Here is a 104,375-nt window from a genome sequence, read left to right as displayed (position 1 = left end):
GTGTGGTAGATGGCTTAGTTCTCACCTGCTTTGAATTAATCCTGGGCGGACAGAGATGTGGAGTGGGGTGGCCAAGACAGTCGGGGAGCACTGACATCTGGGACTTGTTGACTTTGAGATGCAGTGACACGAGCGTGATGTTACCAAACAGGATGGCTTTCATTCCTGCCCTGCCACGGGCTTAGCTACTTGGCAAGTGACCTAACTTCTGAATCGGTTGTATCATCTATAAAATGGGGCCACTGCTTCCTTGGGATTGAATGAGAGTAAATGTCAAGTGCATTTGCCCTCTTATGCCCTTGATAAACCTAATTCTCTTGGCCCCCTGGTTTGGAGGATTAGTTCTTGGTCCTGACTTGGCTGGTAATTCATTGTACAATCTCTCCTGTGGCCGTCTCGGGACCTATGTGTGTTCAGTCAGCGGGAGTTGTCTTCTGAGTTCCTTTTCAGCTCTGACATTGATTTTAGAAAGTTTGGGTGGTGGTTAAATGATAAGGTCGGTGGAGACCTTATCAGATGAGGTTTAATGAGCCTTTGGTGAAATTATAAGTGACTGAAGGCTAAGCAGAGTTTGGGTGGTGGTTAAATGATAAGGTCGGTGGACAGCTTGTTCACAGCAGAAAAGACCAGTATTCGGAGAATGGCAATAAGCCCTGTGGGAAGTCAGCCTTGGAGATACCCCCGGCCCTGGAAGCAACTTGGCAAAGTCGGTGACTGGCATGAAGGTATGCTGGTGAGCTTATAGGAACATATTTGGCAGCTTAAATAGAAACTATCAGGAAGGCTGGTAAAAGGTGAAACTGGGTTTCCTTGCTTATCAATGCCAACTGAGTAAATTCTACGAAAGTATATACTTGGAATTGCCATTCTTATTTAATTACAGTTTTTAAAAATTAAAATCCGGAAATGATATTATCCCAAATTTTTAGTTTCCTTTAAATTTTCACTGCATACTATTTTATGGCATCTACGTGATATTAATATTGGGACTTGAGAAGTGGGATTTAGATAAAAGGAACCATTGTGTAATATCTTGTATCTGAAATGTGTGTCTAACTTACATGAACTTTAGTTTCTAACATTTATTCCCACTTTATGCATGAGAGGGATAGGAAGATGAAGTTGTTGAGTGGGCCTGTCAGAGACAGGAATATATTTTGTAAAATTAGATCTTCAGGATATGGCTAATTACTATAGCCCTAAAGTAGAGAAAATTGGACATTGGTTGACATACTTGGGAATTGTACTTTTTTCTCAGTCTTTAAATTTCATCTTGTTTCACCTGTTGTCAAGTGTGCTTATAATTAAAACTGACAGTTTGAGCATCTCTTGAAAAATCTAGTTTTGTCACCATTGCCTACAGATTCCCACCAGCAAATTCTCTCCCAAGATTAGAATTGGGTTTTAGTAGTTGTTTAATCATTAGTCTTCGCCGGCCTCCCTGCTGGTCATTCCTCCTCCCTTGTACCTCAGCTTTGGGGACTGTGGCTGCTCGTGGGTGACATGCATGCTAGAGAGGCTGTCTTCCCAGGGCCTTGTCCTGCTTAAAGAAAAAGCCAAAAGGCTTTGAAGTAAACTGCTCCCCAGTTCCCTCCTCAAAATGGGAGAAACCTTGATCTTAGCTGATGCTCCACCGTATCTAAAGTCACCGTGGCTCCTTGCTTCCCCCACTGCCATCACTAACTACCCTCTTGCCCTTTTTTCTAAATACCTGAACTTTGTAGTGTGAATTTGTTTTGTTGGTCTCTCCCCCCACCTGTGTGTAAACTCCCTGCTGAGTTTATATATTTTACTAATCTGTGCATCCTTATAAAAACCTTTTTTTTTTTAAGTAGGCCAGTATCCCTCGGGATTGAAAATTGAATGGAGTAGCACGAGGACAATGCTTAGCACCACACCAGATTCATAATAGATGCTTGACAAATGGTAATTTTATCCTTCACTCCCATTTCCACCGTCCCCCTCCCCACCACACAATAAGTTAATGGAAGTATTGTTGCATAAAGAGCATCTCAAGATCATAAGAACTTTGCCCTTAGGTTTACAACTGTAATTACAAGCCACAAGCCCCCAGACTGAATTAGCATGCTAAGAAAATGTTTGTTTAATGAGTTTTTGGTGAAATTATAAGTGACTGAAGGCTAAGCAATGATCCTGACCAATTTAGTGTAGACCGAGATGCTAAAATATCTCTGCTTTCCACCACTTGTATATAATACGAAATGCAGACTATTCTCCAAGTAGAACAGACGTATAGAGGGTGTCACAAGAGGAATCTGTTCCTGGAGTCAGTCCTAATACAGACAAGTACTTTCTAGATTTTATAACCTTACTATGACTCTGTGCTAAATTTAACCATTTCAGAGAAGCAACCTGTTAAAACTGCAATGTCCTGGTATTCTAATCAGAGGTCTGTCTGGCTATCTGGTTTTGATCAGTTACTTCACCTCTTTGAATCTTCATAAGTGACTTAAATTATTGTAAAACATGTTAGATATGTACCAAGTTATAAAGAAGTTGTAACACACTCTTGAACCTACTGCCCAAGTTAAATCTACCAATACAGATGAAGCCCCTTTGTCCTTTCCTGATCATGTCCTCTTCTGTTCCTCCCTGCCACAGAGGTCCTCACATTTCATCTTAAAATTGGGGTGTAAACACCTGTTCTGTAGGATGGTTGTTCAGATTAGATGATAAATATTTGGAAAATACCCATCAAAGTGTCTGACATATAGTAGAGTTAGACTAAATGTTCATTTCCACTCTGAATTGTGCAGTGCAAATTATGTGCAGAAAAAGGTCACAGCTACCAGGATGCTATCGATTTGTACATTTAGTCTTACAATTTTACAGTAGATGGCAGTCAAGTGTCTCGTTCTAGAAGGAAAAAAAAATCCATGCATTAAATATGACAGGTTTTGGGACGGCTGGTTAGCTCAGCTGGTTAGAGTGTGGTGTACTTAGCAACGAGGTTGCCGGTTCGATCCCCACATGGGCCACTGAGCTGCATCCTCCACAACTAGATGGAAACAATTACTTGACTTGGAGCTGATGGGTCCTGGAAAAACACATATACATACATACGTACATACATACATACATACATACATAGTTTTTAAAAAATGATAGGTTTTCAACAGATGCAACTTTCTAATTTATATTGCCCTGTTCCCACTCCCACTTTCCCTCTAAGATCTTATCACTGTCTCCTCTAAATTTTTAATTTCTCTACTAAAAGCCAACAACTTTTGCACTGTAGCAAATTACAATCTGGGTTTGCCTTCCTGTAGCCATAATTACCAGGGATTCTTAGTGGCCTCCATGTAAGAAGCTCTCCCCCAGGTTCCTCCAGATGGGAGTTTATAGGATGGCTAATCTGTTTCCTGGGGAAATTCCTGAGGGCATTGGGTATTTCTGAGTCAGCTTCATTCTTGCATCACCTGTTTGGCAGCATTTTCTTGGCTCCTCTAATGAGAAAGGAAAAACAGTAGCATTTGGTAAGTGGTTTCCAGATCCCACCCTATGAGTCAGAGTCAAACGTTTGTAGACTTCATCTAGAAAGGCAGGACCTTATTCTGTGTTGAGCAGTTCTAGTAACTCCACAGTGAACATCCTATGAAGAAGTCCAGATACCCACTGCTCTCCACACTCTGGTGTATACCTCTCATTCTGTTCACTCAGCTTCATCTTCTCAGACCAGGGTTCCTTATGCATTCACCTTCTTGAATGGTCTTTTCAAAGTTAATTTGTTTATATAAGATGCCCTTCAACAAACATTCATTGGTGTCTACGAGCCTGGTCCTATGTTAAAAACACTGGAGATAGAGATGAGACACATGACACATGAGGGGAAATGTGTTCTTTTCAAATAGAAAAGCAGGAAACAACTGTGTATATGAGATCATTTCAACTGTGTAAAAAAATTAAGTTCCTCAGGAAAAAATCAGATTGCCAGTCAACATGGTAGGCTGATCTAACTAATGTCGGTATGTACCTCCTGCTCCAAACGTGAGGATGCTGACTAACAATTTACTTTTAAATAGCCAGTTTCCAAGAAAATAATGTCAGTTCCCAGGTGGCAGAAAGGAAGACAATTCATCCTGAAGGTAAGTGGATACTGAAGTCACAGTGGATATGGATGGGCCTTAGGGGCTAGGGTTTGAATGACCCCGGGGAGATAGGAGACAACCTCAGGACCATACCTGTAGTTGTCTGGGAGTTGAGATTAAGCTAGATGTCACAGAAAAACTCAATAGGAAGAAAGGCCTGAACTTGGGGCGGGGAAAATGGTCAGGGAAGCCTTCCCCGTGGAGGGGCTGATAGTGCTGGTTGGGAAGAAGCCTGATCTTAGCAACTTTGAGCTGTCAGGGCCAGCACCTGAGATCAGAACCCATGTCTTCTGGCTCAGTTCTGCTTCCTGGACTGTCTTTGTATAGCTGTGCTTCCAGGAATCTATTCAGCTTTCTAGCCAGTCATTATAGTTCAACTTTTTCTTTCACTTTTGTTCTCTGGTCCTTTCAACAAAAAGATTTATCTTCACACAGATCTTTAGGTCAACTAATAGTTTAACCGATCTAAACTGGGTTCAGCCAAGCACCTCTTCTCCAGGTTGAGGATTGGCTGGGCTAGACTTCTAGGGCTGGGAAACTGTTGATTGGACTCAGGTTTGCTCCATATGGCTCCTCTGGGTCCCATGCTGAAGTCACAACAGGCACCCAGGGCATGTCTCATGGTGGATTGCTGGAGAACAAGAGGCCACACAAATGAAGTCATACAAACAAATATTTGAAGAAATAAAGGTTAGGAATTTTCCAAAATGGAAAACACACCATGCCACAGATCCAAGAAGCTCAAAGAACACAAAGCAGAATAAATTATCCACACAACTAGGCATATCATATTCAAAAGGCTAAAAGAAAAAAATCTTACAGGTAGGCCAGAGAATAAAGTGACACATTACAGAGGAAGCTAAGAATTACCAGAAATCATGCAAGCTAGAAGACAATGGAGTGACTTCAGTGCTGGGGGAAAAAAACTGTCAACCCAGAATCCTGTACCTAGTGAAAATATCTTTCAAAGTGAAGGAGAAATAAAATCTCAGACAGAAAAACTGAAGTACATTGCCAGAAGACTTACAAGAAATGTTAAAAGAAGTTCTTCAGGCAGAAGGATTATGGTACCAAACAGAAATTCAGATCACAACAAAAGAATACTGGAGGGGCGGCAGGATGGCTCAGTTGGTTAGAGCGCGAGCTCTTAACAAGGTTGCATGTTCAACTCCTGCATGGGATGGGGGGCTGCGCCCCCTGCAACTAAAGATTGAGAACGGCAATTGGACTTGGAGCTGAACTGCGCCCTCTGGAACTAGATTGAAGGACAATGACTTGGAGCTGATGAGCCCTGGAGAAACACTGTTCCCCAATATTCCCCAATAAAAAAAAATTTAAAAATGAATACTGGAAATGGAATAAATGAAGAAAAAAATTTTAATTACCTTAAAAAATAACAATTCAGTTTTGTGGGTTATGATCTCTATTGCAACCACTCAACTCTACTGTTGTAGAATGAAAGCAGTCTTAGACGATAGGTAAATGAGAGTATGGCTTTGTGTCAATAAAACTTTATGGAGTGAAATTAGAATTACAATTTCTATGTGCCACTAATCTACTTTTGATTTTTTCCCCAATCATTTAAAATTGTAAAAACCATTCTTAGCTGATGGGCCATACAAAATCAGACATCAGGCTGGTTTTGGCTTGTGAATGGGCCATCCTTTGCTAATGCCTGGTCTAGAGCAAAAATATTAGCAGTGAGTTGTGTATTTATAGCATATGGGTAAATGAACTGTATAATCATATAATGAAATGTGAGCAATAAACAGAATTGTTACATGTAACAACATGGATTAATCTTAAAATTGTACCGACTGAAAGCTATTCTAAAAAGACTACATACTGTATGATTCTATCCATATAAAGTTCTAGAAAGTACAAGCTAGCGACAAAATGCAGTCACATCGTTGTCTGCAAGTGTTGGGTGAGGCAAGCAGTGAGAGAAGGGGGAAGAGAAGGAATTTAAGAATAAAGTGTATGACAGCATGAATAACAGAAGGAAGGAAATGGGAATCTTTTGTAAGGTCTTGAGACTTAACTATGTATGAAGCAGTGTATTGTTTGAAGGCAAACTGGTTAATTAAAGATGGTGTGTTGTAAATTTGAGAGCAATCAATCTCTTCCACCTCTTTCCCACTCAGTCCCAGGGTTTTGGACAGAATTCCACCCCTGGCTCAATGGTGGAGCATAAGACTCAGGCCTAACCAGTCAGCACATGGTGGCCTCTGACTGGTTCACGCTTAGGCAGGTGACAGAGTCAGCCAGTGAGACATGTAAAGACTTTTCTTGGAAATGCTGGGGGCAAAGACTATTCAGCTGTATTTCACAGGGTCAGATATAAAAAGTCTGGGGAGACCTGGAGCTGTCAGTGTCATGTTATGACTCTAAGGCCTGTGGGAGAATTCAGTCAACATGAAGAGGTGGGCAGCTGAGAGGGGATGAAGACGGGCAAGAGCTTTTCAGTTATGTGAGCCAATAAATCTTTCAGCTTCTTTGGGGTGAGATTTCCAGTCACTTGCTGTGTAACAAAATACCACAAATTTGATTGTCTCAGTTTCTGCGGTTCAGGTATCCCAAGTGTGGGTTAGCCAGGTCCTTTGCTCAAGGTCTCACCAGGCTAAAATCAAGTTGTCAGCCACGGCTGTGATCTCAACTGAAGTTCCGTGTCCTCTTCTAAGCTTACTGTTGGCCCAATTCAGTTCCTTTTGGTGTAGGGCTGAGGCCCTCCACTCCTACAGGCTGCCCACCTCTCCCTGCCATGTGGCCTCCACAACATGGAAGTTCACTTCTTGGAGGCCACCAGGAGAAGATCTCTGCTGCTTTGAATTTCTTCTTCAGGGAAGGCCTGCACCTTCTTTTGAAGGACTCACCTGGTTAGGTCTACCCAGGCCAGTCTCCCTTTTGACTGCTTCAAAGTCAGCAGATTAGGGACCTTCATTACATCTACAGAATCCCTTCATCTCTTGCCTCATAACATCACCTAATCACAAGAGTGAAATCCCATCATATTCACAAGTGCTGCCCACATTCAAGGAGAAGGGATTATGCAGCATGTACACCATGGGTGGAAAGATTGAGGACCATCTTAGAAGTCCACCTACCACAGACCTCACATGCCCCTGTTTCTGGGATTTTCCATGTTTTCCCAGACTTACAGGTTGTGCCGACTCACCTCTATTCACTTGGCCTTACTTGTCTCCTCCATTAGAATCTTAATTCAACATTTGTCACTACGTCCCAGCTCACAGCCTGGCACGGGTTTTGTGCTTCATAAACCTTCGCTGTATTGGACTTGAATTCCAGTTCAGACTCGAGTATGGTTTACGGGGTCTTGCCTGACCTGCCCCAGCACACTTCTCTGCCCTCACTAGTGTCAAAGTCCACTTTCTTTTTTGGACTGCTGTAAGAACACTAAAGCACTTCCAGTTTTTAGACTGATTTGCTTTTGTTTAGCTTCACAACAGTGCCTGTGTTATTTCCTCTGCCGAGAATGCTCTTCCCGACATCAACTGACTGACTGCTACCCTCCTAGGTAAGCTTAGAAGTCACTACCCCAGGAAATGTTCCTTCATCATCCTCTCCTGCCCCTCCATGTGGTTGGAGCTCCTCTTTGGACTTCTACAACCCTCTAAGCTTCTTCCCCCTTTCCTAGTATTCATCACCTTTTGTAAGTGGAAGAGGCCATCTCCGCTACCAACCTGAGCTGTCCTGGAGAGTAGAGAATAGATAAAGCATTGTGTCGTGTCTCAGCACAGGCCTGGTCTGTGTAAGGACCAGGAATATTTGTTGAACAAACAAATGGATTCAGTAATCTCCATGTTTGTGATTGGGGGTTTTACAAGATATTTATGCTTCCTGGTGTTCTGGGCCCCGTGGCAGACCAGCCCAGCAGGCTCTGACTCACCTACAGGCTCCAAGCCCAGGCCACAGGGCAATGAACATGACCATCACAATGCTCAAATCATAGGCTTATTTCTATTGACCAGGGAAGACTTCCTTAAAATTTTCATCTGCCACCTAGAGCTCTTTTCAAATACAGTGGGCATGAAGAATTATGAGGCAAAATGACTGGCATTCCTGATCACGCTGACATTTAGAGCTCCATAGTGATGAACTGCAATTAGGCAATGTGCTGCCCAGAAGATGGGGAATCAGCCCGGGACGACAACTAGTTATCTCTATTGGACACATTGTTCATCTTCCTGAGCACTTGGCAGTAGCTTGAGTCTCTTTCCCTTGAGAGCCAGCCACTTCCTTGTTTCATGGAGGATAAGAGCTGGCCCAAGCCTCACAATGACCACTCACTGTTTAGTCCTAGAGTTGTGATGGTGGGGAGGCGAGCAGATCACTGTCCCGTCACTACCACAGGCAAGAATCTAGCTGGCACACCAGCCAGCACAGTAACAGAAGGGAATAAATACCCCAGAGTGCTGGAGCATATTACTCCCATATTGGGATGACAGTTCTTTCTTCAGGGCAATCAGCATCCTTTAACCTCAACTACAATTTAGAATAAAGACGAGAAATGTTTCAAGCTCCCAGTGCTAATACTTTTGTATTAAGCGATCTATGAGGTGTGATCATAAAAATATGGTGAATGTTTAAATTAAAAAATTATTATAGTAAAAGAGACATTGCCATTAATCCCCCTCAAAATGCTTCCCCTCACTTCAAACACATTTATCCCATCATTCTTGCCACTTTGAAGCAGTTCTGGAAGTCCTCTTTCATAAGTGTCTTTAGTTGTGCTGTCATGTCTGCCTTGATATTATGAATTGATTCAAAATGTTTACCTTTCATGGTCATTTTGACTTTGAGGAAGAACCAGAAGTGACATGATGCCAGATCCAGTGAATAAGGTGGATGAGGACACACCATAATGTTTTTGTTTGACAGAAATTGCCATACAAGAAGCCATGTGTGACACGGAGCCTTTCCGTTGTGATCACAAAATACAGTGAATACTGCTGCTGAGTGCCAACCAACGGAAAGGCAGGATCTTCAATATGGGAAGCAGCATGTCGAACCCTAGTAATGGTGTGAGACAACTTTCAACTTGTTCAGTGCAGTCAGTCGGGTATGAGCTCCAGTTGAGAGAAGGTGTGTTTTAAAGTGTGCTGTAAATCATCCTCCATCATGACAATGCTCCGTGTCACACATCGCTTCTGGTATATGGCAATTTCTATCAAAAACATTAAGGTGTGTCCTCATCCACCTGACTCACTGGATCTGGCAGTGAGCAACTTCTGGCTCTTTCCCAAAGTCAAAATGATTTGGGACATCGAGGCAGCCACGATAGCGCAACTAAAGACACGAAAGAGGACTTCCAAAACTGCTTCAGAAAGTGGCAAGAACGATGGGATAAGTGAGTTCAAAGAGAGGTGGAATACATTGAGGGAGATTAATGGCAATGTGTCTTTTACTGTAATAATTTTTTTAATTTAAACATTCACCATATTTGATCACACCTTGTATATAAATGTGATCCTTTAAATTCTTATATATTTAAGATAATTTTGAGAATTCTAACAGATTCTTGCAGTACTAATTACAAATGTATATTTGAATAATAGATTTAGACTTGTGATTTTAAGTTGAAGTCTTATTAAATTTGTATTGATGTTTGAAAATTCATGACTCAACATATTTATAACTTTATTTCATTTACAGGAATTACATAAGGACTCAAGGCTTTGTTAGAAAATTGTGGTACTTAAAAAAGGAAAGTGAATTATTAAATTTATAAATGCAGTTTCGAATCTTCAATTCCTTCGACTCTTCAAAGGAATTTAATTAACCAATTTTATTAATGGGACCAAAGAAGTGACTGTTAAAATGTACTAGATTTATGAATGGAATTGTAAAATTTGTCAGTTGGAATTAAGAAATAACTCAACTTTGGGATTTCTAATTGTAATAAATTGAATATTAGTTTTAAAAATCAAATTATCTTCAGAGTGATCTTTTCTGCTCATGAAAGACACCCAGAGGACCCTGGAACCTGGATTGAACAGGATGGGCATGAAACCAAGAGGAGCCAGTAGTAATGGGTTGTGTGGATTGCAGATTTCAAAGAATAAAGAACTGTTATGGTAGGAGTCATCCAACAACCAGAATCATGGGAACTTTGAGTGGGGGGAAGTGATGCATTGGAGATTTGTAAAGTGGGGTAGTTGCTGGCAATCACAATAGGGGTGTGTGTGACCGAGGGAATGTGTGGCCAATTGGAGAGAAAGGGCTGTCATTGGAGACGAGAAGGTGGTCAAAGACCTAAGCCAGATTCTCATTTTGGACGAAGTGGCCAGTTTTGTACAACTCAAAGGGGATCACTGCTCACGTAATCATCTATATGAACGGCCCCTCCTGGCGTGGGGCAGTGCACAGCCTGCGGAGCCGTATACGGTGGTTCTGATAAAACCCTGAAGTAGCCAAGCATGACAGGAGTACGTGTGGGAAGGAGAAACAGGAAGTACAATCTCTGGTAAGCAAAAACAGTAGCTCATAATTATGGCGTAGTTACTATATGCTTGGTAGTATTCTACGCACTTTCCCAATAACTGAGTTCAGTACTTTTATTATCATCAGTATCATTTTACAAACAAAAGCAAAAGCCATGACAAAATCAGGTCCTGAACACACTTGTTCAAGAGCGCCACGCTCCACAGCTCAGCTGGAAGTCTCCCTGGCGCGCTCCCTGCCCTCTTCCTCGGCTCACGGCGCCCGCACGCGTGCTCCGGAGACAGCTGCCCGCTCCAGCGTAGCGAACGGTCACGTGTCGGCACCGGGCTGGGGCCCGCGCGGGGATGCCTACGCGCCTGCGCACCGCGGGCGACCGAGCGGAGCCTGCCCCGCGGAGCGGGCGGTGGGTCCCGCGGCCACAGCCGCGTCTTCTGGAGGCTCCGCCACCAGCCGGAGCTCGGGCCCGAGTCCGGGCCCCCGGGACATGGCCTCCCGGAGTGCGCAGGGCGACGGCCTCACTTCCAGCCGCTGGGACGGCAACACGGAGAAGGCAGGTACGGAAGCCGGCCGGGGCGCGGAGGAGTGGCTTGCGAGGACGGCCTGAGGGGCAAAGGCGGCCCGAGGGGCAGGGGACAGCTGTCGGAGGAGAGGGCCCCTGCGCCAGCGGCGCCTGAGGGACCGCCGGCTCAGGGGCCCGGCGGCGACTGCGCAGGGTGCGCCCAGGGCCGCGGGCGGGGTCGGGACGGCGGGAGAGGAAAGGGCTGGAGGAGAGGACAGCCTGCAATCGGGGGGTCAGCGGATGAAGAGACCAGAAGAAACCTGGCGGCAGAACCGCGTCCCCAGTGAAACGGACCGGGTGGGGGGACTCTGCCCTCGGCCTCGTCTCGCCTGACTCGGAGCATCGGGTCTCTCTGAGAACTCAGGCCGAGCCTCAGCCCGGGCCTGAAACTGTCCGGCCACGTCCGCACACTCCTGTTGGCGCCTCCCTAGTTGTAAGGCTGGTTTCCCAAACTTCATTCATCTGTCGCCGGCTTTATTTACGCGGCGTGCATGACCACCTATTTCTTTTAATTACCATAACATACTCCCCTTTCAAGTGTACGGTTCAGTGGTGCTTAGTACTTGCACACGGTTGTCCAGCCTTCCCCGCTGTCTAGGTCCACAGTGATAATTCGGGGCGGGGGAAAAAAGGCTCTTACTTCCCATTCCCCAGTCTCCACCGCTCCTGGCAGCCACTCATGTACTTTCTGTATCAATCCTGTCCCACCTATTTTAATGTTATTTGATTGTGTAAAAAGCAATGTTCTATTTTTTTAATACTGTTTCATCTAAGCAATAATTTGTGTGAAATCATGGTCTTGTTGTGCACTATATTTTCAAATATATTTTACATAGAATTAAGACATGACAGTTAAAGTTATTGTTTACTCTGTACCGAGTAAAACAATCTTTTTTTCCCTCTGGAGAAGACTAATGGAGCTTTCCCACTTTTCCCTCCTCTAATGGGTGGTGCCCATAATAGAGCCAACAACATATTCCCCATGGAGCCCCTAAATTTCGATGCAGCACCCATTCACATCTTGTTTCTCTGGTCTCGTTTTCTTTTATCCCCTTTTTCTCCTATTCTAGTCCTGGATGGAAGTGGAGCTCACTCACATTACTTCTCTGGGCCCTTTGGCCTTGTAACCCTTTGCTGGTGTTTGTGTGACATCTGTCCTGGTGGCATAATAGTGTCCCAGGTGGTATGGGTCCTTTGACCTGTTGTAGTGCAACTGTGCCTAAGTTAAGAGACTTTACCCCTCACCTAGTTTCCTTGACTTTGCTTCTCTGAATGGATTTAGAAAAAGGTTTTTGTTGTTGTTTTGTTTTTCCTGTTTGTTTTTGTTGTGTTTTTAATCATATTGGCAAAGTTATTAATACTAGAAGCTCTCCTTTGTAGAGTTTATGATCAGATTGATTTACTCTCTAGAATATTTTTCTCCGTTTTGGGGGTAAAGCTGTGTTAACACATACTTGTCTTTATGTTTCCCGGAGTTAATGAATCTGCTAGTTGCAGTACTGTTTGTTGAAACTAAATAGAACCTTCAAAAACAGAGGCTACTTTGTTTTATTTTGTTTTTAATAGGAGCCTTAGAAAAAGGTAAGGTTTTCCTCTCCCATTGTCTTTCCAGTACAGATATGAAGTTCAAGCATAAAATTTTAAGTTAATTTCCAATGTCAACTTCAGGAGTTTATAGGGGTGGGGTAGGCTGCTGTCTACCTGTCTAAGGAGATCTCTCTCGCGTGTTCTCTCCCTCTCTGACTAGTTCTTCCATTGTTTTGATCAAGACTAGCGTTGCTTAGTTTGAGTTTAATGTCTATTTAAAGACTGCAAAGCTTTCTTGATAGGCAAGATTAAACCAAATAATTGGTATGGAATTTTGTATTCTCACATGAGATTCCATTATTAAGTATATGGAGCTTTTTAGCTGATGTACGTCACTAATATGTATTTTGGAAAACTACATATGGAAAAACTTTTAGAGGAAGCATAGCTAGTGTTGATCTTTAGTCATTGTTCTTTCCCTGTCTGTTTAGTTCCCCAAGCAGGTGCTTTCAGAGATACCTGTTTGTTCTGAGGAGGCAGAAATCTTTACCTTGGTTCCATAGCCAGAATTGGGGAAGGTTTGAGACAATAATGGGCTGAACCATCATTATCTGAACCGTTCAAGAACTGCTTCAGTGCCTCTTATTAAAATGACCATTTTAATGGCGAGCTAGCCAAGTAATGCCTGTATCATTTCTTTTTCCTTTGTTGACTGAATTGCTTTTTCAGGCATCAGGGATTTACTTACAGCAGTGTCTTATATTCTGCAGCCAATTGTAGGATAGTCATTTCATTCTGTCACGGTTATGATAGCCCAGACCTTTTCCTGTAAAGGAATTTGGAAGATACCAACTTTGGAATAGGTAAAACCTCTCATGTAAGTGGGGCAAAAAGAAATTGGAGAAGCAAGGATTCAGGGACTTGTATTATCACATATGCGCTACCTCCAGATGAAATGTGGGCTTTTATCCCAAGCCCAAATTAGCATTCTCAAGTCCAGAAATGTGTGTCCCACCCCAAAATCCTTGTATAAAATATTTCTTAAAGTAGCTATTAGGCATTATTTTTAATATTTTCCTGAGCATCCCAAGAACAGCTCTATGATTTTTCTCTTTCTGAGATGGAGGGGATATGTGTAAATTGGTTGTTGAGTTGAGACTCTGCCAACCTTCTCTCCCTCAGTGTGGAGTTTAGAAGTTGCCCTTATCACTCTGTAATTTATACATCTCTAGCTCACTCGAGGTTTCTGTTTTCTCCTCCCTTTTTACGTCACAATGAGAGCCCATGTATTAGGTGTCATAAATATTTGTGGGGGAGGGGATGGCACACTTAGGAGTACCTTCCTCATCTGCCATTAATACATAATCACTAGAATTGAAGAACGTGATATTGGAGCCTGAACAGACTGCAGCTAAAATGCACATTTGAGCAGCATCCTACTCGGGGAAGTACCGGAAGCTTTAGAAAAAGGGCAGAGCCTACAAATCTACAGTCGTGTGCCACACATAATGATGTTTCAATCAATGATGGGCCACATATACAAAGGTAACACACCATATAGCCTAGGTTGTAGCAGGATATGCCATGTAGGTTTGCGTAAGTGTGTGATACTCTGTCATGCTGGCACAGTGACGAAATGCCTGATGACACATGTCTCAGAACGTATCCTAGTTAAGCGGTGTGTGACTATTTAGAGGTGTGCAGTGGGCATACCCTTAACAATAGTATGGAGAAATAGTCATTTACTCCGGGCCAGTTTTTCCAGAGGAACAGTAGCTAACCTAAATTATTTTTTCTGTTCTGCCCATATTTATTGAGTTCCTACAGAGCACCGAAATCCAGAAGATCAGAATAAATTTTGAAATGCAGGATTAAAAATAGAATCAGAACAGAGTGCTAAGAGGACTAGGTACTGGAGCTGTGGTTTGGGTTCAGAATTAGTGAAAATTCTGGCAGATTATTTGCCAAAACCTAACAGAAATCCAACTGATCGCAAACAGCGTTATTTTCCTCAAGACAGAAGCAACAGTTTTCCGTTCCCCCAGATTGCTGAATAGTTACTTGGAAAGAGGGGCAGGTGGATATATGTCTAAACAAACTGAGAAAATTTGTCTACACTCATAGCAAGTAGGTTAACAAGATTTCTACATGTCAATTTACCTCAAGCCATAGTCATGTTACCATGTAAGTGTTCTTAATTTGTGATACGTAGAAGGTACAAGGAAGCTCTTATAAGTAAAAAAATAATCATAATGTAGGCTATCTGGTACTTTTTTTCTTTGTTGGAAATTAATTCAATTCCTTCTTATATTTTGTCTCAGTCTGTGTTATATAAAAAGTCTTCTCTGTTTCCTGTGTCTCTGATCCCTCTTTGGAAGCATACAGTCTTCTCTTACAAAGGATGGCCCTTCGACCCAAAGTGAAATCCCTCCCTGTCTTCCCGTGAGTGCAGGACAAAGCCCCGACTCTTCCAGAAGCCACATTTACTGCAGTTTTTCCAGCCTCTGTTTTCTCCCTGTACCTAACACTTCAGCCTCACAGAATTTTTGCTGTGTTTTCTGGACGTGATATTTCTTTCATGTGACAAAGTCTTTACACACGCTCTTTCCTCTGCCTGGAATACTCTCCCTTCTAACTACTCTTCCGTGTGCAAAGTTTTCTTTAAGAACGTACCAGAACATATTCTTGGCGAAGCCTTTCCTGATTGCCTAAGAAGTAGTCATTCCTTCCCCTGGATTTTCATAATTCTTCATGATTCTGTTATATCATGTATAATAATTGTTTGTCCCTCAGCGCTGGGAGGGAGTCACATTCATCTTTTTAAGCCCAGTACAGTGCTTACTACAAGTCGATGTTCATTAAATGATGGACTGATAAATGAAGTGATAGACTAATGAACAAGTGGAAGGATGGATGACAGATAAATGGAGGGATGGATGGACACACTCAAGCCAAGAGCTTAAAGCACCTTGTAAACAGACATTTGACTAGTTAGGTGCTGTGCTGACAAAGGGAATTGAGATTTGATTTTTCATGATTTCTAGATAGAGTAACCATTTAATTTAGCATACAAACTGGGACGTTTTTGAGAGTGCAAATAGCAGGAAGGGTTTACTATGAGTAGTTATACCAGGATTATAGGTAGCAATCAGGAATCTCAGACGAACTGAAAGAGATAGATGGTCACCCTACTCGGCTACCAGGGAAAATAACAGTCTAGCCAGGAGAACAGGTTTACCGAGGTGAAAAGTCACCCGTGTTCTTTCCCTGACTGCACCTCCAATTGCATGTGACTCCAGACCGGTCGGTGTATATGTCGCAACTCCCATAGGTGGGTAACCAGGACCATTAGTCCCAGCTTTCATTTGTGTTAATAATGTGCAGCTTTGTCCTGGAAACAGTTTGTAGACTATTGTCTCAGAATAGAACACTACTGAGGAAAGCTGCTTGTGTCCTTTCTAAAACCTAATCTACCTTCCGATGTGAGTCCCTTCTAAAGCCTAACCTACCATCTAATCTTCCACTTCACGTAACTCTAGTGCCTTACGCCTGGTATGTGCTACATAAATGTTTTTTAATGAGTCTGTTCACATTTCAATGAAAGGGTCTTGTGTTTCCTGTCTCGAGCCTTCCTTCTGCTCTCCACCTCTACTCCCAGCCTCTTGAAACCCTCCTTTTCCTATTTAAGCTACATTCTTCAGTAATGCCCTCTCAGACGAGCCTGACCCACAGTAGTCTCTGAGCTCTTGGTGTCTGCACGTACCTTTTTTTGGGCAATTATAATGCACTGCTTTGTGACATCTCTTTTGTGGTGTCTTGTTTAACTTTCCTTGTGTTTGCCGTTCCTAAAATTAGACATTCTATATGAAAACTCTGAGAACCCATCACTCCATTATTTTAAATAGGAAAATTATAATGTGATAAACATCAACCACAAACTCTCAACCAATTTCCTAAAAAGTAATTTAAACACAGTAAAATGCCAATGTATAAATAACAAACTATCACATAAGGATGTAAGATGCTTAAAACATTACTTCCTGATCATAGTAATTAATATGGTTGTTAAGAAGCAGTTGCCTTGTGTGCAGTATTATGCCTCTCTTACCACCAGTCACACTGGAGACCTGAGTATACCCTTTGATATTCTGATTTTGAATATATTTCTATGTGATTCTGATCAATATTTCTATGTGAGTCATAACTGGAGACGGTTGTGGTTTTGTTTAAAAGTGTAGTATTGAATTTTGGTGGCCTACATATACATTTTTCTTCTGTAAACAACAGGAAACAATGATTATATTAAGAGATATATATGCTCTGAAGCTTAGTATTAAGAAAGAACAGGCATTCTATTAGGAAAACATGAACAGTAACTGTTAGATATGCCTGAATTTACTGAGCATTTATTACTTGTCACTTACATGGTATATCTCTCTAATGTTTTACACATTATGTGCTAATTAAACATCTGTATGTTGGCTTTAAATATACCAACCTGTACCTCAGACCATACAAGGAGATTGAGCCCTGAACAGAAAATGTACACATGCTGAGTATGTGCCTAATGCCTCCCCGCCACCTTTTTTTTTTTTTCAGACTTTAATGCCAAAAGGAAAAAGAAAGTGGCAGAGATACAGCAGGCTCTGAACAGTGATCCCACTGATGTGGCTGCCCTTAGACGCATGGCGATCAGCGAAGGAGGGCTCCTGACCGATGAGATCCGGCGGGAAGTGTGGCCCAAGCTCCTGGATGTCGATGCCAGTGACCCACCTCCAACGGCAGGTAAGGAGGGGGCTGGTCCTGTGAGGGGAGCTTGTCCAGGAGGCAAGAAAACAAGAATTCCAGGGTCCTTGATTTTTATGCTCATGTCAAACCAAGAGTAGATGAGTAAATCTAAAGCACTTTAGGATATGCTCGGGCCCCATCTGAAAATCAGGCCAAACTGTAAGTAGAATTTTATTCAAAAATGGAATGAGCTTTTATTATTAGGTAGGTATGTAGATCGCTTTTATTGGCTAGGTAGGGGAGTTTATTAAAAATGCATATTGCAGTCTTGAATATCTTAGAGGTGGGTTGTACGCATCTGTATTTCAGTAAGCACCCCAACCTAATTCTGATGCAGATGGACTACATTTTGAGAAACATTGGCTATGGGGAGAGATGATACCTCTATGGTCCTTAAAAAAAAAAACTAAAAAAAAAACTTTTTATTGGGACATACTGAGATCCTTTTGAATTCTAAAATTCTATAATTGTGTGAAAAGCTGTTAACTAATTTGCAAGGTCCTTGTAGTGAAAGGAGTTCCTTGGAATACAGTGCAGAACAGGGAGCCTACTTCGTCATTCATTCACTCAACGAACATTTATTGCCCTCCTGGTACGTACGGCCAAAATCCAGGTGCTGGGGATTCTTTCACTCATTTGGCAGATATTCACTGTGCTCCTGTTGTGTGCCAGGTATTGGAGATGATTAAACCAGCCTCTGCCAATAAAAGTTCACAGTGTCAGAGTGCAGCCGAGTACGTGTTAAGTTGCCGCTTGTTATCGTCTTTGAAACTGGCTGCCTCAGAGCAGTCGGCTTTTTCTTGGAAGGAAAAGGCATTGCCACACTCTGAATCCTGAGATGATGTTCTTCTGTCACATTCCAAATTTCCCAAATCTTTATAAGAAAGAGTCTGGGGTGGGGAATGGGGGAAGTATTGCACAGGCTCCTCTGGGAGCTTTTGATTTCAGTTTGTGAAGGAAATGCAGACTTGTTATACAACACTCGGTTTGGGTTGAGGGAAATGTACACTTGTGAGCCGTAACAGCTAGCTGCTGCCGCCTTACTTTCACACTGTTGTGGGCTTGTCACCTGAATACAAGTACTATCTCCTATTTGCAGTGTCTTAGTTTTAGGATTTCTGGGTCAAGAGAGGTTATCTTCTGAGTTTCTTAGTGGTGCTTTCTGAACAGCTCAGTTCTCCTAGACTTGATAGATGCTAGAGTTTTTCCAGTGGTCTGTGGTTTCCACATTCATGATCTTGTTTGGTCCTTACACTAACCTGAGACGTCCATTATGAAAGGGATTATTGCCATTTTACAGACGTGGACTTTGCAGTTCAGAGCAGTTCCCCCCTGGCGGCCACACGAGGCCTCTGGCCTCCTGACCGCTCCTCTGCTGCTCTTTCTACCTCGCTCAGTTGCCCCCTGGACAGTGCGTTCCCTCCTCCTCCATCATCAGGACTCGCATCAAACAGCATGTTTGGAACTAAACTAAAGATTCCTCTCCCAGTGCTGTCTCTTGAGTTATGTCCTTTTCAGGAAAAAAACTGAAGTATGTCCTCCAGGCTGTTGCTGTCATACCAGAATGTTTTACTCCTGCTCTGGCTTCCCAGACTGTCCTATGATAACACGTTCCTTTTCCTCCCGCAGGGAAGGACCTGCGACAGAGCAAGGACTACCAGCAAGTACTGCTGGATGTCAGGCGGTCCCTGCGGCGGTTCCCTCCTGGTGAGACGCTCTCTCGGTCTTGCTACACTGGCTTTCTGTCCCAGTGCACTTACTGTCTTGTGTTGGTGCCTGCCAGCCCTGGGCAGTTTCCATCCCAGCACACAGTGTGAACTAACATGCAGGACCCTGCTTTCTCAGGGACCCTGTGTGCTCCCAATCTGCTGAGTCATTCTTTCATTTACCGGGTCACACTCACACTCCCGACTGTGAAGGCATGAGCCAAAAATAATTTCTCTTGGCCTAGAAGTGGTAAATGAGAGAAGAGGTTTTTTTCCCCCCTTTCAGAGCCACAGAAGAGACTTCACAGGGATTGCTAGAGCCATCAATCTGGCTTTAGAACGTAGATTGGTTTAGAAGTGGGTACTAACAAGAACTATTAATATCTTCATTTGATTAGATTTATAAATAGTGATATCTTGCATATACCTATATTGAGTGCTTTGGACTGGAAAGGCAGCCATTCCCTGCATGTTTAGAGAGTCAGTTTCTAAAATTGCCTCCCCATTCCAGGAAGAATGAGAATGACCATTGTCTCCAGTTTTACAGTGAAGGAAACTGGACGACAAATCTCATATTTGTGATCTATTTCTCTTCATTTGGCAACTCCATCCCTAGGTCCATGAAGAGAGGGAAATTGCTAAAGGAAACAGAACCTCCAAACCCATTGCTTCACTCTTGCTTGGATTTTGTCTTTTTAAGGTCCTTCTTTTCTGCTTGCATCCTTGCTCCCTGGAGAGGTTCTTGGGATTCTCATATAGCCAATGGCCTGCCATCTTGCTTTTCAAAATTTTATTTATTTTTATTGAGTTATAATTGACATCCAACATTATATTAGTTTCAAGTGAACAACATGATTTTATATTTGTTTGGATCCAACTTGGTTTTGATGAAAACATATGCCCATGGTCCTGTCCCCTTTTCCTATCACGCTTTGGGTGGGACTACACAGGACGGACACCTCCCCTTTTTCTCCCGATGTAACCCATTTTCGCTCTGAGCCATTTAGTCCTCTTCCGTTTATGAAACATCAGTCAATGGTATTCTTTCTGGAGGCTGAACTTTCCATGTGGTTTCTTTTTTTTTTTTTTTAAGTTTGTTGGGGTGACAATTGTTAGTAAAATTACATAGATTTCAGGTGTACAATTCTGTATTACATCATCTATAAATCCCATTGTGTGTTCACCACCCAGAGTCAGTTCTCCTTCCATCACCATATATTTGATTCCCCTTAACCTCATCTCTTACCCCCCACCCCCCTTACCCTCTGGTAACCACTAAACTATTGTCTGTGTCTATGAGTTTTGTTTCTCATTTGTTTGTCTTGTTCTTTTGTTGCTTTTGGTTTATATACCACATATCAGTGAAATCATGTGGTTCTCTGCTTTTTCTGTCTGACTTTTTCGCTTAGCATCATACTCTCAAGATCCAACCATGTTGTCACAAATGGTCCTATTTCATCTTTCCTTATTGCTGAATAGTATTTCATTGTGTATATATACCACAACTTCTTTATCCATTCATCTATCGAAGGACATTTTGGTTCCATGTGGTTTCATACTCTTTGCATTCATGTTCTCAGCTTAGCTGACCACTCTTATACTGAAAATTCAAACAGGGTTGAATTTTTTCTCTCACTACTTTCATGACTTTACCTATCCATAGTACTTAGTTTACTGCATTTTCTTTTTTATTTTATCTTGTAGAGTGTGCCCTTTCGAGAAGCAGTAGGGTAAATACGGGCAAGAGATGAGCTTCGCTCTTGTCTTAAACCCTTTGTTCAGTTTAGTCTGAGCCCTTACATTAGCTATTTTAACTGGGAAAACTGATGGAGTAGGAAATCTGTGCTATGTGCCATTCTTTTAAAGCAGTTCACAAGGCCAGGGTTTGGCGTCTTTATACGAAAAGCCAGATGAGCTGAGAAGCAACACTGCCAGACTCAGCTGCATCCTCAGAAGGAGCTCCCGAGACAGGCTCCCCTGCTGCCAGCTGCATCTTTGGATCAAGGAGATCAGTATTTCCTGTGATAATCTGGTTTGGTTTAGAAGGGAACAAGCAATTACATTTTTTTATTTTTATATAATTTCATACCTACAGAAAAGTAGCAAAAATAGGACAAAGAATTCCCCAGATAGCTTTTACCAGATTTTCTTACATGTTAACCTCTTACTATATTTGCTTTCTCTCCTTCTCCATACACACACACACACACACACACACACACACACACTTTTTTCTGAACTATTTAAAAATAAATTACAGACATGGTGCCCCTTTGTCTCTAAATATTTCAGGGTGTATTTCCTAAAAGCAAGGCTCTTACCTAATCACAGTACACTTGTCAAAATCAGTAAAATGTTGAAAAATACTGCCATCTGATTACAGATTTTATTCAGATTTCACCATTTATCTCAATAATGTCCTTTATAGGAAAAGAAAATACAAATTCATGCATTTCTCATTCAGGCATCGCTTCTCTTTAGCCTCCTTTAATCTGGAATAGTTCTTTTGTGTTTTATGACAGGCCAGTTATTTCATAAAATTTCCCTGAATTTGGATTTGTCTGGTATTTCCTCATTATTCGATCTAGGTTTATACACTCTTGATAGGAATTGCACAGAAGTGATGCTGAGTTCTTCTCAGTGCATTGCATCAGGAGACACATGGTGCCAAATAGCCACACTATTGGCAATGTGAACTGTGGTGTCTTGGTCAAAATGGGATCTGCGTGTGCCCCCACTGTAAGGTTGCTGGTCTGTGGCTCTTTCCTGTCTGCCATGTGTTTCCTGTATGTATGTGGATCTTGATATGTGTTACAAAATACAAACTTTCTTTTATTAAATACTTTCTAAAAATCCATTACCGACCGTCCTCCGAACCTCCGCGTTGCTAGGCGGCTCGCCATGTTCAAGCGCGCCTCTGTCCTCTCGCCTGCCCAGGCATGCCGGATGAGCAGCGAGCGGGGCTCCAGGAGGAGCTGATTGACATCATTCTCCTCATCCTGGAGCGCAACCCTCAGCTGCACTACTACCAGGGCTACCATGACATCGTGGTCACGTTTCTGCTGGTGCTAGGCAAGAGGCTGGCGACTTCCCTGGTAGAAAAGCTGTCTACCCACCACCTCAGGTACCAGTGCAGAGGAACATAAGAGCCCCCCTCCCCCGGGATAACTCCTCAGCCCATTTTCTAGTCAGTGTTTTCAGCGGTTTGAGCCCCATTCCATCCCCACCCCTGACCTAAGTATTTGGTCTTTCCAAGCTCATTGAATTGTCTCCCTCTAGGGATTTCATGGATCCAACAATGGACAATACCAAGCATATATTAAACTATCTGATGCCCATCATTGACCAGGTGAATCCAGAACTCCATGACTTCATGCAGAGGTATTTATGTGACTACATTTGTGTGTACACGCACACACACGCCTTCAACTGTCTCTAGCCTTTGTTTCTTCCTCACAAGTCTAGCTCATCATCATCTTACGTTGATTAGTCTTAAGTTCTTCCAAGGTGTCCTTTTCAGTTACCAGCGGTCTGGATAATTCAGTTCTGTACAGTCTTGGAGCACTTTTGGGGTGCTATGCTCTTTGGGGATACAAGAGATGTCCCAGCCCAGGGCTTTGAGGAGTTTACATGTAGCGGGGAGAGGTGGACACGGTAAGTATGCCGGGGTGGACTTTGAGGTTATTGCCACCAGAGAAGTACAGTCCTGTAGGACCCGGAGGCAAGAAATATAAGCCCACCTGTGGGGGGTTTTATTCACCACGTACCAAGAAGAAATATTTCTTCGTAGATCTCTTTTTTTTTTTCCTTCTCTTGAGTTGGAAATGTGTCCTTGGCCAATGCGTCACTTCTTTCTTTTTTTAATCATGGCTGTGTCTTAAGATGTTTCAGTCATCTCAGGTTAACTGAAAAATTAATAGTTGTGTTTTCAAGCCTGAGTATGTGCCTGTGCCCCCCAAAAGGGTATGACTTTCTCAGATGGAAAATCCTGGTATAGTGTTCTGAAAACAGATGCTTCTTGTTCCTGTAGTAGACATTCGTTGGCCATTAGGAGAGCACCCAGTACGATAAGGCAACCAGGACCCTATTGTAGTTAATACTGTCATGATGGCAGCTACATTTTAAGGACTTTGTATTTTGTGAGGAGAAAATGCTGAATTCCTAGGTGGCTGAATTTTCCAGAAAGCGTATTTCCCAGATGCTTCCTTCTCACAGCGCTGAGGCCAAAGAAGGGCCCAGAGAAAGGAAAGGGCTGACTCCGCAGGGAGCCTAACATGTGGATTTCCTTGCTCCTAGAGCCGAGGTGGGGACCATCTTTGCCCTCAGCTGGCTCATCACCTGGTTTGGCCACGTCCTGTCTGACTTCAGGCACGTTGTGCGGTTGTACGACTTCTTCCTGGCCTGCCACCCCCTGATGCCCATCTACTTTGCGGCTGTGGTAGGTACAGGCCTAAGCCTACAGCTAGCTTCACCATCATACGGTCTAGCTTGATCATTTCTCCTAACGGGAAACCTGGGGATTTTAGAAAGAGGCAAAAGACAGCATTTGCCAAACTGGTGTGCCTGGATGCCATTCTGTGCTACAGTAATGGCAGTGTCATGGAAAAATATGTTCTGTGTAAAAATAAGTCTGGGAAATGCTGGTTAAACGAAGTTGAACAGATTTGTTTATGGCGTGATTTTTCTGACCTTTAAAATGCTCACCTGCATTGTGAATTATGTTCTCCTGCTGACATCTCCTAACCTGGTACAAACTGCCAACTCTGGGTTTAAGAAAAGAAGAGATGTGGTATTATGATAGAAGATTGAGATGGTTTGCGGGGGGGCAGGGGTGCAGTTATTAAGGGCCTGAGTCATTGGGGGGTGGGGTGAGGGTGGGGACTCGTGGGGACTCTTCATTGCTCTCTAAAGAGAGCAAGACCAATCTTTCGACTGTTTTGAACAATTTTTTCCTGTGCCGGACCTCCAGGAATCTTCCAGTAATCCCTCTCCTCTTCTCCCTCCTTAAAAGAATCTCCTTTATTTAATTGGTCAGTCTCTCGTATCATGGAGTAGAGGTTTGCCTCTAATAGGAAGGGCCAGCCCAGCAGGACAAGCACTCAGATAGGTACATTATTACTCCCTTGATGGATACAACAGTTTGCCAGACATTTGGGGTGAGCCCTGTCTGGTACCAGTTTAAATTCATCCCTAAGGAGAATGCAGTGCACCTAGCCAAGGCCTTGTCTGTTCTGGTCTCTGATGCAAAGCCTTGTTCTTCACAGATCGTGTTGTATCGAGAGCAGGAAGTCCAGGATTGTGACTGCGACATGGCCTCGGTCCACCACCTGTTGTCTCAGATCCCTCAGGACCTTCCCTATGAGACGCTGATCAGTAGAGCTGGCGACCTGTTTGTTCAGTTTCCCTCCTCCAAACTTGCTGAGAAGGCAGCTGCCCAACAGCAATCCATGAAGTGAGTGATACTGAGGCACTGCTTGGGAGTGGGGAGTTGTTAGTGAGCAGAAATGGTGGGAGATTGTGTCAGTGGGGACAGGGCTGGGGGGAGGTTTCCAGAGCTCGAAGCTTAGGCCAGCGGAATCCCCACTTGGTCAGCAAGGGTCTTTATAAAGAAGAGTTTCCTGAGCAATGAATGGCTGAGCCCTCAGCCTATTTCTTTCATACTATTTCCTTCTTTCTGTCTCCTTCTCTACAGAACGGCAGCCTCTACCTTCAAAGACTTTGAGCTGGCGTCAGCTCAGCAGAGGCCTGACATGGTACTGCGGCAGCGGTTTCGGGGACTTCTACAGCCCGAGGAGCGAACAAAAGACGTCCTGACCAAACCAAGGACCAACCGCTTTGTGAAACTGGCAGTGATGGGGTTGACAGTGGCACTTGGGGCGGCTGCTCTGGCTGTGGTGAAAAGTGCTCTGGAGTGGGCTCCTAAGTTTCAGCTGCAGCTGTTCCCCTGAACGCCAGAGAAGACATTGCCTCTGACGTTACGTTAAGGTCTCGCCCTTCCATGGAAGGATGGGGAGGGGTGGGATGTCCTTTATTAAAAGGGTTTCTGTCAAGGGTTTTCTATTCCTGCCACCCTGCCCGGCCTGTCCACAGTTCGCCTTTGCTTCAGAGGCCAATAGCAGAGCCTGCCTGACATTGGGCACTGGGGGGCCTGGGCAGAGAACTCCTGTTCCCTTGTGGGGGCTTCTGAATGGGCTCTCCGTACCTCCTCTTGTGTTGGAGGAAATGAAGATTTTTAGCTCCCCGATGCCTTTGGAACCCACTGGGCCTGGTTACTGGGGACCCTCCTGGCTGCCCAGTACTAAGTAAGCTGGACCACTGAATGCCCGCCTCACAGCTTCTCCTGTTCTGTCTGCTTCATCCGGACAAAGAAGGAAGGAGCTTCTGCTAAAGAAGGCTGGCCCCTGTAAGTGCAGCCCCACTAGCTGGTCAGAAATCAAGGAGACAGACGTGAATTAGGTTACTGGGTAAATCCTACCAATTTTCAGCCTAGAAAGCACTGGGGCATTTCCCGTCAGATGGGAAGGAGTGTTAGGTTTTAGGGCCCAGACACAGGCTGGTTTTGCCCGCGCTTTTTTTTCCCCCCCCTACCTACTCGATTCTACAAGCCACACAAAGTTGCTTATAAAAGACACTTTTATTACTATTTTTAGAATTACATAATACCCAACATGTGAAGTAACTTCACTTTAAAAATAATAGTTCCTTCATGGAAAAAAATAGCTCTCATCAGAAGGATGAGCTTCCAAGGCCCTGAAGTTGCCTTTTTATTCAATTATTTAACATTTTATTTTAGCCAGAGTTGGTATTTGTAAATGGCCCCACACTTCCCAGGTGCCCACTTCCTGTCTAGCTTTCCTTCCTGTTTTCCTCAGATCACCCATCTACTTCCAAATAGGTACCCGCTCACCTCCTTGACTTTGTTTTCTTGGTTTGATTTATCTCCTCAACTGCTGGTCTCTCCTTCTCAGTTGGAAATGAAATGTCACTGGAAACTTGTTAACACCCAGAAAGGGACAGCCTGCAGCCCGAATAGTGTGGTAGGAGCCGGGAACACCCAGCTCCCTGCCCCAAGCTGCCTGAGGACTCTCCAGGCCTCAGGGAATGAGATGGATCATTTCAGTTCTTCCCAGACAACTTTTCCTGTAAGCAAAGCCAGGTGTGTTTTAGATTAACTCTAGCTTGAAATAAAAGTGCCTTTTGCTGCTTCAAAGAATTGGGGTATATAGTATAAAGCAGCCATGTACTTTAATATTCCTGGTCTGTCTCCAGCACTGTTCCCTCTTGACAGGTGTTTTCTTAAAGTGAACATGCCAGAGGCACTCTACCCTACCATCCACATCCTTCCCACATACCCACTGTACAGAGTGGAGGGCATTTAGCATGCTGGGCTGCCGGCGAGCCCAGAGAGGTCACGACAGGCGTCAACACTAAGTTGCACTTTAAAACCAAAAAAAGCTCATAGTGACGGATCATTCTTCATAGCCGAGTCCCACCTGGGGTGAGTTCAATGTGCATGAATTAACCTAGAAAGTGGTGGATACATCGAGAAAAAGGAAATTCTTCCAGGATCCATAGGTAATGATGTGACAGATATTCCCAGTCTTTCCCCACAGCAAATTCATCCTCTTGTCATCTTTACAAAAGAACAGCAGCGTCGGCTGCTCCTGCCACAAGCACTGAAGCCTGTCGGCAAATACGGAAGGAATTGGTGGGGAAAAGGAAAGGAGGTGAACACAATCAGGGTCCCAGCACCACAGCATTTTGAATTCCAGGAAACAGGTGGCATTTGCTTTCATGTGGCCTAAGGAGAAGAAAGTTCATTGGTTTTATAGCTTTGCTGACATCAGGATTCTCCCCGCCAATGAGAAGAAGGCATTATCTTTTTACCTTCAGGTGGTTTACTATTCTGTAAAGAATATGTGTAAATATTTTGTACAGAGCCCTGTATGAAATAAACAGCCATATGTGGTTACTAATCTGTCATTCTGTCCTGTCCACCACTTGTGGGCCGTGGACCCTGGTCTCCTGGCCTTAACACTGCCTCCCCGCCTCCCACCCCTGGCCCGCGACTGCGTCTGGTCTGTGGACTCCCGGTTGGCGTTGACGTGTCTGGATGCCTGCAGTCTGGGTTCTATTTCCCCTGCAGGAAGTGTGACCTACACGTTCCAGCTGCTGCCTGCGCCGCTGGTCACAGTTAAGCAGCACGAGTGGTGTGGGATATTACTCTTGGGTGATCTTGACTGTTTGTCACACACTGTTCTGGGGATGCCTTTTTCTCTGAAGGCTGACATTCACTTTGGGAACCTAACCAGAGCCTGATGTGAATGCAACCGTGTCTCTACATATAGTTTCCATCCACAAAGGAGCTGCGAGAACTGTTGCCAACCTCTTCCAACATCTTAACACTCCCAGCTATGGGGTAGTGGGAGCCCAGAGAAGCCAAGTGCCTGTCACCTCCACCCTGAAGGTGGGCCGGTCACGGAGACAAGAATCCATGTCATCTGGGATGTTTCTTAATGCTTCTCTGGCACAGAGGGGAGAGGTGAGGGTGCCCAAGGCTGAGCTGGCATCACAGCTCCCTGACCACATCCCACCACCATAGGCCGGCCACCTGCTGCCCTCTGATCTGACTCCGAGAATACAGGGCCGGCCAGGACGCTGCCCTGCCTCTGGGAGCTCACACCAGAGTTGCACTGAAGGAGTCATTTCAGTGGCAGAGTCAGTGGCAGTTTCATAGTTGATGGTTGAATGTAAAGAGTAGAATTTTGAAAATTGGAACATTGAAGAAAAGGTGTGTGTGGTAAAATAAATACTTTTTGTCCCCAGTTCCCCTAAAATTCTTAGAATTTCCTGAGTGATAGGAGTGTCTTTTTGTTGTTCATCATTGCCTGTTGCTCAGTCCCACCCGAGCTTATGCTCAGGAGATGACTTAACGTGGGATCCCTATAGCCTCCGAATGGGGCCGGTCAGCAGAAAGGACCAGTGATTAGACGGTGGGAACTTTCAGCCCCACCCACTGACCTCTTGGAAGAGATGGGGCGGCTGGAGATTGAACTCTACAAAAACTTGATTTAGAGATTCCGAGAGCTTTTGGGTTGAACAAACCAAGACGCTGGAGGGTGATGCACCCAGAGGGCTAGGGGTCTCTGCACCCTCCCCCCACGTCTTGCTCTATTCATCTCTTCCATTGGGCTGTTTCTGAATTACATCCTTTATAATAAATCAGTAAACGTAAGTGTTTTCCTGAGTTCTGAGCGCCCTTCTAGCAAATACTGACCCTGAGGGGGAGTTGTGGAAACCCCTGAATTTGAAGTTGGCCAGGCAGAGGTGTGAGTAGCCTGGGCACTCCATTTGCGGCTTGCATCTGGTGTGGGGCTGCGCCCTTTAACTTGGGGGATCTGATGTTAACTCCAGGTAGTGTCAGGACTGAACTGAATTGTTGGGAACCGAGTGGTGTTGGAGAAGTGGTGTCAGAAAATATCACACAACCTGCAAAGCTGAGGGGACAGTAGTCTAAAAATAGCAGCTGCATAAAAAGTGTGGGTGTTTTGTAGACAGCAAAGCCCGGGAGGACCGGAGTTTGGGGTCTGTGGAGAGATGGAGTGGGCAATGTCCGTGGAAGGGTACTTAGGGTTCAGGCCAGACACAGCTTTGAGCACTGTGGAAGGGAGTTGGGACTCTGTAGGTGATTTGGGGGAGCGGGAGGGAGTGAGGATGGGCCATGCCCCAAACTGGGTTTACAAAGAGAGTTATTGGTGTCCTGATAGCAAGGGTGTTACTGCCTGGCAGTGTGAGCTTCTGCAAGTCACAAGTGACACTCAGTGTCAATGACAGTAAAATAGGGATCGTCCCATTGAGCATGGGTGGTTTAATGAAATGTTTGAGAAAATGCTTTACAAACTATGAGGTCATGCAAGTGTTTTGATTCCATTTCAGTGAATACTTATTAATCAGTAAATGTCTTTAGCCAGCGGTGCAACTGGGCCCCGTGCTGCTCATCCAGGGGATTCAGTGGTAACTGAAAAGAATAGGCCAGAGGCTTTTGCCAAATCCAATCAAGAGGTGATGGAGCCTGAGGTTTAGCCTGGCTTTCTTTTCTTTCCTTGCCCTGTTGTCTCCTTCACGTTTTCTGCTGGTGGCTCCTGCTGACATTTTTCCTGTCCTCACAAAGGCCTTCTACTTGCTAGTGATCTTTGCCCCAGATTTACATGCGGTTGGAATGTGCTCAGAAGCCTCTGTGACCTGGCAAAGCTGTGGGTTTAAGTGAGTGGCTTTCATGCCAGTCCCAGACACTGGAGGAAGACGTGTGCTGGCTCTGGGCCCGTCCTCCACTTCCTGCCCACTCCAGCAGCTGCTTTCATCTGAGCGGTGGGCTTCCACACGCCTTCTCCTACTCTGAGAGACAAAGATTGTGTCTGTCACACAAGTACCGCTGGGGCCTCCTGCTCTTTCCTCAGGTAGCTGGTTTGAGTCAAAGCCCTTGGGGTTTGGCTTCAAGTCTGCGCTGGACAGTTGGCAGTAGGCTCTTAAGTTCTGGGTCCCCGGCCTGGGGTGACCCCTTGGGAGACGGACGCATCTCCACTTGACCCTGCACTAGGGAGCACTTGTAAATCTGCCCATCTTCGGTCCTTTACTCCAGTGCGAGTACAGCACTGGAGGCTAGAACCCCAGAACAGCTCTGCCCGCTCCATTTTGGCTGCAGCAGGCTCACACTCCCTGCGCATGTTGGCATGGATGGAGTGGGCCAAGTGAGAGATGCAGCCAGCGAAGCCCCTCTGTCTGCCTTGTTCTCACTGCTGACAACAGCGTAGGTAAAGAAATACTTCGTTACTACTTTATGAGAAAAAGAATGGTGCCAGGGCACTGAGGCCTCGGCGTGCGGCGTCCTGGGGTGCTGAGGACCATGTGAACTGGAGGGTGTGTATCCCTCTGACAAGAGCCACTATCCTGACTCTGGGCCGTTCCTACCTTCTGGAAATGAGGACCCACGGTTAGCAAGCTTCAACTTTTCCAAGAAAGGCTGGGCACCTAGATTTTAATATAGTAGCTTTCAATTTAAATACAATGGCGACCAATTCGCGTTTCTAAAACAATACTGGTGGACTGGGTGCAGCCTGTGGCTTAGCAGTGTGCATCCTCTGCACCAAAAGAATGGTCCCTGCTTTCCTCCTGTGCCCAGGCCCCTGAGGGATGCCAAGATGGGCCCTGGCAGGAGAGGAGGGAGGAACTGGTAAGAGAAAGCATCAGCCCCCACCCGGGCCCCATCTCTCTCTCCTGCGGCTCAGCTCTCAGCTGCTTCCGTGTCTTCCAAGTCAGCGGCTCAGCCTGACCAGTTCCCACTCCCAGGGTGGGAGGCTGTCCAAACGTGCCCTTCAGCCATGACAGCTGCCATGAGCCAACACCAGCAGAGCAGGCAGAGCAGAAAGGCATGGCCTCTGATCTCTCTGCTCAGTGCCTGGGGTCAACTCTTTCAAGTCTTGGCACCCAAGGACAGGGCGACCATGCCATTTCCAAAGGCTTTGTGGTGACCCTCAAAATACCACATCTTACCAGGGGAAGGGGCGGTTGGGTCATAAAATACAGTAAAAACTTACAGAATGGACAGCCAAAACCGTGTTTTATTAATCTCTCACCAGCACAGAATGGGGACTAAGAAACAGTGCCGGACCAATACTGTGCCAGCTTGCCTGAGACGTTAACATTAGAACAGACAACCTCACCCTCAATTGCAGCAGCTCCACCTGATCCTGACATGTCTGTTTCCCGATCCCGGACGCCGGGAGGCCAGAGGGAGCAGCAAGCCTGTCCTGTCAGCCTGGAGCTGCTGCCTCAGCCCCTGCCTGCCCCTCCGACCCACATGGCTCTGCAGACGCTGCTGTGTGGACTCCACGCACTGCAGCTACCTGGGTGAATACTGACCCAAGGACACCCTGACCCTCACACAGGCATGGGGTATCAAGTGGCTCGTCCAGCCACTTCCTGCCGTAGTTCCTCAAGAGCCTGGGATCCTGCCTGTGTGTAGGGCCAGCCCATGCCCCTCGAACAGAGAGCACACTCATCCCCTCCTGGAAAACCACTTTAATCAGCTTACACCAGCAGCAAAGAGGAAGATGCAGAAGCTGGACCTGATGGGCTGGGCTTTACAAACTGCCAGGTCTCCCTCTTGGCTCTGAACAGAATTAGCAGCAGTTCTAAGAGGCCCCAGGCCTCCAACAGCAAAGCCAGAGCAAAGTCTCCCCCAGAAAGAGGCCAGGGGGTGGCGGGCTGTGAGTGTTCAGCAGACAAGGATGGTGGAGGGGGTGCGTGGACTCACAGGGGCTCTCAGAGGCTCTATCCGCAAGGCCTCTGGCCAGGGCAGCGATTAAGGCTGGGTCAGGCAGAGGTGGGAGCCGCAAAGGAGAGACAAGAGGTCTGGCCAGCAAGCCCCAGGGGAAGGGCAAAGGCACTGGGGCAGAGGTGGCTGTGGACAGCAGCTAGCTGGGGGCAGAGGGGGACCCTTGCAACACCCTAGCAAACAAGGCCATCCCCATCCATGCAGCTCAGGGGCCTTGGCATCTTCCAGGCTGGAAATCAGAACCAAAACACCTGCCCTGTCCTCCAGCAGCTTGTGAATGGAGGGCCAGCGTGGGGACCAGGCCATCTTCAGCTCAGTGGCAATTCTGACAGCTGGGGTGGCACGGAATCCCACTCACCCGGCAGCGGCAGCCCCCACTGGTGTCTCCTGGGCCCTAGAGGATGGGTAGGGGTGGGTGGGTAGAGAGAAGGTCAGCAGGGAAGACAGTGCCCCTCCCACGCTATTCCATCACACCCCAACACAGTGCACACTCCACTCTGGGCCTTTGCTCGGGCAGGTCGCCTGTTCCTCAGCTGGCCGTTTTAGCTTCAGCTACCTGGTGGAGGCCATCATGAGGCCTTTCTGGGCTCCCGCAGCACCCCCATTACATGACCTCAGTCTGCCCACGCCTAGACCCAGACCAGGGAAAGGAGCTGATGCATTTTGCATATTCTGGAAGGTTCAGCACATCGGCAGCATGGGAAAAGGTGGCTTCCTCTGCCTCCATCTATCTCGATGCCCATCTGTATATAATGAGCACCCAGTTCTAGGAACACACCCCTAACACTGACAGCTACCCTATGCAGAGTGCTGGCCATGAGGCAGGTACCCTGCTAAGCGCTTCTCTTGCTTCTTTTTTTTTTTTTTTTTTACAGTGAAAAACTTTTATATTTAGAATTAGCCAGCTGGACTCAGTTTAGATGATTCCAATTTCTGGCAACATCCAAAGCATCGTCGTCAGGAGCCAGTGGAACCTGTGCCTTCTTCTCTCCATCAGGCCAATCAGGGTGCTGACCTTGACCCCGTCAAGGTCATGGAGCTTCTTCCCAGCCTGTGTGATCTGGTGCTTGTTGGCCTTGACACCCACAATGAACACACGTGTACTGTTGGCTTCTATCTTCCTCATGCTGACTCGGCAGTTAGGGGAACATGGTGGTGGCACAGTGGTCAAGCTTGTTTAAGCTGGGTGTGCTCTTCTGAGGATACTCAGGCTGCCTTCGGAGCAGCAGTGCCTTGGGCCTTTATAGGGTGGGTGACCTGCAGATCCTTTTTTTTGTGGCTGTGGACACTTTTCAGCTCTGCTTTCTTTCTTTGCCTTCAAAGTTTTTGCTTTGGCTTCGGCTTTGGGTGGGGCAAGGGATTCCTTCTTCGCCTTCAGTGCCATCTTTGTGAAAAGCCTCTTGCTTTTCATTTGATTCTGACAGGCCTGAGACAGGCCCTGCTATCACCCCATTTTGCAGATGAAGAAACTGCGGCTGAGAAGGCAGTAAGAGCCTAACCCCACAGCAAGTGTGCACCAGAGCCAGGGCCCCATGCCAGCTCTGACTCCAGACTGAACCCTTAATCGTGGTCCTCTAGGACAGGGGTCTGTAAAGAGCCAGGTATTTTTGGCTTTGCAGGCCACCCGGTCTCTGCCGTGGCACGTCACGCAAAAGCAACCATAGACAATTGATAAATGAAAGAGCTGTGCTTCCTGAAAACTTCACTTTTGGCTAAAATTTGGATTTCATATAATTTTCACAAATCGCAAAATATTCTTCTTTTGCTATTTGTCAACCATTTAAAAAATGTAAAAATGTTCTTACTTCACAAGCTGCACAAATACAGGTAGTGGGTTGGACTGGGCCGGTGCGCTGCAGTTTTCCAATCCCCCCTCTGGGGCAAGGTCCCCTCCCCACACCTCTCCTGAGTCCTCTGCTCCCCAAGGACTTACCCCTGGGCCCCAGCGCGGGCCCTTGGTGACCCAGCAGATCTCGGTGTGGCAGACGGTGCAGCGGATCCAGTCGCACCCGTCCTTCTTCTGCACCACAATCCTGCACTGCGGACAGTGCATGGCCTCGCCGTGCTGCAGCATGGACTGGGACAGGGCGGGGGGACCATGGAACCAGGCACGGGCAGCTGCCCGGTCCCGGCCCTCCCTACTGCACAGGGAAACTGGCAACCCTGCAGGAGCTGTGGAATTGCTCACCTATGCTCCTTGTTTCTGGGGTGTCCTCCCTCCACCCACACATCCTGCTGCTCCCAGCTGACCACTTGACCCACGTCCCAGCTCCAGATGGGAGCGACGCCGACAGGGAGGTTAAAGCTTCCAGGGCCATGTGAACCTCAACCATTTCTGAGAAGCTCCAACCCCCAACTAGCTCACACATCCCCAGGCCCTCAGCCCTGTCCCAGCCTCACCTTCAGCATTTCCGTCGTCTGCCGGGCGGCCACATCGTTCTGAGCCCGCAAGGCCAGGTCGTCCTGATACTCCTTACAGTTCATCTGCTCGTGGATGGCCTGCAGCGGGGTGAGGGGCTCGACGTTAGAAGCTTCCCCAGGGGGTTAGGAAGCTGGGAGAGGTGGGGGAGGCCAAGGAGGCATCCACACGAACAGTGATGCCTCTGGATGTTGTCACTGACATGCCCTCGCTTTGGAAGCCACACACCTATTTTGCAAAAGAGGACACTGAGGCCAGAGAGGTGAAACCAGGGGGATCACATAGGATAATAACGTATACCTATTTAAACCACCTCTCCCTGGCTGCAGCCCCTAGTGCCTGGTTAGGTTCTGGCCCGCCTCGGGCCCGAAGCTCTGCGGCAGCCTGCGCAGGCTGCAACCAGGCTCAGACCCATCTACTCTTCACCAGTCTCTCTAATGGTCAGCTATCGAGATGACGGAGGCAGGGACCAGCCTGGCGTGAGGGTTCAGTCCGGGCCAGGGCTCAGTCTAGGTTGAACTTCCATCTGGAGCCAGGTCTAGGGCTTGTGATTAGGGCTCAGTCCAGGGCCAGGGCTTGGTCCAAGACTTAGGCTCAGTTTGGGGCCCAGGCCAGGCCCTGTCACTGACATGCAGCTCTAAGTCATGACAACCCGGCCAGTATCATAGCTCCCTTCCCAGGAGAATAAGCACTGAAACTGCAGTGCCCTCTGGGCAGGACCAGGGTGACTAAGCAATGTGGGTTCCCATCCTCACCTTGCAGAGCAGGCAGTTGGTGTGGAAACACACGGGGCAGGTGAACTCATTGACGTCATCCTCAAAGAAGCACCACCCCTTGCAGTCCGGTGTCTTGCAGTGATAGCTGAAGGCACTTCGATTCTCAGCGATGGAGACGCCAAGGTCCAGAAACCGCTGGTAATCCTCAGGGCTCAGCAGCTGCCAACACACCACAGCCTTGGTCTCTGGGGTTCAGAACACCCGGTATGTGGCCCTCCTTGCCACCAAGTATCTTCCTGGAAGCCCCCAATTCATCATGTCCAACCCAGCCCCAGGCTCTTTTCTTCACATTTCTCTCAGTGTTAAAAAGTCCATTCAAAAAGTGGATTAAAAGTTTTGAAGATGGATAGTGGTGAAAGTGGCACAACGTAATGCCACAGAAGTGTACACTTAAAAATGGTTAAAATGGCAAATTTTGTTGTATTTTACTACAGTTAGAAAAAGGACAAAAATAATAACACAATGCTGGAGAAAATATGGTTAAACTAGTGTCCTGGTACATTTCACTTTGAGAAAGCAATGTGGCAATAATGTTTCAATGGTCCCAAACTTTTCTTCTACAAGTTTATCCTAAGAAAATATATAAGGAAGAGACACCATAAAAAATGTTCCTTGAAGCATTGCTTACAAATTGAGACACTCGAATTATTAAGAGGTATAAACAGGATAGTACCATAGAGATTTAAATAATCTTTAGAAGATTTTGTAGCAAAATAGCCAAAGCTACTGTATCTATGCCAGTTACAATGAAGTAAAAATCATGCCTATCCTGATCTTGATTGGTGGTGGTTAGTTACAAGAGATACATTTGTTGCAACTCATCCAACTGCACACTTAATGTGTGCATTTTATTGTGTGCAGAGTATATCTTAATAAAGTTGATTTAAAAAGGAAAACGTGATGTCAGCCCAGGAACACCAGAATTAACAGGAGAAAAAATGTAGTCAGGATTTCCTGGGATAGTAGGGTTGTGGGTGGTTTTTTCTCTTTCATTTCTGTTCTGTGGTTTAGGTTTTTCTTTCTTCTTTTTTTTTTTTTGTAAAAACACTCTCCCCTGCATTACTTTGCTGTTCCCTACCCCTTTCTCTCTCTGCCACACTTGACCATTTTGAGGTCATTCTGAGGCTTGCGTAAACTCTCAGGGGCTCCAGAGAAGCATGGGCCCTGCGGCGCTTTGGCATGAACACTGGCACCATCACAATGCCCCCTGGCCGGGGTGACTGCACAAGGAAGACCGCTGGGCAACGACTATGGGTGCCAGGCCACATGGATTGACTGTACAGGCCAGAGCAAGGAGGCCTCAGCAACCTCCCGGAACTGCCCTTCTCTGATGACGGATAAAATGGGGCTGCTCTTGGGGTAAGGGGTGGGAGTTCCCAAGTTCTACCTCTGTGCCCTGACCTTTTTCCCTTGAGGTCGGACTCCCTGGGCCCCAGGAAACACTTGGTGAAGTTAGGGGGGTTCTCAGAAACAGGATCATAGGAGTGACAGGGAGAAACAGGGGCTTGTGTATGTGCCTGCGGGGCTCTCCCATTTGGATCTCAGTGACCTTTGCTTTGGCCCTCCCTCCATGTTTTGGCCAGAGAACCCCAAGATGCCCAGTTCTGGGAAGGCCATTCCCCAGCTGTTGAAATCAAGCCCAAGAGTCCACGTTACTGATGGGGAAATGGAGGCCCATTAAGGGAGGGGACCTACTCAAGATCACCATTAGTCAGAGAGAGAACTTGATAATATCATCAATTATAGTAACAACAGTGCACACACACACACACACACACACACACACACACACACAGGCAGGCATATACAGCCCTGTGACAGACGGTTGGAGGAATGGCCCCAATTTGTACATGTCTCCCTGACTGCACACCCGTGGGTGGTCCCCTCCTGCACAGATTCCAGGTTTGAGCATGTGACTTGCTCTGGCCAATGGAATAGCAGCAAGTGACAAAAAAACGCAGACATGGGAAGCACTTGCGCACTGGGGCTCCCTGCCAGCTGCTCTTGGAACCCTGAGACCACCACCATGGGAACAGCCTGCTGCGAGATGGGAGACCAAAGTGGAAAGAGGCCTGGTCATCCCAGCCATGGAACATAACACCATCATAAACCAGTCCAGGGCAGCTGACCCACCAGCTAAGCCCAGATGAGACCAGCCAGGCCCAGACTGGACCAGAATCATCCAGCTAAGCCCAACCCAAATTATTAACTTGCAGATGGATGAGCGAAATAAATGGTTGCTTTAAGCCACAAAGTCTGGAGTGACCTGTTGCACAGCAAAAGCTAACTGACACGGGGCTTAGCATGTCAAACACTCTAAATTCTTTACCCATACCATCTACTATAATCTTTACAATCTTTGAAATAGAAACATAACTCTAACTTTGACCCTAAAAAAGATGAAAAGACTGAGGCACAGAGAGGCTGAGTATTTGACTGGAGGTCACCCAGGCCCACTCTAACTGCTGGGCTCTTTCCTTCATCTGGGTGGTTTCTTTACTAGCTACCTCCCCCAACTCCTGTCCTGCTCGCTGCTGGGGCCCCCAGCATCCCATACAGAGGCTGTGATAAATGTCTGCTGCCTGAGACTGGCACTCGAGCCGGTCCCCCCGCCAGCTCAGGGCCCAGCGCCCTGGCACAGGGCGCGCTCCTCCCTCCCCAGGCCTTACCGCCCGGATCTCCCTCTCCAGCAGTTTGCCAGAGCACGAGTAGGTGTTGTCAATGAAGGGGCAGGCAACCTCGGCCTCCTGGCTGTTTCGGATGGTGCCCTGCAGACACTCCCTGGGAAAGGGGTAAGGTGGAGGTGAGGGTCATCTGAACCCCATCCACCGGCCTCTACCCCTGGTGAGCTTGATCTCAGCTGGGCTTCTCCTCAATACCTCCTTTCCTTCCTGTGCCTCCCACCCACCCATCACCATGGCCGCCACTTGTGCCCATCCCACTGCCACCCCTGCTGCTCCAGTCCAGGGCCCATCACCCCTCGCCTGGAGGACTGCAGTAGCCTCCTCCTGGGCTCCCTGTGTCACCACATCCCTCCCCAGGGGCCTCCCATCCCACCCAGAACAGACCCAAGCCCCTCACTGCACTCCCAGGAGCCCCTATGACTCGCCCTCCCTAACACCTCTGTATCCATCCCTCTGCTCTGGCCACATGGACCACTTGACTCCCACAAACAGGTCAGGCACACACCATGCCAGATGCGCTTGTCTGTGCTCAAGTGCTGCTTCCTAGGGGCTTCCCACAACCCCTGCTGGAGCAGGGCCTTTGTTTTTTTCAATCATAATCCTCTGGTATTTGGCATTTGACACAATTTCCATCAGTGATTATTTGATGAACATCAGCCTCCCCACTGGAATGTCAACTCCAGGAGGCAGGACGTGAGCTTCTTTGATCCGTCCTGGATCCCCAGGCCTAGCACAGTCCCTGGACCCAGGGGCCATGCGCCAAACATCTGCTGTGGCGAAGAAGGATGTGTTCTCCACAGCCCTGGATAGACTGGCCAGGAGAGCAGCCTCAGAGGGGGCACAGTGCCCACCAGCCAGGTGGCCAGGGCGAGCGCCTCGATGCCCCTGCATGGGCCTGGGTCAGGAGTGGGCAGGGGCACAGGCTCTGGAGCTAGAATGCCTGACCCGCGTGCCCTTGAGTAAGTTGATGGCCTCTCTGTACCTCACATTCCTTCCCTATAAAATGGGGAGACAGCAACTACCTCCCAGGTTTTTGTGGGCATCCAACGAGAGTGAGAAAACAGGCCCCCACCCCCTTTCTGCCCTGCGTGACTGGTGGCTGAAATCAACGTGACTTTAATGGGGTGATGGGGGGACACACCTGCAGAAGGCGTGAAGACACTCCCGCAGCACCACCGCCTCGCCAGGCGCCAGCACCGTGTAGCACACAGGGCATTCGGTGGGCTCGGCGTTCAGCACCAGGCTCCTCTGATCCAGCTTGATGTGCTGCAGGTAGTTCCCCTGCTGCTGCTGCTGCTTCCGCTGGGCACAGGGGGTGGGGCCAAGGGGCGGCTCAGGGTCTCAGGAGGGGGTCAGACCAGGAAGCGGGCGGGACCAGGGGATATGGTCAAAGCTGGGAGGGACTCAGGATTCCCGGGGAGGGGTGCGAGAGGCCAGGCGGTGGGGGTGAGCGAGAGACACTGGGAAGGGTGGGGCTCAGATCAGGGACGGGCAGGGAAGCCAGGGGCAGCAGGGCCGGGCAGAGGCAGGCTGGGGCTATGATCAGAGGTCACGTCTGGCAAAGGAGCGATGAGGGTAGGGGAAGAAAGGGGGCGAGGGTCTGAGGAGGCAGCCATGGGTAACGGATCACAACTCTGCCAAGCAGGGCGGGGCTAGGGCCAGGGGATGGAGGTGGAGCGGGTCAAGGCCACAAAGTAGGTCAGGGTATGGGAAGGGGAGTGATGAAGCTAGGCAGCAGAGCAAGGCAGGAGAGAGGACAGGCGGGGCCATGGTTGTAGGTGGGACCAGGAGCGAGGTCATGGCTGAGGTGGGGAAGGGCGGCACTGGGTCCAAGGGGAATGCAGGTGGAGGATGGGGGCATTCGATCAGAATGAGGGAACACTCAAGGTCAGACACCTGTTGTCATAGTGCTTGGGTCACAACTGGGGGGGGACATTATGAGGGGGGCAGGCCAGAGGGAGGGGGTCAACCTCCCTGGGAGCAGTGAAGGGCCAGGGCCAGAGTCAAAGGAAGTGAGGGATGGGCCACAGCCAGAGAGGCAGGAGAGTCCATGTAAGGTCCGAGGTGAGGTCATGGCTGAGTGAGGCAGGGCTCAGTCACAGGTGGAGGAGGGCGTGGCAGAGAGGGCTTGGTCAGGGTCCCAGCCAGGGGTTGGGGTCTCAGCCAAGCACACTTGTGTGCACCAGAGGTGTGTATGTCAAGCTAGGGGCGGAGCCACAGCCCACATGTGGGCAGGGCATGTGAGCCTGGATGGGCATCACGGCAGAGAGCCGGTTCTGTCACAGGATGACCTCCAGGAGAGGGAGGGTCACAGTCAAGTGCGGGTTCACTGCCTGTGGCATGGTCATGAGGGGGCAAGGCAGCAAAGGGGAAGGAGTGGCTACGTGGAAGGGTCTCCCTTCCTGGACTCCACCTCCCTGCAAGTGTCTGTCGGGGGACATCTCCACCCACCTGCTGGTACTGGCGCAGCGCCTCCGCCTCCCTGTCCATGCGTGCCAGCTCCTCTGCATCAGGCTGGTAGGAGGCTGGAATTTGGTAGGCCTCGGGCCGAGCCCAGCAGCACATTTCACAGCCCGGCCGTGTGGGCTTGTTGATGAAGGTGCAGCTTGGGCACTGCCAACCCACCTGAGGGTGGAGGGGCAGTGAGCTCAGCACACCAAGGGGCTAGGGTGGGGTGGTCAGGGGCACTGGGGAGGCTTACCGGCGGGGGCTCGGGCGTAGTGTCAGGCTGCCCCCTCCCTGGCTCCTGGGGGGCCCCAGGCTTCGGGGGTGCTGGCTCCAGTGGGCCCCGGGGCTGCAGCGTGAGGTCCTTGAAGCCCAGATCTGGGGAGGAGGGTTAGGGGGCTGGTGGATCCATGCAGCCCACTTTGTCCACACCCCCAGCCAGCCAGGAACCCCACACCCTGTGCTGAGTCCCCTCCTATCCTCTCCCTCCTCCCTGGAGGAGTCTCCAGCTTGGTCCTGCTAGGCAGGCCTAGACCTGGCTGAGTATCCTGGCTCCCACAGGGCCAGAGTCCATCCTCTAACAGTGCGACAACCGGTGAGATTTGAGTGAGATCTGTAGATTAGATAATAGTACTTCAATGTAAATTTCCTAAATTTGATAGCTGTATGTGGTAACACAAGAAAATGACCTTTTTTAAGGAAATACACACTGAAGTATTTATGGGAGAGGGACAAGATGTCTGCAACTTACTCTCAAAGCAGTTCAGATAAAATTTATATGCATATAAATAATTTTTATAAATAATGTATATGTTAATAGAAAGAATTATAAAGCAGGGATATATGGTAAAATGTTAATATTTTACCACACAAATCCACACAAAAGGTCCATGGGAATTGGTTATACAATTCTTTGTACAATTTTGTAACTTTTCTGTACATCTGAAATATTTCAAAATAAGAAATAAACAATTTAGAATAAACACTAGCTATTATTTTCATCCTACCCAATTTAGGCTGGGCCTTGCCCAAGACCACACAGCTGATAAACGCCAGAGCCAGGATTAAACTCAGCCCCTTTCCCCTAGGCCGCTATTCTCAAATGGTTCCAGAAATGGCTCCCTCCTTTGTCCTCTCTTCCCCACTGTGGATAAGACCCCCCAGGGTGAGTCCCTGACAGAAAGCCCATGGGCTCTGCTCCCTCTTGCCCCAGGACGTCAGGTGCACCTCCTGTGGCTCAGGAGCAGACACAGCCTCACCTTCCAGCATCCGTAACTGGCGCTCCCGCTGCAGCTCCTGAGGGTTGAGTGAGGTGTTGCAGGCTGACAGCAGATAGAGGTAAGCACTGTCCCCATTGCGCCGTACCCCATGGGAGTGCAGGGTCTCCTGGTCCCGGGCCAACCGCTGACCAATTACCCACTGCTGCAGGGCTGGCGGGAAGCCATAGTCCAGGAACACCTGGTGGGGAGGATGGGGAGAGGGGGAGTGGGAAGGGAGGACCAATGTAGAGCGGTACAGAAAAAAATGGGAAGGCTCTACACACTCACCATGTCCTTGAGGGAAGCCACTGTCATGTCAGGGCGCACCATGAGCCAGATGGTGACAGTGTGCATCTGGGCATCCTCCACACTGACGCACAGCCTGCAGAGAACAGGGGTAAGCGCAAGGGCTCTGTCCGCAGGTCCGATCTCAGCCACCAGCTATAAGCATGGACATGTTTTGCACACCTGTGCATGCACATGCACGTGAATACACACCCACAAACCCACACACATGACCCCCCAGTGTGGGTTAGGGTCCTCTCCTGGCATCCTGCACGCGTGTTTCCTCCTTTATCAGAACCCACGGCTTAAGCCTCTCCAATGGCTCCGCACTGCTCCTAGAATAAAATCCACACTCACTGTGCGTGCAAGAGCCTCTGTGATCTGGCCCCTCCCCATCTCTCCAGGCCCTTCTATCACTCTCCTTTCCTCCTTGGTCAAGCCACCCACGGTTATTATTTACCATATGCCAAGACTTTGCAAAGCACTCAACACATATTAACTCATTTAATCCTCTCAACGAATCCATGAGGCAGGTACTGTTGTTATCCCTATTTTACAGCTAAAAACATGAGACACAGACAGGTTATAGTGACTCTGCCAAGTAAGCAATAAGTGTTAGAGGCAGGATTTCAAGCCAAACAGTATTATTCCAGAGAAAGTGGCCTTAAACATCCATCTTCCCAAGGATCCTCAAACATTTTGGAAGACCAAAAGCATAAAAAGGGAAGGCTAAGATGAAAACCCAGAACTGGTCCCAGAGGAAACGGATAAATTAGGTACAAAACAGTAAGAGTAAAGTCCACTTAGTACCTTCAGAGAGATATGGGAGAACACTGCATCCATAAAGCAAGAACAGCAAGAAGCAATCAGAAAATGAGAAAGGACTCCTGGGAATTTACAAAGTGATTCTGGACGAACCTAACCTTTAGATCCAACTACAAGTTCACCAGGAAAATGGGAGATATTAAATGACACCCTGAGGAGACAATTAACAACTCCAGAATGTAGGAAAATTCTAGAGGTCAAAGATCAGGTTTCTTAAAAAAATTAATGGCATAAAAATGGAGAATAAAAAAGGCTTAGCTAGGGGGTGGGGGGTGGGAGATGAGGGTAAGGGGGATCAAATATATGGTGATGGAAGGAGAACTGACTCTGGGTGATGAACACACAATGGGATTTATAGATGATGCAATACAGAATCATACACCTGAAATCTATGTAATTTTACTAACAATTGTCACCCCAATAAATTTTTTAAAAAAAGGCTTAGACAATATTAAGAAATGCTATGTGTAGATCTTGTTTGGCTCCTAACTGGAACAAACTAACTATAAAAAAAAGCAGTAATGAGATAATCAGGGAAATTTGAATATAAACAGAGTACTAGGGGATAGAAGGGAATTATTGTTAATTTTTTAGGTGTGATAATGGTATTGAGGTTATTTTTAAGTCCTTATTTTTTAAAGACATATCAAATTATTTATGAATGAAATAATATCTGAGATTTGCTTTAAAATACTCCAGAAAATACTCTCAAAGTTCCTCAGGATAATGATTTTCAACACCCAGCCAACTATCAATGAAGCGAGGGAGCAAAATATAGAAAATTTTAAACAAGTAAAGACTCCAAAGTTTACCATCCACTTTCCCATATGAAAAGTTTTGAAATACAAGAAACAAGAATAGCTGAGTCTGATGAAGGAGAATGCATCAAAACCCCAACTGCTTGAAGAATGTTTTGAAAGTTAAGATCTAGTCCTTTTAATTTCCTTTTAGTTTTCCTCTAAATGCTATTTTAGTGTGTTTACATTTTTAGAATCAACCTAAAGGTAAAGCATAGAAGCCTTAATTATAGTTAGAAAACAAAATCTAAAAGCTATAATCTTGGGGCAGACAGGGTGGCTCAGTTGGTTAGAGCGCGAGCTCTGGGCAATGGGTCTGCTGGTTCGATTCCCACATAGGCCAGCGAGCTGTGCCCTCCACAACTAGAATGAAGTCAATGAGCTGCTGCGCAGCTCCTGGGTGGCCAGATGGCTCAGTTGGTTGGAGTGCGGCTCTCAACCACAAGGTTGCTGGATGGACTCCTCGACTCCCACAAGGAATGGTGGGTTCCGCCCCCTGCAACTAAGATTGAACACGGCACCTTGAGCTGAGCTGCTGCTGAGCTCCCGGATGGCTCAGTTTGTTGGAGCACGTCTTCCCAACCACAAGGTTGCTGGTTCGAGTCCCGCAAGGGATGGTGGCTACGCCCCCTGCAACTAGCAAGGGCAACTGGAGCTGGAGCTGAGCTGCACCCTCCACAACTAAGACTGAAAGGACAATAACTTGACTTGGAAAAGTCCTGGAAGTACACACTGTTCCCCAATAAAGTCCTGTTCTCCTTCCCCAAAAAAATTTTTTAAAAAATAAATAAATAAAAGCTATATAATCTTAGCACCAATAAACAAAAAAATACAGTTGGAGCCCTATATCCACGTCATCAGTGTCAGGGGTGATCAAAAAAATCAGAACATTTAATGCAGAGAATCACAGAAATAGCTGCAGACAAACTTTAAACACTTAATTTTACCTTACTAGTTATAAATACACATTCATTGCCCCCTCTCTAGGTGAAGGGCAAATAGCTTTTCTCTGAGTGTGACTCTGCTACTGGAGTTTCCTATGACTTTTCTTCTTGTGTGAACCACATCCATAATACATGGTCTATCATTTGCAGTATCAGTTTCTTTAAGGTGGAGCAAAAACTTAAAGACATTCTCAAAGCACCTGAGTACAGATCCTTCTGGATTTTTACCATATTTTTTTTAACAACTGTCTCACCCTAAAGTGGTTATGTTTTTTTGATGCCTCGTCTCTAACTTGTCTTTCTAAAGCAATCAACTTAGTTTTCTGAGACTCAATTTACAATGTGTGGGGGGAGGGGCTTCCCACACACCAAGCAATTCTCAGACACCAGCAGGGAATCCTACAATTCAACTCAGTTCTGACACTATCTACCTGGAGATGGCATCAGCTTCCACAGGTTAAGGGATCAGTTCTACAAGACTGCTCCCCCCTCCTCCGCCCCCCATTCAGATGCCAATCCCAAGCCCAGGTTATTACCTGGGTTTCTGACCAATGGGATTTAGATTAGGAACCACACCCTCTCCTTGGACTTCAGTTACCAGTTGCAAGTCCAGGTTGTTACGTGTACTTCTGACAGACTGGCTATAAATCAGAGATCTATGTGTCCGTATCAAAGCTTGGACACAAATGTTCATAGCAACTTTAGTCATTTAACCAAAAAGTAGAAACCACCCAATGTCCATCAACTGATTAATAGATTAAGAAAACATGGTCTAGCCACACAATGGATTACTTGGCAATAAAAAGGAATGAAGTTCTGGTACATGTTACAACATGGATGAATCTAGAAAACATGATGCTACATGAAAGAAGCCAAACACAAAAGGCCACATATTGTATGATTCCATTTATATGATATTCCCAGAATAGGCAAATCCCTAGAGATACAAAATAGGTTAATGGTTGCCTTAAGGTTGTGGGGTTGGGGAAAGGCAGGGAGACAAAGAGTGGCTGCTAATGAGCACAGGGTTCCTTTATGGGATGATGAAAATGTTCTATAATTGATTGTGGTGATGTCCGCACAACTCTCGATATACGAAGAGCCTTGAACTACGCACTAAACTGCTGAATTGTATGGTATGTCAATTATACCTCATAAAACCATTTAAAAAATCAAATGGGATCTACCAGGATCACTGTAAACTAGAAACTGTAAAAGCCATTGTCTTACGACGCAGCAGTTAAAAAAATATTAAATAAATAAACAAATATCAACGTTTATTGAGTGATTACCATGTGCCAGGTACTGTGCTAAGTGTTTCAGCATCAAGTTTAATTAAGCTTCCTGGGGCAAAGACTAACAGTACCCATTCTCCTTTGCTTCTCTTGCTAAGAGAACCCCTGAATTCTTCAAGCTGAGTATGGCTGAGAGTAAGTTCTGGTCCAGAGGAATTAAGAAAAAGTATATGTACTTTCTGAGCTGTGCTCCTAAGAGGAGTGTGGGCGGGGGTACCTTTCTCCCCTTCCTCCTCCCTGCTGACAAGAATGCTGGTGGCTGGAGCTGGAACAGCCATTTTGGACCACGAAGAAAACCTCAGACTAGAGACCATGAATGATAGAATAACAAGACAGAAGCAGCATGAGTCTCTGAGGACTCCAGGGAGCAAAGCCTCCACATCTGGACTGCCTGCCATCAAACTTGTTTATGCCACTGTTATTATACTGCCAAACAACCCTACGAGATAGCTACTATTAATTGCCCCATTTTTAAGATGAAAAAAACAAACAAACAAAAGGAAACTCTGAGAGGTGAAGTGACCTGCCCTAGACCTCATAGTTGACTAGTGGCGGAGCTACGGTTTGAAGCTAGGTCTCCTGACACCAGAACCTTGTATTAAGAATAACTGTTCTATTGACAAGAATACATTGTGACCCACTGGGGTTCAGGAAGCCGTGTCCCTGACTAGCCCGCCACACACTCCTCACCTGATGTCCTGTGTTGGGGACACCTCAGGCTTCAGTTGCACATTCAGGGGCACCCGTTGCTCTGCCAACCAGATTGCACATTGCACAGCCACCTTTTCATCCCCGCCTGCCACTGCTCGAGTGAGTCTCAGGGCCATCTCCTCGGCTAAAATCCAACACAGTAGATGCAAGTAAGCATAGGGTTTATTTTTCAGGAGCTGGGGGTGAGGGGGTGAGAGAGGTGATCCTTTGTACATGATCCTTCCTCTGTCTTCCTGGTGAACTTCTACATATCCTTCAACACCCAGCTTAAAAGTCCCTTTCTCTGCGAGGCCTTCTCTGATACTCCCCACTCCCCTTCTGTGCTCATTTTGTTCCATTTTTCCTTCATATTCCCAGGTGCCCCACATTTCCTTTCATTATTTGACAAGCATTTAACTGTCCCAGAACTGGGATTCAGCAAGTGAATAAGATAAACAGAGTCCCTTCTCTATATGGACCTCCCACCCTGGGAGGAAGACAATTAACAATTTTGACAAGAAAAAAATTCAGATAGTGATCCATGCTGGCAAGGAAACAAATAGGGTAAGGAGATCAGGGAAAGTCTCTAGGAGGAAGTGACATTGAAGCTAAGACCTGAAGGAGGAGAAACTGGATATGTCAAGGCCCGGTTGGGGAAGAGTGTTCCAGGTAGAGAGAGCGGCAAAGGCCTTGAGCAAGAAATGGTTGGATTAGAACAGAAAGAAGCCAGTGGGGCTCCAGCAGAATGAGCAAGGGGGAGAATGGAGGAATACTGTGAAGGCAGCCAACTCAGCAGGGCTGGTGAGCTACCCAATGGCTCTGGGCTTTGTTCTAAGGACACACAGGAGCAGGGTGGTGACATGACCTGACTTATGGGCTACAACACAGGGTGGAGGGGGCAAGGGAGGAGGCAAGGACATCTGATATTCAGGTCTGTATCCCCCACCCGTCTGGAAGGTTTCCTGTGTCCTCTGGGCTCTCCCAGCTCTGCTCAGAGCTGGTCCACGAGGCCACAGGGGCATCACATAAATGAATGACAAGATGCCTCTGGAAGCAACCCAGCCCCGAGGGAGGAAACTGAAGGGCAGGTGAGCAGAGGGAGGCCAGGGTTAAAGGCCCCTCTCCCTGGCCCTTCTTGGCCAGGGAGGCCAGGTCCTGGCAGGGCCCACCTCCCACCCGAAGTTTCCCAGTCGCCTCCAGGCTGTGCCCACCTTTCTTGGTCTTCTCGTCCATCTGGCGTGATTGCGCCCATCCCCCCAAGCGGGGGCAGCAGCTCCGGGCAAATGTACCTCCGGGTCACCTGGGAGAGGGCAGGCGACCAAGAGCAACTCAGCCCCAGCCAGCGGCCTTTGGCATGGCCCAAGTCCTCTTTGTGCCTCGGTGTCCCCAATAGCAGTCAGCAGGCATCACACGACCCGGAGGGCGGGAACCAGGTCTGGGATAGGGGACAAGCCGGGACTTTGCGTGGGAGGTGAAAGGGCAGGGGGCACCGAGTCAAGCCTGCAAGGGGTGACAGAAAAAAATAGGGCAGGCCTGGCGTGTGGGAGGGCGACACCGCACAGTAGGGATGCTGGAAGGCTCCGGGTAGGGCCCCTACTTCTCTCTGCTGGGAGCGCCCCCCGGCGACCAGGATTTCAGCTCAACTCCTTCCACTCCTGCCCGTCAGTCGGGAGGAGGAGGGGAGCAGTTTCGGGGGAAGAGAAAGTGAAAGTGGCGTCCCCGGAAGTGAGGAGGAAGATTGTCGCGGGATCCGGGACACCAGGCTCCCGCCCGGCCCACTCCAGGCAGTCCCAGGCTGACACCACCCCCCGCCCTAGGTCATGGAGGTCCCAGGCGCTCAAAGCCCCTACCCCGGGCGTCCCCACCCCCCTCCCGGGTGGACCCTCGACTCCCGCACCCTCACTCACCCACGGGGCCACGCCGGCGGCGCGGCAGGAGTGGGGGAGAAGGAAGGGCGGGGCCGGGTGGAGGCGGGGAGGCGGTCCGGGGGCGGGGATTGGGCGGATCCAGCCCAGCTCAGCCAAGCCGTTAGCACAGGAGTGGGCAGACCCGGGCTTTAGCTCCGTTTGCAGAAAAGGAAACAGAGACTGAGTTTGACCTGCCCGAGGCCACAAAGGCGGATTTGAATCCAGGCCTGGTAGGCTCAGGAACTCACCCTTACGCTGCCTCTTGGAGGTCACTCTCCACCTTTTTATTGGGCCGCTATGGAAGTTTGCATTCCCCCGAGACAGGCTGGGAGCTCTGAGTCTTTGAGCCTCCTCCTCCCTTAATTTTCCTCTTATCCCTCATCCCATAGATCAGCAGACCCTATGGGCTCCACATGCAGAATAGATCCAAAATCTGTCACCTCTCACCTCCTTCACTCCCATCCCGCTGTTCCTCTGTCATATCTCCTCTGCTGTCCTGCATCAAACTCCTCACTGAGTTCCTTGCTTCCGTTTTGACCCCCACAGTCCATTTTCCACCTAGCGTCACCAAAGGGTCCTGTTAGAATGTAAATCAAACTATGTCACTCCCCAAAACACTCCCAAGAGCTCCCATCTCGCTCAAAGTAGAAACCTGTCAACTGCCTCCTCTCCTTTGGCTACTCTCCCTGGCTCACTCCAGTCAAGCACCACAGGACCTGGGTCCTGAAACAAGGCAGACACACTCCCGCCTCAGGGCCTTTGCACTTGCCGTACCCAAATATCTTCATCGCTTGCTCGTTCCTTTTGTTTTGGTTTTTACCCCAGTTTCCTCTGTTCACTCTAGCTGAAATATCACATACACACCTACACCCAGCACTTCATTTCCTTCTTTCTGGATTCTTTTTTCCCCACACACACTATCTAACAGCATATTTTACTTTTCTATTTTGTTGTTTGTTTTTGTCTGTCTGCCTCTTCTGGAGGGCAGGGACTTTTGTCTGTTTTGCTCACTGCTGTGTTTCTGGTGTCTAGAACAGATCCTAACACATAATAGGTGCTTAAGGATTATATGTTAAGTGAATGAATGAATCTCAGACTTTCATCTGGGATCACTTCCCTTTTGCCTGAAATATATCCCTTAAGACAGAGGTTCTCAACCTGGGCTGTACATTTGAATCACCTGGGGAGCTTTTAAAAATCCTGAAGCCCAGGCCACCACATCTCAGATCCGTTGATTCAGAACGATTGGGGATGGGCCTAGGCAACAGGAGTTTTTAACACTGTCTGGTGTCTGTAATGAGAAGCCGAGTTTGAGAACCACTGTTTCAGACTTCCCAATAGGAAGAATCTTCTGGTGACAAACTTTCTTGGGTTTTGTCTGAAAGTCTTTATTTAGATCTCATTCTTAATAGATATTTTCACTAGGTATAGAATTCTACCTGGCATTTCAGCACCTTGAAGATAAAATTCTATAAGACCCATTCATTTGACCTGTACAATTTAATGTTTTTTAGTACATTTATAGAGTTGTACAACCCTCACCACAATCTAATTTTAGAACATTTTTATCACTCCTAAAAAACTATGTACCCATCATCAGACACCCCCCATCTTCTATCCTTCAACCCCCAGCACGAATCTACTTTTTGTCTTTATAGATTTTGTTATTCTGGACATCTCATATTAATTAAATCTTACAATATGGGGTCCTTTGTGAAGGGCTTATTTCACTTAGCATGTTTTTGAGGTTCATCCATCTTGTACTGCTGTTCCTTTGAAAATAATCTTAGTTTTTTCCTCTCTGAGTGCTTTTAACATTTTATCTTTGTCTTTGGTTTTTTGCATTTTCACTATGAGGTATTTATGTGTGAAAATTTATGGAGTCTCCTGAATCTGTGATTGATATCTGATTTCTGTCTCACTAATTTCCCCTTTTAGCTACATCTAAACTGCCATTTAACCCATATTTTGAATTTATTATTTTGGATTTTTTATTTTGGTTATAGTATTTTTTTTTAAAAGATTTTATTGGGGAAGGAGAACAGGACTTTATTGGGGAACAGTGCGTACTTCCAGGACTTCTTTCCAGGTCAAGTTGTTGTCCTCTCAATCTTAGTTGTGGAGGGCACAGCTCAGCTCCAGGTCCAGTTGCCGTTGTTAGTTGCAGGGGGCGCTGCCCACCATCCTTTGCGGGACTGGAGGAATCAAACTGGCAACCTTGTGGTTGAGAGCCCACGTTCCAACCAACTGAGCCATCCCGGAGGCAACTCATCTCAAGGTGCCATGTTCAATCTTAGTTGCAGGGGGCGGAGCCCACCATCCCTTGCGGGAGTGGAGGAGTCAAACCGGCAACCTTGTGGTTAAGAGCCCACTAGCCCAAGTGGGAATCAAACTGACAGCCTTTGGAGTTAGGAGCATGGAGCTCCAACCGCCTGAGCCACTGGGCCGGCCCCGGTTATTGTATTTTTTATTGTAGAAGTTCTTCTAGGTTTTCAAATATCAAGGTATATCAATTGATATAATTTCCTATACTTTGGCCATAGTTTCAAGCTTGTTATTTATTTAAACCCAGTAAACATTTTTGTTTTACAATCTGTGTCTGACAATATTTCTATCTGAACTCTGAGTGTCTGTTTCCGCTGGTTTTCACTCTTTTTGTCTTGTCCTCTCCTGCTGCCCCTGCCAGTTTACGATGGCATGTTCCCTTCAGCCCTGAGCTCATCTGCACAAATTGGTAATGGGGACAGATAGATTCGTTCAGGCGTTCTGGTCTTAGCCTTGGCCCATCAAGGGCAGAGCTGGCATTCACTTTGGACATCCTTCATCCCAGTGGGTTGACTGTAGTCATTCAAACTTGGGTTCTCACTACCTGTGTGACCCTGGACAAGAGATTCTCCTTCTCTGGGCCTCAATTTCCCTCTCTGTACAATGGTGATCAGATGGTCCCTCCCTCATTGGGTTACGGTAAGGATCTGTATCAGTTATTGGTTATTGATACATAGCAAATTACCCCAAAAACTTAGTGGTTTAAAACAACAGTTTCTATGGGTTAAGAATTCGGGAACAGCTTCTTACATCATTTGGCTCAAGGTCTTTTATGAGGTTGTAGTTAAGATTTTGGCTGGGACTTCAGTCATCTGAAGGCTTGATGGCGCTAGAGGATGGACTGTCAAGACAGCCCACTCACATACCTGGTTGGTGTTGGTTGTCTGCAGGATGCCTATGTTCCACCCCTCTCCATTGGGCTACTTGAGTGTCCTAGCCACGTGGCAGCTGGCTTGCCCCAGAGCAAGTGATCCAAGGAAGCGAGGTAGAAGCCACAGTGTATTTTATGGCCTAGGCTTAAAAGTCATACGCCATCATTTTTACAGTGTATTAGTTACACGGTCAGCCTCGCTCAGGGTGAAAAGGAACTACACAAGGGCATGAATATCAGGTGTCGAGGGTCATTGAGGGCCATCTTAGAGGCTGGCTATCACATGTCTTAAAACCAAAGCACTTAAAAACATGCTTGGCATGGGGTGTGTGCTCAGCAAACATTAACTACCCCTCATAAGTGTCCTGCCGTTGTTCTAGGCACGTAAGATCTGCATAGCAACCACTTTCATTCAGTCATTCAACAAACATTTATTGGGTGGCTCTGTGTGCCAAGCACTGTTCTAGGAGCTGGGGCGACAGTTATAAACAAAACATAGTCCCTAGCCTTACGAAACTAATACAGACAGACAAATCTAGAATGTTCTGCCAGTTGGTGCTAAGTGCTATGAAGAACCACAAAGCCAGGTAAGGGGAGAAGGATGAGGGGATGAGGACTACACGTCTTTCCCCATGAAGCTGGTACAACGTAGTGGTGGCTCGGATTTTGACCTCTGATGAAGCCCTCCCACACCTGTGAGCTCTTCTGAGCCTCACAGACAGGTAGAATTTATACCCATGTTACACCTGGGCTGGAGTCAAACAGGCACAGAGGTGAGCTGAAATGAGTTCTGAGTCCCCAGGGAGTCAGGGTCTTTCTCCCAGTGCAGGGGTTCTCCAACTTAGCGTCCAGCAACATGACCAGGAGGCTTGTTGGAAGTCAGAACTTCAGAGGGCGTTGTGACTCACTAAGTCTGGGGAGAGTCCAGGGATCTGCATTTTAAACATGCCCCCCAGGGGACTGCCCAACCACAGCTGAAAACCCCTGTTGTGCCGACTTCAGAGGTGCAGGGGAGGGCAGGACTGTGACAGTGTCAGAAGTGGCTCCTGGTCCAGCCTCAAGGGATGGGCAGGACTTAGCCACACAGAGGAGGGGAACAGGATGAGGCCCAGAGACACCAAGCCGCCTGACTCCAGAGCACTGAGTTCTCAAATACTACAAGGCCACCCTTATTCTTCCTCAGGTCATGGATCCCTCTAATGTGACCCCCAGGGACAACAGAGCAGAGATAGAATGAGCTGGGGAAGCCTGGTTCTTGCTAACAGCTCTGAGAGCTGATGCAACCATCCCTGAAGCCCACCCCACCTGCTGACTTCTTGCTTTGTGTGAAATACATTTCCTTCTTTCTTAAGCCACTTTGACTCAGGGTTTCAGTTACTTGCAGCCAAAAATTTAGTCCAGCTGAGACACCATTGCCTCCAGAAGGAAGAGAGGGAGTGCTGAAGGCCCGCTGGACTGCAAGAAATCTGTTCTCACAAATTACTCCGATGAGGTTGAAACACAAGCCCTCTGGCCTTTCACCATGGGACTGGTTTGGGATGCAGGGAAAACTGACACGAGAGTATAAAATGTCCAGGAGAAATGAAAGTATTTCATAACCCCTTTATTAGGCACAAGGTTGAAAAGTATATACTCAGGGTATCCAAAACCTATAGTGATTATGTGGGGTTCTGGACCCCAAGTGTCTCCAGAACTGGGCTTAGGACTTTCCAGGAGGCCAGGGGGCCGACCTGCCTAATCCTGTCCCCCAACTCTGGTTCTCAGGTCAAGGGCCGCTGAGGTGGCCAGGCCTGGACCCTCACTCCAAATGACTCCTTGAGTCAGGTGAGGACCTGCCTCACAGGTTGCTCTCTTGATTTTCCAGCCCAAATCCTTGGCTCAGGCCTGACCAAGAGGACAGAGCTGCTGGAGCAGAATTCCTGGCACGGCCTGGGCTCTGGAGTCTTAAGTTACAGGGGAGAGGCCTGGAGCCTTTGGCACAGGATGCTTCCCTTTCTCTGAAAGGTGCAAGCTACAAAGGCAGCTGGGTGGTTTGTCAAAGGGACTGTCCCATGACAGAGGTGCTGGGGTGCCAGCACGAGTAGACAGCAACACCTGCACTAAGTGTGCCCTGCCCAGTGCAGACACTGGCCTGTGGGTGTGGAAAAGTACTGTCAGTGCTGTGAGCAGGAGTTTTGTCTCTTTTGTTCACGACTGTGTTCCCAGCACCAAGAACAGGGTGCGGCACACAGGCCACTCCAAAGAAGGACTTGCCTCCTAGAAGGCACTTAAGGTTTTTTCGGTTCAGAGAGGCAGGAGAGAGCTTGGAGACACCCCAAACTCAACCCCCTGTTTGCAGCTGAGTCTGGGAGGGTAGCCCTATCCATATAGACCCACTTCCCTTCCCCCCTCCTCTTCCTCAGCCTCTTCCAGTCCTGGCCCTTCAGGGACCACCTGGTCAGCCTCCCAGAGGTGGGATCGGGATGGGGCTGAGGGGATTGAGTTCTCCCGCAGCCAGGGGTGCAGCAGGATGCCCGAGGCTGTGAGCCGCTCAGCCGGCTCCCGACGAAGGAGGCAGCGGACCAGGCAGCGGGCAGGGGCTGAGAGGCCCGGAGGCAGGGCAAAGGCCCCACGGCGGATCTTGCCAAAGAGCAGGGCAGGCTCTGAGTCCTGGAAGGGGTAATGGCCAGCCAGCATGGTGAAGAGTGCCACACCCAGGCTCCAGACATCTGCGGCCTTGCCCGAGTAGGATGCCTGTGAGCTGAGGATCTCAGGTCCCACATACGCAGGGCACGCGTGCTTATCCCACAGGGAGTCATCCAGCCCAGTCAACACACAGGCATCCTCCAGGTTCTCCAGCACCAGCTTGGTCCTGTGGCAGGGGGAGAGAGAGAGGGGTCAGCTCCTAATGGGACACTGTGGGGACAGAGTCCCAGAGAGCAGTTTCCAGGCTCTCGGTCTCACGTGGAAAGGTGCTGGCTCAGGTAGTAAACAGCCATCAGCTGTGGCTAGTTGGCCATCAGCTGTTACCGGTTAGCCACTAGCCACTAATATAACTGCCATGGCTACACGGGCAGGTTGGTTTTTGGTTGGCGGAGAAATGGATGGCGGATTGCAAATCGTGTGGCTCCTGCTTCCTGTGTCTCCAACCCAGCCAGCAGTGAGAATATAGTGGTGTGACTCCCCTATCTATGGCTCCATGGGTGTTCCTTTTTGGCCTCACCATGTTCTGTGTCCACCCGCCAAGAGCGGGAACGGGACCAGAGACCCTGCATGACAGATACCCAACCCAGCACTCCATGCTATCACCCTGAATGACACCCACTTCCCAAGTGACTCCTGGCATTTGGCAAACATGAGCCAGACTTGTGGCGCTAGATGATTGAGCCTATTTTACAGATAAGGAAGCCCAGGATCAGGGAGGTAAAGTCATTGCTCAAGGTCACAGAACAATTAAATTTGAACTAGGACTCTGAGAGGAACATATTTCCCACAGTCCCTCAGGGAGGGGGCTGAGATTGACTGAAGGCATTTAGTCTCTTGTTAAGCAGATGCAAACTTAGGGTCCAGGCAGGTAAAAAAGAGAGAGAGAGAGAGAGAGAGAGAGAGAGAGAGAGAGAGAGAGAGAGAGAGAGAACTAGGAAATGGAGACTGTACCAAACATCTCAGCACAAACCCTGCCTAAAAAAAGGCACCACTAACAACATTACAGTTTACGGATTGTCCACTGTGTACCTGGCCCCTGAGCTAAGCTTGGTACCTGGTGTATCTCATTTCATCCTCATACAACCTGTGAGGAAGACACCATTTTATAGCCACAAGGCTTGGGGTTGTGGCTCTCACACACCAGAGCCAGCGCTATGAACCATTCATGTAGTTCCCAATGGGGGCTCACATTCCCATTTTTCCCCAAGAGAAACCAGAAATCATATTCTAATGAAAAGTTCTCAGCTTTTGAAATGTTGGCAACCAATTTCAATTGAAAACAAATGAATATGTATGCAGGTCCCCCCCTAAAAAACAAAAATGTGTGTGTAGCTGGTCATTTGCAACTTCTGCTTTAAATAGCTCCCAAGGAGCATTCTAGATTACTATAATAATAGTCATTCTATTCCACTGCTATTCATCTTATTCCTATAGCACCACTTCTTGGGTACCTGCCAGCATTTCACAAACATTGACCAACTCAGTGAATCATAGAACAGGTGTATGTGTGTGTGTACACACATGTGTGTGCATACGTGCATTATCAGCCCATTTTACAGATGCAGAAATGAAGGCTGAGGCAGGTAAAGCCATTGCTCAAGGTCAAAGAGCAGGTAAAAAGTAGAATCAGGATGTGAACCCAGCTCTGACTGACTCCACCATCCCTTTGCTACCAACAGCGCTTCTCAAATTATTGCCTTGCAAAGAGAGGGAAGCGCTTTCTTATTTCTGCGAGGTCTGGGAGTGTTGTACCCACCCTAATCTCAAAATGATTTGAAGTTGTGCATTAGCCTAAAAATCATTATACTTTTACATTCCACTTTTTACTGAAGGCATGTTCATTTTAGTATGAAACGTAGAAGGAAAGAAAGAAATAGAAAATCACCCTAAGGCAAACATCACAGTAATAACTACTACAGGGAAGAGGTATGGCTGCTAAAATTCATGGGCGAAAGTTTGAGGAGAAACAGAGTACATGCATAGCCTCAAAGTGCTTCAAGGTACTTATTAATACAAGGTATGACCCAAGGTATTTATTAATTACAAAGGTTAATTACATCGGGAACCTTTCAGTGTAGATGCGTGTCAGGCAGCATCCTATCCAATGATCGAGGTTTTAACATCACAGTAATACACATCACCCTCGTGTGCTAAGAAGGGCCTATCACTTCTGTGGTATTCTTGCCCACGATGCATAACCTCAGCCTAACCGTGAGAAAAACATGAGTCAAATCCAAATTGAGGGGCATTCTACAAAAGAACTGACTAAAACTCTTCAAACGTATCAAGGTCAAGAAAGACAGGAAAGACTGAGGACCCGTCTCAGACTGGAGGGGTCTAAGGAGATGACTACTGGATGCAGCCTGGGGACCTGGATGGGATCCCAGACAGAAAAAGGACATAGTGGAAAACTAGTAAAATCGGAACCAATCTGTGGTTTAGTTAATAGTACTAGACCAGGGTTAATGCCTTGTTTTTGGTCGTGGTACTATGGTCATTTAAGATGTTAACCTTAGGGGAAACTGGGTGAAGGAAATAAAGGAACTCTTTGGACTATTTATGCAACTTTTCTGAAAGTCTAAACGTATTTCAAAATAAAAAGTTAAAAAAAATTCAATGAGGTCACCTTCCTCCCCTTACAAAAAAAATCTTGAAATAAAATTGACGTTCACAAAAAAAAAATCTTGAAATGAAATCGACGTTCTCGATGGATCTTCATGTGGACCTGATGGCTTGGTGAACTCTGAGGCACACCCTTCATCCTCCCAGAAGTCTGTGCAGCAGACAGAATGCTGGGTCCCTTTCTGTCCCCCACTCCAAAAATCACTGGTCTCCAGTTTCACAGGAGATGTTCCTGTGTGGGGAATTCAGGACCCATTTTGGCTATTGTCTGTAGCCTTGAAATCCTAGAAATGTCTTGACAATCCATCCCTTTCCTCTACCAATGGGGAAACTGAGGTTCAGAAACACGGGGTCACCCAGAGTCAGCAAGTGAGCCTAGCCAGGCCTCCCACCTCTCAAGCTCTGAGGGTATTGGGACCCTGGCTCTGGAGTCACATCTGGGTTCAAATACCAGCTCTACCATTTATTTAGCTGTGGGATCTTAGGCATTACTCACCCTCTGGGCCTCTGTTCCCTCACCTACCATAGAGGGACAATAATAGTGTCTACTTTTTATTTGTACAGTTCCAAGTGGGACAGTGCAGCTATGCTGTTCCTCACTGTCCGCTCTGATCACAGGACAATGCTCCACCCCTAGGGGCTTCCAAAAGGACCGAGTCAACTTTTCCCCGAGAACCAGGCAGCGGCGCTAGCCCAGGCCCCTCCACTTTCGATGTAGGTTTCTTTGCTTTTCTGAGCTTCCGTTTCCCCACTATGGCCCCCCTCTTGGGTGTGTCTGTGGGTGGGTTCTCTAGGGCCACACTCACCTCTCGCAGTTGGTGAAGACAAAGCGACGCAGCTTGAGATCTCGCAGGACTAGACCGTGTTGGTGACAGTACGCCACAGCGGCAGCCATCTGGCGGAATAGCGCCGTGGCCTCGGGCTCAGGGAGGCCACGACGGCGGCGCACCAGGCTGTGCATGTCCCCATGGGACCGCGGGAAAAAGGTGTAGAGGTTGTGTGTGCCCTCCAGGACCTCCGCTGGCCGTGCCACGTGCCTGTGGGGGGGCAGCCGGGAGTAGGGCTCCAGCACAGCCAGGGCCTCGCAGATGGGGTACACCTGTGGGCGGAGCATGGCGTGAGCACAGGTGGGGACCGCGTGGAGCCTGAGCTGACCTTGGAAACAGTCACAGCCAACCCTTTAGACACTTCCGGCTGCTATGAGGCACTATGCCAAAGGCTTCAGCAGCAAGCCACTCAACGCTGACAAAGCTGAAAGGCCACACAGCCTGCAAGTGCTCTTAAGTGCTACCTTATATGACCTTAAATTGGAAAAATAACAGGTAACCCAAACAAAAATAAACCCCAAAGCAGGGGAAATCCAGAAGAGCAGGTGACGCAGAAACACCTTTAAGCCCATCACCAGCATCATCGTCATCTTCGCTACCATTCTCTAGAATTTACTGCCTGCCCACCCTTTCATGCATTCCTACCTGTGCCAGCCACTGGGGATCTCACTCGACTGACAGCTACGGTCCCTGCTCTCCTGGTACCCGCAGTCCAATACAGGGGACAGTTAATATGCCAAAAAAACTAAATATTTACAATTCTGACAAGTGTTGCAAAGGAACCAAGAAGGGTGCTGGCATACAGAATATTTTGGAAGAGGACACCTAGTTTAGGCTTGAATGATTCAGAAATGCCCATGGAATAAGCTTTCCACGTGGGGGGCATAGACAGTGCAAAGGCCCTGAAGCAAGAAAGAGCTTGATCAGGTCTAGAAAAATCAGCGTGGCTGGCACGGGGTAGGGGAGATAAAGGGGCATGTGGTGAGAGTGGCTGAGGTTGTCAGGAAATAGGACCTTTATGGACATTAGGTGGAAGCCTCGCGATGGCCCTGAAAGAATGTGCAAAGAAGGAAGGTGATGTGTTGGAAGCCACACAGCTAATCAGCAGCCACACTGATATACTCACTTCCATTCACCTGACTTGAAACTTTTTGCATGTCATTTTAGCTACGTCACACAGAAAACAAGAATAAATAAATAAAGCATATACATATTTAATTCATTGGGGAAAAAAATGTAGACACATGTATGTCTTCAACAACAAAGTTGGGGGCCATAGAGGAAATAATCCCAAAACAGAGACTTTTTGTAAAGTTAGGGCAAGCGTATCCCTGCCTCTGTGCCTTTCCTGCTCCCCGGATGCTCTTCCCTACACGCTCACAGGGCTGGCTCCCCCAATTCATGTAAGTCATTGTTCAAATGTCACCTCCTCAGAGAGGTCTTCCCCAAGCTTCCCAGCTAAAATCACCTCCTACCCTCCCCACACCCCTCTCATCCAGCACCTAGCTTTCCCTCCACAGCATATATGATCACCTGCCATATATTTTATTCACTTGTTTATTGTCCGCGTCCCCCACTAGGAATCAGCTCGATGAGAATAGAACTTTGTTTATATTTGAACCACAGCGTGGTACATGGCATGTGCAGTTGCTTGCTGATGTTTGTTGAATTCATGCATAAGGTGATAATCTACAAAGACAGGATGTTGGTCTCTCTACACATGGACCAGAAAACCCTAGGCAATGTGGGAATGGCAGGTCAGCTCCCACAGTTCATGCTGGTGCGGGGACAAGCACATCCAAGTACACTCCCCTAAATGTTTCTAAATAATTGGGGCCCAGTGAGCTCCGGGGCTCCCAGGAGTTCTGATGCTGGCCATATCTCATCCTTCTCTTGAGCCAATCTCTTCCATGGCTCCCCACAGCCTAGTGGGAGCTCCTTCCTAACGCTTTGACACCCAGTGGCTGCCAGCTCTCATCTCTGGCCCCTGGCTGACTGCACACCTCCTCCACTCGGGCATAGTGAAGTCCTGTACTCCTCTAGGCCTCTACACAGCTTTTCCTTATCTGGACCTCCCTGCTCCCACTTCTCCCTGGCTAACTTCTACTCAGCCTTTTCTGACACCCCCTTGAACACATTAGAGGCTTCTCTGTGCTTGCATAGCCCCTAAGCTCCATCCCTGCAACATGCATCACACCATAGGGGACTAAGCTGTAAATTCCCCTGGCTGGGACCATCTGGTTGACCTCTCGGGTCTCAGCCCAGGCCGGGGCTTGACAGAGAGTTGGGGGCTCATTGGCTGTTTCCCCAATAAACACAGGACTAAATGAATATAAGGACCCTTCAGCCCTGGCCATCGTCTGGAGCCTAGGCCCTTTCCAGGAACCCTGTGATGCTGGGGGAGAATGGCTTCTGGGGCACATACCTTGCAGGTATACTCGGTGCCTGTGGGGCAGTGCAGGGCCCGGTAGGCCCGGCCGCCTTCCTCAGGCTCCAGGAGGACATAGGGCCCAAGACGGGAGGCAGCGGTCACAGCAGGGGCATGGCCTGGAGCAGGGGGTGGGCTCAGGGGCAGTGAGCAGGGTGGAAGCCTGGGCTGGGATTCACTTCCAGCTTGTTTCCGGGTGGGACACTCGGTTTCTAGGTCATCGTCCAACTTCAACTTTTTCCTGGAAGGGGCACTCATAGGAGCTGCCAGAGGGGTGGCTCGCATCTAGAAAGAAAGGGAGAAAGGCGCTAAAGCGAGGCTGTTTGGTGGCCCCTCTCTACCCCTACTGGTGTGAGGGTACATTGCACAGCCTTTACCAGGGGTGATTTGGCAGTGTGCATTAAACTGACAACTGTACACACCCTTGACTGGGTGTTCCACTTCTAGGAATTTATCCTTCAATTAAATGCTCACCAGGGGCAGATGGGTGGCTCAGTTGGTTAGAGCGAGCGCTCTGGACAACGGGGCTGCCGGTTCGATTCCCACATGGGCCAATGAGCTGCGCCCTCCGCAACTAGAAGGAAGAGCTGCTGCTCAGCTCCGGGGTGGCCAGATGGCTCAGCTGGTTGGAGCACCGGCTCTCAACCACAAGGTTGCCGGTTCGACTCCTGCAATGGATGGTGGTCTGTGCCCCCTGCAACTAACAGCTGGCAACTGGACCTGGAGCTGACCTGCGCCCTCCACAACTAAGATTGAAAGGATAACAACTTGACTTGGAAAAGTTCCAGAAGTACACACTGTTCCCCAATACAGTCCTGTTCCCCTTCCCCAATAAAATTAAAAAAAAAAAAAATGCTCACCAAAAAATTAGATATGTGAAGAGCTGTTTATCAGAACCTTGTGTCTAAATAGCAAGAGGCAAGAAACACCCTCAATGTCCAGCAAGTTGGAGGCTGGTTAAAACATTATGGTACAGCCATGCAGTAGAATACTATACAGTTCTGAAAAAGGACCAGGAAGCTCTCTACATACTGATGTAATAATACCAGTACAAGGTTATTCTTGCAGCCCATGTGATAGAAACAATTGAGCATCCATCATTAGGGGTCTGGTTACATAAATTATATTTCATCCATACATGTAACTCAGCCCCTCAAACCCACTCCCATCTGGCAACCATCAGTGTGTTCTCTGTATCTAGGAGTTGCTTTCTATTTTGTATGTCTGTTGTTTTGTTTTTTTAAATTCCACATAAAAGTGAAATCATATATTTGTCTTCTCTATCTGACTAATTTCACTTAGCATAATATCCTCTAGGTCCATCCATGTTATTGCAAATGGTAAAATTTCATTTTTTTTATAGCCAAGTAATACTCCATTGTACAAGTATTATATATATGTACCACATCTTCTTTATCCAGTCGTCTATTGATGGACACTTAGGTTGCCTCCATATCTTGGTTATTGTAAATAATGCTGCAAAGAACATAGGGGTACATATATCTTTTTGAAGTAGTGTTTTGGATTTCTTCAGATAGATACCCAGTAGCTGAATTGCTGGGTTATAAGGTAATTCTGTTTTTAATTTTTTGAGGAACCTCCATACTATTTTCCATAGTGGCTGCACCAAGTTGCAATCTCACCAACAGTTCATGAGGGTTCCCTTTTCTCCACATCCTTGCCAACACCTGTTTTTGTTGATTTATTGATGATGGCCATTCTGACAGGTGTGAGGTGATATCTCACTGTGGTTTTAATTTGCATTTCTCTGATGATTAGTGACTTTCAGCATCTTTTCATATGTCTAGTAAAGCCCATAGGATTTTTGTGGTGAAGAAATTAAAACAGAAATAAAGTAGCATGGCCTTGTTACAGGATAGGAGTCAGGAAATGGTCACTACTGCTGTTCCATTATTATTATTATTATTATTATTATTATTATTATTAGCTGAAGATGCTCAAGAGCTACCATTGGGAGTCTCAGAAATCTCCCCAGGGATGAAGCTAGGATGACTTCACTGGCTGTTCTGAGTAAAGCAAAATGACCCCTGGCTGTGTAGATGCTTTGTGCCCTGTGAAGCAGAGACTCCCTGGGGTGGCTTTCTAGTGGTTGTACAGCACTCCAGGCTGCTTTGGCCCTATCTGTACCTCAGATCCTGGTGGGGCCTGGGATACCCCATACCACTGAACAGGGGTATCTGAATCTATAGATGAACATGGGACTTTGCAGGCCACACTGCAGGATCTCCACTGTAGGATGGAGGCAGCCCCTAATAACTACCTCTTGCTGGTCCCTGACAACCCCATGGGAAAAAGGGCAAGTCGTACTAAATACACACTCACACAACAGGGGAGACAGGTCTACACCCCCCCCTCAAAAACACACTTTGTCCAAGCCAGCCAGCAGAGCCACACATCCAGTGTAGAGAGAGGCACACACATCAAGTGATACACACTTACCTCTCTCTCCACGGGCAAGCGTGCACGCACACACACACAGCTCTCCCAACCATCACACTCACGATAGCAGGACTGATAGCAACAGGGTCACACGCACAGTCTGACACGCCCCCCTCCCCGCCCCCGACCAATACACACACATTCACTGGGCCTAAGGCAGTCGGCTGCCTCGCCCGGCCTCCCGCAGCCAGGCTCCTCCCTTGGGAGCGGAAGAGGTGGCAAGCGGGTGTCTCGGGCAGAAGGTTCAGCGGAAACCGAGGTGCGGTGGGGAATCAGGAGGGGGTGAGACAAAGAGATGGAGGCTGGGCCCAAGGGGAAGGGGCGGGGCTGGGCCCTCGCCTCCCCTCCCCAAGTTTGCAGGTACAACACACACCGTCTGCTGGATCGAAACACACGTGCGCACAGTGCAACGTGCAAACCGGTAGGTACACACCTGCGGCCCAGGACCGGCGCGCAGCAGGGTCCCGCATCCGCCCGCTGCCTCCGTGCTCCCACTTGACCTGCACGGGTCCTCCGCCTCCAGGGAACCCCTGCCCTACCCCGCCCGTACCCCCAACACAGCCAACACCTGCCACCAGGTGCTCTGCCCTCCCCGCAACTCTCACCGTCCGCGGAAACACAGAGTCCCGAAACACATCCCCACCCAGACCCCACAGGCTCCCGCGGACTCCCGCGGACACCCCCCCACACACAGTGACAGAGACTGTACATACAGTCCTCCAATGCAGTCCCTCGCACACACCCCTCACCCACCAAACCACACACTCCCCTGACCCCCACACACCCAAAACACAGACAACCGCACAGCTCTCTCGGGGCCCACACACGGACACCTCCGTTCTCGGCACCCTCCGCTCCCAGGACACAGCTAACCCCCCCGGGGTGTGCACCCTCGCCCTAGCGGGAGTCGGCCTCACTTGGGCGACCCCAAGGCCTGAGGGGCTGCGTCACCTGAGACCCGGCAGGAGCATTCGGCCCAGATCGCCCCCGGACGGCCAGGTTTGTTAAAAGGGGGGTGTGTAACACGCGACAGCCCGGAGCCAACCCGAAGCTCGCCGGCCACCCTCCACCGGTCGCCCCTCCAACCTACCCGCCCCTCCAACCTTCCTGCCCCTGGCTCCCAGCCGAGTACCTTGCCCTGGTGCGGCGGTGTCCTGTGGACTCCTAAGTTCAGAGTCGCCTGGGCACCCCTGGTGGACTGGGGCCTGCTCCGCTGCTGCTGAGCTTGGGATATGGCGGAGCTCTGGCGTCGACCCCCCGCAGCCCGAAGCGTGCGGAGCCGCCGCGGCTTCCGCGGCGAGTGTCTCCTGGACGCCTGGCGCCAGGCTACGGTTCTGGCCCGGGTGATGTAAACCTGAGCTAACCAGCGGCCGCCTGATGCGCTCCGGCCCGGGATTGCACCATCCCCTGCGCTCCGCCCCTCCCAACGCGCTCCGCCCCGTCTCTCCTGTTAGGTTCCCGGGCGGGGCCGGGGCACCCCTCGCCTCTGCCGCCTTCTAAGGGTGGCTCGTCTCCACCCCATTCCCCTTCCACCCCGCGCCCGAAGTTTGAGTGTAGACACCAGCCACTGACTCTCTCTATCATCTTGGAAAAAGCATTTTGCTTTTCTGAGCCTTGGTTTCCCCATCTGTGAAATGGGAAAAACGTCCTTGCTTCTCAGGATGGTGCTGAGGAGAAACAAAAAGCAAACCATTACAGCCTCCTGGCTACCTTTCCACCATTGCTTTTTAAACCTTTAGAGAAGCTTTGGCAGCAGGAAGTTCTAGTCTCCCCATTCTACTAAGGAACTGCATGAGGGCCAGCTATGGGAAAGCAGCCCAGGAGCTTTACAAAAACCACAGACTTATAGGAGCTGATTCCTGGCTCAAAAGAGCCAGTGTGGTGCCCTGGGGAGGCCTGAGGTAAGGTGAGCTTCACAGCATTCATTTGATAAAGGTAGTGCAGCCATTAGTAGTGGTTAAAAGCAGGCACCCTAGAAACAGCCTGCCTAAGAGTGCACCCCATCTCTGCCCAGGCCACTGTGCTACCTCAGGAATGCTACCTAAAACCCTGCTTCAGTGTCCTCCACTATAAGATGGGCTTATAATAGCACAGCATTCACTTTATAGAGTTGTTGTTTGGATAAAAGAAGTTAGTAAAATGCTTAGAACAGTGTGTGGCACATCGTAGGTGCTCAATAAAAAGAGTATACAAAATGGAGGCTCAGAGAGGGGAAGGTTCCTATCACGGGACTTGCATCCCAGGCCTGGCAGGCCCTGGTGGCACTTGCTGTTTGGTAAAGCCTCCCTGTGCAGCCCCAGGGATCTACACTTTTCAGTGGAAATCCTTTCTAGGTCTTGATGTCTGGAAAAAAATGATGTCAACCCTCAGTTTTTCTGCTGTCTCTGAGACTGTTTCTGATTAGTCCATTTATTTATTCTTTTCTTTAGATTCCACATAAAGTGAGATCATGTGGTATTTGTCTTTCTCTGTCTGACTTATTTCACTTAACATAATGTTCTCTAGGTTCATCCATATTGTTGCAAATGGTAAGATTTCATTCTTCTTTATGGCTGCGTAATACTCCATTGTATAAATGTACCACAGTTTCTTAATCCAGTCGTCTACCGATGGGCATTTCAATGGACGCTTGTCTCATTAGGGAGACCACCTCAGGGGTGACGTAGATGCCTGATCACTGCACTGTACACCTGAAGCCGAAGCTGAACAATAATGAATGTCAACTACAATTTTATATACATATATGGTTACAAGAAGCGGAGTACAGCATTAGGAATAGAGACAGTGGAAATGTAATGGCTGTGTGTGATGTCAGAGGGGTAGTGGATGGGGGGTAGGGGGTTGTCACTGTGTGAGGGATATAAATGATAAATGTCTAACTATTACATTGTTTTGTGCACCTGAAACTAATAAAAACAAATGTTAAAAAAAATGTCAAAAAAATAACTGCTCAGGCAGAGGTTGGATGGAAGGCGGTTGGAGTCACCTTTGTTTCCCTAGTTCCAGAACCAGAGGGACCAGCTCACTAGTGTCTCAGAGCCTTCAGAGCACACTAGAGGATTCTGGGATTTCATTTAACCCTGGAGACTCCCCTGCCTGGGAGGGATAAATGAACTCATTTTCTACACCAGGACATCTAGACTCAGGTCAGAAGTTCCCAGAGCTGTAAGGGGTAAAGAAAGGTAGGGATGGTTGTCTTCTGAGCACCTTTATGAAGCCGGCACTGCGCTGGGTTGGCTCACACATTCCTAACTTTGTTTCGGGTGTCAGACCCAAGCCTGTCACGACTCATTGGGGACAAGACTGACCCATCGATGTCCTCATGGATTGTATAAATCAATGGGGAGACAGGCCATTAGCAATAAAATAAAGTCAATAAACCAAGATCATTTAAAATAGATTATAAGTGTCATTTATTTTCTTGAATAAAATAGGGTAGATTTGTTCTCTGTCAGAGATGACTGAGGGGTGGCTGTTTTCAGTAAGGCTCATCAGGACGGTGATGCTTAAAGTAGGATCTTAAGGAAGAATAGGGGTGACTAGTGCAAAGATGTGAGGGGGAAACAGGAAAAAGTAAGCACAGAGATTCTGGGGCACTTAAGGAACTGTGAGATGGGCACTGTCACCTACATTCTATAGATGAGTCAAGGTGAGGGACTTACCCAAGACCACCCAGCTCATTGTATGAGGTAGATTTGGATTTGAACTTAGGGCTGCTGACCCCAGTGCCCACACTGGCCAGGGACATTTCACAATCTTTGCAAACCAGCAGCCTCCACCCGCACTTGTAGGTATGTTCTCTGGAACAACACCCTGGGCCTCGGCCCCAAGTTTGAGGCCCTTGTCACAGTTGGGGGTGTCACATCCCAATTCTCTAGACCAGCACTTTCCAATAGAATATAACGTAAGCCACATAGGTAGTTTCAAATTTTCTAGTCATGCACTAAAAAAAGAATAAAAAGAAACAGGTGGAATTAATTTTGATAATATATTCTATTTAATCCAATGTATCTAACATATTATCATTTCAACAGATAATAAAAATTATTAATGAGTTCATCTAAAATATTTTCATACTAATGTCTTCAAAATCTGGTGTGTATATATTACACTTAATTTGGACACAAATCAGCATGGAAGCTAAATTGTCAATGGTTAAAGTAAAATGTAGTCCTACTAAAAAAATTAAGCTGTATTTAATGGAAAAAATATGTTACCTGACCTGTTTTAAAATTAATATTCAATAAAATGAAAAATTCAGTTCCTTGGTCACAGTAACCACATTTTAAATGCTCAGTAGCAAGCCGGCCCGGTGGCCCAGGTGGTTGGAGCTCCGTGCTCTTAATGCCGAAAGCTGCCGGTTCAATTACCACATGGGCCAGTGGGCTCTCAACTACAAGGTTGCCCGTTAGACTCCTCGACTCCCACATGGATGGTGGGCTCCACCCCCTGCAACTAAGATTGAACATGGCACCTTGAGCTGAGCTGCCGCTGAGCTCCCGGATGGCTCAGTTGGTTGGAGCCCGTCCTCTCAATCACAAGGTTGCTGGTTCGGCTCCCGCGAGGGATGGTGGGCTGTGCCCCCTGCAACTAACAACGGCAACTGGACCTGGAACCCAAGCTGCACCCTCCACAACTACAACTGAAAGGAAAACAACTTGACTTGGAAAAAATCCTGGAAGCACACACTGTTCCCCAATAAAGTCCTGTTCCCCTTCCCCAATAAAATCTTAAATAAATGCTCAGTAGACACACATGTGGCCATATTGAATAGCACAACCCTAGACCAAGAATTCCTGACACATGGTCCAGGGAGTACAGCAAAGAAGTGAAGAGTCTGTCCGGTCTACAACGTAGATGCCAAATAGCCTTGAGCCTCAGTTTCTGCATCTATTTTCTGCATCTATAAAATGGGATTAATCATACTTTTCTTGCATTGCAGACTTAAGGGTTAAATGCATTGAGGCAGCCTAGTGTCATGGTCAAACCACATTTCCTGGGTTCAAATCTTACCAATTCCAAGGTGAAATTTTGGGTAAGTTATTTAAGCTCTCTCTGTCTCAGTTTGCTTATCTGCAAAATGGGGATAATAATAGTACCTATTTCATTGGTTTGTCGTGAGGATTAAATGACAATATTTGTGAGGTGCCTGGAATCTAAATGCTATATAAGCATTTTTTAAAAGTGAGAAAATAAATGGTTACCAGACCCCAAAAATTAAATGCAAAAATGTGCACTTTCCTGGAGAGAGTTATTTTTATGAATTCCCTTCTCTCCAGGCTCAGAACATCCTCTACCAGGTGTCTGAGCCAAGCAGGCTGCATTACTATTTGCTGTAGTTCTGATGAGCCCAGTCTCTGGCCCTCAGGGCTGATGGGAGGAAGTCAGAGGGCTGTGCCCCAACAGAGGAGAGGAGGTGGGAATCTGTGGACTGCTATGATGGGAGCCACAACAGGAGCCACACCTGCCTCCTGCCATTCCACGCAGGTGTCACTAGTGATTGCTACATGCCTGAAATTCTACGATTGGTGCCCTTAAAACTTTCATCTCTATATGTTCTCCCCACGAAAGCGAAACAATGCCTTGGAAAGATTTCCGGTTAGATTCTAGGTCTGGCTGAAGCCACAGACTTTGTGAGATCGTGGGCAAGTCACCTCCTCTTTTGGAGCCTTAGTTTTCTTATCTGTAAAACAGGAAGAGAGATTTGGATTAGCTCAGTGTTTTCCAAAATATGATATGTACAGCAGTGGTAGATGCCAGATAGTTTTAGGTCTCTAGACTCTATTCCATAACATTGAATCACATCATGATACATGTATTTCTTTTTTGTTTTCTTTCTGTTCCTCCAATTACTGGGGAAGAAAATCTCATTTAACAGCTTCTGTGTCTTTAACACTTCACTTGTTAAGGAAGAGAGAGCAGGGCTCAGCTCAGAGCCGTCAGCAAGAAATAGGCTCTAACTAGAATTCAAGAACAGTGTTTTTGCTTTCCTGGCATTTAATGTTACTTCCCTTTTATGGCAAATGGTAGTGACTTTCCATTTGAGGTGAGTGATTTAAATTTAAAATTTCCATTTAAAATAAATTTGCCTAAGATTTTTTTTTAATGAGCTAATAGAAAGTAAAACATTATGGAACTAGTAATATAGTTGAGTAAATGGATTTGGGCCAATTGATTTGGGAAAGACAGTGGGTGATTCAAGAGTTGCAGCTCCAGCCTGTGCTCCTCTTGGGGAGCCCTTAATAGGAGTCTGGGCACCTCCCCCTTCTCTGGGGTCTCCCAGGGGCTTTGCAGAAATCCTTTGTCGTCTGAATCTGGTGCAGACTGGGCCCCAGGAGAGTAGGCAGGCCAGTCCCTGCGTAGCATCAGCCCAGCTGTGGCCCAGTGGCAGCCACAGCCCTGGCTGGGTGATGTGCTCTGCCCTGTGAGCCTGGGTTTTCTTCACAAAGAATGTGATTCTTGTGCCCATGGATGGAGCTTGGCCCCGTGCGGCTGCTTCCCTTACGTCATCTCACTGCATCCTCCATCCTCCCCATCAAGTTGCTGTTTTTATCCCTAGAGACAGCTGAGGAAACTGGGGCTCAGAGAGATGACATCACTGGCCTAAGGAATGAGGAGGAAGTGGGATTAGAAGCCGTTGGTCTGGCTCAAAGTCCGGGTGGTCTTTGTCCACTGCTTTATGCCACCTCCTTGGCCTGTACTAGTTGTATGACACCAAGTGAGTCACTTAGCTACTCTGAGACCCAGAGCCCTCATCTATAAAATGGAATTGATAATAGTCTCCTCTTGATAGGGTTATTGACCTGCTTATTGTTATTGGGAGCTGTTGTTGGGTTAAATGGAGGTTAAATGAGTTAATACAGGTAAAGTGTTTAAAAGAGTTCTTGGCACATGGTAAGCACTTGATGCTAAGTGGTTAATATTATTTCCTTGAAGCCCAGGCTGCCACCTCTCCCCCAGGCCCCCAAACACACACCTGTTTGAGAGCTGAGGGTGAAGGGATCCCCCTTGTGGCAGGTCTGGGCTGTGTCCTTCATCTGCTTTCTTATGTAATCCTGACCACATCCCTGTGAGCTGAATTTATGCCCTTTTTACAAGTGAGAAAACCAGGGGTCAGAGAGGAAAAGTAACCTGCCCAGGATCACACAGCAAGCCAGTGGGGTGTGAACCCAGGTCAGCGTGATTCCAAAGCCCATGTCAGTCCACTACTTCAGGAGCCTCCATGAGATTGATTGCAAGTTCCTGGAGAGGTCCCATGCCCTCCTCAAGGGTGAGGGAGGGGTCCTCTCCCCAACCTGTGGTGAGAGGAAGAGAGACCATGGGAGGAAAGCTCATTTCTGGTTCTGAACTTGCCTGTGACGGTTGGGCAGCCGCCAGGCCCTCTGGCCTCAGCCACAAGGTTATTGCTATGTGTGTCAGGGGTGGGGCTTTCTGAATTTCCAGGGTTCCTGATTGTCTCCACTACCTTCCAGCTGGGAGAAGGAGGGGGCCCCAGATCCACCCTTCCTAATATTGGAGTTAGCGCTCAATTGCTGTCATCTGATCCCTGCGGGCCTTCCTTCCTGCCTCCTGCAGGTCCTGAAGCCACTGAGGCCAGAGAAGGAAAGGAATTGTGTGTGTTCAACCCAAGCCTCTTCCCAACCCTTCCTTTTCTGAGAAAAGCTTGAGGGTGGGGTGGCAACTAGGAGGGGGGTGCCGAGGTGTTCAGCCAGCAGCCAGTTACATCAGAAGACTTGTGCAAGCTGCCCTCCTGGGTCAGGCACAGAGCCCTACCCATCCCCCCACCCCCACACTGCTCTCCTGGGGTGCCAGAGTGAGGACTGTTAGGTCTTGGGGACACCGACCCAGGCCTGGCCAGGGGATGGAGGGGAGCTTTGGGGGCAAGTGTTGCTCATCTTCCTGGGGTTGGAACTTTAGACTGGAAGGTGTCCTTGAGGAGTCCAGAGCCAACCCACCCACTCAGTCCTTCCCTGGAGACTGAAGAGACTAGGTCAGTGCCCTGGACACTGACTGAGCCCTGATCCTTGACTCTGGTCATAGAGTGAGCCCTATCCCCTGGCTTTGGACTCCAACTGAACTCTGACCTGAGACCTTGGACATAGCCTGATCAAGGCCTGATAACTGCCCCTAGCCATGGCTAAATCCTGACCTTGGCCCCAAACGGGGCACTGTCTTGGTCATGACTGGGCACCCACTTTTTCCCATGCTGATCCCTGACCTAAAGTCCAGCTTCTGACTGAATTACACTCCTGCAGACAGATTTAGCTCTAATCCATTGCCCTTGACCCCAGTCCCCAGGTAAACCCTGGCCTCCAGCCTGGTCAGAAATACTCTCTGAAGAGTCAGGAGAGCTGTGCTTAGGCACAGGCATCAAGAGCTTAGTGCCTGCTAGTCTCCCTTCTGGCCGTTTTCCCCTCACCCAGATTGAGGATGGCTAAGGGGCTAGGTTGAACTGGGGGCCCCAGGGAGCTGTCTTCTAACCAGCCCAACACTGTGACTTAGCAAGATGAGGGCTGGATGTGGAGTCAGGCAGGCCCACTGGGGATGGACCAGGCAGTGCTGAGTCAGGGCAGAGAGAAGAGAGGACAGTCTCTCTGAGGTTAGAGCTGCAGGTGGGATGTGGGGAGGCCACAGGTCGGCAAATGACGCTGCCTGTGGCCAGCCGGGACCATGAAGCTAAAGCAGCCCAACCCAAGTCCTATCCACTTGCATCGACCCACCTATTACCCATTTTCCGTCATTCATCCATGTTCTCTTTCAGAGCATCCTGTTCTTTCCCTTCAAAGTACATATTATAATCTAGAATTATATATGTATTTAGTTATATGTAATTATTATATATTAACTAACATGTAATAATTACATATATTATACATATATATGTCTGTCTCCCCCACTAAACTGTAAGCTCCCTTAGGGCAGGTGCCTGCCGGTTTGGCTCACCATTATATCTCCAGCTTCTCATATAGTTCCGGGCATTGTGTAAGTGCTCAGCAAATAGTACTTGAATGGATTAAATCCCTCCACCTATTAATTCACCCCTCATCCATCCATTTACCACTCACCCAAAACCTATTTCCCACTTTCTACCCATTCAGTTTCCTCCTACCATCTCCCCACTCTTTATCGACCCTCCACTCAGCCATCATCCATCCACCGCCTATATATCTTTCCAGCATCAATCAAACCATTTATGTTTCATTCATTCACTCATTCAACAAATATTTATTGGGTACCTGCTACTTGCCAGGCACAGTTCTAAAGGCTGAGGATACTGCAGTGAAAATAACAGACAAAAACAGTGCTTACATCCCACTACAAAGGAAATATGCAGGAAATAACATAATAAATATTTAAATTATAGAGCATGTTAGAGGGTGATAGGTGCTAGAGGGAAAAGTAAAAAAAAAAGTAGAAGGGTGAGTAAAGAGACTGGGAGGGGGGCAGGGGGAGTCAGGCAGAGGCCATAGCAAGTAGGGTGTTTCGGTGGATACCATGGGATTCTCTGGAGGGCAACATGTTCAGACAAGGGGAATGGACTATGCAAAGGCCAAGGGGAAACTTGACTGGTGTGCTGGCCAAGCAGGTCAGCGTGGCTGGAGTGGAGCAAGTAAGGGGGGTTGGTGGTAGATGAGGACAAAGAGGTAAGGGGGGGTCCTCGCCATCGGCAGCTTTGGAGGCCTTTGAAAGGACTCTAGGGAGAAGGGAGAAAGTGTTGCAATAATTCTGTTGAGAAATTCCAGTGGCTCAGAGCAGGGCAGTGGTTGTGCAGGTGGTGAGATAGGGCTGGGTTCTGGGTACAGTTAAAATGTGGAAATAACAGGATTGCTGATGTTTCAGATGTGGAGTGTGAGGGAATGGGAGGTGTCAAGGGTGCCTCCAACGTGTCTTAGCCTGAACAACTCCAGGCAGGAAGCTGCCATCAAATGAGATGAGCAAAGCGTTTGGGGGAAGACCAGAGGTTCAGCGTTGGTGGTGCTGAGTTTGAGGTGACTTTTAGACATGCTAGGGGAGACACTGGGTAGGCAGTTGTGGTATGTGCTGGAGTTCAGGGGAGAGGTCTGGGCTGAAGATATCGATCTGAAGTCATGGGCATGAGACTGATGCCAGCACCAGGGACTGAGTTCTGGGCCATTCCGACAGGAAGGGTTGGGAGAAGCAAAGGAGTGGCCATGAGGTAGGAGAGCCAGGAGAGTGTGGCGGCCTGGACGCCAAGTGAAGAGAGAAGGTGGATTAAGAAGCAAGAAGTGGTCAACAGTGTCAAAGCTGTTGACCAGTCCCAAAGATGAAGACTGAGAACTGAGCATTGGACTTAGACACACAGTGACTTTGACAAGAGCAGTTTCCCTGGGGTTGGGTGAGCAGGTAGAATTGTGATTGGAATGGATTTAAGAGAGAAGAGGAATTAAAGATAGTGAGTACAGACAATTTTGCAAAGACCTTTGCGGCAAAGGGGAGCAAAATAAATGGGTGGTAGCTGTGGGGAGGGCGGTAGCATCAAACGAAGGCTGTTATCTTAAGAGCTATCCATCTACCATTTATCCATGAATTAATTCAGTCACCATCCACCTGTCCATCCATCGTTCACCATTCACCATTCATCTACCTGAATATCTAATCCCCATCTGTAAGCTAAGAAATCTGCCCTGAACTCCTACAGCTTACCAATTCCCATACCAGGTACTGGGGTCGGGGTGGAGAACAAGAAATGGAGAACCAAGATTCTGGAATATAGTAGATACCCAATGTAAGTGGATTGAATGAATAAAAGAGCAAGAACACACTCATCTGCCCTCCAGGTGCTTGGTCTAGCAGTAGGACACAGAATACCAGAGCTAAGGGCATTGTCTGGGTGTCATCTAGTACTAACCATAGAAGGGAAGTGTCTTGCCTGAGGCCACACAATAGGTTAGCAATGAAGCCAGGAAGCCTACCTGGGCCTCAGTGTTGGTAGACAGGTTTTTTCTCTTCCAGGATGTTCTGTCCAGGGGGACAGAATTTAGCTGGGAATAGGGACTATGTAGGAATATAGTACTTTTAAGAGGACAGGTTTTTAAACTATTTTTATTTGTTTATATTTTGGCTCAAAATTCAAAAGGTACAGGGGTGGAACTTGAAAAATCTCCCTCCCAAACCTGTCTTCAACCCCCGAATTCATCTTTCTGGGGGCAACCAATTTTCTTGTGTTTTCTTTAAGACATGTTATGACTTTATTTTCCCCTTTTCACACACAGAGGGGAGGATACACACAGTTCTTCAGATTTCCGCCCTCCCCTTCCTATTTAATAATTTGTTCTGGGGATTATTCCACATCAATTCAGAAAGACCGTCCTGATTTTTTTTTTTTTTTTTTTTACAGCTTTGTAGTACTCCATTGTAAGGATGTACTGGTTTGTTGAAACTATCCCTTGTCCATGAACGTTTCATTATTTCCAGTCTTTTGCTGTAACAAACAATGCTGCAGTGTTTATACATGGGAAGTAGAGAGAAACCTTAAGCTCATTTCCTAGAAACAGAGTTACTAAGTCAAAAATTTGTGCATTTGCACTTTCGATGGAAATTTCTGGCTGGTCCTCCGTTCATATTGTGCCAATCTACCTCCTGCTAGCAGAGCATATGAGGGCCACAACTTCCACAGCAGCGCGTTATCAAGGTTTTTGATCTTCATCGATCTGATTCAGAAAAGCGACAGTGTCTTCAGGCAGCTTTTATATGTTTTTCTTGTTCTGACTGATGAATCTTTTCCTATTTTACAGCCACAAAGGCTGATATCAGGAAGAGGAACTTCTCAAGGTCAGCGCCGCCCAGGCTGCCTTGCTGGGCAGTGAGTGTGCCATCTTGGGAGGTGATTCAGCGGAGGTAAGAGGAGGCCAGGTGCGGGCCTGGCAGGGGCTATGCATCTGAGAACAGTCTCAACTCCCCCTGCTTCCTCTGTTCTAGGCTCCCCCCTCCTCTCAGATATGCCCATGGGCTGTCACCCCACCATTTCTGCACCCCCATAGACTACCCCGGAGTTCCCGCCCCTTCCGTTCCATTTCTCTCTTCCTGCCTTTTAAAGCTTCCCTGGCCCCGAGCTTCAGCAAGGCTGGGCTAAGGTGACATCCTGGCCTCCTATTTGGCCTCTCAATACACCAAGGAAAATGTTTGAATCTTCGGCTGTTTCCTCTAGTCTGGCGCTTAGTGATCGTGAAGCCACACCCCCTCATTTGGGTCAATATACGGAGTGTGGATGCCTACGTGCATATACTGGTGTAGGGTTTCCAGGAGGGAATTCCCTCCGGTTCTCAGAGATTTTTTTCGCTTTTCCGGAATCCCGAGAAACGTTGGTCGGGAAGTAGGGAAAATCGGAAAAATCGGCTGCTTGAATCCAGGTGGTTGGTAGTATCGGCTGTCACTTTGTGGAAACGATTCATCCATTCATCGCGAAGAACAGAAAACAGTTTATATCTCGGGAACCGGAAAGCAAAAAAAATTCCTGAGAACGGGCGAGAATTCCCGCCTGGAAAGGCTATATTGGTGTGTAAACGCTCGGATATGTGTCTCGGTGGCAGCCTGGAGTAAAGGAATAAATGGCCTGTTCTGGAGCCAGGACAGACCTGGGCTTGAACCCTTGCCCAGCCTCCGATCAGCAGTGTGACCTTGGGCCAGTCAGCCACCTTCTGTGAGCGTCAGGTCTCTTGTCTATAAAGTTGGAACGATCATCAAGGAACTGAGTCCTCCCCTTCCACTCCCACTCGCTCCCTCCCTTCCGGCCACACTCCCGTGTCTGTAGTCCTTGAACAAGCCGTGGCCCTTTCAGTTCCATCTGCCTGGAACTTTTCTCACATCTTTCCAAACGCCTTCTCCTCTTCCAGCTCTCAGGTCAAATGGCACCTCCTCCGAAGGCCCTCCCTGAAGAGTCATGCCCCCACCCCCGTCCCTGCAGTCTGTCTCTAATCCATAACCCTCTTATTTTATTCACAGCACTTGTCAAGGTTTGAAATGATCTCATTTATGGACTAGATTGCTTATTGTCTGTCCCTCCTGCCCAACCTAGAAAGTGAGAACCCTGAGGGTTCTTAAGTTGCTGTATGCCTAGGTCCAGCACGGAGCCCAGCACCTACTAGGCGTTGGATTAATTGTTGAATGAATGAATGAAAGTGCTCAGCACAGTGCCTGACATGTACTAAAGCTCACAACTGCTGGTTATTATTATGACATAAATGCTAGTGACCATCGTTGTTTATAAGAAATGAACAACTTTACTCGGCAATTCTTACGGCAAATATTTGAGTCCTGTGTGATGAAGTGTCGTGGGAGAAACAGGGCTATGAGACTTAGTGGATTCTGTTGAGAAATAGACGATCCAGCTGGGAAGACAAGGACCATGGCAGAATAATCATGATATATTGACATCATGAGGCATTGAGTTATTCTCACAACAAGACTTAAGGTGGGTATTATCGCCCCAATTTTTACATTAGAAACTGGGACTCAGAGAGGCTGACATGCCTAAGGTCACCCAGCTGGTCAGTGTGGCTCCAAAGCACAGTGCCTGCGCCAGCGTGGGGTCTTAGTGGCCAAAGTGTCATTTGCATATCTGTCTGGACTTCCCTGGGGCACTTCTGGTGCTTGGAATACAAGGTGTGTGCCTGGATACACCCCACACACCTGGGCACTAGGGACATAGCTTTGGGCTGCATGCGTTCCTCATAAGTCTGGGGATCCTGGTGGAGAGGTTTATGCCCAGGGGCACCTGGGCTCTCTCTGCTGGGAGGTTTTTACCCGTGCGAGTAAAACCTCTGTACCTGCCTGTACTTTTGCTGGAGTCCAGGTCTGGGCTGAGGAGGCTTTGTGCTGTGACTGCAAGAAGCAGCTTTGCCATAGAGCAGTCCTGGGAAAGGAAAGAAGGAGGCTGTGTTTGTGCTCACAAGAACAACCAGGCCGTTTGGACAAGCATGTACGCGCGCGTGTGTGTGCGTGTGCGTGTGTGTGCGCGCGTGCGCGTGCCATCCCACAGCAGGCACTTAAGAACTGTGGAGAAGATAAATTCACACCCTTCCTCTTTTCATCATTAATATATTACCCTTTCCCTCATTCGCTTACTCACTCAGGGCCTCCAGGGTCAGGATGGGCCGGTGCTGCTGACAATCCTACTCCCTCCCTCTCCTCCTCCCCACCCCCCCAACCCCCCTCACAAGCATGCACCTGCTGGGTGCCCATTAGATGCCAAGTCTTGGCAGCACTTTCCCTGCCAAACCCAGTCCACGGACCCTTCCCAGGTACACACCCCAGTGGACATCCTGCTTTCCTCCCTCCTTCTCCCGTCCTGCCCACGTGTCCTGGGCCAGATGCTTAGGAAATCCTATGAGTTCTTCCGTCACCGGGCTCCTGATGGCCTGGTGCCCAGGGCGTGGCTTTGAGTCCTGTGCTCGGGCTCAGTGAGCCTGAGACAGGAGGCTCACAGCCCTCGGTGGTGCCAACCCAGGCTGACTTGGAGTGGGGCCAGTCACTGATCCCATCACCACACATCTGTGGGGCACACCTGTGAACAGACATGTGAGGATGTGGTTTGAAACAGGACGTGATATGTCCAAAGTCACAGGGAATGTCAATGTGGGAATCCAACCGTGGCCTAGCTCATGACCACAAGTGCACAGCAGTGGAGACAGGCTCGACTTCCTAATATCACAGGACCAACATTTGAAGCCCAGCTATTTACTAGCTGTATGACCTTGGGCAAGCCACTTCACTTCTGTTAGCCTGTCTTTACTTACTTATACCTAGTAGATGCTCAAGAGATGTCGCTTCTAAAAAAATCAAGATCAGAGTAAGTACAAATACACACTGAGTCAGTATGTTTATAGACATACATCCTCATAATAATTTACATTCCTATTGGTGTGCACATGGACATATGTTGATGTGCACCCATGCACGTGACACGCTTATTCAAGGACTTGTGTATGGGTCCATGAATTAATATGGATGCATGTATCTGTGAGGTCATTTGGGCTGATTATTTTTCTGATAATGCATACCATTTTTAGGATTGTCTTCCAGAGGGTTTTCTGAACACTTTTCTTGGGCACGAATTGGTGTTTGTCTGGGTAGACATGCACACACTTGCCTGTGTCTGCATGGTCCTGGGTGAGAGGTTATTAATACGACCCCATTCTTGATCAGGTTGGTTAGGTGGTAGAATCTGTGGGGATTGGGGCTACTTCTGCAGCTATGGATGCCACAAGTATAGGGCATTCTGGACCTGGACTATTTCGGTTCACATCTCACCTGTACAATCTTGTGCAGGATGCTTAAACACTGCTCAATTTCCTTTTCTATAAATTGGAGATAATGGTAACCACATTATGGTGGTATGAGGATTAGTTTATGTAAAGTACCGAGTACAGGGCCTGGCACAGACAAGTGCTACATGTATCACTCTCTGAATCTCCTTGTGTCTGTCTTCTGTGATATGACATTACCTTGCCCTATTATAGCACTCACTCTATCATATCGCCATTGTCTGTCTATAAAACTGTCCCATCCACTAGACTGTAAGTCCCTAGAGGGCAGGACTATGTCTGAGTCATTCTTAATTATAACCTGCACATTGCCTGCTAATTCTGCTTTCTCCTCCTTCATAACAATAGCTGGCATTTATTGGGTACTTCTATGTGCCAGGTACTGTGTTAAGCTCCTTAGATCTTCAAACAATCCCAAGAGATTGGTATCCTCCTGGTCCTATTTTAGAGACAAAGAAACTGAGACTCAGAGAGGTTAAGAAATTGCCCAGGTTCACACACTGACAGACTGCCTCATTCTCAGCCTGCTCTGGACATAAGATTTAGAACAAAGATCTTGGGGCACGAATGTTACAGAACATCTGTCTCTTGGACTCCCCACAGCTGGCTTTCTCTCCACTTCCCACTAACACATGCCCCATCTCATCCTGGGGCATCTCAGCTCCCTGCCCAGGCACAGCACCTCCAGAGGCCAGGAAGTGTCCCCAGATCACCCTTTCTTTGGTCCAGTTGGGGGCGAGGTAGAGTCGCTCCTCTGAGGCTGGGTTTGAGAAATAACTTAAGCCCCTGGGTCAGCAGGGATGAGGGGAAATATGCAAGACTCAGCAGGAGGGAGGGGCAGCCTCTGGGTATTGTGGGGTGGGGTGCTCAGGCTCTGGGATAAAAAAGTGTGGACAGAAGGTGGAAACCCAACCCTCCTCAGCTTCCCTCCCTCTCCCAGTTCTGCCCACCTCAGAGAGGAGAGGAAATGCTGGCGGGAGGAAAAACAGCTTCCCTCCGAGGTAGGGCGAAACTGTCGAACTGCTGAGCTGCCACAACTTTGAAGGACCACTAGAGGGCGCCCTAAGGCAGCTATGGGCTCTATGTTTAGTGCCACCACGCCTGCCTTGGGTCTCCAGGAGCTACCAAGGCCCAAGGTGGTGTGCATTCTGCTGTTGTTGGGTGCAGCACACTATTAATGTCAATTAGGTCAAGTTGGTTGGTAGTGTTGTTCAACTCTTCCCTGCCCTTACTGATTTTCTGTCTACTTTTTTTGAGAAAGAGTATTGAAGTCTATTCCATGGCCTGGAAACTCGGGGGAAGTCAGCTGGGGCAATTGTAGGGCTCTTCTCATTCAATGATTTCCTGATCCATTCTTTGGTTCTTTCAGATGGGAGAGTAAACCTGATCCCTGTTTGTCATGCAGGGTCCCAGCTCCCGTTCCCCACATAAGAACGCAGGATATGGTGAGGCCAAAAAACTAACACCCACGGAGCCATAGGTAGGGGAATCATACCACTATAGTCTCGCTGGCGGCTGGGTTGGAGGCCCAGGAAGCAGGAGCCACACAATGCGCAATATGCCATCCGCTTCTCTGCCAACCAACCAACCAACCAAACCCCTAACCAGTAACAGCTGATGGCCACCCAGCCACAGCGGATGGCTATCTGATTACAGCTGATGGCCATCTAATAACCGAGCCAGCACCTTTCCACATGAGGCCGAGAGCCTGGAAACTGCTCTCTGGGACTCTGTCCCCACACTGTTACTCTAGGAAAAATGTTTTTTGTGTGTTTTTTTTAAATAATTTAGATTTATGGAAGAGTTGCAAAAATACAGAATTCCTATATACCCTTCAGCTTTGTCTCTTTAGTCTCCTTTAATCAGTGACAGTTTCTGGGCATTTTCTTGTCTTTCATGACCTTGACACTTTTGAAGAGTGGTGGGCAGATATTTTGTAGCGTGTCTTTCACGTTAGGTCGTCCCATGGTTAGGCTGAAGTTACGGATTTGACGTTGGGGAGACACCATGCAGGTGAAGTGTGCTTCTCATCATATCATTGCAGGGGTCCACACTGCCAACCAGACTTGCTACTGGTGACGCTGACCGTGGTCATTGGGTAAGGTAGCACCTGACAGATTTCTCCACTGTGAAAACCTCCACATGACCTCTCCACACTATTTGTTGGGAGCCAGTTGCTAAATCTAGCTCACCTGGGAGGAAACAGGAACTAAGCCTCACCTCCCGGAGGGCGGAACATCAAAGAATTTGTAGACACATGTTAAGGCCACCAGTGAAATTAATAAATATTTGGAGGGGAAATAGTTTGAGACTATGCAAATACACTCTTTCACCTGAAAGTTTCCTCAATTATTTTAGTGTTCACAGGTGCGTTTTGCTTGCAGCAATTATTACTGTAGTGTGCTAAGGGCAATTTTTCTATTTGTCTCAATCCTTCTGTATGTATTAATTGAAATTCCTCTTTAAGGAAGGTCTGCCCCTTCTCCCCATTTATTAAACGTTGTATTATTTTTTAAATTTAAAATTAATTTAAATTTTTTAAATTTAAAATTATATTATTTTTTAAATTTAAAATTAAGTCTATGTTCAAATATAATACAGTCACACCGTTTGCAATTCAAAATGGATGAAAGAACATTTGGTACAAGTCTCCTTCCCACCCCTGTCCCCAGCCACCCTGTCCCCAGTCTCCTCCCCAAAGCAACTAAAAGCAATAGAGGTTTTACACACATACAAGCAAGGTGCAGAAATCTTCTTTTCATACAAATGGTTTCAAAGTATTCATAGTGTTCTGCACCTTGCACTTTTTCACCTAACAATGTAACTTGGAGATCTGTCTAAATCAGTACATAAAGAGCTTTCTCATTCATTTACATAGTGTTCTAGTGTGTAACTGTACCATGCATGATTTATTAACTAGTCCCCTATCAGAGAACATTTAGGTTCCCAAATATTTTCTGTCACAAACAATGCTGCTGTGTTCCAACATGCAGAATTGAACCTACAGATATACCCGCACAAGAGGAAGGGATCAAAGGGCATGTGTGTTTTCCATTTTGATATTGCCACATTGCCTCTCTCATGGGTGGCACCAATTTACAGCCTGTTTCCTAAGGCTGCTGTACTAAACACCATCAACACATGGCTTCCGACAACAATTCCTTCTCTCATAGTTCTGGAGGCTAGAAGTCGGGAGGATTTGGGCTTTTACTCTGAGTGAAGTGGCCGCCATGGGAGGGGTTCCGAGCAGAAGAGGGACACAAGCTAACATGTTATAACAGGATCTATCTGACTGCCCTGTAAAGATCAGGCTTGGGGGTGGGGGGTGGGGGTAGAAAAGCGGAAAGCAGGGAGACCAGGGAGAAGCTGGTGCAATCATCCAGATGAGATGTGACAGTGGCTCAGGCCTGGTAGCTAGCTGTGAGGTTGGCAAGAAGTGGTTGGGTACAGGATGTATTTCCAAGGTTTTGACAGGACTTGCTGATGGATTCAGGCTGTGAGGAAAGAGAGGAGTCAAGGATAATTCCAAGGTTTTTGGCTAGACCAGCCAGGAAGCTGGAGCTGCCATTCTCTACCGTGTGGACAGAACATGGGGTCTGTAAAGCCTTGAGAACAGGGCCTGGGCCCTGTTAAGTACCAATAGGACTTAACTGTTCTTATTGTCCTGGAAAAGATCCCAGCTTTGGCTCCAGTTCCCTCCCCAACCCCCCCCCCGCCCCCTCCCCCTTCCTTCTCAGGGATGAGGGCAGCAGTTTGTCAAGATGGCTGAGAAATTTCCTTCCCGTCAGGCTAGCACTTAAATTCACCCCCTAGGAAGCCTAGGCAAGTGGCTTCAGTTCTCTGACCATTAGTTATCTCTTCTGTAAAATGAAGATAATAACCTCCTTTCTTTTGAGAAGCATATGAAAACTTATGGATTCAAGTGCCCAGCACACCGTAGGTACTCATTCCGGTAGCAGTCTCTTTCCTCCCTCCTCATGCCCAGGGGTTAGGAGGAAAAGAAGCAAAGTCGGTATCCATCCCAGCTGTTTATTGAAAGGGAAGGTGGGATGGAAGGGGTGCAGGGTGGGGAGGTGGCCTGGGGCACAAGGGCAGTAGGGCCTGGGGAGGACCGAGGACTCCCCCCAGGAGGCCCCTCAAGGCTGGCGGTGAGATTGAATAGGGAGGTTAGGGGCGGGGCCATAAGCGTCTCTCTCCAGCTGTCTTGGAACTCCCCCTAGTGGCAGAGAACAGAGATGATGCGTTACCTGTGGGTAATGGTTTCTAGGTGGGGGGACTTTGAGGGACAAAGACATCCCAGTTCTCCTGCCCCCTGGCTCTTAGAGACCATTTAAATGCGTGTCCAAAGTATTTTTTGAGCCACCTGGAACCATTAGGACTCCAGCAAATCTCTCTGGACGCAGCCTGTCCCCAACCCCTGAAAGTCCCCTGGAAGCCAGGAAGGTGCGGGGACCCTGCTCCAGCTGTAGAAGAAGAGTGGGCCCAGGAGTCTGAGGATGTGGGTCAGAGTTCCTGCAGACTGCCAGCCTCCCTCAGCCACCTCATCTGTACCCTGGGGCTAGTAATAGCCCAGGATGGGGTGGACAGAGCAGCTCTGATGTCGAAATGCATGCAGAAAACGTACTCTAGAGGGTAAATGTTTTCATACCATCCTGGACAGAAATTCCAGTATCTTTGACCCATCCTGACGCATCCTGGTACAGTTGACAGGGGAGGGGTCAGTGGATGAGAATGACCCCACTACCCCACTGCCCTCATCTTTGCCTATAGAGCATAATACATCCTAGGGAGAATCAAAAAACTCATGGAACTCGAGAATCTGGTCCAAGTCCTTTATAGTACAGAGGCAGAAACTGGTGATCTAAAAGGGTAAGGGGCTTGGCCATGGTCACACACTGGAAAGAGTGGGGACAGGTTGAGGGAAATGCTTTCTGTCCCTGGAGGGTCTGGGGATGGAGGGGTGGGTGGGAAGTGTTGGGTGGACTTGAGGAAGGTTGGCATCTTGGGTGAGTTGAGGCCTTACCCCCTGAGAATGAGCACACAGATGTGAGCCCGACTTTCTGACCTGGAGTTGAGCTTTCTGGGGGCTTAGACACAAGGGTCCCTGTTGAAAGGGCGAAGTTAAGGAGACAGTGGGAGGGTGGGGTGTGGTGGGGAGGAAGAAGCCTCCAGACTCCAGGGCTGGTGCCTCCTCTGGCCATGTGGACAGCTCAAGAGTCCCGCTTGGGCTGGATGGTCTGCACAGAAGATTGCCCAAAGGGGCTAGCAGGCGGTGAGAACCAAGACTGGCCGCTGATATCGTGGAAGATGGGGGACAGCTGCTGCTCTGACTCATCCCCGAAGACCTCCACATGACTGTCAGCTTCAGTGTCCAAGGGTTCTGCCTTGATGTCCTGACTCAGCCAGCCAGTCATGGCCCAGAACAGGCAGATGGTCAGCAAGACCCCGGCTGCCACACAGAGTGCTGTGCCTGCCAGGCGGCAGGTGCCTAGGGCCTGGTTGTAGTCAGCTGCCCGCTGATCCAAAACGAGGAACTCGCCCTCTCCAATACCCTCCAGCTTGGGGGGCACCGCATAGCCAGTGGTCAGGGCTGCCACACCCAGCAGCAGAAGCAGGGTCCCTGAGGACAGGCTGATCTGGAGAGGGACAGATAGATTGGGAGGCAGTCAGGGTCAGCCGGAGGCCCCAAGCCAAGGGGTCACCTTGGATCCAAACTGGACTCAAAGGTAACCTCTTCATTCAACTTTAAGAGATGTGAATCATAGCACACACCTGCTAGCCTCTAACTGACAAAGGGCACACACTGTCATGTTCTATTTGGAATCTTGAGACCTCTTGATTAATTTTCCTCCCAGCTCCCACCTAGCAGTGAGTTTCTGCTGCCAACTTTGAGTCACCCCTCCATCATTATATGGGTCCCATCTTATCCCCCTGTGCCATCTACCCTCTATCTTTATCTCTCTGTTGGGTTAACTCCTATACGTCCCTCAGATCTCATCTCAGACCTCACCTCCTCAGGGAAGCTTTCCAGGATGTCCCTGAACTTGGTCAAATCCCCTGCTCTACACTCACACAAATGCTGTGCCCGTTCATTCTGTGCACTCACGTTGGTGCACACTGGGACATGTACTTTGGTTACTATGTAAGTGATGTCTGCCTGCCCCACTAGACGGAGAGCCGAGAGAGCCATGAGAGCAGAGACTGTCTGTTTTGGCTGACTAGGTGTCTTCCATGACTAGCATGGTGCTGGTACAGAGTAGTAGCTGAGTGAATGTTTGCAGAATGACTAAATGAACCACAGCTAGAAGGTCCTCTAGGACAGGGACCATGTATTCTTCAATTCAATTCTGTGTCCCCAAGAGCCTGGCACTATGCCTGGCAATAGGAAGATGCTTAAAAGTTTAAATACATACTGACTTTTTTCTGGAAGTCACCCTAGGCACAGAGTACATTTCTTTTCCCGGCATCCTCTACACACCTGGCCTGATGTTGTACATTCATTTTGCAGATTGGCACCTCTCCTTCCCACCAGAGTCAAGCCCTTTGAAAGCAGAGGGGAGGGAGTCTCTGCCTCAGTCTTCCTACAGTGTTTATCTGAGCTATGCCCATTGTAGGGACTCCGTTCACTGCCACCTCCATCCCTTTACCCACACAATGTGCCCCAACTGACCACTCTCCCTGGTAGGAGCATCAGCTGTTTGTCTCACATCTTCCACTGCCCTGGCAATAGTACCCCAACATATCATTGTGAAGCACAATAAGATTAAAATGGGATGAACCCCACTTCCTGCCAGTCAGCATATACCATCCTTTTGGCCACAATAATTAGTTCAGGGCTGGGCAAGTGACCCAATCAGAGCCAATGCAATACTTTCTAGGACTTCTAGAAAGAAAAAGCATTGTTTCTTGTCTGAATGAAATGCTAGAGGAAATTCTGATTTCCCTTGGATGGTGTGGAGTGGAAGACTGAGGGGCAGCATCGTAGCAGCCATTTGGGGAACATATGGGGAAAACCTGAGCTTACAGAAGCTGGAAGGGTTGGGTACCATGGGAAGCCTGAAGACCAAGAGAAATCTTGAGTCCTCAGTGTGATGGTTTGAACTGCTAGACTGAACTTTGCCTGAAGGCACACAACCTCTGGTCTCTTCTATAACATGAGCAATATTTTCCCTTTATTGTTGGAGCCCATCTGAGTTGCATTTTCTGTTGCTTGAATGTGCAAGACTCCTAACTGCGACACCTTCCCTTTTCTTTCTATCCGCTGATCCATCTTCTACCTGAAGCCACAGGAAATCACCTGAGTTGCTCCTCTTCTGGCCTTACCTTCCAGCATAGTGAGGGCCAGGGCCGGCGGGGGCACAGAACTGGGGGTCCCTCAGGGTCATCACTGAGGGTGGTACTTGCACAGTCCTCGTAGAAGAGGTGCAGATAGGAGCGGACCCCATACCACTTGCCATCTTCCACATTGGGGCCGCGGCTACAGCCACAGGAACGGTCACAGCTCGGCATCGTGGATCCCTGTGGGGTAGGCAAGGTGCAGTGAACAGAGGGAGGGGTCAGTGAGAGCTGTCCATGGTGACCCTCCCAGGCCCCTGAATCTTTGTGCCCCATACATTTCTCCTCTGATTTAAGATACCATGTTTCCCCGAAAATAAGACCTAACCGGAAATTAAGCCCTAGCATGATTTTTCAGGAGGACATCCCGTGAACATAAGCCCTAATGCATCTTTTGAGGCAAAAATTAATACAAGACCCGGTCTTATTTTCGGGGAAACATGGTACCTCACACTCAGCACAGTCTAGCCTTCTGGAACCCCACCTGGCTTTCTCTAGTACATTGTGAATGTCAACGCACTGAAGTGCTTAGCCCAGCACCTGGCAATTGTAGGTGTCAATAAATGTGCGTGTTTACTCGGGAGGCCACCTGGTGTCAGGGACTGTGAACCTCACTGTCTGGACTGGAATCCTGGTGCCACCACTTCCTGGCTGTGTGACTTAGACAAGTGCTCTCGCCTTTCTAAGCCTCAGTTTCATCACCTGTAACATAGGGTTAAGGGTTATAACTGCTTTGTACAGTTATGGTGTCTGGTACCAAGAAATGGCAGCTGTTGTGATTATTATTACTGTAATTTTTTCATTATTATTTTTTATCCTGAATTTTTCAAGGCCCAGGTCTGGAGTGAGAGGTCCTCATCCCCATCTTCTCTCAAAAATCTCCCCCCTTTCAGGGTATTCTTGGGGGTAACTGTCCTGGCTGACATTCGTCCAATCAGGCAGAGCTCCCCAAGCTGCAAGACCCTAAAATATCCGTCCCTAGAGCTGCTCCTTAGGAGGCAACAACTTCCAAGTACCAAGGAATCCTGACTCCACAGGCGGTGAAAGTCAGGGGCCCTCAGGATTATGGACTCTTAGGCTCAAAGGTGGTTAGGTTTCTAGAAAAACCTGTCTAAGAACCCCTCTCTTCACAAATGGAGGCACTGAGGCCTTGCGAATGGAAGGTGCGTGTGTATCCACACTCAGGTAGGACTAGAACCAGTCAGGGGACGGGAGCAGTGCTGGGGAAGGACTGATGTCTGCCCTCCTCAACCCCATGATGACCCTCAACCCCTCTGAGCAGCTGCAAACAAAATAAAGCAATGCGCTTACACTGAAGGGTAAGACAAACTTCCAACCCCCTCTCATTTCCAATCAGACATAGCCCTCAACTGAGAAACTCACCAGCACACACACATTCCCCAAACAGAAGACACAGATGCACCTACACACATACCTGTGAAACACACAACACAGACACACAAACACCACAGTCATACCGACAGATACACATCTGCTACACAGAGACACACACAGATAGATATGCACAGAACACAAAAACACACACAAACACACATAAACACACAGATATACACACAGCACAGACACACACCCATAGACACACGCAGACACACACAGATAGCCGCAGTGTGTTGGGGTGATTCTTGGTACCCCCACGGACCCACACAAGCCACAGGAGGGCTGTAGTTGAAGCCTGTCCATAAATCGTAGCTCTCCACAGCCCTCACCCACAACTCAGGGGGAAAAAAAGAAAAAAAAATTGATAGAGAATGAGAAAAGGCAGAGAAAAAAAGCGAAGGCAGAAAGAAGAGGGCAAGAAGTCTGGAGAGGGAAGGCAGGGCGCGGCTTTGAGGAGAAGTGGCCAGTACAGGAACCGCCCTAGGCTGAGGAGCTCGGGAGCCCGGGTGGGAGAATGGGTGGGGCCGGTGGGGCTGAGTTAGTGCAGCGACCATTCATTAAAGACCCTAGGGGAGGGGGTTCAGGGTTGGTTGGCCTGAGTTAGCTCCTCCCATGCAACTCACTGTCGTCCTCCCCCAAACATACAGAATCGCTCAATCCTGCTGGCCCTGGTGAAGGAAGGTGACCTTGACGCTGCCTCCCCTTCGGCCTGGCCCCTCCCCCTCCCATGCTAGTGTTGCAGGGAGGCGGTCAGAAGGTATGGCTGACTGGAGGAGGGAGGAGGTGATGCTAAGGAGCCGAGCGCGTACCCGGGATGAAGGTTGCCATAGGAACCTCTGGGGAGTTGTCCCTAGGCGAGAGGGGGGAGGAGCTCGGTAGGAAGCGAGCGGGAAGAGGAGGGGGCTCCAGGGTCCAAGCGGGAAGACTGCGGTGGAGGAGGCGCGCGGGCAGGTGACAGGCGCGCGGGCCTGAAGATGAAAAGCATCTCTCGCCTTTGAGCAGCCTCACTCCGTTCTCCTTCCCAGACCCCCAGACCCGCCCACTCCTGTGTCCCGCGCTGCCCAGGCCGGGAGAAGGGGCGACCTCCTGGAGGGCGAGGACAGGAAAATCAGGCCAATTCCCCCACCCCCGACCACACCACTATTTCTGCCCCGACCACCAGTTCCCTCGTCGCCATTAACTACATCCTTTCCCCTCGAGGGAAACTGAGGCAGAGGGGGAGGAATGGGGTTTTGGTAGAGGTGGGTGGGAGTCTTGTCCTTTGAAGATTCCGCCCAGCCTATCACCCCTGAGGTGTCTTGGGGCGATGGGGCTGGTGCAATCTCTGCCCCTTGCTACTTCTCTGGGACCCCAACTCCCCAAACCCGAGGCACACCAGGGCTTGGGCGCCGCCGTCTCGCCTGAGGTGGGACACGGCTGGGACTGGGGATGCAGGCAAGGATGGGGACACTCCGGAACCCCGGAAGGGACGGGATGGGTGTCGGGCCGCCTGTGGAGCAGGGTTGAGCTCACCTCTCTGCCTGCTGTCTCTGCCGAGCCGGAGCAGGAGCTGGAGAGCGAGCAGAGCAAAAGCAGGTTGGGTCGCGCCTGCGCCGCAGTCGGGGGCGGGGGTGATACCGGGTGGGAGGGGGCCCCCCCGCCCCAAGGGCTGGCTCTGCAGATTGCGGACCCCTGCAAGATCGGGAGCCCCTGTTCCCTTCCAGAGTTCCTTCCTGTTTCTGAGACTGCAGGCCCCTCGCGGAGACCCCACCACCTCCCTGGACCCCACCCGCCTCACGCAGTCCTTCAAAATCCTCATCCGGGTCCTCCCATAGCCCCCTCAATGTCCCACCTCTCTTATTGAAGACCTCGCCCTCGCTGAAGCCTTCGTTTCCTCACTGTATCCTCATTCCCCGATGGGGTTTGCATTCCCCTCATGTAGCCCCGACCCCAGTATAAAAAGGCTCATCTCCTCGCTAAGCCCCAACCCTCTTCACAGACTCCCATCTCTCACCTCTCCTCTGAGCCCCCACCCGTCGTTGAGCCTGACCTTTCTCTCAATGGGTCCCTAGCAGGAAGTCCCTTCCTTATTATATCATGGCCCCTTATCTCTCACCGGAAGACTTCACCTTCTCACTGAGTCCCCCATCCTCTCTCCATTCTCTTTTCCTCTGAGCTCTTACTCCCTTGCTAAGGATCTGCCCCCCACCCCCCACCTAGAGAAGGGAGCTGGGGTTGGGCAGGAGGTGTTGAGAGAGAAGCTTCCTCCTCCCTTGGAAGAAGCCAATGAGACAGCCTATCTTGTTCTCGCTCCCAACCTACCACTACTTCTGCCTTGTGCAGTGTGTGCCTGTGACCCATCTACCTGGAAAGCCAGCCTTGCCAGGCAGCTGCATCTGTTTCTTTCCTTGTCATGTGCTCACAGACTTGGTTTTGTCCCATGTTTGCTGTGTGGTCTTGAGAAAGTTTCCACACCTCTCTGAGCTTCATCAGGCACCACTTCACAAACATGCAACCATTCTGTCTCTCCTTGTGCTAGGGTCTGGGACACAGGGATGAATGAACTGTGAGATGGGGCCACATTTTTTCATTCACTATTGTATCCCTGAGCCTCACATAGAGCTTGACATTGAGTAGGCAGCTCAAAAAATGTTTCCTGAACACAGACTAATAATAATAGCAAACATATGGTACTCATTATGTGCAAAGGCTTGTCTAAATGCTTTATATTTACTACTTACTCATTTAACTGTGTGTGTGTGAGAGAGAGAGGGATGGGAGTGGGGGAATGGGAGGAAGTCCTGGAGCTCAAAACTATAGGCCTCTAGTGGTGACAGGAGACCAGCTGGAGAGGAAAGCATATGTGAGCTGCTTCAGGGCCTCAGAAGCCAAAGTAAGGAGTCTGGACTTCCACCCAAGAGAAGTGGGGAGCCATGGAAGGGTTGTACAGAGGGGAGGCGTGTGATCTGATTTGCACTCTGAAAAGATCCCTTTGGCTGCTAATCACTCAGGAGAACAGGATAGAAGAATCCAGAGTGGCCCCAGAGTGGCCCCAGAGAGGCCGTGAGGAGGCTCCAGATCAGAGACGACAATGTCTTGCCTAGTGGGCTGACCAAGAAATGGAGGGGTTAAAGAGATGTTAGGGGCTAAAACAAACTACTACCAGGATAACAAAAGATTGGAGACAAATCTGTGGCAGTTTTAAACATGGCTACAAATGCTATAAATCAGGTGGGCTCTCTGTACACTCTCTGTGTTTCTTGGCAGCTCACTGCTCCAACCCATAGAGAATGGTGGTGATGCCCTGACTTCCAAGGCTAGGACTTAAAGGGACATGCACTTCCCTGGGAGCTCTGGTGCTTGGAGATCTGAGGTGCCACGCAAGAAGTCTGTCTCCCTTGAGGCTGCCATGCTGTGGGGAAACCAATATCATGGAGAGCCCACGTGAAGGCACCACAGGCCCAGATGAACTTGGCCTTTGAGTCATTCCAGGTCAGTCATCAGATGATCGAGTAAAGAAGCAACCAGATGATTCCAGCCCACTGCCGCTAGAATCAGCTTCAGCTCCGATGATGTTGGAAAGGGGATGGATAAGGTTCTGGAGGCCATGGGAAGGGATGAGGTCGAATGTATGAGAGGGTGGGCTGGCCTTGAGCCAGCACTGAAAGAAACCAGTGTCCTCTGCTGCATAACAAACCAGCCCCATCCTGGAGTGGGAGGGGAGGGTGGCCACTAAGAAGAGATAAAGTGTGGTGGTTGTGAGGTGAGCTCTGGAGTCAAACAGACCCAGGTTTGAGTCTTGGTTCTGCCACTCATTGATTACATGATTTAAGTGTTCTGAGCCTCAGTTTCCCTAACTGTAAAATAGAGATATTAGTAGTTGTCTCTCAGAGGGATTATAAGAGTGAAGTGAGATGTGCATATAAGACATTGAGCAAAGCACCTGGAATGGAGTCAGAACTCAATAAAGTATTGTTGTTGTTACTACTATTTTTGTTACATTAATTTATAGGTGAGGAGAGTAGGAAACAGTGACAAACACCTGATTAATCGAATGCGCTTGAGAAAAACAAGAGACATTATCTATAAAGAAAGAGGAAGACTTTAGTTCAACAGGAGGCTTAAAAAGTGTGGTGAAGGAGACACAAAAGGCCAAGTATTGTATGATTCCATATGTATACATACATATATGTATTCATGTGTGTATATACATATGTGTGTGTATACGCAGAGAGAGAGAGAAAGCCAAAAAAATGTATACACATTTTAAGAAAGGAAAAAACTGTATTAAAATTGTATTATAATAATATACACTGATAACAAAAGATGAACACAAGTCACGTGTGACTTCTGCAATTACAAGAGGTGCTCAAAGTGGTTACCATCAGTGTAATTTTAATACAGTTCTGACCAATGAGCTACGAGTAGAATGACGCATGTCACTTCTGGGCCAAAGTATTTGTTCTGGTTGCTATTGCTGCATAACAAACAAACCCAAAATGTAATTACTTAAAACACCAACAATCATTATTTTGCTCACAAATCTGCAATTTGGGCCGGCTCACGTCTGCCCCACTTAGCATCAGCTCAGGTGGGTTGACTGTAGATTGGAAAGGTCGTCTGCCAAGATGTCTTGCTCATATGGCAGGCAAGTTGGTAATGGCTGTTAGGTGGGAGCTCAGCTGGGGCTGAGGGCCAGGGGTCTTACTTCTTCACGTGGCACTCCATAGTTTCTCAAGCTTCCTCACAGCCTAGTGGCTGGCTGGATTTCAAGAATAAGTACCCCAGGAAAGAGGAGGTGAGAGCTGCAAGTTTCTCAAGGCCAGAGTCTAGAAACTGGTACAGTGTCACTTCTACTCTATTCTGTTGGTCACAGAGGTCAGATTCAAGAGGAAGAGACTTAATCCCCTACTTTCAGTAGGCGAAATATCAAATAATTTGGGGGCCATGTTTTAGAACTGCCAGAGCATTTAGGAGCTGGTACATGACCCTACAGGTATCTTTTCTCCTGCCATGACAATTGTGGAGACGACATATTCACATGGTAGTGTCAGAAGATGGAAGTAGACTAGATTGCTGACTTGCTGAGGGGAGGACAGCTAGACAGCTGCTCTGGAGAGTCACAATATCAGAATATGTTTCAGTAAGAAATAAACCTGTCAATTTGCTGATATTTCAGAGTTATTTTGTTACTATGTCACAATCTAGCCTACCTTGACTGATAAAGAAATTGGTACCAGTAGTAGGTTTTTTTAGGTTACCTATGTAATCAAAACCAAAATATGTGGCAGTACCTTAGTGGTTGGGACAGCAGGCAGGAAAGTTGACAGTCCTTGTCATACAAAAGGAAAACATTTGGTAAAACTTTCATTGTAATAACTTGAGAAGCAGACTATATGGACGTCTTTGACTGCATTTGTCCAAATATTCAAGAGACAGATGGACTCAGAAAAGAACTGGCTGGTTTGCAAACAGAAATAAAAGGAAATAGAATTCAGAAATTTAGATCCTTGCAGAAGTGGGTAAGTCCAATGCCTCTAGACCCCAAATAGAAAGAAATGAGCTTTTTAAATGTGCTGAGCACAGTAAAATCAATTAATTCATTAAAATGTTCCAGGGCAAAGATTACATTAAGGGTATGGCCTTCACACCCGTTTTAAAAACTTCTCCTTTGATTAAAGTATCTCAGGCAAAAGTCTATTAAAGTAAGAGATTGAATTTTAAAAGGCTTTGGATGAAAAATACTCTCGGATAGAATGATTCAGGGCTAAGATCATATTAGGGGTGTGGCTTCACCCTTTATTATTCCTGATAGCTGCCTTTAAATTCAGAGAGCTCTTTGGGGGTAGGAAAGCGAAGAAATAAAGCAAACTAAGCACTATGTATTGAAATATATTGCGGGTGTGGTTTCAGTACATGGACCTGGCTGGAGTCAAATGGATAAGAAGCCTACGTTTTTAAGACAGCTGTTCTGCCAAAGAAATCACAAGTCTGGGATAAAAAGCCCATGATTGTTTGAATTTTGAAATGATCCTAGGTACCTACATCCGCTATCATAGCTACTATTAAAAAAAAAAAAAGAAAAAGCAAAACCAGAGAACAACAAGTGTTGGTGAGGATGTGGAGCAATTGGAACCCTTGTGCAATGTTGGTAAGAAAATAAAATGGTGCAGCTGCTGGCAATTCCTTGAAAAATTAAAAATAGAATTACCATATGATCCAGCAATTCCACTTCTGGGTATATACTTAAAAGAACTGAAAGCAGGGTATCTGGAAGAGGTATTTGTACACTATGTTTATTGCAGCATTACTCACAATAGCTAATGTGGAAGCAGCCCGAGTATCCATCGATGGATGAATGGATTAGCAAAATGTGGTACAGACATTCAATGGAATATTACTTAGCCTTAAAAAGGAAGGAAATTCTGACACATGCTGTAACATGAATGAAACTTGAAGACATTATGTTAAGTGAAATAAGACAAAAAGACAAATGTTGTAAATTCCACTTATATGAGGTACCTAGAGTAGTCAAAATCATAGAAACAAAGTAGAATGGTGTTTGCCAGGGGGTAGGGAGAGTGGGGAATGAGGCGTTATTATTCAATGGGTACAGAGTTTCAGTTTTGCAAGATGAAAAGAGTTCTGGAGATGGATGGTGGTGGTGGTTATACAACAATAAGAATACTCAATGCTATTGAGCTGTACACCTAAAAATGGTTGAGTGTATAGTTTATGTTATGTGTATTTACCACATTTTTTTTTAAGTATTAAAATGTTTAAAAAAAAAAAAAAAAAAAGATCCTAGGGTCCCCAACAGTTTATAGGCAGGAAGTGGACCAAAAAAGCTGTGGGCCTCCCAAGGATCATGAGGCAGCTCTGGGCCTTTTTGCCTTCCAGTCCATTCCTTGCTTGTTCCCTGCTCTGCAGAGCAGACACCTGGAGGCTGCATTTCCCAGCCAGCCTGGTCAACTGGCCTCCAGCTGAGCTCTGCCGAGGGGAAAAGGCAAGACAGGAGGTTGGCAGGGGAAAGAGAGAAGCTGCAGTTTTTCTGCCCTTCCACTTCTGCTCCTCTAGCCTATCCTGACTGATAAAACCACCTCATCTGAAGTCGTGGCCCCTCCTCACACTTTATCCCCTTCACCACGACATTATTATATATGTGTTTGTTTATTTGTTGTATGCATGTTTCCATCCACTAGAGTATAAGCTCCATGAAGGAAGGGACTATGTCTGTTTTGCTCACTGAAGAATCCCCAATCCTCGAGGCAGTACCTGGCACAGAGTGGGCACTCTCAGTAAAGATTTGTTGAAAGAATCAACAAATTTAGCTGTTGAATCAAACACACCCGAAAAAAAGTAAAGCTCTATTGAGTGCCTGACAGGTATTCATAATCTGCAATAAAAGCCAGAGAGGCCAGGAAACTTCTTTAAGTCACACAGCAAATCTTCCACTGACCTCAAACCCAGGATTCCTTCCATTCTGGGTTGATATCCAGGTCTCCAAAGACATTCTTGGTCTAAGACTTTTTGGGAAGAGAAAAAGCAGAACTTGACATTCATTTAGCTATCAGGAAATCCTGAAAACAACTCAGGCAGAGAAACTGGGTTGCTAAGAAACCTCTGAGGATTGGGAGAGGGTTGACATCTATTGCCAGGCAACCTAGAAAAAGCTAGACAGGCAGGTTTGAGCCATAAGCACTTTTCTCCCACCTTTTCACAGGCTCCTACAATACCAGGCTGGGTACACTCTTAAAGACTTCTAGTCCAACCACCTAACTGTACAGATGGGGAAACTGAGGCCTCAAAAGGTGAGGTGATTAGCCCCAAGTCCCTCCAATTTTTCAACAAGAGCAAAAACAAATGACATGGGAGGGCATTGCCATGGAGAGTGGTCTGGCATGGCTGAGGCAGAGTTGTAGGGTAGAGCTGGTAGCTGAAGAAGAATCTATAAAACAGTAAAGAAGTCAATTGCAAAAGGCCTTGAATGCCAGGCCAAGAACTTTAGACTTTATCCTGAAGGTAATGAGCTACCAAAAGGTTTTCAGCGGTGGTCAGATTTGTGTTATCAAGACTCTTCAGGCCACAGTGTGGAGACTCCGGAGAAAGACCAAATGCCTTCAAGCCCCTCATGCTCTTGCCAATCTATCTCCTCTCTCCCCACCACCATCTCCAGCCATAACCAACTTCTTTCCATGTCAGCCTCTCTTGCCAAGTCTTCCCAGTTGCTGTAACTAGCGTCTGGAAAGTGTTTCCTTCCCCTGAATCTACCTCATCCTACTGTTCTAGTTACAATTGCAGCCCCCAAACTCAGTAGTGTGAATAACCGCCATTTCATTATGCTCATAGACACTGTGGGTCAGGAATTCAGACAAGGCAAGAAGGGATGGCTTGTTTCTGCTCCATGATGGCTGAGCCTCAGATGGAAAGACACTGCAACACCTGGGAATGCCTTGAATGACTGGGGGCTGGAATCACTTGGAGGCTTCTTCGCCCATGTGTTTGGCCCCTGGTCAGGTGTCTACATTCCTGGAACACCTACCTGTGGCCTCGCCACGTATCTTGGGCTTCTTCACCACATGATGGTTTTAGGGTTGTTGGGCTTCTTACATGATGGTTCAGTGTACCTAGCCTTGGAACTCTACAGCAGCATTCTGCTGTATCCGGTTGGTTACGAGTGAATCACGAAGGCCAGCCCAGATTCAAGGGGAAGGACGTTTATGGAAGGAATGTCAAAGAACTTATAGCCATGTTCTAAAACCACATCTTACTGAGGTCTCACAGCTTAAACATTACCTCCTCTAGGAAGTGATCTGACCACACCCTGCTGTATGTCTGGATTAAGTGCCTCTTGTGTTCCCCTAGCCCCACTGTCCATCTCCATCAGTGCATTTCTATCCTCATGTTTGTATGTCTTTCTAGGATGGACCACACCTGTCTTTTGCACCTTTGTATGCCCAGAGTCTAACAAAAGCAGACCCTTAATAAACGTTTGTTGAATGGGTGAGTGAATGAGCAACTAACTGAACCAAGGCATGGAGTCCAATGTAGACGTCATTCCTTCCTTATGAAGCCGCCATACTAACTGGGAAGATAGATGCAAAATAAAAACTACCTGTGATAAATACCAGATAGTGATAAATGCTATTAAGAAAAATAAAGCAAAGTAAGGGGCTAGCATAAGAGGGATGGTGATACTTTCTGTGAATGTTTGGGATGACCTTTTTAAGGTAGTGACATTGTAGCTGAGACTTGAAGGAAGTGAGGGAGTAAGTCATGTGAGTACCTGAGAGAAGAGCAATTCAAGCAGTGTGAACAGCATGTGCAAAGGGCTTGAGGTGGGTGTGTGCTTGGCAGTTTTGAGGAACAGCAAGAAGCCAGTATAGCTGGAGTGTGGTGCGAGAAGGAAAAAGTAGTAGAGAGGAGTCCCAAGGTGGGCCCCAGACAGAGCAGATCACACAGGGCTTTGGGGGATACGCTGAAGACTTTGGCATTTATTCTGAATGAGATGGGGACCAGTGGAGAGTTTTGAGCAGAGGCAAGACATGGTCTGATTTATAGTTTAACCAGATCCCTCTGGCTGCTGTACGGACAATAAGACTGTAAGCAGGGCAAAGGAGAAAGCAACGAGTCCAGTGAGGAGGTTGGTGCGAGCTCCCAGGCAAAAGATGTTGCCAGGACCAGGGGGTAGTAATGGAAGAGGTGAGAAGTGACGGGAAGAGGTGAGAAGTGACGGGAAGAGGTGAGAAGTGACGGGAACGTAGAGCCAAAGGATATGAATCTATGAGGAAGAGAGAAGTCAACGGAGAGGGTTTTGGCCTTTTACAAATATGAGATGTGAAGGTGTGGGGTTGGGGAGGAAGCTTGGGAGCACTGTGGAAACAAGAATTCCTTTTTAGACATGTCAAGTTCAAGGTGCCAATTACCCTCTTTCCCTGAAAATAAGACCTAGCCTGACAATCAGCTCTAATGCGTCTTTTGGAGCAAAAATTAATATAAGACCTGGTATTATTATATTTTATTACATTATATTATATTATGTTATTATATTAAAGACCTGGTCTTATATTATAGTAAAATAAGACTGGGTCTTAATTTTTGTTCCAAAAGTCGCATTAGAGCAGATGGTCTGGCTAGGTCTTATTTTTAGATAACATGGTAGATATCCCAATGGAGATGACAAGAAAACAGCTAGACACAGAAGTCTGGTAATGTGATGGAGACACAGACCTAAGAATCCACAGCTAAGATAAGCAGAATTCTAAGACGGCTCCCAAGACTCCCACTCTTTGGTGTGCACGCCTAACATAAGCCCCTTCCCCAGTGTGGGCAAGACCCGCGAGTGTGATGGGTATCACTCTGGTGATTAGGTTACACTATATGGCAAAGGCCAAGGGATTTTGCAGATGTGATGTAGGTCCCAAATTAGGTGATTTTTAATCAAGAGAAGTTTTCCTGGGTGGGCTTGATCGAATCAAGCAAGTCCTTTAAAAAAGAGCCTTTCCGGGGCGGCCGGTTAGCTCAGTTTGTTAGAGCGTGGTGGTAATAATACCAAGGTTGATGGTTCGATCCCCGCATGGGCCACTGTGAGCTGCGTCGTCCCTAAAATAAATAAATAAATAAATAAAATCCACACAACATATTTAAAAAGAAAAAATTTAAAAAGAGACTTCCAAGTCAAGGGACATGAGGCTGGGAAAGATTCACGCACTGGCCTTGACAAAATAAGCTGCCACACTGAGGGTCTGTGAAGAAAGAAACTGTGAGTGGCTCTTAGGAATCAAGAATGGCACCAGCTGACAACCAGGAAGAAAACAGAGACCTCAGGCTTTTAACCACGAGGAACTGAATTCTGCTCACCACCCTGTGAATTTGGAAGAGGACGCTGAGCTCCAGAAAGGAACACAACCTGGCCAACAGCTTGACTGCAGCCTTGTGAGACCCTGAGCAGAGAACCCCGCTAAGGCACACCGGGACTCCTGACCCACAGAGACTATGAAGTAATAAATACCTGTTTCAAGTTTCTGGCAATTTGTTATGCAGCAATACCCAACACATCAGTGTATACAGTAAGTGTCTTTAAAGTCTTGGAACCAAAATGGCTCAAATAGCCCAGGCAAGGCACCTGACAGATGAGTCAATGACTTCATGAATGGAGTGAGATAGTAGCGGGACAAACCCTCACCCCCAACCCCAGCTTTCTACTCCTTTCAGCCACTAGGTGTCCCCAGAGTCCACAGACGCAGGTCTCCCCACCTTTCACAGATCAGAATCCATTTCCTCCTGAAATGGAAGGAACCAAAGTAACAATAAAGGGTCTCTCTTCTATTCCCATTTCCCCTCCCCCACCTTACATATGGGGAAACTAAGGCCTGCAAAGGGGAAGAGTGGGGCCCAAGGTCCCACAGTGCTCTAGCACTGTCTTGGGCCATTTTATCCTCCCCCTGCCCTGCACGCTCCCAGGGCTTTCTGAAGGGCAGACTGATAACCTCCCTCTCCAGCTTTGAGCAGAGAAGGGCCTGCGAATGAGAACGACATCAGCAGAGGGTTCTGGAGTGAATTGTGGGCTGAGGCTGGAGACTCTTTGTGATGCTGACCCGAGGTTGGGGCTGGTGGTGTTGGTGGCAAAGACAGGAAGTCTCCTGACACCCACTCCTGAGGGTGGGGACATCAGAGGTGCCTGCTGTGGTTGCTGTGCCAGTGACCCAGTGCCCTCTGCCCAACCTCTGTACTCTCCATTGCAGACTGGGTTCTCCAGAAGCAGACACTGAGACTGAGTTTGGAGTGTAAGATATTTATTAGGGATAAACACCTGTGAAAAGAAGAGGGAGGAAGCGGGATTGGGTACAGGAAGTCAAACTGCCCTGCAGGCCTGGCAAAACCTCCACAAACCTGGAGTGGCCCTGGTGTGAGTATGGGGCGGGGGAAGGTTCAAGTACTGCCTGCCAGTGTGTCTCACACTGAACTGAAATGGCCAGGCGGTTAGTTATACCTGATCTCACAGACACCAGATGCAGGCTGCCCTGAGTGCAGTGGCTCTCTGCAGCTGGAGCAGACCCTCAAAGAGCTGACCACATTTTCCACAGCCGGGAAGTCCTTCCTCGAAGGGGGTTCTGAGTGACAAACACTTATCTGTCTTCCACACCTCAATTCTTTCTTATAGGATATTTTTCACTTTTTGCCATCTTGCTTCCAATTGCACAGGCTGAGAGAAAGCAGTCACTGTAATTCCTGCACTGCCCCCCATCCCCAGGTCACCTTTCTGTAAGTGCCCAATCCTCCCAAACCTGCTATAGTTCCCCTTTAAAGCATCTATGGGTATCCCAGTCCCCAAATACCCTCTCTGAATGAGGTCTGCACACTGAGCCTTGGTTCTTATTGGAGAACTATGCTTTGTCCAACCTTAGGAATTCACCGGATCTGGTTAGAGGAAGAATTAGGGGGAGGGGTGTCAGGGGGCAAAAGAGTTTTGAAAATCAGCTTTGGTCTGTTTCCAAAGACACTGGTAAAAATCTCAAGGAGAGGAACCGTGGCTTGTTGCTTTCCTTTACTCATTCAATAAATCTATACTTCGGGCCAATTGCGTGCCAGGCACTGGGACCACTCCAGGCTCTGAGCTGACAGCCTAACACACCATCTGTAGATTCAAACAGGAAGGGAGACGCAGCACCCTCAAGTAATACTTCACCAGGAGACAAAAACCAAGATTTGGAGCCCCATACCTGACTCTGGCTGCTTGCAGGCCCTCCTGCAAGCTGCTCATCACTCTGACCCTGTTTCCTCCTCTGGAGAAGGGAGTAAAACAACTTATGGAGCACCACGTTAAATGGGTCTCACCTCAAACTTCATTTCACCCTATGCAGCAGGGGTACTATCATCCCCAAGTTACACATACAGAGTCAGGGTTAAGTGAACTTGCTCAAGGTCACACGGGTTCTCAGTGGTATGGCTGGGCTTTGAGCCCAATGTGGCCCAACCCTGCTTCTTAATCCCCATTAAGACCAGTCAAATTGGCCACCTTGGACCAGGAGTTAACGTGCACCTTGGCCTGCATGTTACGTTTGGTCCATAAGGATTTAAAAATATTTCAGTCAGATTTCATTTTGAAATTGAGATGTTCATAGAAACATCCAAATTTCCACCTTCTCTTGAAAAATCTAGCCACCTGGCCACTGTGGACTGCATTCCCTGATTCACAACTGGCAGGAGGTAAGCAGGTGGCCCCCTTGAAAGTGGGTCATGAAGCCAGTGTCCACCCAGATGCTTTCATTCATTTGTTACCTGTCTGGCCACTGCAGGAATGAGTTTACCATCCGTAATGTAGACCAGGGAGTCCTGAGATAGAGGGAGACAGAGGCCTGGAGGGGTCAGGTGCCTTGGCCTAGGATCTCCAGCTCTTCCTGCATGGTGCTAAATCAATGGACTTGAATTTGTCAAAATAGGGAGGGTTGAGGAAAGGCACAGACATGTAGAACCACAGGGCAAGGTCGGGGCAAATACACTTTATTCAGTCCTCGCATCAGACTGGCAGAAATCCTGCGGCGGGTGCCAGTGCCCCAGATGGGAGGGATCCCTCCCCTCAGCTATGAGACTAGTTCTCCAAGACCACAGACAGTGACATCTCTTCACTCACATGACATTTTCTGGGTTTTTTTCATTGTCTTTTTTTTTTTTTTTTTTGTGGTTGTTTTTTTCTTAAAAAAGAGAGAGAGAGAGAGAGGAAGAGAAGAGAAGAGAAGAGAAGAGAAGAGAAGAGAAGAGAAGAGAAGAGAAGAGAAGAGAAGAGAAGAGAAGAAGAGAACGCGCGAGAAAGGCCCAGAGCCGGAGCACCAAGCTTAAAGGAGGCAGCTGGTGGCTTTGTCAGCGACGGGAACGCGTGGGGCAGAGACCTGCAGAGACCCTGGGCAGGGGTCCCGGAGGACTCTGGGACCGTTTGTTCCTGAGATTTGTGTGTGTGAATGAGAGTGTGTGCACACCTGGGAGGGTGAACACACGCCGGTGAGATACAGGTAGTGAGGGCAAGAGTGGGGGAGGCCGGAGGGGCGGGACTTGAGCGGGGAGTTGGAGTAAGAGGGGTAACATCAGGGGCAGGGTCCAGAAGGCACCCCGAACTGGACACAACTTCCTCCTACAGCAGCGCTATCCCTATTTTTCGCATGGAAAAACTGAGGCGCACAGGGCACACCTTCACTGCTCTGACCGTCCTTCAGTCTCACTGGTCCAGTCGATGGGTTTCTCTCAAGCCAGCTGCTTTAAAGGTGGGGCTCTTCTCGCCACTCCATCTGCTATCACGCCTCAGTCTCAACCAGCTAGTAGCAACGTGCCTCAGTTTCTCCCATTGAATACTGTCACTGTGGGCACAGAGGGACTTGGGTGATAGGAAGGGGCTGTGGGCTTTGGGAGGAGCTCAGGTTGGGAGAGTGCCCTGAGGTGACAACGCACTTCCCCCGGGGTGGGGGGCAAGCAGGGACCTTGTCTCCAAACAGACTGGTATCTGTCGTCTCTCTGAGTTTTCTCGGGCAGCCCCTTCCTCTCGTGGTGGATTTCCAGAGAAAGACCCCTATTCCCAATTCCCAGATGGGGGAATGAAAGGTAGGTTTCTGAGGACCAAGATAGGCTGTAGGGGCATTCAAGCAGTCGGTGTGTGGGGGGGTCCACGTGGATCTGAGCGACCCCGTAAGCAAAAGGGGGCTATGCGACTTGGGAAGAGTTCCAAGCTCCAAACCAACCCTTCCGGGCCAGCTAATCCCTTTCTCCCCCTTCCTAGTGCTCCTCCCATTAAGGCAGCGACGCCCCGTCGGGTTGAAAGGAAGCCGCGGCTCCCGGATCAAAAGATTTCTCAGGATCGCTCTATACCCGCTCCGCTTCTCCCAGGAGCGGGCCACGGAGGCGAGCGGTTCGACAGGGACCAGCCCTCTCCTCCCAAGAAGAATTAAGCATGCGCGAGAAGGAGGCGGGTTCCAGCGCTCCCGGGGTGAAAGGAGCGCGCCCCTCCCCCGCCCTGGGAGGGGAGGGGCATGGAAGGAGTGCGCGGGGCCGCCTGCTGCAGCGCCCCCCTAGACGAGAAAGGAGGCGAGCTAGGCGAAGGCAGAGGGATTCGGGAGCAAAGGCAGGGGCGTGTCCTCCGGCCAAGAGGAGGGGCTTGTGCATAGTGGGGGGAGGGACGCACAGGTCTGTAGGAGGACGGGAGGTGTATCGGAGGGGGCTGGCTGCTGGTGGCTGTGCAGGAGAGGGCAAGACGGGGAGGGGCTTGGATGTCAGGGAAGGGTGGGGGTTGGGCTGCCTTTGGGGTGTGTCTGCGGGGGAGGGGCATGACTGGATTCAAGGGGGATGGGCACGTCTGGGAGGGGGGAGGCTGCGCGGAAGATGGGGTGCCAGCCTCGGCCTCCGAGGGGCCCCAATACCTGATTCCTGTATGTAAACAGCTGGTTTGGGGGCGTGCGCGCCCCGCTGACGGTGGGCTCAGTAGGTGAAAACCAGGTCGGCGATGCTAGACGGGCGCCAGTCCCCCGCGATCATCTCGGTAACCTCGGGGGTGCAGTAGTCCGGGAACTCGAAGTGCGACGTGCCCGAGGGAGGCGGCAGGTCCGGGTCGCGGTCCAGGGCGCTGCAGTCCAGGCCGGCGGGGCCGGGGGGCAGTCTGGACAGAAAGCCCAGCGGCTCCTCCCCCGACGCCACCGTCTCCTCTTCGCCTTCCTCCGCCGCCGCCACCTCCTCCTCCTCTTCCTCTGGCTCTTCGTCCTCCGACGGAGTCGGGGAGGCGGTGGTGACAGCTGCCCCCTCGCCCGACGGCCCCTGGGTGCGCTCCGCTGGTCCCCGGGCCGCCCGCCCCGCCGGGACCATCCTCCACAGCTCCCGCCCGGGGGTCTCGACCAGGCGCACTTCCAGCAGCTCCTCGTCGTCGTCCTCGTCGTCGTCTTCGGGCGCCGCCGCGCCGCCCCCCAAAGGCCCACCCGCCGCTCGGCGGCCGCCGCGGCCAGGCAGCTGCGGCCCCGGCTTGAGCCGGCTGCCACCACTGCCGCCACCGCCGGGGGGGCGGGGCCGCGCCTTGGCGGGCGCCCCCTTGCTCTTTTTGCGCGGCCGGTACTTGTAGTCCGGGTAATCCGCCATGTGCTTGAGGCGCAGCCGCTCCGCCTCCCGCACGAACGGGATCTTCTCCGAGTCCTGCAGCAGCTGCCAGCGGCGGCCCAGGCGCTTGGAGATCTCGGCGTTGTGCATGTCGGGCCACTGGTCCATGATCTTCCGCCGTTCGTGCTGAGACCACACCATGAACGCGTTCATTGGCCTCTTGATGTGGCCGCTCGGGGTCTTGCACCAGCCGGGCTCACGCGCCCCCTCCTCGGCCGTCCCGGGCCCCGGGGGCGGCGGCCCGCCGTCCCGCTTGGCCCGCGCGCCCCGCTGCTGCACCATCGCGCCTGGGCCCGGGGCCGCTAGACGCCGCCGGGGGCCGTCCGCATCCTCCGCGGCTGGGGGTGGGGGAGGAGGCAGCAGCGACGGAGGGGCGGCCCCGCCCCGCAGCTCGGCCCGGCCCCCGCGAGCTGGGGAGCGAGGAGCTGGGCGCTCTCGCCCAACGGACGGCGGGGGGAGAAGGTCAGTGGCGCGGTCTCAGGCAGGCTCCGCGCGCCCCCGCCGCCTCCGGCAAGTTGCGCCCCACTGCACGCCACACATTGTTTTGCAGGGGCTGAGGAATCGCACCCCCAATGCTCCCGCGGGCTCTCCTTGCAGCCTCCTGCTCTGCCGCGGCCCGCGCGCGCCGCTCCCCGCCCCGCCGCCTTCCAGTGTCTTTTTTCCCCGCGCGGTCCCGCCGGCGCGCGCGCCACTCCTCCCCCTCGCCGTCTGCGGGGCGCTGCGGCGCGCGCGGGGCCGCCCCGTGTAAACACCGAGGTGCCTGCTTGGGCTGCGGCCGGGCCACGCCTCGCGTTCGGGAGACGCGTCACCCGTTGCTGGGCAGAGAACCTGGTATTTGCATCTCCCAATCGCTGGCTGCCGGGGACGGGCGGGGCTCGGGCTGCGGGGCTGGGCGGTCTCGCGGCTGGGATTGGGGGTGTCGGATGAGGTCGGTTTCTTTTCTTAGGCTAGGGACTGAAGGGAGGGTGGGGGAACGCCGAGCGTACTTCCCATCTGGCTCCGAAAGCTTGTCTCCGCCCTGTATTGCCTTTGAAATTTTAGCTTATTCAATGACACCTGCCGCCAGGTAGGACGTCCACCCATCCTGTTTCGAGGGCGTCTTTTTGGACCGCCTCAGAATGTGGGGGGACTCAGGCGCAGGAGAGCTCCTTAAGGGGACAGAGTCATCCTGTCATAGATGTAGCCTTTGCCTAGTACACACAGGGGGTCCAGCCACATAGGGGCTCAAGAAATGCTTTTGGATCCGATGCACCCTTTCATATTTTTTTATCTCGTTCGAGGCGCAGTTGGATCCTGAAAAAGAAGGGAGTATGATGTTCACTTTTCTGATAGGAAACACCGAGGGAATGCAAAATAGGGCTCGAATGCTAGGCTCCCAGCTCTGTTCCCTGTTCAGCGCAAGGAGCACATTCGCCTGCCTGCCGAGGGTCCTGAACAGGGCGGACGTCCGCTTTTCACAGTCCCTGGGCGAGGTTCGAGGATGAGTGGGTGCCCCAAGCTTAAGTCCTACCCTATACCGCGGCGAGCCGGGTGCGGGACTAGGGCTCGACGCCCCTCCTGGGTCTGGTGACTTGTGCGCGGGCACGGGGGCGGAGCCAGGCCAGGGGGCGTGTTCGCGACGCACGCTCTAGGCGCGTGGCGGGGAGGGGCTGCGCACTACCCGCTCACCACGTGTGAGCCAGCTTCGGCACCGCTGGGCGTGTGCTGCCCCCGGGGGAGGTCACCTTCACGGCGCCTAGGCCCTAGGCGATGAGAGGGGGCGCTGAGGCCTCGCCCCTCGGAATCAGGAGCTGGGAGAGATCGGCATTAGGGGAGCTAAAGTGGCATTCTACTGGGGCGTTGTGGGCACCGTTCAGACAGGAGGGGTATGTGTCTCTGGCGGTACACAGACCTCTTCACCCACCATTCGGCAGTAGGGAGCTGAAAGCCCAGCCGGAGGGTGAAGGGCGGGGAAGAAGGGTGGAGGTGCGGCTCCGAAGATGCGGGGGGCGGGGTGATGGTCTTGAGTCCCCGGGAGAGAAATTGGAGCATCGCCGGCGGGAGTGGACGACTCTTAAAGGCACAGGGCACTCGGAAGGAGAAGGCCCTGCTCCTGACCAAATAGTTCGCTGAAATCTGGCGATACCCACGTTTGAACGTTCACAATGGCAGTCTGGCCGGTTCAGTGCTCGTTGGAGTCAGAATTACTGTATTCATATCCCGATACCGCCTTTGCTTATCTT

The 104,375-nt window shown here is 48.6% G+C and overlaps 5 protein-coding genes across 11 annotated transcripts; 1 reads left to right on the top strand and 4 right to left on the bottom strand.

Annotated features, from left to right (window-relative positions):
- Nucleotides 1-10,823: 10,823 nt before the first annotated feature.
- TBC1D20 (TBC1 domain family member 20) lies at nucleotides 10,824-27,123 on the top strand. The gene is made up of 8 exons (XM_019755201.3): nucleotides 10,824-11,125; nucleotides 17,257-17,442; nucleotides 19,075-19,152; nucleotides 22,089-22,275; nucleotides 22,431-22,532; nucleotides 23,448-23,589; nucleotides 24,416-24,603; nucleotides 24,844-27,123. Exons 1-8 carry the CDS (start codon nucleotides 11,056-11,058, stop codon nucleotides 25,097-25,099), a joined length of 1,209 nt encoding a protein of 402 aa, XP_019610760.2. The 5' UTR covers nucleotides 10,824-11,055; the 3' UTR covers nucleotides 25,100-27,123.
- A 3,626-nt stretch (nucleotides 27,124-30,749) lies between these two features.
- Nucleotides 30,750-47,901, bottom strand: RBCK1 (RANBP2-type and C3HC4-type zinc finger containing 1). 6 transcript variants are annotated; one of them, XM_074317980.2, is made up of 13 exons: nucleotides 47,812-47,901; nucleotides 47,116-47,404; nucleotides 45,905-46,049; nucleotides 41,357-41,450; nucleotides 41,069-41,267; nucleotides 40,066-40,187; nucleotides 39,816-39,989; nucleotides 38,506-38,666; nucleotides 37,350-37,461; nucleotides 34,660-34,839; nucleotides 33,886-33,984; nucleotides 33,419-33,562; nucleotides 30,750-31,879 (listed from the first exon to the last, which is right to left on the bottom strand). In XM_074317980.2, exons 2-13 carry the CDS (start codon nucleotides 47,135-47,137, stop codon nucleotides 31,799-31,801), a joined length of 1,533 nt encoding a protein of 510 aa, XP_074174081.1. In that variant the 5' UTR covers nucleotides 47,138-47,404; nucleotides 47,812-47,901; the 3' UTR covers nucleotides 30,750-31,798. The 6 variants fall into 6 exon arrangements, with proteins under 6 accessions (XP_074174081.1, XP_074174083.1, XP_074174084.1 ...); XM_074317982.2 differs by having other exon boundaries at nucleotides 47,116-47,204; nucleotides 47,812-47,878; XM_074317983.2 differs by lacking the exon at nucleotides 47,812-47,901 and adding an exon at nucleotides 47,502-47,643 and having other exon boundaries at nucleotides 47,116-47,204.
- A 4,694-nt stretch (nucleotides 47,902-52,595) lies between these two features.
- Nucleotides 52,596-63,444, bottom strand: TRIB3 (tribbles pseudokinase 3). 2 transcript variants are annotated; one of them, XM_019718698.3, is made up of 4 exons: nucleotides 63,162-63,444; nucleotides 59,567-59,854; nucleotides 57,121-57,413; nucleotides 52,596-53,858 (listed from the first exon to the last, which is right to left on the bottom strand). In XM_019718698.3, the coding sequence occupies exons 2-4, from the start codon at nucleotides 59,852-59,854 to the stop codon at nucleotides 53,366-53,368; spliced, it is 1,074 nt and encodes a 357-aa protein (XP_019574257.3). In that variant the 5' UTR covers nucleotides 63,162-63,444; the 3' UTR covers nucleotides 52,596-53,365. The 2 variants fall into 2 exon arrangements, with proteins under 2 accessions (XP_019574257.3, XP_019574256.3); XM_019718697.3 differs by having other exon boundaries at nucleotides 63,133-63,236.
- Nucleotides 63,445-81,326: 17,882 nt separating this feature from the next.
- NRSN2 (neurensin 2) lies at nucleotides 81,327-84,822 on the bottom strand. The gene is made up of 2 exons (XM_074317300.2): nucleotides 84,637-84,822; nucleotides 81,327-82,949 (listed from the first exon to the last, which is right to left on the bottom strand). The coding sequence occupies exons 1-2, from the start codon at nucleotides 84,820-84,822 to the stop codon at nucleotides 82,524-82,526; spliced, it is 612 nt and encodes a 203-aa protein (XP_074173401.2). The 3' UTR covers nucleotides 81,327-82,523.
- Nucleotides 84,823-101,487: 16,665 nt separating this feature from the next.
- Nucleotides 101,488-102,939, bottom strand: SOX12 (SRY-box transcription factor 12). Its single transcript, XM_074317298.2, has one exon. The coding sequence runs from the start codon at nucleotides 102,433-102,435 to the stop codon at nucleotides 101,488-101,490; it is 948 nt and encodes a 315-aa protein (XP_074173399.1). The 5' UTR covers nucleotides 102,436-102,939.
- Between the last annotated feature and the right edge of the window lie 1,436 nt (nucleotides 102,940-104,375).

Source organism: Rhinolophus sinicus, chromosome 13 (genome assembly GCF_057876585.1).
Source record: "Rhinolophus sinicus isolate RSI-liver-muscle chromosome 13, RSI-T2T, whole genome shotgun sequence".
In the NCBI taxonomy this organism is placed as follows: Eukaryota; Metazoa; Chordata; class Mammalia; order Chiroptera; family Rhinolophidae; genus Rhinolophus; species Rhinolophus sinicus.
Note: the sequence above shows the minus strand (reverse complement) of the source record. Positions and strands in the feature narration are given on the sequence as shown.

Bases quoted from the DNA above. Each gene is read 5' to 3' on its own strand.
- TBC1D20 (XM_019755201.3), top strand. From the start codon at position 11,056: ATGGCCTCCCGGAGTGCGCAGGGCGACGGCCTCACTTCCAGCCGCTGG. The intron at 17,443-19,074 runs GTAAGGAGGGGG...TTCCTCCCGCAG, and splicing joins TGACCCACCTCCAACGGCAG to GGAAGGACCTGCGACAGAGC. The intron at 22,276-22,430 runs GTACCAGTGCAG...GTCTCCCTCTAG, and splicing joins CTGTCTACCCACCACCTCAG to GGATTTCATGGATCCAACAA.
- RBCK1 (XM_074317980.2), bottom strand. From the start codon at position 47,137: ATGGACGAGAAGACCAAGAAAG. The intron at 46,050-47,115 runs GTGGGCACAGCC...GTTGGATTTTAG, and splicing joins GGACGAGAAGACCAAGAAAG to CCGAGGAGATGGCCCTGAGA. The intron at 41,451-45,904 runs GTGAGGAGTGTG...TGTTCTCTGCAG, and splicing joins TCCCCAACACAGGACATCAG to GCTGTGCGTCAGTGTGGAGG.
- TRIB3 (XM_019718698.3), bottom strand. From the start codon at position 59,854: ATGCGAGCCACCCCTCTGGCAGCTCCTATGAGTGCCCCTTCCAGGAAA. The intron at 57,414-59,566 runs GTATGTGCCCCA...CTCCGCCCACAG, and splicing joins GCACCGAGTATACCTGCAAG to GTGTACCCCATCTGCGAGGC. The intron at 53,859-57,120 runs GTGAGTGTGGCC...CCCCTGCCACAG, and splicing joins GTCTTCACCAACTGCGAGAG to GACCAAGCTGGTGCTGGAGA.
- NRSN2 (XM_074317300.2), bottom strand. From the start codon at position 84,822: ATGCCGAGCTGTGACCGTTCCTGTGGCTGTAGCCGCGGCCCCAATGTG. The intron at 82,950-84,636 runs GTAAGGCCAGAA...GTCCCTCTCCAG, and splicing joins GGCCCTCACTATGCTGGAAG to ATCAGCCTGTCCTCAGGGAC.
- SOX12 (XM_074317298.2), bottom strand. From the start codon at position 102,435: ATGGTGCAGCAGCGGGGCGCGCGGGCCAAGCGGGACGGCGGGCCGCCG.